The sequence below is a fragment of the Phocoena sinus genome, chromosome 18, assembly GCF_008692025.1.
Source record: "Phocoena sinus isolate mPhoSin1 chromosome 18, mPhoSin1.pri, whole genome shotgun sequence".
NCBI lineage: Eukaryota > Metazoa > Chordata > Mammalia > Artiodactyla > Phocoenidae > Phocoena > Phocoena sinus.
This window is the reverse complement of record NC_045780.1, coordinates 4,123,731-4,267,909: the sequence shown is the minus strand read 5'-3', so window position 1 is coordinate 4,267,909 and position 144,179 is coordinate 4,123,731. Positions and strand designations below refer to the sequence as shown.

Below are 144,179 nucleotides of genomic sequence, written 5' to 3'. Positions count from 1 at the left end.
GAGGGTAAAACTGGCTGGAAAGAGGGGAATGGAGAATTTGTGTTTTTCAAAAGCTTTCTATAAGATCTGTGGGACTCACTCGCCGAGACCAGCCCTTGGGGCTGTGGCTTATTTTTACCAGTGTGACGGGACACAGCGGATGAAGATTGGCCTGGCTTGTAGGGCAAGTGGTCCAGAACTTGCTGCAGAGGCCCAAGGCCCATCCCAGAAATGCTGATTACAATTTGTGTTGAATCCCGTCCCCAGGGAACTCTGTGTATCTTGCACCTAAAAATGTAGTCAGGGGGCTTCCCTGGTGGCGCAGTGGTTAAGACTCCACGCTCCCAATGCAGGGGGCACAGGTTTGATCCCTGGTCAGGGAACTAAATCCCGCATGCATGCCCCAACTAAGAGTTCACATGCAACAACTAAGGAGCCGGCGAGCCGCAACTAAGGAGCTCACTGGCTGCAACTAAGGAGCACGCCTGCTGCAACCAGGATTTGGTGCAACCAAATAAATAAGTAAATAAGATAAATATTTTAAAAAACATAGTCAGTTCCATCAGCGGATGAATGGAGGGACAAAATGTGGTCCATCCATACAATGGAATATTATTCAGCCTTGAAACGGCAGGAAATTCTGACACCTGATACAACATGGATGAACCTTGAAGACATTGTGCTAGGGGAAATAAACCAGACACAAAAGGACAAATATTGTACAATTCCACTTATCTGAGGTACCAGAGTAGGCAAATTCATAGAGACATAAAGTAGAAGGGTAGGGCTTCCCTGGTGGCACAGTGGTTAAAGAGTCCGCCTGCCAATGCAGGGGACACGAGTTCGTGCCCCGGTCCGGGAGGATCCCACATGCCGCGGAGCAGCTGGGCCCGTGAGCCATGGCCGCTGAGCCTGTGCGTCCGGAGCCTGTGCTCCGCAACGGGAGAGGCCACAGCAGTGAGAGGCCCGCGTACTGCGCAAAAAACAAAAGAAAGTAGAAGGGTGGCTGCCAGGGGCTGGGGGGGAGGGGCAGGGAGAATGGGGAGTTGGTGTTTAATGGGGACAGAGCTTCAGTTTGGGAAGATGAAAAGTTCTGTGGATGGATGGCGGTGATGGTTGCCCAACAATGTGAATGTACTTAATGCCACAGAACTGTGTCCTTAAAAACAGTTAAGATGGTAAATATTATGTCTGTATATTTTACCAAGTCTTACAAGTGTTGACAAGTCTCCTGGGCCGGGGCCTGGGAAACTGCATTGCCAAGGAGGCTTCTGAGCAATGCTGATGCTGCCTGCCCGGGGACCTCTAGCGTAGCCGACACAAGTGAGTACAGCACAATCGACCTCCCCACCTCACAGCTTCTAGGTCCGGTGTCCAGCCAAGGACCAACATTGTGTCTGCTGCCCCCCAAGCTCGGTCCTCTCGGTTAGCACCAATTTCAACAGTAAACACAAGGAGCCTTGCAGCTCCACCCCCTGCATCCAAGGAGCAACTGCTCTCCTTTAAAGGTCCTGTGGAAGGAACCTGACTTCAACAGCTTCTCCACCAGAGTATTCACACAGGAATTTCTCACCGGCATGAAGGGGGGTGTGCTCTGGGTGGCGGTGTGTGTGAAAGTTGACTGTAGAAAGCTTGCACAAATCAACAAAGAATGAGTAACACCCTAATGGGAAAATGGCCAAGAGTAGTCATGAAGAGGCACTTAATGAAATAAGAAATACAGATGGCCAAGAAGTGTCAAAAGTGGTAACTCTCATGAGTAATCAAACAAATGGAAGAAAACATTACAGGAATGCATTTTTCATATATTGGTTTGGAAAAAAAATTAAAAGAATAATAACCAGCGTTGGCATGGGTGTGAGGAAAATGATCACCTTCTCAGATTGGAAGGACCATAAACAGGTACACTTAAGGAACAATCCAGAGAGATGCAGCAAAAGTCTTCATAAGATACACCATCTTTATGTTACTCCCTTTCTGGGAGTTTGCTCTTAGGAAATAAGCAGACACGTGCACCAAGATACACGCACAAGATTGCTCACTGCAGTGTTGTTTAGAGCAGCAAAAGTTATCCAAACCTCCTAAATAATTGGAAAACACATTGAATCTGTCTATAGTGGCAAAAGAGTACTATACGGCCATTTAAAAAGATACCGTGGATCACAGTTCTATCTTTACTTATTGGGAAGGATGTTCAGCATATATGTGTCGGGAAAACAAAGAGCCATGTGTATAATGTGAATGAAATCTGTTTAAAAAGGACATACATATTTACCTTAAAAGTCAGGAATCAATATTACTGTGGTTGTCCCCGGGTAGAAAGATTCGGATTATTTTAATCGTATCTCTGGTTGTTGCTTACCTGTATCATCTAATTTTTCTACAGTGATTATGTATTACAAGAGGTTTTGTTTGTTTGTTTGTTTTTAAATCTCTTGTTTTGGCGCATGACAAGGAGCCCACAAAAGAAACCAGTTACAAAGACGAAAGGTGTTTGCCAGACTGAGCTCTTGTGTATATTGCGGGGTCACTGCAGGTGAACTGAAAAGGCGGTAATTAGACTGAACGTCAAGAGATGAGGCATTCAGGGGAGCCGCAGAGTCGCCGATGGTCACCGAATGCCAGAGGACCCTGGGAACCAACCGCAAACGCGGGGTGCTGCGGGGAGAAGTAATCTGCCTCCTGCGCCCCTGAAGCGGGCATCTCGGGATGGGCGGCGCCGGCCGGGCCCTGGCGATGACCCCGGGCGGGGATGTTGCCGCGCGGATGCAGAATGCTCCAGCCTCGCTCATCCCAAGGCCTCCTCTCCGCGCGCCCCCGCCCCGCGCGTGACACCCCGGGGTGCGAGCCGAGCCCGGCCGGGGAGGGAGCGAGGCCATCTTCCCCGCCCCTGGCACAGAGCCGGGTCCCTCCCATCCTGCCCGCCCTGCACAAGTGGTTCGCTTTGCGGCCGCTCCGCGGGCTCCGGTTTGGTTCCCACGGCAACCTGGACACAGCCCAGCGATGCAGTGAGAGAGGGCAGCCCAGGTGGAGGCAAGGTCACGGTCACGCACGAGGCCGGGGGGTGGGGGGGGGGGGGCGGGCAGAGCAGCCAGCCCCGCCCAATGACCCCTCCGCCCCGCCCCCCCGCGGGGCGAGTCCAGATCCTGCCCCGCCCTCCGGGGCGGCGCAGGTCCTGGCGCCCGACTCCTGGGGGCGCTGTCCCCACGCCGGGAACGGCGTTTTCTGGGGACTTGTGCCACGGGGGCCCCCACTCCCCCATAACGACCCTGCACCCTAAAAGCAGGACAGTCTGTTGGGGACCCAGACAACAGCTCGTTTCCTCAGAACCCACCTTTTCAGCAAACTCAACCATACCGAACACAGCCAAGAACTGGATGGGAAGCAGAAAAATCCGAAGTAGGAACAGCGATTTCTAAAGCCAGCCTTGAAAAGCGCTCCTTAGCAAGTCAGTCGGGCCCCCAGTGAGAGCTACCCGCTCTGCTCTGGTACATCCCCTGTTTCTGCACCAAAGTAGCACAGACTGGGCAGCTCACGAGAGCAGGAATTTATTTCTCGCAGTTCTGGGGGCTGGACGCCCGAGATCAGGGTGCCAGCCCGGTCGGTTCTGATGAGGGCCCTCTTCTGGGTTGCAGCCTGCACACTCCTTGTCTCCTCACATGTGTGGGGGGCTCTCTAGGGTCCCTTTTATGAGACCATTGATCCCCTTCACAAGGGCTCCACCCTCATGACCTAATAACCTCTCAAAGGCACCACCTCCTAAAACCATCTCGTCGGAGGTTAGGATTTCAACATATAGACTTGGGGGGAACACAAACATTCATGCCATGACATCCCCCAAGTCAGTTTGGTCATCTGGTTCCCCAGCCAATGGAAGAGCAGAAGAGCCTGGGAGCGGAGTGGACGCCCCTCCCAGGCCCCTCTTATTGGACCGGGGCACCCGGCTCCCTACACCCCGCCCCCCAACCCCCAGGAATATTGGCTGCTAGGGACTCACAGGTGTCCCCTTCTTGGGAGACTTATCTTTGGCAGAACCAGATCCAACTCACCCCGGGGGATTAGAAGCAGCCACCGTCCCTCCCCCAGGCAGCCCACAGCCAATGACCGACTGACAGAGGGGTACCCTTTGCCTCCAGGTGCGAACAATTCCGTGCGGTTCTGCCCCAGGGCTCCCAGCCGAGACCACAGCCTTCCTAGCTCTCAGCAGCCCGGCCCTCCTCCCTTCACTGCCTTCTCCACGCCCTCCGCGCGTCTAGGGCGTCAGAGTCCTCTGACTGTGCTCCCAGCAAACCTGGGCTGCAAGTGAGAGCTTGGAATAGATGCGCCGCTAGCAGAAACGGCACCTCCGCCTCCCACTGTGTCCAAGTCAGACACCTGGGTGTCATCTTCGCCCCTCCCTCCCCCCCAATCGGGCGCCTCGTCTTGAGTCTGTCCACTTGTCTAGGCCCTGGGACACCACCGTTCAGGACACCTTCGTTTCCCACGGGTCTCGCTGCTGCCGGTTGTGCTTCCCTCCAATCTGTTCCCCTCGCGTCATCAGAGAGGGCAAATCGGGCCGTGCCTCTCCCCTGCTGTGTCCCTCCTCTTGTCACACTGCTGGGTGACATCCACTTTATTCATATTGCAGTCTTCTGTGATAGGACCAGACGTGACCAGGCCACTCTCATCCCCCTGCCATCCCCCCACCTCCAGCAACCCCACACCATCACCCCCTCCGGACATCCGGCACCATTCGGACAGTGCCCTGAATATGTGCAGGATCCCTGGTGCCCTGGGCATGATCCACCGGAAATCTCTTCCCCACCCCTTTGCCTGGCCCACTCCTTCCTGTCCCTTTTTCAGGATGGGGTTTGGGCATCTCTTCCGGCCAGAAGCCACCTAGACCTCTCTGTGTGCCACCTCACCCCTTATGGCCTCCATCAGAACAATTCTTCGTATTTTTGGCATTCTCAAGCACATGAGGTCGGGGCTGGGAATGTTTGTTCATGGCTGTACAATGGGCACTCAGTAGTTAAGTGTGTAATCAATGAATGAAATGACAGTGGATGGCCTGCCATCAAGAACTCAGAAAGCCGGGACTTCCCTGGTGGTGCAGTGGTTAAGAATCTGCCTGCCAATGCAGGGAACACGGGTTCGAGCCCTGGTCCGGGAAGATCCCACATGCCGCGGAGAAACTAAGCCCGTGTGCCACTGAGCCTGTGCTCTAGAGCCCACGAGCCACAACTCCTGAGCCCGTGCTCCACAACTAATGAAGCCCGCACGCTTAGAGCCCGTGCTCTACAACAAGAGAAGCCACTGCAATAAGAAGCCCGTGCGCTGCAACAAAGAGTAGCCCCTGCTCACTGCAACTAGAGGAGGCCCACACACAGCAATGAAGACCCAATGCAGCCAAAAAAAAAAAAAAGAATAAAATAAATAAATTTATTAAAAGAAAAGTTAAAAAAAAAAAAAGAAAGCCATCTGGGGCCGCCTAGAGTGGGACAGAGCCCTAGCCACTTACTTCCATGGCCCCTGAAGCACTCCTGCACCAGAGTTCAGGGTGGTCTCTTCTGACACAGAGAAGGAGATGCCAGCAGGGTCTCTGGGGCATTCTAACTTTACTGGGACGTGTTTCAATTCTCTACTTCAGTCACTCTGGCCTCCTTGAACAAGCAAGTGTGTTGTACCCCAGGTCTGTGGTTCCCCCCAGGCACCTGCATGGCCTGCCCCCCACCTCCCTTACCTGTGAGGTGACTTAATACCTCCCCGTGAGATGTTCCCAGATGGGCTATTTCCAATCTCCACTGCCCTGCACCTCGAGATCCAGCACCCAGTCCCCCGTCTGCTGTGCTCTCCTGCACTGAGTTATCGCCCCCAACACGTCAAGTATTTACTTGTTTGCCTTGTTTATCCATTAGATGAGATTAGGTTTCTGGGGTTTTTTCCCCATTTTGCTCAGGGCTGAACCACCAGCGTGTACAGCAGGTGCTCGGTAAATCTTTGTTAAGTGAATGTGTGAGATCAAAGCATACAGTTGAGAATGGACCTGCAGGACGGAGTAATGCAAATTGTGAGACTGGATTCAGGAAGCCTAAGCCTGGAATCTTTGATGCTGTGCTCGGCCAGTGGCCCGATGGCAGAAGAGAGCTTGGAGAAGACAGAAATACTCAATCCTAGTTTTCTCCCTTTGTCTTCTTCTCTCTCAGTGAAAATGATCTTAAAGCCGGAAGGGGAGGAAGCCTTACAAGATGGTGTAAGTTAGCTCTGAGACGCTCGTGAGGGGTGACAGGCCACTTTCTTCACATTTTCTCCATCACATCAAGCCTCCTCCTACCCCCTCCCAGCGTGAGCAGGAAAACCAGTCTCCGTGATTTTGTGGAGGCCTCTTCCCCACAGGGTCATTCAAGAGTCCTGGCAGGGCATGTTTAAAAGTGCCCTGCAGGCCCCTCTCCGTGTCTCCTGGCCCTGCCCCAGGCCACGCATGAGAGGGCGTAGGCCCCCAGGCAACATCCCCACCCCCTACTTCCAGACCCGGCCCCAGAGACCCACTTCCAGTCCTGGCGAACAGCGAAGTGGGGTCCAAGAAAGGAGAGGGAACAGGCACCTGGCACTGAGGGCTTTCCACCAAGTCAGATACGCAGTTCCAAGTGAGGCCTTTCTGGGGAGCCAGGGGGAGGCTTGTTGGCGGCACAGAGACAGGAGTCTTTGAGAAATCACAGGGATGGTGAGAGGCAAAGGACTGAGGATACTGGCGGGGTCGGGGGGCAAGAACAAGGTGGACACCAAACCACAGACAGTGAGTGTGACCTTGAGCCTAACATACGTCGAGGTTAGATTAACAAACCAATGTCATGTTACTAAGCCAATGTTTCATGTACATTAAGGAGAAGAATGAATGATTCTGGGGAATTCACTTGTGTCCAGCTAACCTCATACTTCATTACATTTCTTGCTAGATCGAAAGGCTGCGGGATGAAAGAGTGTCTTCATTTGGACAAGAGGATGATTTAGGCTTCCTCTCATCTCTAGACAAGTTGGGGAAATGTCAGCCAGATGAGTTATCCACACCACATACCCCTCACACCTACTGCGCGGAGCTAGACACTGAAATCACGAAAACGGATCAAACACGGTCCTCGCCTTGGAGAAACTCAGCCTGGTGAGTGAGGCAGCTGTGTACAGAAGTGATGATGATACAGTTTGATAAATGCCGTGACTGAGTCATTTACAAAGTGCCCTCCTCCACAGTCCAAGTGGGTAACTTTGTAGCTGGTGGAAGAACATTACATTTTCAACATCAAGGTGGAGAGAGGTCTCTATACTGCTTCACCACAAAGATTTATATCAATTCTACATTGTCCAAACTCCTTTTAAGAATTTACAGGAGGACACTGCGGTCATTCTGATCCAGTTTGCCGGTGACATCAACTTGTGCGGTACGGGAAAGATGTCGGTGGTAGGCCGGGATTCAGAGAAACCGTCAAAACCTAGAAAAGCTATGTCAAAACTAAAAGATGAAATTGAGAAAGGAAAAATGTAAAGTCTCTACCTGCATTCAGATGTGATTTTAAGAGAAGTTCTGTGAAAATGTTCTAGAGGGTTTAGACATCTACAAGGTCAGCGTAAACCAGTCTGACTACAGGACCGCTACGTTGACTGGGAGATTTGGGGGCTACAAAGCTAGCAGTGGTGTCCAGAACAAAGAAGGTACTGGTTCCACTCTGCTCCACACTGATTAGACAGCTTCTGGAATATTGTGTAACTGACTGAAGGTGCTCAACCAAGGTGGCAAAGAGTCCTTGAAAACTGAGAGGTAGCTGGAGACCCGATGACGTGGTGCCGGCCCCATCCTGGAAGCACAGAAGCCCCCAGTGAGACCCAACCCTCTGTGTAGTCCCTGCCTGCCCCCGCAAGAATGAAGGGGCCCGTGCAGATGACCGCCCTTGCCCCACGAATGAACGGGATCTAGAAGTTGTTTTTACAGCTCCACGCTGAAAGCTATTCTGATACTATTCTGACACTGTAAGCCAGTAGCTCCTTTTCTTTCCCTACGTGGAGGGACGGCTGACTTCTTTCTGCTCAGGTCTCCTGGGTATTTTGAGGTTTCCCCGGACCGGTTTCCTTAACTTCATTTGGTACCCAAGGCTGGCTGCCTGCCTCTCTCTTCCAGCCCCCATTTCTGAAGATCAGGCTCTCCCCACCAGATGGAGTCACTTGGATAAGCTGGCCTGGTGTCGGCGCTGCTCGGCTTGTGCACACCTGTCCTGTCCATCCTCCCCAACCTCAGTGGCTGCTGGACCTGGATGCACCAAGCCGGCATTTGATCTCTAAATGTCAGCTTCCCTTCTGCCTCATTCCCGCTCTGGCCAATCCCCCAACACATGCAAGGGTGCATGCTTTTGTACACACACACACACACACACACATACACGCACACACACTCCTACTCACAACCGACCGACCCCCCCTGCCCTGGGCTGTTTCTCCAAACCCTCACATTCAGAAGGCTTTCATTTATTGTGCCAAGGGGTAAACCAGGGCAGACGGGTAAACAGTTCTCTGCGGCAGATTTCAGCTCAGTAAGAGAAACAATGCTGTTGCCTCAGGAATATGGTGGAAGGGATTTCTATTATTCTATGGGGGGAGTTAGACCAGGCCAGTGTCCCCAAATCCAGCTGTACAGCAGCTTACCGAAACGCAGCTCCCAGGGCCTGCTCCAGACCTACCATGTCAGAATCCAGCATGGGAGGTAGGAATCTGTCTTCTCAGCAAGTCTGCCAGGTTATTTGATGCAGCTGGTCCTGAGACTGGCGTCTGAATTAGATGATCTTGCCTCTGAAGATCACGTTTATGCTTTTTTATAATGATGCCTCTGAGAGATCAAGATACTGTTCGAAACGTTAGGGCTTCAAAGGCTGCGTTTCAGAGCTGCTTGCCCCTTAACGCTGCCGGCAGAGTCAGCACTGCTGTTCTGCCCATTCAGGGATGCGCCTGCTGGGATTACTTCCTGCTCACATACACCTGAAAGGTCAAGTGCACGAATGCCAGACCTTGGCGAAGGCTGCCCCGCCAGAGGCTGGGGGAACTCCCCTGGGGCATTGGCATGACCTTGCCTTGTGAGCACATCCCTGGCCAGGGCCTGCCTCTGCCAGCGCTGGAAAGAGCCCCGAACATCCGCTTCCCTCCTGAACTCGTGAGCCTGCGTGCGAATCCTCGGTGCCAGGGCCAGGAGCCAGCACGCGACAACTGTTCCTAATCGTGCAGGAGATCAGACCCCACCTCCACTGGGAGAACAGCCCACACTCCTTTGTCTCACAGCCTGGCCTGGGTTTGCCTTCTCCTTAAAGAAAAAGAAATTTTGAACTGCCATCATTTAGTACTTGAAATTAGCATCTCTCTATAATTACATAGACAGATACAATAGGCACATAAAATGTAAGTGTAATGTATATATATTTCTATCTATTTATCTACCTCTCTTGTCTATGACGTCTAACAATTATCTGGCCAGTTCCTAACCCTTCCGTCAGGAACAGCCACTTTTTTTCAGGATGTCACCTGACACAAATAAAAATTTTCTCATATCCAAAAAGAGGCTAGAAACAGCACCATCCATAGTCACCGCAGACTAATTCTACTTCTTAGTGTTTCATTTCGTCCCACGATACACGGAGATTCAGATAAATACATACAAATAAACAAGAACACACTGCATTAACCTTGGATTAAAAAGGACAACCTTTTATTGAACGAGCCCCTAACAGATGCAACAATACCCGTGACAGCCTGCACGCTGGGGACGGAAAGAGGACAGGCGAGGAGGGACATCCAAGGGCTTAGATGTCCTTGGAGCTCTCCGTGGGAACGAACGTGCGTTCAGAAGTCAGAAATCCCATGACAGCTGCTCAGGGCCTCTGATGCCCATGAAATCCACCCTCCATCAACCAGGGGCCTTGGATGGGATTTATGCAGGAATTTGGAGGCAAGACAAGGATTTTCTAATTATCAAAGCAACACACCCAGGGAGTCAGAGACTCTTTGGCGCTCTTGGAAAAGCAAAAGGACCTGCAGGATCATGCTCACCCACCCTGGGCAGGACAGGGAAGCGTGGGCCCCCCTCCCCGTCTGGCCCCGCCCACGGGCCCTGGCATCTCTGGGGGGCCCCGTCGTGGGCCTCAGGGATGTCGCTGGTAGAGAAGTCAGCCAAGCAGAAGCCCTGTCCCCCTGGTCTTGGAGGCGCCTCAGCACGCCCTGAGGCCGGGGGAGTTCGCAGCCCCACGGGGCCCGTGGATCACGCTTGCTCTTGGGGGAATCACCTTTCTGTTTGTGGGCGGTGTTATCAACCCGATGTGTGAGTCACTGTGCGTCAGATGCGTAAGAGGGCAGCAGTGGGACGTTGGCTCGTCGCCACTTCCGGCCGCAAATCAAGCGCAGCGTGGTGGAGGCGGAGGACGGTGTGTGGACGGGACCAGCCAGTCAGGCGGCCGGTGCCACGGGAGGGCCCGCAGGAGAGTCCTCTTGCCCTAAAACATCTTTCTCAACAGGACACCGTGGTGCCTGAGTTCCCGCCATTATAGTTACTTCTTCAATTGAATTACGCCATAAAGCTACTGCCCAGCTGGAAGGAGTAAGGAGTTAATGCAGCAATTCCGTGAACAGTCGCCTAGTCCCAGTTAGCCTGTAGGATGAGTTAAGCAGCAGAGAGGAAGGGCAGGGGAGCTTCGGGGGAGGAAGTCAGGACCACTTGTGTGGCTGGCAGGACGCCTCCCCCTGTGCCTGCTCAGACGCGCAGAGACGGAGGGAGGGCTCTGGGCCACTGAGGGTGGGGGGAGCGGAAGGGGGGAGAACGCGGAGGGCGGAGTAAAATAGGTCGTAATAGGCTGGGGGTCTTGAGCGTTAATAATGTTCATACAAAAGTGAGGTCACAGTGGACTCCAGCCACAATTTCTGTTGTTAAAACGAGATGGAGGGCTTCCCTGGTGGCGTAGTGGTTGAGAGTCTGCCTGCCGATGCAGGGGACACGGGTTCGTGCCCCGGACCAGGAAGATCCCACATGCCGTGGAGCAGCTGGGCCCGTGAGCCATGGCCGCTGAGCCTGCACGTCCAGAGCCTGTGCTCTGCGACAGGAGAGGCCACAACAGTGAGAGGCCCGCATACCGCAAAAAAAAAAAAAAAAAAAAAAAAAAACGAGATGGAGGCTCTAGATCCCCTACCACATGTATGCCACAACTAAGAGTCCACATGCCGCAACTAAGACCCAGCACAGCCAAAATCAATCAATTTAAAAAATGAGGTGGAGGAAACGCAAGTAGACTTGGTCCAAAAAGCAGCACAAAATCATCATCAACAAGTTGAAAAACAACTTGTTTCCATCCCCAGGAATCATCTGTTGATTGTTATGCCTAGGATCTGGACAAAAGAGTACCGCAGATTCCATGTCCGCCTCCTTCAAACCTTGCCAATCAAAGAGACACACATAAGCAGGACACAGAGAGCAGGGAAAAACACTTAAACTGGATGGGCTATGAGGTCACTGCAGCACGTGTAACTCTGGAATGCACAGCTGCAACGAGCTGCACAGCATGGACCAGTCAGTCAGCTCAGACTTCATCTAGGCCCGCAGCCGTCAGAGTGCCGGCCGGGCGCCGAGCTCAGCGCCAGGAGTCTTGAGGTGTGCAAAGATGAAAAAGACACGGTCCTTACTCTCAAGGAGGTTACCATCCAGAGGAGGTTAGACATAACACGCGATGGAGTGGAAACAGCACGGATATGAAGGGTGCCATCAGAATTCAATGTCATAGTGCCACTCTGAGCAACTGTTTCGTCTTCTGTAACAAGGAGTAATAGTATACACCTCCCAGGGTTGTGTAAACCTTGAAGGAGCTAATAAAAAGTCTTAATGCAATGAATGATCTCATAAATGTTAAGTTTTCCTCCTTCCTTTCACAAACGTCTCTAATGCAAGGCAGAAAGTGATGTGTCACAAAAGAAAAGTGTTCTGAGAGCTCAGAGGATGGAGGTGCAATTACTTACAGCTGGGGAAGCTCAGAAAAGAGTTCACGGAAGAGGTGGCCTTTGAACTTGAAGATGGGCAGATTTAGAAATGGAGAAACAGGAGACGAGGAGCTCCAGGCAGAGGGACCAACGTGGACCAAGTCCAGGGGCAGGTGAACGCTGGCACGGGAGATAACGTTGGGACGTGACCGGGGTCATCCATTGAGGGCCTTGATGTGAGGCTAAACCTCAGGTGTAATCAAAGGTATTTGAGCAGGAAGGTGAGATTGGTCAGAGCTATGCTTTACAATTATGAATCTTAGAGCTGGGTTTCTTATCAATTGGAGAGGAGTCTTACCAGTTCTAGAGGCCAGAAGGTATGCCAGTAGGTACTGGTGTGGAGGTGCAAGTGAATAGAAGGCAGCTGGGAGATTCCACAAGCAGGATGTGTGGGTGAAGAGTGCAGAGGAGCCCTATGAAACTGGAGCCCGAGAGACTGGAAGGACAGAGCCCCTTGAGCAGAAAGAGGAAATGCAGACAGCGGAGAAGATGACGATGTCAAGCTGGTGGATTCTATTCTGGACTATTCAGAAAGGACCTGCAGGCAGCTGAGCCACGGCACTGGAGCTCAGGAGAAGTCCCGCGTGGAAGTGTGTGCTTTTGAGTCACCAACGTCAAGGTCGATGGAGCTAGTGAAGGGAAAAGACGGCAGAGGTCAGAGCTCTGGGACGAGGTCATCGTGGGAGTGGGGGAGGAAGAAGCAAGGGACAGTGCAGCCTCGGGGAGGCCACAGAAAAGAGAGCCCCTGGCAGAGGAGGAGGGCACCTCTGGTCACTAGTGACCGATGGTGCAGAGACGCTAAAGAAAATGCGGAACAAGAACGTAGGCTTGCGATTCAAAGCTCATCGACAGTAATTCTTTCAAACTCCATTCCTGTGGATGAAATTTTTTTTTTGCTTTTGGATTTTGCATGGATAACTTTCGTAATAACAACAAAAATTACTAATGATCCTGACCAGGTTAAAACCTCTCCAATTGTAAAGGCCTTGGGATGGCACAAAGTTAGGAAGTATAAGTGATGGTTATAGATTGCTCTTTGAGACGTTTCATCACCAAGAGGGAGAGAAAGATGGGTCAAGTGAGGCAGAGTCAAGGGAAGGCCGCAGTGATGTCCCAGAAGCCCCCTACTTTGGGGACAGCTGATTATTACATTTTCAGGAATTCCATGAGGAATTGCTACAACTGGCTTGAAACAGTCTCACTATGGGAGTGTTCACACTCCAGAAATTGGCAAAGACTACAAATCAGCCATGCCCCCTCACCCGCCACTGCCCCCACCGCCAATTGTTAAGATGGGAAGGCGAGCATGTTTCTACTGGGTAGATGAATACGATGCAGGAAGAGACTGGAAAGTAGGTCAAGGTAGAAGGATAGGAGGTGGGCCAAGGGAGGGGAAGCACTTCCAAGGTCTCGTGGGGCCCCAGGTGTCACTAGGGCAGGTGGGGATACGGAAGTTATGGGGGATGTGGGATTGTGAGGACAGGATGCTGGAAGCATCATCTTGTGGGCTTGGATGAAGGAGTGAAGATATCCCCTAACCCACCTGACCCAGCTGGTGGGCTAGTAAGCTTCAACTCCATAGCTCAGCCAAGAAAGAAATTAGGTCAAACTGAAAAACAAATTATGCTTGAAGGAAAAATACCTTTTACCTGAAGTTGGAAAGCCACGCCTCCACTATGGTGTGGTATATCCTTGGGTTGTTGTGTCTAATGCCTTAGAAATGTCATCACTGTCAATGTGAGGGCTTGTGGTGGAATCTCTGAGCTTATAGGACCCCTCAGTCCCATCACCAGGAGTACGGTCTGAGCGAACATGACCTCACATATAACACGCTCTGCGTTTTCTTACTTAGGGGAAAATGAACAGTCCAAAAATCATCAGAACGTGAGGCTAAGATGGGAAACTTGGTTCTGTGGAGACTGGACCCCTAAATCCAGATTGGAAGCATCTTTTCTCAGATACAATGTTTGAGATTTGCTCTTTCCTGATACTCCCATGACACATTCCTTGACCTTTCCGAATTTTTATTTAATGTTAAAAGGAGTTACGATAAAAGTACGTTTTATCCTAAATATATTTAACCTACATGGTAGGTTTTATTAAAGCGTAATACACACACAAACAGAGTACAAGGGGGTTGCAGAGAAAGACAAAAATAGAGAGACAGAGAGAAGGACAGAACAGAACACACTTGGCAGCTCTCAGGCCAGGACCCAGCTGTGATTTAAGAGCTTTCTGTGGGACTTCCCTGGGGGTCCAGTGGTTAGGACTCTACACTTCCACTGCAGGGGGCATGGGTTCAATCCCTGGTCGGGGAACTAAGATCTCGCATGCTGCACTGCATGGCCAAAAAGAAAAAAAAAAGAGCTTCCTGTAAGGACATCACATCTCTCGGGTCCCCTTGTGGGCTGTTGAAAACAAAGGGATTTCAGGGCCAATTGGAGGAGAGAGCTACCAGCTGCTTCCTCACTTAAGATGGCAGTCCCACTGGCTCCCTTGCAAATGTCAGAAATGTCAGACCAGACAAACATCTCCGGAAAGACATCCTCAGGGCAGGTGAGGGCACTGGCTTCTGTTCCTGTCACATCAATGGTGTCTTTTGACTACACGCCTGGCCCTCTGCTGCCGAGATCTCCAGTGGGGAAGTCTTCCCAACTCTATATGATACATCTTCTGGCCCATAAATGAAAACCTGCTTTTCTCTCCTTTGAGGATAAACAGTGTCGTCAGTGGACGGGGGAGGGACTTCCGTTCTCAAAGTAAGACAGAGCCCAAGATCTTGGGCTCAAAAGGGACGGGTCATCCTCTTTGACTGAAGGTTTAAATTAAGGAGACTTTCACTACCAGCTCAGTGTGAATGAACTCGGAAACATGACACTCTGTGATAAGAAGCCAGGACGACATTTCAGAGAAAGGAATAATAGTCATAACAGAATCTGAAAAACTGCGAAGCGGGTAATGAAGAGTTTCTCAGTGTGTCCGTGCCACTGTCCCCAGGGGATAGAAAGGGAGGGTGACTTAGTGTCTGATCTGCTTGGCATTCTTATCGTGAACTAATAATTTGCTACCCTGGTTTATAAAGGGGTGTGAGTCTGTTCACCAGGATTTGAATAGATCTAGGTTGTAAGAAAACTTCTGAACCTATTTCCCTTTAAAAGCAATAAAAGCGATGGTGAATATGTACGGAGACTTCACCCCGTGCCAGGCACTGTGCAAAGAGCTCTGAACACAAGGTCTCACACTTCAGGGCAGCGCTGCTGCTTCCTCCACTGCTTCCACCACCATCTCATCACCCCCATGTGCAGATAATGTTGAGGCTTTAAGAGGTTGAGGAACTTGCCTAAGGACAGCAGCTCCTAAGTGGCACAGCTGGGATTTGAGCCCGGGGTTTATTTGGCTCGAAAATCCAAGCATTTAATCACTTACTGAGACCATGAGGCTCGAAAGAGCTGGATGGAAAGGTGCAGAATAGACAGAGACCTTCACAGCCCAGAGTTCAGAGCCCCATTCTGCAAATGAGATTCCGTATAACCTTGGACAATCACTTTCCTAAGCCTCGGTTCTCTTGCTTGTAAAGTGAGGACTAACTAATAAGCTAGTGGTATTGACCTCGAAGTTACTGTGAGGATTAAATGAAGCAACACTCACAGAACGCCTTGTTCATGGGATACCGGGCAGGTGCTGGCCCACTGGGTCAGAATCCTGGGTCTCTCTCCGCTGTTCGTTCTCTTACTCATGCGTTCATTCATCTATTCACTCATTCATTCATCAAGTTACTAAGAACCTATCATTGTTCCAAGAGCTAGGGATACAGCATGAAAAGACAGTCCTTAGCTTCAAAAGTTTACAGTCCAGTTAAGAGATATGCAAGTAATGAGGTTCTGGACCCAATTCCAATGTGTGGATGGGAGGTTTCCCCCCGACACCACCAAGCAATTCTCTGGACAACAGCTGAGTGTCCTATAATTCAACTGAATTCTGACCCTATCTGCCCGGAGATGTCTGGGTTGTTACCTGTGCTTCTGAACGACTGGGTATAGATAAGAGGTTCCCACGACCCCCTCTTTGGGTTCAACTAGTTTGCTAGAGTGGCTCACAGAACTCAGGAAACCTGTTTACTTGCTAGATTACCAGTTTATTAAAAAGGATATTAAAGGATACAAACCACCAGCCAGATGAAGGGATACAGGAGGGTGAAGTCCCCAACAAGGTGGCACATGGAAGGGTTTGGGTTCCCCAACCGAGAAGCTCTCCGAACCCCATCCTTTTGGGTTTATGTGGAATCTTCATTTTATAGGCATGATTGCTCAAACCATGATTAAATTATCAGCAACTGATTCACTCTCCAGCCCCTCTCCTCTCCCTGGAAATCAGGGGGTGGGGCTGAAAGTTCCACCCATTTCCTGGTTGGTTCCCCTGGCAACCAGCCCCCATCCTAAGTACCTTCCAAAAGTCACCTCATCAACCTAAACCCAGTTGTGGTGGCAAGGGGCTTATTATGAATAACAAGATACCCATTTCACCTTGATGGCTCTGAAGCAATTTCAGGAACTGAGGACAAGAGACCAAATATTGTAACAAAAGATGCTCGCGTGGCTCTCACTGATCAGGAAATTCCAAGGTTGTCAGAGCTGTGAGCCAGGAACCACGGAAGAAAACCACAGTAGAGATGAGAAATATATTTTGGTCATCTCAATGACCAAATGTATATTTCTTATAAATCACAATATCACAGCAAGAAATTCTACTGTGACAAGATCATTGCTGTAACGGAAGTAGGAGAGAGTGTAGGAGGAACGTAGCAGAGGGAGCCCCCAGGCATGCCTGTAGAGCCAGAAAATGCTGAACAGAAGAAGGCTTGGCTTTGCCCGGAGGCAAGACCCTTCCAAGGAGAGAGAAGAGCATGTACGGGGAGATGGAAGGAGCTAGACCAGTCTGCAGGAGCACAATGGTCAGAGATCGCTGAAGGGCCATGGAGCAGTGATGGGGGGCGAGCTGGAGGGAGAAGGGTCCAGAGCATGGACCACAAAAGTGCACCTGAGGGTGGACTCCTTCCTGTGGAGTCCTGTGGTCACTCCTTCCTTGTATATTTTCAACTTCTTCTACTCCACTGGCTTTTCCTCAACAGCCAATGAAGTTTGTCAAGTCTCCCAATATTTTATGAAACAAACACTTTGATCCTACACCTCTCCCTACCTACTCACTACCTTCCTCTCTCTTTCACGTCACAGCCGAACTGCCTGCTGACTGTCCGCGTTTCTTGCCATCTCACTCATAGCTTGGCCTTCCGCAATCAGGCTCTGCCACCACGTCATAGCAACCACCTTGGCACATAACACCAACGACCTCCCGCTTGGCAGTTCCAATGGCCTCTTTGTCTTCATCATGTTTGACCTCTAGGTGGCGCTGCACAGTGTTTGACCGTCTTTCTCTAACATCTCCCTCATTCGTCTGCTTCTCCCCACCACACTCTTCCTGCTTCAGCTGCGCCATTATTTCTTGGACCGTCATTTCTCAGCTCCTATGAAGGCTTCCCGTTCTCCACTCATCCCTTTCATAACCTGCCCCTCTGCGTTCACCCTCATTCACCCCTTAGCTTCAGCTGCCATCTATGTGCGGATGACTCTGAACCACACATCAAGTCTGGATCTCTCTCTTGAATTTTACTCTTGGATATTCAATTTCCTTTCAGACACTCTACTAGAACGGACCGTTATAAAACCCAACATGCCCCAAACTGAACTCATCTTTCCCTCCCAAACTCACTCTTCCTTGTATTCACAATCTTGACAAAAGTCACCACCAGCCACCCCGTCACCCAGGCCAGAATCCAAGGAGTCCTCTTTGCCTTTCTTCCTTCTGTTATGCACACCCTCAGACACATTCTGTCCAGTTGTACCCCCTTAATGCCTCTCATCACTCTCCCCTCTGCATCATTCTACTCCACAGAACAAAACTCATGGTGTATCTTATCTGAATGATGGCAATAGTCTTTTTAAAATACAATTTCTAAAGGTGACTTTCCACTTACAGCTATTACAAGATATTGCAATTACAAAATATTCCCTGTGTTGTACACTACATCCTTGAGCCTATCTGACACCCAACAGTTTGTACCTCCCCTCCCCCACCTCTATATTACCCCTCCCTCCCCTCCCACTGGTAACCACTAGTCTGTTCTCAGTATCTGTGAGTCTGCTTCTTTTTTCGTCTTATTAGTCTTTTGATTGGTTTCTCAGCCTTCAATCTTGCTGTCCACTCCAATCTGTCCCCCTCCCTGCTTCCAGAGTAATATTTACAAAACACAAAGCTGAGTATGTTTATTACAGCTTAAAACTATTCAGCAATTTCTCTTTGTTTATAGGATATAACCTAAGTGCCTTAGTATGTGGTATGAGACCCTTCAAGCTGTACTGTCACCCACATTTTCACTTCCGGACATGCTCTTCCTGGAACCTTAGGTTTCAACCAACCACTTGTATTTCCTAGAATCTGTCTGGCTATTTCCAGCTTGTGTGATTTTGTTCTTCTGCCCTCGCTGCCTAAAATTGTTTTCTCTCCTTTATTACTCGGCAAATCGTTATCTATCCATCTTTCAAGACTTGGATCAAACACCCTCCAGCCTGTTCTCCCTCTCATGGTTAGAACCAACTTCTCCATCCTGTGTACAGATCTCTATCTGCAGCACAGGCAGGAGACTTCAGTAATTTTCTTGGTCAGCTTCCTTGAAATATAATTTACATACAACAAAGCTCACCATTTTTAATTAAACAATTCAGTGAGTATTGACAAATGTATACAGTTGGGTACTAATAGCACAATCATGAGAATATTTCCATCTCTCCAAAAGTGCTCTCATGCCCCTCTGTATTCAATCCCCCTCCTCCTACTGCCTGACCTGTAGCAACCTCTGATCTGCTTTCTATCACCAGACTTTTGCCTTTTCTAGAATTTCACATAAGTGAAATCAAATAGTCTATAGCCTTTGTGTCCAGCTTCTTTCACTTAGAAGAATATTTTAGCGATTCATCCATGCTAACACACACATCTCTAATTCATCCTTTTTCCTTTCTGAGTAGTATTCCACTGTATGGATGTACCACAATCTGTTTATCCATTCACAGGTTGATGATCATTGGAGGTTATGTGCAGTTTGGGGCTGTTATGAACAAAGCTGATAAGAACATTTGAGTGCAATCTGCTGTGGACATATGGTAGGAGTGAAGGTCCTGGATCCCGTGGTAAGTGTATATTTAATGTTATAAGAAATGGTCAAACTGTTTTCCCAAGTGACCGCAATGTTTTTCATTCTGACCATCGATGCACAGGAGTTCCAGTCACCCCAGATCCTTGCCACAGACTTTTTACCCTTAGCTATTCTAGTAGGTATCTCATTGATTAGTAAGGTTACAGCATCTTTTCACGTGTTCATCTGCCACACACATATCTTCACTTATAAACATATTTTAAATCTTTTGTCCATTTTATTAAAACATTGGGTTGTTTTCATTTAGCTGTATGCATTCTTTATCCATTGTGGATATAAGTCCTTTGTCAGATACATGTTTTGGAAATACTTTCTTCCAGCCTGTGGCTTGCTTTTTAATTTTTTAGCACTATCTTTGGAGGAGGAGGAGTTTTAAATGTTGATGAAATCTAATTTATTAATTTTTGCATTTTGTGTCCTATTTAATAGATCATTGCCTATGTTAGGTCACTAAGATTTTTCTCCTCTGTTTTCTTCTAGTAGTTTTACAGTTTCAGCTCTTTTGCCTTTTATTTACATCTGTGTTCCATTTCAAGTTAATTCCTATCAATGGTATGAGATAAAGGGATGTGTGTGTATATATATATATATATATATATATATATATATATATATATATATGGCTCTCCAGTTGTTCCAGCATCATTTATTGAAAGATTATTCTTTCTCCATTAAACTGCCTTAGTAATTTTGTCAAAAATCCAATGGCCAGATATCTATGGGTCTATTTTGGAGTTCAATATTCCGTTTCATGGAACTACTTGCCTGTCTTTACGCTGATACTATTTTTTTTTTTTTTTTTTGCGGTACGCAGGCCTATCACCGTTGCGGCCCCTCCCGTTGCGGAGCACAGGCTCCGGACGCGCAGCCTCAGCGGCCATGGCTCACGGGCCCAGCCGCTCCGCGGCATGTGGGATCTTCCCGGACCGCGGCACGAACCCGCGTCCCCCGCATCGGCAGGCGGACTCTCAACCACTGCGCCACCAGGGAAGCCCCGCTGATACTATTTTGATTACTGTTGCTTGTAACCAGGGAATGTGAGTCCTCCAAGTTTGTACTTCTTTTTCAGAGCCGTTTGGACTATTCAGGGTCTTTTGCATTTCCACGCAAATTCTTGAAGCAGCTTGTTGATTTCTATAAAAAAGAAGCTTGCTGGGATTTTGGTATTGCACTGAATACATACATGTCAGTCAATTTGGGAAGAACTGACATAATTTTAGTTGAATACGTGAACTCCTTCTACATATAAGGTGCTTAAACCCATTCAATTTTTATAGCACTTGATGGTTTCTAAAGCCAGTTCATATACATTATCCCATTTGATCCATCACATAACCAGAGGAAAATGCTGGCCTCACTTTGCGAATGAGGAAACTGAACCTGGGGAGACTTGACTCGGGTCAGCTGGTTGGGTATGTGCTGGCGCCAGTTGGCCTGGCTTTTTCATTTCACATCGACAGTATATGTGATGCTTCATCCTGTAACTATTGATCTGGTGTATCTAAAATGCTGGCATGTGGACCTGGGCAGAGAGGACCTGGCAACGCAGCAAATTCAACCCTACACTTTCGCTCCCTCTTACTTGGGTAAAGTAGTGGCTGGAGACCCAGTCGCCCTGCTTCCAGACCAGCCCTGGGGAGATGGTCCAACCATCTTGAACATCTCAAACAGTCGGGGAGCTTTAAAAATGAAGATGCCTCAGCCTCACCTCCAAAGTTTGGATTCAATTGTTGGGGGTAGGGCCCCAGTATTAATATTTCATAGAAACTTCAGAGGTGACCCTAATATACAGCCAGGTTTGAAAATGGCCATTCTGGTGTTTCCAGGGGAAGAAAGAGCAGGAAAGTCAGGAAAGATTTCTGAGACTTGGGCAAAGAGTGAAAGGCCTGAGGGTCAGGGGTCACCGGCATAACTGGCCCTCTGATCAGAAGGGAAGGAAGATGACAGAGCTGGACGGAAGGTCTTGCCAGATTCCTTAGCAGAAACCGGAAGAGATACCAAACACATGACAATTCCCCTCCGGGGACTGATCCCCATTCCTTTAAAAATATCCTCACCCTCAGTGAATAATAAGAAATTCAAGTCTCATAGAATCAGATAAATTCCTAACAGGAAAATTCTTCTCATTTTCTTCTCTCTCAGGAAAACCAAAGTCCTCCGAGGCTACCGGCTACGTCAGCGCTGTGCCCCACGCCTCACCCCACCCCATCCCGGGGCTGGACTCCCCATGCACTCCTTCTGCTGCTCTGTGTAGCCTGGGCCATCCGCTCACATTTTTATGGGGAGGTGAGGCCTACTGGGGTGCGGGGCCGATTTCTGGGCCTTTCAAGCCACTGGCTTCCAAGCCTTGGTGCATCCAAATCACCGGGGAATTTAAAATACAGATTCCTGAGCGCAGCCTAGAAGCCAGATCTCTGGGGTGGAGACTAGGAATTTGATTCACACCCTTCCCTACTCTTCCTTCGTTCCCTGTGGGCCCATTTTGTTTTGCTTTTAGTGTTTGTGAACTCTGGAGGGTCTGACACTGGAGTATTCGGTAACCCCTGGGTTTGATGATCACCTGTGAATTTTACTTGTGGAAACATCTCTGTCCCCATGTGTAATTAGGAGTGAACAACACTAGATTTATGGCCTGATGCAACCAGGATTTTCTTCCTCATTTCCACGAGCTGAAATACAAACTGAACATAGCAATCATTTTAAGGCCACGGAAAAGCTGATGCCACGACCAGAGCTTTGGGCAACCACGGAAAGAGCAGGACCTGCCCCAGCACCCAGGCATCTGTCCTGCAGGGTGGGCGGGCACTGCCCAGACAGTGGGCATCCGGGCGCCCCCGACCCTGCAGGTTCTGGGACCACCAACCCCTGCCCAGGCACAGTGCTGGATTCCCAGCCAGCACCTGTGGGTGACCCGTGTTCAAATCCCTGCACTGCAGCTGCTCAGTGGCACCTCTCAGGTCCTCATCTGCAAAAGGGGGCGCTGGCGGCTACTTTATACAGTGCTTGGGGCAGCCCTGCCTGCTGAGCTGAGCTATGAGGCTCGGGCCATCACAGTGTCCCTTGGTGCCTGCCAAGCACATCACAGAAGCAAGAAATGCCACCTCCCCACACCAGGCTCGACCGAAGTAGGTCTGACCCCAAGGATTGCCCACAGTCTGCGGGGAGAGAGGTGGGTTTACAGTCCATTATAACGCAGTGACTTGGTGCTGGGCTAACAGGCGGGGAGGGTGGGGTGACCAGGGTCAGGAACAGAAGTGCTTAGAACTGTCTTCAAGCTCCAGTTTTAAGGCGAAGACCAAGGGCCGAAGGGTCGGCATGCTGGGCAAGGGTGCCACGTGTGACACAGGACGGGGTGTGGGAGCTCAGGAGGTACGGCCACTGGACTCAGGGAACAGCCAGTCTCCACCGGACCCAACAAAGGCTGCTGGAGAGTGGGCGGCACCAGGAGGGTGGCGTGCTCTCGTTTCCTCCGCAAAGCAGGCAGATAACTGTTCAGTGGTAACCACACGGCCCGGGGAACACTGGCTGGGAGACGGCTGGGGACGCGGAGGTGAGCGTGGGCCAGGGGCCTGTGACAGCGTAGGAGCTCTGTGACCTGTTCTTTGATTTGTGGACCTGGATCTTGCCCTGGGACCCCAAGGGTTACAGGAAAGGGTTCTCTCGACAACTGCATTAGCCCTAGATTCCGAGCAGCTGGCAAAACCCTCTGCATCTTTGCCTGATTCTGCGCTGCCTCCGCCTCTCCCGGCCCGGATTCCAAGCGCAGAGCCTCAGCTAGGGCCACACGCTCCTTCCTCTACTCCCCTCAGAAGCCCTGTAGGGCAGCGTCTGTATCTGACCCTCCTGGAGGCCAAGGTCCAATAGCCGTCCCGGCCTCTAAGCGACGGACTCCCACCTTGGTCCTCTGGCCCACACCTCTCCGGGGCTCTCCCTGCTCCTCAGGGGCCCTTCACCACCCCCAACCCCCATTCCCGGCCACCCCCAGGGCCCCCTCCTCCCCGCCCCCTTCTCCATCCCTCCCCAGCCCTGCCCCTCAGGCCTCAGTAGCCGCTCCCCAGACCCCACGCCGCCCTGGGGAGCCCAGGGACCCCCTTTCCTCCAGCTCCCACTTCAGGGTGTCTGTTGAGGCCCGCGAGCACAAAGGGGAGACACAGGACGCGGGGCCCTGGTCTGGAAGTGGTGGCGCCAAACCACAGCCCTCACGCCTCTGGCCGGGCCTCGGCCGCCGGGAACCCAGCCGCCCCGCCGCCGCTGCATCCTCCGTCCTCCGCGCGCGCGGCGGCGGCATCCCCCATTCTCCGCGCGCGCGGCGGCAGCATCCTTCCCGCGGCGGCAGCATCCCCCATTCTCCGCGCGCGCGGCGGCAGAATCCTTCCCGCGGCGGCGGGCTCCGCTGAGCCGCGCCCCGCACTGTCCTCTCCATCAGGTCCCGGGCCCTCGTTGGTCCCGGGTGCAGCCTCTGTAGGTGCTTTGTTGGTGACCGTGAGAGTGTTCAGCTTTAGGAAGAGCAAGTGGAGGGTGTAACCGTGAGTCAGGACAGCCGGAGGAGCCCGGCGGGACAGCTGCTTCTTCCTCTTTCCTGTCCAGGAACCAGCCACTGCGTCCCACTGACTATACCTCCTTAACGCTTCTTTTTAATGCGGTAAAATATACGTAACATCAAAGTTACCATCTTAACCATGTTTGGGTGTACAGTTCAGTGGCATTAAGGATATTTTCCTTGTTGTGTAACCATCACCCGCTCCGTCTCCAGAACTCTTTCCATCTTGCAAAACTGCAACTCTGTCCCCATTAAGCATGAAGGCCCCATCTCCGCTGCTCTCCAGGCCCTGGGAACCACCATTCTACTTTCTGTCTCCAGGAATTTGACTTACAAAACAAGAAAGCAAGCAAATTGCCATAGAGCTTTTATTGACAAATAAAAGTCAATAAGTGGTAACAGTATAATTTTTTGTGAATGAGGGAGGAGTGGCTGGATCTGGGAGCCCAGGTCTCCATGACCTTCACCTTCCCTGGGGGGCTCTGTGCTGCCTTGGAGGGGGCTCACCCCTTGACCCCAAACAGCGAGGGGCCCAGTGCTGGGGGACAGAGCGCTGGACACATCTTCTCCTGTGCTCCCTGCGGCTGTTAGGAATCACTGGGTGATCTTATGCAAAGGCGCAGTCCGTGTTCTGAACAAGTTCTAGGCAAGGCAGACCTACTGGCCCAGGGACCACACTCTGAGCAAGGCCTCTCTCCACCTGGGTGAACCTTGCCACCCAGGCCAGGCAGGACCTCTTTGAGGTTCAAAAAGGCCAGGCCCGATTCCTCTTTTACTTTTTATTAAATCACCTGATATATTTTTTAAAATGAAGAATGCCAAAGCAGTTACAAAAATATTGGCGTATTTTAACAGTTCACAGTTTAACAAATCAACAGATTTGTCACGCCTGCACAGATACAATGCATATAATTGTGTCTGTCACAAAATAATTACTGCGCTAAAAAAAAACAGATTAATTCCTAGGGCCCGGTGGGTGTGAGGAGTGGGGATGGGATGCAATTTTAAGGTTATGGGATGAGCAGCTTCCACTCTTGTCAGTTTTCTCTGGGTCTGCGTGTGTAACTTCATTGGGAAATAGTGTTGAAGGGTCTGCACTGGAGGCTCCTCAGGCACCAGGGGGCCCAGTGGTCCTGCAGGCTCCCGGGCACACACCTGGTGAGCGAGGCTCGGAGACCAGAGGCCTGGCCTTTCCAGCGGGGCTGTGGTTGTCCTGGTCCCGGTTTGGGGACCCTCTCTTTCCAAAAGATTGTCACAAGCCATGTCTACTTCCTCCAGGAAGTCCCGACGCTCTTTCATCCGCAGAGGTGTGGGCTGACTCTGGCCTCAACTGGACATTGCAGGCCATGTCACAGCAAGTGGGAGAGATTCACTTGGAAACCTCCGGGAGGGGGCCTGGAGGCCATGCGGCAGGCACTCTCCAGGGGCTGGGCGGGGTCTGGCGCACATCTGGAGGATGATTTCAGAAGCTGAATCCAGCTGCTCTAAGGCTTCCCAGCCCCTCCGTGGGCCTGTTTCTCAAGCCCCTGGTGTTTACAAATGGAATGACTTTGTGTTATAAAATTTCTCATTTTAGGAACGGATTAGGACATTACATTCCTGTGAATAAGAAGCTAGTTTAGCACATGCAAAATATTATTCGACTCGCAACACAGACCACCTTCCCCTCACCCACCCAACAAACACACACACTTATTCTCCTTCATCCTTGGAATCTAACACGATGTCTGGCTGGCCCCAAGGAATGAATGAAGTTTTAAGGGCAGCCCTAGGAGACTCTAACATCACAGCCGCTGTCTGTCTTCAGTCTTCACCTTGCCGATTCTGCGGGGACAGGGCCCTCCTAAACCCACAGAGGGGTGCAGGCATGTCAGGACCATGGGCCAGGGTCATCTCGCCTGGTCAAGACTCCATCAGGGTGCCTGTCCTCCCAGAAACACCTGGTTCCGTTGTCCTGTTCGCTGGCTGTCCTTGTCACTTAAGCAAATCTGAACCACAGCACTAGGGAAATCAGTCCTCTGTGGGCGATGGAGCCCAAGGTGCTCCCCCCACAAGAGCTGGGCTTGCTGTGAAGACCTTCATTCACCCACATCTGTAGGTCTGTCTTCTCCAGGTCACACGCACCATGGGCACTGCCGGCTCATGACTGCCTGCTCAGCCCCCTCTCTCCAGCCAGGACAATTAGAGCTACCCGGGGTGTCCCCATTTGGAAGTGTCCGGAATCCTTCCCTGCCTGCCCATCCAATTTCCCAGGCAGGGCTGAGCAGACTCCTTAGTAAATAGGTTAGCATAATACCAAACTCTTTCAGCATTCAAACCCATTTTCTCCCAAGCCACAGCTCACCTGGCTGTGTGATTACCCTTTAGACTGCTGCTTTCTCCCATCCTCGGGGCTGGGAAACAAATCAAGTGCTTCCTGGTGGACTGAGAAGGTGGGTTCTGTGTAAGGATAAGAGCACCATTTAGACATAATCAAGGATCCAGAAGAGACTTGGCTTGGACAAAGACCATTTCTCAACCTGTCACTGCTGTCTGAACGTGGCGGACTCTTCCCACAAGGCTGCGACTTTGCAGCTCGCAAAGAAATAAATCACCCTGCAAGTGAGTGTAAGAGGGCTTTCTGCCCAGACAGCATGCTTGTGACGCGCCACCAAGAAATGAATGTTACCTCTTTTTCCACGGAGAGCCGGACAGTTTCATAAACTCTTAGGGGCATGAAATAAACACAGAAGTTAAAACAGGAAAAAAAATATATTCACGAGAACAAAAGCATGTGAACACATTTTTAATCGTCTATTGGTGTAGTTTGATTTCCAACTGGTATATGATAAATATTTGCTAACATTTCATTAATGAATATGTTCCTGTGGAAAAGAAGCACCTCTGTAAATAATTAGTAAGTGGAAGATGCAACAGTAATGAAGGACCGCAGACCCAGCTTGCCCAGTGCATGTCAGTAAGAGTACTTTCTATTACAGATAGCCAAACACCAACTTAACGTGGCTTCAAGAGTAAGGCTAGGGCTGCTCTGGTGGCGCAGTGGTTGAGAGTCCGCCTGCCGATGCAGGGGATACAGGTTTGTGCCCCGATCTGGGAGGATCCCATATGCCGCAGAGCGGCTGGGCCTGTGAGCCATGGCCACTGAGCCTGCGCGTCCGGAGCCTGTGCTCTGCAACGGGAGAGGCCACAACAGTGAGACGCCCGGGTACCACAAAAAAAAAAAAAAAAAAAAAGAGTAAGGCTATTTGTTATGGAATTTGCAAGTCCAGCGAAGGGACAGCCTTCCAGCGTGGTAGATGCACCTCCAGCCCCCCGGCTTCTTGTGGTCTCTGCTCTGCCATCCTCGGGGTCAGCTTTGTCCCAAGACTGCTGCCCCCCTCTCCACTGACTTAATGGAACAAACTGACATCACTGATTCACTGTGGAGGTAAAGATGCAAGCTCCAGAGGCAGCTGGGCCTCAGTGGAATCCTGGCTCTGCCGGAGCTGTGCATCCTGGGTAAAATGTGGACCTCCTAAGCACCAGCTTCCTCATCTGGAAAATGGGAATAATAATAGGGCCTGTGGCCTAGGATGGCTGTGAGCATTAAATGAGATGGTGAGATGGTGGCTGACATAAACAAGGCACTTATAAATGTCAGCGCCCACTGTGTCTTTACGGAACGTATTCAATGCTCACAGAGCGTGGGGCATCGTGCTGGCTTACGGAGACAAGAGCCAGGGAGAACACAGGGGAGGAAGTAGGTGCCCTACCCTTGATACCCTCACCCCCAAGACAGCAGCAGGAGTGGGGACCTGACGGCACCTGGTGAACAGTGGACAGAGAAACAGGGAAGCAGGGGGGAAGGCGACACTGGCCTCCAGGGCTGCTCTCAGGCTTTTGGGCTCCTTTATGTTCGGCACAGACAAACCAAATACAGCCAGACCTCAGAGACAGCACGGGTTCTGCTCCAAACCACCAAGAAAGGGAAGATCACGAGAGAGCAAATCACATGAATGTGGAGTTTCTCAGTGCATGTGAGTTAATGTGTACACCATACTGCGGTCTATGAAGTGTGCCGTCAAATAGCATTATGTCTAAAGAAATGGACATGCCTTAATTAAAAATAATTTACTGCTGAACAATGCTTACCATCGTCTGAGCCTTCAGTGAGTCACAGTGGTACATCAAAGATTCCTGATCACAGACCACCATAATCAGACGCAACAGTAACGAAAAAGTTTGAAATATTGTGAGACTTGCCAAAATGTGACCCAGAGACAGGAAGACAGGGGCAAATGCTGTTGGAAAAACGGCTCTGACAGACCTGACCAACACGAGGTCGCCACAGACCTTCAGTCTGTAAAAAACGTAGTATCTGTGAAACACATTAAAGCCAAGTGCAATAAAACGAGGTCCGCCTGTACTGGTATCGTGAAATTAGAAAAGCAAAACCCTCCTACACTGTTGCTGGGAATGTAAATGGAGCCAAAGGTAAAGGCAGCCACTATGGAGAACAGTATGCAGTTTCCTTAAAAAACCAAAAATAGAATCACCATATGATCCAGCAATCCCACTCCTGGGCACATACCCGGAAAAGATGAACACTCTAATTTGAAAACACACACGCACCCCAATGTTCACGGCAGCACTATTTACAATAGCCAGGAGGTGGAAGCAACCTAAATGTCCACTGACAGAGGAATGGATAAAGAAGATGTGGTATTATGTGTGTGTGTACACACACACACACACACACACACACACACACACAGTGGAATACTGTTCAGCCTAAAAAATGAAATATGCCATTTGCAGCAACACGGATGGAGCTAGAGATTATCCTACTAAGCGAAGTAGGTCAGACTGAGAAAGACCAATATCATATGATATCACTTATTTGTGGACTCTTAAAAAAATGATAAAACAAACGTATTTACAGAACCGAAACTGACTCACAGACATAGAACACAATCTTACGGTTACCGAAGGGGAAAGGAGTGCAGGGGAGGGCTAAATTAGGAGTTTGGGATTAACACACACACACTACTATATTATAAAATAGATAAACAACAAGAGCCTACTGCAGAGCACAGGGAACTATGCTCAATATCTGCAATAACTTAAAATGGGAAAGAACTTGACAAAGAATATATATATACATATGCATAACTGAATTACTTTGCTGTATACCCGAAACTAACACAACATTGTAAATCAATTGTACTTTGCTTTAAAAAAAATAAATTTTTTTTTTAAAAAGCAAAAAAGAATTTTCTTGACTCAAAGGGACCAGAATACCCTTTTTTTTTTATCCCAACACAAAGGAACACAGCATTTTCTAGGATTGGAGACAAAAGCAATCGCACCCTGCTCAAGCCCAGAGCACCTGTGTGGTGCAGAGCCACGCGAGGTAACAGGAGCAGGGAAATTATGTCCCTGGTTATTTTATTCTGGATGATGTTAGGCAAGTACTTAACTGTGCTTGGAAATGTTCCATGCTTTTAGTAGATGACGAAAATCAAAATTTTTGATATTTAAGCAACTTCCCCCAGGAAGAGAAAAAGCAATGAAAACCTATTTAAAATAACCATAGAAGTGAAGACATTTGACCTCGCATCTACTGCTCCCTTCTCCCTGCTGCCCGATGCCCCCCATCCTGAGTTCTGCTCAGTGCGGGGGGCGGGGGGGAATGTCGACTAGAAACTGTAGCTGTAAACATCATCTTTGTAGATGAACTAGTTAAACTGACATTTAACCATCAAGTGCCCCCTCTCTGCCTGCCGCCGTGCCGGGTGCCACCCCTGTACGCCAGAGTCCTCGGGGAAGCACATCAGGCTGGGTACTGCTCCTCTGAAGCTCGCAGAGGGTGGGCGGTCCACGCAGACAGAGGATGCTGTGAGCTCAGGAGATTCCTGCCCCAGACCCTCTGGGAGACTCAGCTCGCCCATGCACACGGGTACTGGGACTCTGTCGAGACGCCAACCACAGCTTGGAATTCACGAGCGGCCCTGGAGTCCTCCTGTTTGGACCTGTTACTCTCCACGCTCCCTGTTCCATGCAGGAAAACCCGAGCCCCAGAGCCGCAGACTGATGTGCCCCAGTGCTTCCCCAAGAGACCAGCACAGGTCGGAACACAGTTCCACATTTCTTCCTCCAGAACTTGCCATTCCCTCGGGCAAGGAGCAGACGGGCCATTTTCAGTCTCACTCTGGACCACAGGTCATCATTCAGTATAAACTACTGTGAAAGAAATCGAGTTGTAAAGGAAAGACCGCTGGGCATCTTTTCAAGTTGGCTTGATAGTTACAGGATGAGAGAGGATGCTGTGAACACACTGGCCCCGGGCGCACTTGCCCTTAAGAATGGAAACACCAGAGCACCGAGGAAGTGCCATTTGTTAAATTATACTTTAAAAAATTCTTTCTTTAAGAATGCTGAAATCGATCGTATAAAATGAGTCACCGGTGTGGGAGAGGGTGACAGGGCTGGTAGGGCTCTGGTTAATGTCAGTTGTCTGGCTGGTAGGGGAAGAACTGTGCTGGAAAGGAAAGCAGGGATGCTCTTTAGGGATAGGAATGTGTTGGAAGAAATGCCTTTTAAGCCAGGGCATGAAGAAGTTTCTGGCCCAAGCACTCAGCTCCCCCTACCACCTTGCATCAGCCTCCAAGGTGGGGAGCTCTCGAATTTTCCTCAGAACTAGCAGTGTCATCTGCCAGCAAGATCAGCAGCTACTTTTCTAAGTAAAAAGGAGGAGGAGGAGGAGAAGAAGAAAGCAAGCAAGAGAAAATCACTGCATTAAAGAAGGCAGTGAATATTTTCACTGTGTGGAAAGGATATTTCCAGCACATCTGGGCAAGAACTTAAACCCTCCAAGTGGTTAATCTAAGATTCTCATGGTTCCCAGGGATGTTTTATTGTGTTACTTCCAAGTTTTATCACTTTACTTCCAATTTGTATCCTTGGGGATGGAACAAAAATGATTTTCTGAATCACAGGAAATGATTCAAGCTGGGTACAATTTGATATTAACCGAAGGTATTCAGGAACCACAGATGAACTTAGCAGTTTTTCATAGATTCTAAAATGGGATTCAAAGTGGCAAACATTATTTTTTCCTCCTAATTCAATAAAGTGACAGAACGAGTTAAGTTATTAAAGATCTGACACCCCACCAGGATTCCGCAGTACTGGGGTAAACTCAATTACTCTTTCTAAATAATATAGCATGGGGAAATGAAAGCATTATTGTGACCATGCCCAAGAATAAATGAAGAAAACATGTTTAGTTTTGTGAAGAAACTCAGTCCTCAAGACTTATGTTTTTGTAAAACAAAGAAAGAAAGAACAGTCAATTGGATTAGAGATTCTTTAATCCTAGATTTCCTCCTAGATCCTACCGACTTGCTACTGAAATTGCCTCGCAAGCACATGTGGCTTAGGAAATAGCTACCTACACTTTGTGCAGTCAGGATGGTGGTGAGAAAGATGACATTTGCCTTTGAAAACTGTCCGTGTGCCGAAAGGCTCGGGGAAAATAAAGCTGAAAATATGAAAAGAAAAGTGAGCACACTCACCCAGTCCAAACCCGTGTTAAGGACATCGTGCTTGAATTAGTGATACGGGTTCTGGCGGCATATTCAGAAAACTGGTGAACTGAGTTTTCTAATATTTTATTCTCTGAATTAACTTCCACCTTCCAGCAAGGGAAAATGCCTGGAAATATATTTAAGAGTGCTTATGGTATTACATACTTAGGAAGAAAATGATGGAGGACATTACTGTTCACGTCTAAATATAAAGTGAGGTCGTCTCTCAATATTATCACTCAAAACAGAAGGAATCATCTGATAAGCAATATCTTAGGAAGATTAATTGAGGTAGGCATTGGTCTAAAATAGGACTGTCGGATTTGACAAAGAAAAATCTGTAGTTGGGCATTCTGTATGCCCAGTTAAATCTGAATTTCAGATACACAACATTTTTTTTTTTTTTTAGTATAAGTATGTTCCAAACAATATGTGGGGCATTTTTACACCAAAACGTATTTATTGGTTACCTGAAATTCAAGTTTAAGTGGACACTCTATATTTTATCTTGCAAGCTGAGTCTAAAATGACCTTAAAACACTAGTTTTGGATGATTATAGAGGTCATTTGATGGAATGGATTTTGAAAAACAGAGACAAAAAATTGAACAGGTTTAGTATTTAGTAATTATTCTTGGGGCTGTGACACTCGAGTCCAATTGTTTATATTGTTAACAATGCTTATAAAAATCACTTACAAAAGCCACAAAGTAAGTGTTTTACATGTGGTGATCACTAAGTGAAAACGAACAAAAAAAAGACAAGCACAGAAAGGCAAGCCATTTCCTTGTGGCCTGGGTAAAATTTCCAGAGAGAGCAACATATATTGAAAGTCAAAAAGGGCTGTGCTTCATATAACTTTGATGATATAAAATGATGTTTTAGGAAACTCAAAAAGAAATAATAGCAAGGACAAAATTACTAAAGCCAAAGACGCATATGAGTGATTGAATAAAATTATTTCATGTTAAGTGAGAGCAGGAAAAAGCAATATTCTAAAATCATGTTCGTTTATCTAATGTGTAATTTTACATACTTATAACTGAACGCAGATATTTAAGCATTCCATCTCCATCTCTTAAAGGATATCTATATCAATGTCTAAATCGCTATCATCCATCTGTATATCCTCTATCTATCCATCTAAGCTTTTCCTTTTTTAATCTTCTCATTGGGAAACTAGAGGATCACATTATATACCAGACTGCCTTATGTTTGGTCATGTATGACACAGAGTACACAGATTTTAGGAAAATGTACGGACTGTCTTATCAAGCTCAAACTCACTTATATCATGATGCTAATAAAACTTGTGACTCTGCCTAACGTTTGACCCACCTAACAAACTGTTTCCGGGTGTGACCGCTGCTCCCAGCCAAGATGGAGTAATGGGACCAGGTTTACCCTTCCCCCTTAAACAATTCAAAAATTGGACAAAATATATTTCAAAACTGGTTTTCAGACATCAGACAATGGACAGCACAAGTACTGTTTCCCCAAGAAACAAACTGAGTCTTACTGTTGCAGGAGCTTACTGCTTGAAAGCAGTTCCCAGTACAGGAAAGAAGAATCTGAATAAAGTCCGTGTGCTTGGTGTTTTGAGCAGATGGAAGTTGCACTGCATGGAAGCTAAGGTGGCTGGAATTTAAGGGCAATGTTTTGGAGAGCGAGAGCTGCACAGAGAGCGAGCTTTGGAGATCTGCAAAAGGGTCCCTTCAAGTCAAAGTGATGCATGAGAGGCCTCTACCAGAGGTTGAGAACCACTTCCTTGAGTTCACACAGGGCTGAGAATAGTCTGTGTCCTACCAGTCAGAGTGGTAGCTGGGGCTTCTGGCAGAATTCTCAGAAGGACATTTCTTTAGTAGTGGGGACTAATTAGCCCTAGACTTAAAGGCAGCTCTAGACTTGATATATAAGCTTAGAAACAAGTATCAAAAGGATCCAGTTAATTTAACAGTGTGCCAAAACAAAATTCAACACTAAACAAATATAACGAGCTCTAGCAACCAGCAAGGCAAAATTCAAAATATCCAGCATCCAATTAAAAAAATTACTAGGTTGAGAAATTAAGAAGATGATCCCATAACAATGCATCAAAAAGAATAAAATACCTAGGGATAAAGTTAACCAAGGAAGTGAAAGATCTGTACACTGAAAATTTGATGAAGGACAGTGAGACACAAATAAATGGAAAGATACTTTGATCGTGTTTTTGAAAGAATTAATATTGTTAAAATGTCCATACTACCTAAGTCATCTACAGATTTAATACAATCCCTATCAAAATACCAAAGGCATTTTTCACAGAAACAGAAAAAATAATCCTAAAATTTGTATGGAATCGTGGAAGACCCAATTGCCAAAGCAATCTTGAGATAGAAGAGCAAAGCTAAAGATATTATCACACATCCTGATTTCAAAATATATTACAAAGCTATAGCAATCACAACGATATGGTACGGGCATGAAAAAAAGACATATAGATCAATGGAACAGAATAGAGAACCCAGAAATAAACCTGTGCATATACGGTCAACTTATTTACCACATGGGAGCCAAGAATATAGAATAAATGGGGAAAGGACAGTCTCCTCAATAAATGGTGTCAGGAAAACTGGACAGCCACAAGCATAAGAATGAAACCGGACCCCAATCTTATACCATGCACAAAAATCAACTCAAAATGGATTAAAGACTTAAACTTAAGACCTGAAATCATAAAACTCCTAGAAGAAAACAGAGAGGGTAAGTTCCTTGACATTGGTCGTGGCAATGATTTTTTGGATTTGACACTAACCAAAAGAAAAGGCAACAAAAGTAAAATAAAAGTGGAAGTATCAGGTTGGCCAAAAAGTTCATTTGGGTTTCTCCGTAAGATTTTGGCCAACCCAATACACCACGCTAAGAAGCTTCTGCACGGCGAAGAAAGCCACTAATAAAATGAAAAAGCAACCTACAGAATAGGAGAAAATATTTGCAAATCGTATCTCTGGAAAGGGTTTTATATTCAAAATATTTAAAGAACTCACACAACTCAATAGCAAAAAAACCAAAGAATCCAACTTTAAAATGGAGAGAAGAACTGAGACATTTTTCTAAAGATGGCATACAAATGGCCAACAGGTATATTAAACGGTGCTCAACATCACTGCTCATCAGGAAAATGCAAATCAGAGCCACAGTGAGATATCACCTCACACCTGTTAGAACGGCTATTATCCAAAAGACAAGAGATAACAAGTGTTGGTGAGGGTGTGGAGAGAGGGAGCCCCTGTGCACCTGCTGGTGGGATGTAGTGGGTTGGCCAAAAAGTTTGTTTGGGGTTTTTCTGTTACATTATCTTATGGAAAAACCTGAACTTTCTGGCCAGCCCAATAATTGGTACGGCCACTATGGAAAACAGTATGGAGGTTCCTCAAAAAATTAAAAATACAACTACTGTTGTATTCCCACTTCTGGGTATCTATTTAAAGGAAATGAAATCAGCATCTCAAAGAGATATTTGCATCCTCGTGTTTATTGCAGCGTTGTTCACAATAGCCAAGGTATGGAAACAACCTAAGTGTCCATCAATGAATGAATGGATAAAGAAGATGAGTGTGTGTATATATGTAAAAATACACATACACACACATCTTCTTTGTATACACACACACACACACACACACACACACACACACACACACACACACATATTGTTCCCATACTGTTCAAGGGCCCCAACTTCTTCATAATCCAATCCAATGACCCACCTGTAGCTCATCCCAAACTACCACAGGGAAAATCTTAGTAGATTGATACTACTGCGAAGCACAGCCTAGCACGACCTACTTGACCAACAATGGCTTCCTCACCGCTGACATCTTTTGAACACACTTTTTTAGCCTGGATTCCATGCTACCCCAGTGCAGAAGCCAAGACAAAGCATTGTGCGCAGTTGATTTACGTGTGAATGTGATCTCAGGGAGCAGTAGTGTGAGGTGAGGGAGAGAACAAGGAAGGAAAACCAATTCAAGGATGCATTATTCGGTTGGCTGCCACCGTGGGTGACTGGTGCTCAATTCTGTCAAGACCTTCTAAAGTGCCTTACGAAATGCCTCTCCAAACTGTTCTGCTTTGGGAAATCAAAGGAGGAAGCATCTATATATTGATTCTATTTTTTTTTTATTTTTTTAACTCTTTATTTTATTTTTCAATTTAATTTTATAAATTAATTTATTTTTGGCTGCGTTGGGTCTTCGTTGCTGCACGCGGGCTTTCTCTAGCTGCGGCGAGCGGGGGCTACTCTTCGTTGCAGTGCGCGGGCTTCTTGTTGCGGTGGCTTCTCTTGTTGGGGAGCACAGGCTCTAGGCACGTGGGCTTCAGTAGTTGTGGCACGTGGGCTCAGTAGTTGTGCCTCACGGGCTCTAGAGCGCAGGCTCAGTAGTTATGGCGCACGGCCTTAGTTGCTCCGTGGCATGTGGGATCTTCCCGGACCAGGGCTCGAACCCGTGTCCACTGCATTGGCAGGCGGATTCTTAACCACTGCGCCACCAGGGAAGTCCGCCATTGATTCTTTTAATCCATTGGTCAAGGGTAACCCCCTGGGCATCAGTTGCCCCTCGTATCCTGAGTTCAGAGTGGGTCCTACGAGCATTCTGCACGGATGAGGCATCAGAGAAGCTCCACTGCCGTGGGCCCCGGCAAAGCACCTGCCCGAACATGGCTGCAGCCCATGTAGACACAGTCACTGTAATAGCAGCTGGAGGAAGAAGGGGCCCGGAGGAGTCTGACGTGCACAGGAGTCCTGCTTAACTTGGCACAGTGAAAGCCTCTGACGACATCAGAGAAAAATTTTAGTTGTCTGTTTTTGCCTATGTAGAGCATATTTTCCGCCAGTGCAGAAATTCAACTGGAAAAGCAATTACCGCATATTAATCAAGCAGATTTTAGGGCCTACTGAACCAGCGTCAGGTTTTAAAATCCCTTATATTGTTGAGTATGCTTTCAACAGACATTACCAGTAACTAGTAAAATATAAATTCTTTTTGTACTTTGTAATTTAAATGGGAAAGCACACCAAGAAATGACTTCATTTGAAAATAAAACAGCCCTCGCTGGCAGCCCACAAGCTTATTTATTTCATCTCTGGCTACTGCTGCCCAGGACATGTTCTGTGCTCTGGACAGATGCACACTTCACCCTCTGTGACATTCCTAGGCTTATTCCTTTCTCTGGGTCCTGGAAGCTGAGGTAAAGCAAATCTGACTTGGTCACATAGCTGAATAAGTGTGAGCAGGGCAGGGTCTCTCAGAACTTCATTATTCTCATTTGCAGAATGGGGGAAAATAATAACTCACAAAGCTTTCGTGAGGAGTAATTCTATGTGTAAAATGCTTCACGTAGTGCCTGGCACACGGTAGGCATTCGCTGTAACTTTAGGGTCCAGGCGAGATAATAAAGCTAATTACGCAACTTTGAAGCGTGATGCATAGTTTGCTTTACACAATGCCTTCTGGCATTTCTGTGACAGTGAAAACATCATTGTTACTATCACAATTCTTATTATTGACAGGGGCTTGGAAAAGGTGAATGACTTGACCTAGGCTGACATTAAGTAAGCGGCAGGGCCAAGACCTAGGTCTTCTGACCCCAAGCCCCGTGTTCTTCAGACGCTCCACACCAATCCTCCCCACCCCAAACCCTTCCCATGGTGCCGCTTCCTCTCAAGACGGGAGAGTCATGGTTCCAGCCCTTTGCTTAGTGCTTGATCCCGTCACGGCGTCCACTATTGTGTTTCCTGTGTGTATCCTGACTCCTCAGTTAAATGTAAATGTAGTTCCTTGAGTGTTTGAGGACGGCGATTGAGGTTTGCTTCAGTTCTGTTTGGCTGCAAGTCCTAACGGACTATCAAACACATACCAAATGCTCAGTAAATATCTAGTGAATTCAACTCTCTTGCTCGCTCAAAGAACATTCAGCTTATGAGCAAATTCATACGTGAGACGAAGGTTGTATTAATTGTTTAGTAACACTTTAGAAAAGCAGAGGCCCCAAACCCTTGCAGAATTAAAAAAAAAAAAATCTTAATGAAGACTACTGAATTCAGGGGGACCTTTGCATATTCCAGCCTTGGGATTATCAATGCGCTAGCTCTCCGTTTCGCTCATTTAAACACTCTAAGCCGATTCATGAGAGGCTAGGAAACGTCTGGTCATGAAATGACTCCAAGTTTAACTTACCTGCTAGAACTAGGTCATACTATAAGTCTTAAGAAAAAAATCGTATTTCCATTTGGAGAAAACACTAATAATAGCTAACACTTATGCACGCTTAAAAGCTAGGCATGTGCTAAAAGCTTTACAAATACTAAATTTTAAATCAAGTTTAAGGTGCAATTTACATATAAATCACCAATTTAAAGTGTACAGTTTGATGAGTTTTGAAAAACGCATATATGTGCACGTGTAACCACCACTACAATCAAGATTCTACCAAACTTTCATTTTTATTGCTGAATAATTTATTTCACTGCATGGATATCTCACAATTTACCTATTCATCTGTTAACAGACATCCATTTGCGGGCTGTAATATAAAGGTATTTTGAACATGCATGTACAGACTATTGTGTGGACATGCTTTCACTTCCACTGGGTAAATACCCTAGAGTGTGATTGCAGGGTCATATGGTAAGTATACGTTTAACTTTATAAGGAACCATCAAATTGTTTCCCAAAATGGCTGTTTTTTATATTCCCACCAATAACGTATGAGCATTCCAGTTGCCAACACTAGATTTTGTAGGCTTTTTTTTCCCTTCTATTTGTTTTTTCTTAAGGCTGAATTTAAAGCCACTAAGACTCACCTACACAGTTCTGAGGATTTCTGCATTCACTTGCGCAGCAAAAATCAAGACACAGAACGGCTGCATCACTCAGAGAAATTCCCACACGTCCTTTTGCAGCCAATCCCTATCTCACTCTTGCACCCCGGCAGCCACTGCTCTGTTTTCCGACCTCATGGTTTTGCCTTTTCCAGAATGTCATATAGGTGGAATCACGAGGATCAAATCAACACACTGTACACTTTAAACTTACATAGTGTCGCATGTCAATAATATTTCCATTTTAAAAACAAAACCAAAAACCTGCGTTTGTGGAGTTTACCTTCTGGGGCGGGGAGAGGAAAAACAAGAGGCAAGTGTACGTTAGTGATGGTCAGTGCTATGTAGAAAATAAAGCCGGGCCAAGGGGGCAGGATGCTGGCTGGTGTGGGGAGACGAGGACAGACTGCAGTCTTATACACAGTGCAAGGGGGGAGCCTCTAATAAGATAAGATCTGAGCAGACCTGAAAGAGGTGAGGGAGGAAGCTGAGAAGCTGGGGAGAGACAGATGCGGATGGAATAGCAAGTGCAGAAGTCTCGAGACCACAAGCGCGTGGCAGGTTCCAGGAACAGCGAGGACAGCGCTGGAGCTGGAGCAAGCAGGTGACGGGGTGGGAAAGACACGGCAGGACACGCAGGGCCTTGTTGGGCACAGTAAGGGGTCTGGCTGCCACGGATGGGGGTGAGAGGAGGAACGGCAGGAGGACCACCCAGGCTGCTGTGACGAAGAAGGCAGGTGCGGGGAAGGGGGAGGAGACAGCAGCTGGGAGCCACTGAAGGAAAAGCCGGGTGTGGGGTGGAGGGGGTCGTGGGCGTGCGCGTGTATGGAACCAAGGTCTCCCTGTAGCTTGGACAACTGGGAAGGCGGGTAAGTCTGTAGGACGGCAAGCTGGACAGTCGAGGCAGGAGGCAAGTTTGGATACGTTCAGTCTAGAGAGAATCTGAGTCATGGGTCAGATGTGCCAGGCAGGTCTGGGCTGGGAATCTGGGACTCGGCAGCCAGGGAGCAAGTGTGAAGAGGAGAGGCCTGGGATGGAACAGGGAAGGGTCAGAAAGCAGTCAGGTGTGGATGAGAGGTGCTTCGTGGAGAAGCAGAGCCAGGGAGCAGGCTAGAGAACCACGGCAGGTGTGGGTGTCTGTCGTCTGTCACAGACGCAGTTAAATATACGAGTCTGCAGCTCAGGGAGGAAAGAGGCTGGACTTGTGAATTTGATGGTCACCAGCAAGACTGGGCAGGGCTGCTCAGCGAATGGGGGTTGATAAAGGAATAAAGAAACCTGAGGACCGTGCCCGAGACGTTTCCAACACTTCAAGTGGAATTTGTTACTGTGGGTTTTGCTTTTTGAAATTCACGCAGGAGAAGATGGCTGTCAACAGAGCAGCCCTCTCTCCGAGCCACTTAACTGCTACTGTTTGCTCAAGCTTTAGACCAGCCTGGGAGCGGTCCTCGTGCGTGTCCCTCAACTACTGCATCGGAACCAACTGGGGACCCTGTTGAAATCGAGGATTCCATGTTCCACCCCAACCCTACCAAAACCACCTCGGGGGCCAGACCCCGAGAAGACAGAAAACTCCAGATGATTCTCATACACACTAAGTTTTAAAGCACTTCATTAAAGGCAGGGAGAAAAAAGCAGAAGACAATCAGAGCGGAAGGGAAATACAGGTAAGACTGACGGCAGTGACACAGCGGGGGAACTCTGTAGCCAGATCTGGGCATCGTGTGCAGAACTGGGGCGGGAAGACTCAACACGGAAACACGGGTTCAGCTCCTAAAGACCACCGTCACCGTTAGGGTCAGGCCACTCACTATCGGAATTCCTCAGTTCTTAACATGTTTTAGAACAGCTTTATACGAATGAGTTGAATTTTTAAGAAAAGGAGTATGGTAGTTTCATAATCTTCTGTATTTTGTGTCGAAGGAGGGAGTAAAAATAATTGTTTGGGATAAAAGAGTCAAAGTAGGCTCAGCATATCACAGAATTCAGCATTATTCTAGAAATGGAAGGCTCATTATGATTTCTTTCTACTAGAAAGGTGTCTATTTCACATCTTGTATTATAGCACTAAGTGTAACAGAGAAACAAATCCGTATCTAAACCATAAGTCATTAGTTCATTATGGAGGCAGAAGATATAGATATTATTAATGAAAACAGCTGAAGAGATTTATTTGGAGGCCACCTGTTAAGGCACGTTTTAAAATAAAACACCTTTGTGTATATAAAAATACAACTGACTCCATATTTTGATTTATGAAAAATAAATTTATTACATAACACCTTGTTTTTAACAATGTTCAATTTCTTTAAATTCAGAATACTTGTGTCATTCATGTAAAATAGTTTGATACAGTACATTGTATGTTATAGGTTTTCTTTTTCCTCAAAAATTCTAAGGCTCTCCTACTCCTTCTCCTTTGCTGAAGTAAGGGCACCCTAAACAACGTGCGAACAAGTTTTTAAAAAGAAAATGAACTGAACAAAATTTTAGTAGCACTACACCAACCAGCTTTCAAATCAGGACAAAGTATCTGAATTGGATGCCGCACCTTTTTAAGGAAGTTATCGTTCATGCTTTTTTCATCTTTAAAGCATGCTCACAAGTCAGCAACACCAACAGGAAAAATGAAACACCGTCTATGACAATCAGTTTAGTTTGTTTGCTGAACCAAACAGGTTTATATCAATGACAACATATTTAATTACTATCAATAGCAGCTTTAATACCAGTCAAGTCATAGATTAAAAGTAAAAACAAACTCATAAGTTGGAAATCAATCTTTGGGAGTTTTGAAACCTTCCTGGAAAAACTATGTGGCTTCTTGTACTTTCAAAAAATTCCAAGCAGTATTCTTGGTCAAAAAACACTGATTAATGTAGAAAACGAATCAACCCACTGTTAAGACACTAAAATGAACGGTGTACCGAAATAATCTCATTTTGAGTCTTGGTTACTTTGTTAACATATACTGTATGTTTCAAGTACCAGTTAAACTTTTGTGTGTGTGTGTACTATTGGTCAGATAATGTTGTTACACTGGAAGAATTCACCACATACAATGACAAATGCTCGCCCCTAGCACGTTTCACAGCTTCAACTGCTACAGACTGTCACTGAAAAAAATGCATCGGTCAGTCTGAACCATGTCAAGTAAACTATGGAAGTAGCAAACCCACAACACAAACTGTGCTAGCACTTTCTTCTCAAGTCTAACTCCAAAAAGGTACAACTTGGAAGCCACTACCCCAATCTGTGAAAAGTGGTGGAACTCGGCTACCGGACATTTGACTACGTGGCTGCACAGCACATTCTCATGGCCCATTCCAGGTTCCCGCCGAGAGCCGCAGGCAGCCCTGCAGCACGGCGACAGTGCATGGACAGTATCCGATGCAGCTCAGTACCGGTGTGTCTGATGAGAGTACTGTGGAGGCTGCTGGGAGGTAGTTGAGTATCCCATGCTGCTCTGTGGCTGTGATGTGCTTGGTCCAGGGTTGGGATAGGCAGCATGTGGATTGGAACGCTGGAAAAGGAGAGGGAGGGCAGATGTGACTCAGGTGTTCTACGTGCTGGCTGTATCCTGAGCCAGCAAGGCTTATGTGTGTTTGAAATGTCTTCTATTTTACGGCAGTAAGAATTTTAAAAGTCTTGTGCTATGTATTGGCTTTAGAATTAAAATGACAAAACCCCCAAATCTTTTAGTATCAACTTTTCTTTATGAAGGTCTGAAGTATTTCCGGTAAAATCACACTAAGCTGAGTCTCACTACTGTGCTGTGCAGTTCGTTTCTTTTTTCTGTAACAGGAACTCCCTTTTCTGCTGTTTTGTATCGACCTGAGAAATGATAACTAACTTGCCTGGGATGCTTACTCTTGAACTCAATGATGTGTACATGAAGAAATTCAAAGCTAATCTACATGCTTGTTTCTTCAATAGAAAACTCTCAACACACACGCGTGACTAAAGATGAATATGACAGAAAAGGGTACCGCAGAAGCGTTTCTTCAGCATTAGATATTTTTATGCCCTTTACATTAATGAATCTTACTTTCTGCTACAAGTGATATACAAAAGTAAAGTTACAATTATTAAAATGTAGGAAGAGTGGTATTCTCAACTCTACAAGCAGCGCAAGGGGCAGCGTTCAGAGTCCTCTAGTTTTGATCTCTCCTATTGCTACTCCCACTCCTGCACCTCTCTCTCATACTGTTAGTTCCCCAAGACAAACACTACGAAAGAGTAACCATGATTTAATACTTTCTTCCTTCAAAGCATGTTTAATAAATCATGTAATTTGCAATTCTGCCAACCCTAGCGAAAATAACATTTTAAAAAGAGTGGACATGTGAAATTGTAGTCAGAAACGCTATTTTTGAAACCACCCACAAAACCCACCACAATAATAACTTCGACAAACAGAAGCACAGCATGCTCCACCTGCTCCATTTTCATGCTCAGGACGCACCACCTGAGCATGCAAACAATCCTTGTGCCGAGAGGTGCGTTCTTTCCCTCCAGGTGGGGAGGAAAAGGTAGTGGAGCAAACATCAACCCGCAAGACGCCTGTCTGTGAGCTTACAGGAGGACAATTACTACTCGGGCAGACAATGATTCCCAGGGTTTGGTGGGCTGGACCTCCCGTTAACCATAGCAAAGAGTTCATATCTAGTTCTTGAGGTGTAGCCGCAGGCTCTGGGAGCCGTATTAGTTTACTAAGACCTCTTTCTCTCTTTTAGTAGGGAAATAACTCTAACTGGTCGAGTTTTCAGTATGCTTCCACACTGAAATCCAGATCAGTTGAGAACAGGATTAGAACCAGCAGGGAAGTGGTACACGATGTTCAAAATGGGTCTGTCGGCAAAGGACCTGACCATGTCACTTGAGAGGATCCACAAGTGGCATCGGAGCCACCCCCAGCAGATCTGAGTCTGCGTCCTGAGTCTACCTCCAGCTCGTGGGGTGAACACGGGAAAGGGGTTTAACCTCTAGAGCCCCAGTTTTCTGAAACGACAATAATGCTGACCTCACAGAGTTGTAACGCTTGGAGGAAATGATGTCTGTTTCATACTTAGTAGAAGAGCTGGCACATGGTAAGTACTCAGCAAGCTCTTCCCATGATTACAGTCACCACCAGCACCACCACCAGCACTCAGGAAGTGTGTCCTGGGCACTGTGAACGCTACTAAGAATTCTAATGATGACGACGATAATAAGAACGAATAGGTGAGTGGTGCCATCTACTAAATGCCTGTCGGTCAGGCCGGCCACTGTCCTTAGCTCACGTCCGCTCATGGAATCCTGACCACGGCCTCACGCTGACCATCATCCACATCCATCCGACAAATGAGGAAACTGAGAACATCTGAACCACCTACTCAAGGTTGCCCAGAAGTCAGTGGCGGGGCTGGGATTTGGAAGCCTGAGTCCTTAATCACTGTGGTTTCAGAAACGACAGGCATCACTTCCTGAGCGCCCACTGTACGCTGGGTGCTGAAGTTCACCACAGCTGTTCCCACGGCAACGGCAGGTTAGGCTTCGCCCGTCTCATGTTACAGATGAGAAGCTAAAGCCTTGTCCAAGGTCACAGAGTTAATGAATGGCGTAATTTACATCTGATCATGTTAAGTCTGGCTAAGCCCCCTCTACTGTACCACCAAGTGCTTTCAATGCCAATAACTCTTCATGTCAACGTGTTTCCCAGGCATGTAAAGGTCGGTATTTTCTTAACGACGTCGCATTTTCCAGTGGTCACAAGCCCACATGCAATACTGACAAGGCAGGTCAATGCGAAACAGACGGGAAGTACCTGATAGTCTGAGGTCATGATCAGTCCACCTGAGGTAGTGGTAGGAGGGACGACTCTCACTTTCTTCAGCGGGGGCCCCTGGGTGTGACTGCTGTCTTGATTCCCTGGGTGGCCGGTCCCATTCGTGTGGTTATTGCCCTGCTGCTGCTGCTGGTTCTTCTCAAGTGGTTAAACACAAAAATAAAGCTCAGCTCAGGAGGAGAACAGAACATGTCCAAGCCAGGAAATGGCAGAGTGGCACCGAATCAAACAAGAAGCGGCCAAGCGCACTTTAATACTTACTTTGTCTCCTTTGTCATCAGGCTCCTCTTCTGTTAAAAATTCTCGCTTGGGGTAAGGGATTTGACAACCGGCAAAAACGCTGATCATAAGAAAAAAGAAAAGTGATTTCGGGTATACTAATCAATACTTCAAATGCTGCATTTAAGTGGTTTTTGTTTTCATCTTTTAAGATGGACCCTCTGCCTGCTATTTGTGATATAAGCACCTTTCATGCCGCTGTGACACAATGAATCTCTTCTTCTAAGCAGTGACGTCACAGCAGGCCAGGGGAGGGCTTTTCATTGTATAAAAATAATCAATAATCATCTGATAGGACTCAGCTTTCTTCTTTGATCCCAGGCTCCTTTTTGATCACCACAACCAAAAGATAGATTCCAGCTGGAATGTCATTATTTGACTCTCCAAACTGCATTTAAAATGAGAGTATGGAAACACAAATATACTTGGGAATGGAGTCTGCAACTGGAACACAATACTGTAACTGCAAGCAGTGAGCCAGCTCAGGGAGTCTGAAGGAGTGACAGCTGTAAAACCCCTGACGACACTTCAATCGTCAGAGCTCATTTTTCACTTCTCATAAGGATTTCCTTGGGTCCCCATGTAAGAGCAATGGCAACTTGGAGCTGACAACTGAAATAAAGCATGCACCAAAAAAGTCTATCGTGCTAGTGAGTTAATAAACTGATCACTTACTCTGATGTAGGAAGTGGGTCTTCTAGGAAATAGGGGTCCTGCATAGCCTGCTCTGAGGTAATTCGCTTTATTGGGTCCATGGTAAGCAACTTCTGAAGCTGAAACCACAAATCATAAATACGTCACCGCATTACTTCTCTTAGTTTTATACTCTTTGGCACATTTTCGGGAGGCATATGTTTTCTGATGAATAACACCAGAATTTGGAGGGTATTTATTCCCCCAAACTAACAAAAAAAAAATCTCCCAATTGTTCCATTTAATGTAATAATTCACATTTTAGTCATTCTAAGACTCATTATCTCACTTGGTTCTCCTACAAGAAGTAACTAAACTTATGTCTTCTTACTCTAAACCAATGACCTTCTCCCTAAACTGCTATATCCAATTTAAAATGGGACTAAAATTCTTGTATTTTCTGTTAAGGGGAAACCTTATTATAACACAAATAATACACCAGCCACATGTGGCTATTTAGATTTAAATCTAAATGAATTATAACCAAATTAAAAATTAATTAATTAATAACCAATTAAGAAATCAGTTTCTCAGTCATGCCAGCAAGCACACGTGGCTGGAGCTGCCCTACCAGACAGCACGGGCATCCGAGTCCTCCTGACAGCGCTGCGCTGGTCTGAATAAATGTGGTGGCTGGCACAGAGCTCGTAAAGTGCAGAGGTGTAGCTATGAATTTATTAGTTGAGAGATTCTGAACAAGTTACTTAACCACTTTGTAACCCCATTTCTCAAGTGGAGATTAAAAACAGTACCTTTTATCATAAGTTTATTTTCAGAATTAAACGAGTTAATATGTGGAAAGCAATTATAGCAGTGCTGGGCACAAAGAAAGCACTATATAAGTGTTAGCCATTATTATTACTATTATTACATAAAGCAATGTCACACTAACGTGAAAACTCAGTATCTTTTGGCTGAAATATAATTTACTGAAGGCTCTATGAACTAGAGTATTTGATGTAAATATGTGATTTAAGAGATGATCTAAACAGTAGTCTCTTAGCTTAGATCTCTGATCTAATGCAGTGTTTTCCAGGCTTCAGAGTACACCAGAGTCATCCCTGGAGCACTTCCTAACAACTCCCAGATGTCTCTGGTGCCGCTAACCCATGACCATACTCTGAAAACCAAGCAACTAGCAGACATGTGGAGACAGTGGGAGATGACACAATCAGAGAACAAACGGACAGAAAATATTTTTAAATGCAGATGAAATCCTGGGATGCTGAGACTTCAATTTTAACGAGCTGATATTTCAGTGGAAGCACAATTTATTTTGAGATTGAAAGGAAAAGCATGCATTTGCTACTTAAAATACTCAACAGTTTTAATGGAATTGTATTAGAGCTTTCAGATGGAACCACCCAAGATAGGTCGCCCTAGTAAAAACAAGCAAGTAAGCTGTAAAGGAAGCCTATCTCTCTACACTTTTTGGTGGTGGTGGTAGCGAGAGTCTCCTCAGACTAGACTGAGTAGCAGTGAATTGGGGGGGCGTAAGATAATTCCCCTAAATTGTGACTTTTGTTCTACCACTATTATCATTATTTTGTTAGAATAAATAAGGCCATAACTTTGAAGGATCTAACTTACCTTCCAATTTGGGTACTATTTTAAGTACATTATAAGAAGCCATGATTTGGATAACAATACACTGTGTGGTAATATGGTCAGTTAAGCACTGCTTTTTAATTGCTGATACACAACATGATAAAAAATTACTGAAGAAGATGCAGAAGCAGAAGAGGAGAAGGAGAAGAAAAAGCAGAAATACAAGAAATATTTGCCAAGGGGCCGGGTACTGTAATAAAGGAAAGCTTAATCCTTTCAAAGTAAAAAAATTCCCATTTAATGAACTCATTTAAAAATACTGGGAATAAAGGATTAAAAGAATTTAAAGCCAAGCAAAATATAACCCGCTTCCCCAAATTCCCCCTTTATATTACTTTTTTTGAAAACCATAAAACTGAAAAACATTTTTAATTGTTATGATGTAAAAATGGAAAGTTTACTGTAAACAAGTTTAAATTGACAACAGTTGAATATAATGTCACAAATTACCTTGATAGCGCAGATTCATTTAGATTCTAGGTCAAATCATTTTTCCATTATATACTGTCTACATACTACATTTCTCATATTCTTCCAGAAAAAGCACATAAAGGTCCCTGAAGGACCTTTAACAGCCAAGTCTATAAGAGGTAAACGTATAAAGAGGTAATCTGTAAAACTTATTTCTGAACAGTGGGATTGTTTTCATCTTGATTCTTCTTTGAAATTTTAAAGTAACTGATGAAAACCAATAAATGGAATTTTAAAAATGACTTGACAGACTTGGTACACTGACTCTCTTTAGAAAATCGAATGTAACCAAACATTAAGTCTGTGAATTAATGTTTAGAAAAATTAGTATTAATTTTTCTAATTAATTAGAAATTCTAATTAATTTTTCTAAATAATGGGCTTAGAAAAACAAGTATTCGATATCTTTACTATATGCACCAACGAGATCTCTGCATTAGTATTACTATTAAAGAACTCTAAAAGTGCTGAGTAACCACAGAAATTGACTCAAAAAAGCCTCAGTTGGGCTTACCAGGGGGAAGAAATGCATTAGTACTGTTTAGTACTTTTCTCTAATGCTTACCAAGTGGAATGCTTTACTATCTGGTTTAACTTTATGTTTTTCCATATACTTGATAAGGCTGCAGTTGGTATACCTGAAAGAGAAACACTATGAAATAGCTATATTAGATATGAGGTTAATTTTACATTGGCTGAAGTTTTTCCAAACAGAATTATTTTAATGATAACCGACACAGAACATACATTGAAAATGGTATTCAATCAATTTTATATTTCATTCAGTATTCACACTAGTCACTTCTGAATGGATACTATGGATTAAATGCAAGATAATTTCATGAATAATATACACACTGTTTGGCTTTGTTCACATGAATGCTATCTCAACAATTATCTTAAATAACATATGGGTCAAGAGCTTAACTCAGCCTTACTAGTAAGTTTAAAATAAAAACAAATTAAAAAAAATCTGTCACAGGTCTATAAAATCCCTCTCCCAATCCCCTTGATCTTACATTGAGAATAAATGAAATATTCCTTCTTCTCCATTAAAACGTACTTAAATTTACAACCAGCCTGGGTGGGTAGGCAGGTGGCTATCAGCAAGGTTTGTTTATTTCAGTCTCTTACTGCTTCAGCTATGATACTTTCCATGGATGCACAGCTTCCAGAAAGTAATAAATATGGAAAGAAATGAACTTTTTTTCTCATATCCAAATCAGCTGCTAATATAAGATATGCATCTTCTTTCTATCACCATTCAAACATCTTAAGAAATGAAGACTATCATAATGCAAAAGTATTTATTAGACTAAATAAGTAAAATTATTGAATAGAATGATCTTGTGTTGAGTATTCTACCATGTTGAGTATTCAATCTTATACTAAGAATTCTAGAAAAGCAAAAATCAATAAAAGGTCTATTTTCTTTCCAACTTACGTATTTCTTCTGAAATCTTTCATTAATGTTGAATGTTCAGGCATCTTTTTTATATCTTCCCAATCTTTATCTGTGAAATACATTGATATAATTTTATATTGTCTAGGTTCCTTTTCTCAAGAATTTTAATAAAGGTTACTTCACTTTTCATTACCTGTCCTATACTTTTAACTTCCATGAAAGCACAGACTTCAAATAAATGGTCAGCTATAGTAAACATCTTAAACATGTAAATGCAATTCCCCATACCTTGTACTGAGTTCAATCTATCTCTTTTTAACTTTATTTTTTGAATGCCTACTTTCTACATGTTTTACTATAAGTTACCTCAATTTCTGTAACAACAGAGGAACAAGTTATAAACAAATATTTCTGTTATTTAATAGTTCTATTTCTATTTGTAAAACCACTTTTGTCCCACCAAATTTCTTGGTTAAATCAGCACCCAATCTCCTCAACAATAAGTGTACTATCTTCCCCCTCAGTAGCTTTAAGCTGTACCTCTTTTCCTATGGCCCTCCTCACTTTCCCCTCATTAAATACACTGGTTTATGTGGTCATCAAGGTAAGCAGTAGCAGCTCTTTGAAATGGAACAGAATAGGATGCAACTAGCATATTAACAAGTCAGCTGGTGCCCTGGCTAGTTTCCAGCTACTGGATACATTAGGTGGGAAATACCTAGATCAGTCTTGCTGGCATTAGAGCTACTCAGACACCACACGCTTTTTTAGAAGCTTGCTGTCACCCTCAGGGCACTTCACTGCGAGCCTACAGGTGCCCGCACTCTACCAGGTAGCTTCACAGCACTTCAGCTTTTACATGACCTTCAGAGGTTTGCTTTTCTTTCAACTGACTTATAAAAATATTTGCTACCTAACCTCCAGATATCACATATTGTAAACTAAACACATGCTTTAAATTCCTAAATGGCATTTTCTCCTTAACTACTTCCTTGTTCAATTTCTCTATTTTTGTCAATTTCTCAAGCTAGAAATCCTGAGATAATCTTTTATTCTTTCCTCAATTACATGCTTCCTGTCAAAAATTATATCTTTATTCTTTCTTCTCCATCCAAATCACTTTATACCTGGAGTACCGCTACAGGTAAGCAGCTGGTTTCCCGACTTGAGTTACCTTTCTTAAATTGATTTTTACATACCCCTGCCACACTAATCTAAGATTGAACATAAGCCATGTCACTAGTTCTCAAGAACTTATCACAGAGTCTCATTCTTTAGCACAAGTCTAAATTTTGCTGCCTGCCTTTTAGGTTCCTTATAAGCTAAGCCTACCCTAACTGTGGAACCACATACTAAGAACCATTTTAGAACCATCACCAATGGAGACTTGCCCCCCAACTCCACCCCTGTAAGCCATGCTCTTTCCCCTGGGGCCTCTGAAATGATGGGTACATTCAGAGGTGGGAAGAAAAGGCCATTCTCCCCATTACTCGAACTACTCCCATTCTCTCAACATTCTCCTTAGAGCAGTTCAATGTCAACTCCAAGAGGGCAAGAGTCTGTTATATGAACAATATTTCATATTTAACACAGTGCCTGAAACATGGCAGGTGCTCAATAAATAAATATTTAGTGAATAAATGAAATTCCCATCACAACAAAACAATCTTTGTAGAAATGTCAGTCAATTTTGGAGAAAGGTAGTTATTCTGCATTTACTGATAATTAACACTTACAAGGGATGTGGAATTATAACTCCCAGATATTTCTGTATTAGTTTTGAGTTACGGACCTAAGAAAAATTCATAATAAGAAATAACTTCTAATAAGTACTTGACTGGCCAGAACTATGTAGGGGTTTTAAACAAATTTTCTTTATTCTGGACCTCTGGGCAGAGTTTCTGGTGGGTGATGAACGGCTGTCTTGGGGCACAAGGGACTGGGATGCAGCTAGAGATCTAAAGCCTGTGACGGGACACCCAACAACTCCCTCCCTGCTGCAATCAGTGCAGGCATGGTCACTGTGCAATGTGAGCCCTTCACTCACATCCTGACTGTTCTAACTTCAAAGAATGTTCTTACTGACAGGAGTTATATAGCAAAAAACACTATTATTCAATACAATGTACTGCACAGTGCCCTAAATAGAAATACTGTTCAAAATTTGTAATCAAATACCAAGTAATGACATTATTATATATACTGCCAGACAAAAATATATACTACTGAATTTTATTTCATCTCCAATGGTGAGAACTAAAGGCACCTTTTAAATACAGATATTGCAATCATTTTAAATATGAAACAAAACAAAACCCAAAACCAAAATGAAACAAAAATACACCCTGCAAATTCAAGAAACCCCTAAATATTTTATGCTAATATGTGAACTCTACAAATTTTGCTATTTCTATGGGTCTTTGATTAATGCAAGTCATCAACACAGAGAATTGAGTAAGAGTAGCTTTCATCAGCTAAAAATATACACCTTTCCAATAAAGATATCTAAGTTCAAATAACAGTGATTTAAAAACAAAAACAAAAACATAATGTGTACCTGCAGGAAATCCCATTACATTGAATATTCTGTCCAGCTGGTCATGGTGATAAGGATTACTAGTTTTGATGTCCTCTTGTCGACAGTGAAATATTGGTTCTGACGTTAGTAGTTCTGCAAATATACACCCTATAGCCCAAATATCTTTAAAACAAAAAGAAAGAAAAAAAAAAAAGGAAAAGAAAAGAAAAAAAAGGAAAGGAAAAAAGAAAGGAGGAAAATAAAGTGGTTCTTTCCAAAAGAAAATGCATTTTTATGTTGGCAGGGAGTGTTTTTTAGTTCTTTTTCTCCCCTAATAAGCCATATTAATTCCTAGCAATTATAAATATCAAGGAATATTGTCTGTACATACATATTCCCACCCCAACCACCCCAGTGTTTCATTCCCTGTTAAACCTCCATCCCACCCAGTGGTCTCAGTCCAAGTTTAATCGAATTTATTACCTAAAAATTTTGGTGAGTTTAAGTGCTTCAAACATTACCTTATCTGTGAAATACATACAAAGCTGCAGATGGAACATGGGAACCATAAACAAATAAAGCGAAACGAAAAAATAAACAAACAGAAAACCCAAACAGTCTGTGAAATTGTGCATACTTGCCAAAAACAATCAGCACCATTTTTTGAGGTAAAAAATATTTTTTATTCCTATCTAGTTTATGTACTTATTAACTTGTGAAGCTTAACAATTATCCTGCCATGTTAGCACTAGTTAGCAAGGTACTGTTCCAACAAGAAAAAGACAATGCCTAGCCTCAAATATTCTAATGAAACAGTATTTATACTGGAAGAGCTTTTTGTTCAAGTGTTTCTCCATGCTATAGCAGAGTCAGACTTTGCAAGTTTAAGTGTTTTATAAAGACAAGAAAATATGGGGCAAAATACTACCTTTAAATAGGCACAGAGGTGACAAATTCATAAGAATTATTTAAAAGCCAGGCAAATGGATTCCTCTTTATACAACAAATTTCCTTCACTCACTTTAAGATACAGGCTAACTTTCATTCACATTAAATTCTTACTAAGAGAACTATTGGCAGTGGAAAGATATACATGCCAACCTGGAAGCTGAAGCTGAAAGCCTCCATTTCTACTCAACAAATCCCTAAATCGACCACGGTAACTTCCCTACACTCAGCACAAGCTGTGCACACAGCAGCCACTCAGTAAGTGGCTTCTCACCGACCTAACCAATACCTGTGGTAAACACAGCTATAGAAGGACAAAGTAACGTCACTATTTTATTAAGGCCGATCATTCAGGTATGGTAATAACGGTCACTTAAATAGAAAGTGGGGAAAATGTTAATTTATAAATAACTGAAAATTCCTAAAATCTACAACTGGAATATAGATATTTAATTTAATGTAAAATTATCACACTTACATTTCAAAGTAACAAGGTAAACATCTATTTACTTTAAGATGACCAACGAGACTACAGCAAGTGATTTTAAAAATGACACTGTCTGCCCATCAGTTTTCTCCCCCATCAGAGAACCAAGTCTGGCCAACACTACCATATGGAAAAGTCTCATCAAGAAATAAAAGCCAAGCTATTTTCGTTTTACTACCAGAGAGTAAGCGGGAAAATTAATTATTTTGTGATTATTCTTTATACATGGTTATCCCATAGGAAGCTGACCTTTGATCATCTCAATCCAAGGGAATATAGGCAAGCTGAGTGGGGTCACCAAGAGGGCCGGGGGGTCAGTCTGCATCTGTAAAACGCTACTCATAGCGCCCAAGAGACACTGTAACAACTCAGCCTCGTTATGAAAACTCGAACAAAAAAATAAAACATGTAAAGGAAGATGAGAGGTAAGCAAATAGTTTAGCTATCCTATGTTGCTTTAAAAAAAAAAGTCAGGAAAGTAGGATTTCCATAATTACTTTACTGAACCTTGCTTACTTTACCCTAAATAACCTCTCTTCCTATCTTTTCTATTATCTTTCACCTTCTGTCAATTTCACCATCCTTCCCTTCTTCAAATCCAGACATTAATCACGAATCTGAGTTAGCTGATCAGGCTATTACTTCGGATAAATTTCTAAATCTTTGTAAACAAGTCTCTCCTATCTTGCCTATTTTTTCAGATTGTGCCAAGGGAAAAGTCCCTTCCTGCTCACCTACCTGTCAAACTCCTTCTAGAAAGACTTTCCAAATTAAAAACATACAAATCCCATCTATTTCTCAAAGTATGTGATGTTCATGTGTAGCTACTGAGCTAACCAGGCAAAGTGGACCGCAACTGGGGGCCACACAGAACCAAATGGGGGGAGGAAAGATGTGTTAAATGTGTTTTCATCGACAAGTGTACTAACAGTTAGCTTCTATCTCAATGAAAGAGTAAATTCACATCTTCCCGGTTTCATTGAAGTTCAGACTTTAGTAAAACTTTTAAGACTGCCCTAGTTGACTATTAATTAAAGACTGATACCCCTCCTTCAGCCTTCTCCACAAGGTCAATCAAACAAAACCCCCAACAGTCAGAACTGAATTAAACTTTGTCCCCAGGAGCACAGTGTTGACTAAGCTATCATCTTCTCTCTTGGGTTTAATGACTCAGCTTGCAGTTCCATACAATGGAGTGAATGAGCACAGCACTAAGATCTATTCGCCACGAGGGTGGGAACATGCTGGCTGACGTGCTCAGATTTCCCCTATGCTCTCTTGCTTCTTCTCAGCACCTTCAGTCTAACATAACCCACCAAACTCCACTGGCAGATTTAACCCTTCTAAATGAGACCACTAAAATGAACGTATATCGAGCAAATAATAGGTAAATTCAACCACAAAGGTTCTTCTATCTGCCGAGCCTACTACAACTACCAGACAGGGAAGTCAAAACGCTAGGCAAGTGCCTTCAGGGTGGTGGTGGGGATGTGCTGAGTGCTTTACTGCACGCTCAGGCTACCCACCTGTGGAGCTGGACGAACGAACCGTGTGAGAGAGACTGGAAGCAAGGAAGAAGTTTCATTTTCTACTCCCGGATTCTGTTTTTTAAAATTTATATGAAAAATGGCTTATATATGACTTCTGTCTCTCTCTCAAACAAAAAAGCAATTTGTAAGATATCTACATTATCACTTTTTTGAGCAAACATTTTGATAGAAGAAAGCATTTTCCAGTATTGCTCTGGGCCAGGCCAGGCATATGCGGAGGGACTGGGACTGACCTTGGTCTCAAGTCATCTGCCCTCAAGTCAGTTCCCTCTGTGCTCTCGCTACCTCAGAAGGCAGTGGTTTCTACCCAACGTCACAGAACTTTCAGAGTTGAAGGGGATCTAAGAGATGATTTAGGCTAAATTCTCATCTTCAAAAAATGAGGCCATAAAGGACTAAACACCTTGCCTAAACACCGTCCCCCTCCCCGAGTGGCAGAGCTAAGGCTACAAGTCAGAGCGTTAGTCTTGGTTACTTCTGTTGTTCAAAGATGACAACATAGTTTATGCACACAGTCATACTGTTGTCTCAACTGGATGGAGAACCCTTAAGGGTAAACGACATAATTTGCGTTCATTTTGGTTTCTCTTAAGTTTTAAAAAGTCTAACGGTTATCCAATAAATTTTGATGCTGATGAGAAGGAGGAAGCCCTTCTCTTTGCTAAATTATAAAGCCATTTGAACAAAGGAATCTGTCTAACAGCTGGTAGTCTAGCTTTGTGACAAACAGCCCTGACCTAAAACTGCTAGACTGCAGACTGTCCTGGTGAATAACAGCTTACACAATTCTCAATGCTCACAATAAAATATAGATTTCTTAAGAAAAAAGTAATAAATGATGAGCCAGAGTCACAAACCTATGTTATAGTTTATTTTTTACTCAATTTAAATCAATTCAGTGTTGAGTTTTCTGTTAACAGCAGCTGAAATTAGGTAATTATTTCCTTATTTGTATAGCCTCTTAATATGTCTTACCAAAAGTAACACTGCTTTTAAATATTCATTTTCTAGGTGGAAAAAATACCTACGTATCATATTAGTTTTCATGCTTAACCATTTAGAATACCTTTGTAAAAAGGATAACCAAATGTGTGCTTAGGTAGTAATATACATTCAAAAACAGGGCTAGCTTCAATAACTTTTATTTTTCCTCCTAATTGACTTTTAAAAAAATAAATATTTTATTTTGGAATAATTTTAGATTTTTAGAAAAGTTGCAACGGTACATAGTACAGAAAAGTCTTATACCTGACTAACTTAATCTACCTTTATTTTTCTATACAATAAAATGTGATCTCAAAGCAGGTATAAAGATTAGTACATAAAAGATTTTGTGAAAAAAGACATGCTGGATTCAAGATTAATATGGGGGAATGATTACAGGTATTTTTCCTTTCCTCTTCTTGAGTATATATTGAAATGACAGCAAAGAAATAAAGGTCCAAATCCACAGTAATAGAGAGAACCAGAGGAGACAATCAGGGACAAGACCCATTCACTCACTCAGCAGAGTACTCAGTTCTCACCATGCAGGCAATGGCCTCCAGTGGTGAACAGCTGGTCAAGGCTTACCCATGTAGGGGATTTCAGACAGGAAGACGGAAGTGTGATGGGTAAGGCTGATGGTGTGACCAAGGAAGTTCTCTCTGAAGAGGGAGTATTTTGACTAAGATATGGATGAAAAGAGACTGGACAGATGCAGACTTGATCTAGCAGAGATACAAATAAAAACATTTCTGCAAACAGTTCAGAGAAGGCCCCAGCCCGCAGTATTACTGCTGAGTGGGAAGCAGACTTGCCCCGCACTGCTCTGGGGAGATTCTGTGCTTGGAGAATCAGCTACAAAGTCTGTATTTTGAACACCTGATCCCTCCCCAGCCACTACTGCCCTGGGGCTACCAGGTACACAAAGCTTGGGCCAAAAGTTGGAGATTCTTCCCTTAAAGAATCTGAACGTCCTCAGCGCAAAGACTTGTGCATACTGGCATTTAGGATTCCCCAGTTAATGGTAGTTCTCTGCTGGATCACCCTGAAGTAAAGCCTGCCTATCTATGAGCCCTCTGATCCATGTACACTAAGTTCCCAAGCAGCTTTTTGTAACCTGATTCTCAAATGCAAAGAGACATCAAGGGTCAACAAACAGTTCAAGAACACCAGCCACATGAAAGGGAGAGAACAAGACATATCAGTAAAAAAAAGCGACTACAAAGAAAACACAGATAATTTATTCCAGAAATATAGCAAATTACAAACAATTCAAAAGTATCTTTATCACTGTCCTCACAGTGTATTTAAGAAGCTTTTTTTTTCATAAAGCAATACAATATGTTAAAAAAAATAACCAGAGAATAAGAAGGGGTTCTCAGAAATAAAAAAGACAAAGGCAGAAAAGCATGAGAAGAAAAGTGGTATAAAGGATCAATCCAAGAAATCCAACATCTGCCTATACTCAGTTTAGGAAAGAGAAATAAAAACACAGAGGAGCCAATCAAGACTAGCTCAAGAGGATTTCCCACATACATGGGACATAAACTTCAAACTGAATGTGCCTACCAAGTGGCCAGCACACCACTGTGAAATACAAGGGTGAGAAGTCCTATTTGTTTTCAGAAAGGACAAAGCCCCAGGTAATTCACCACTGAATGAGAACAAGATCAATGTGAGACTTTCCATTAGTAACACTGATGCTAGAAGACAATGGATGAGCATCACCAAATTCTGAGGGAAAATTATTTTGTACCTATAATTTTAATCCCTACCAAACTGGAAAGTATCATGAAGGCATTTTTTTCAGAAATCCAAGAACTAGAAAATTTACCTCTAAGATAGGTTACTTAAGAATATGCTGTAGCAAAGTAAGGGATGAACTAATGAAATCCAGAAAGAAACAGATCCCACCCAGAGGAATAAAAAAAGGAAAAACTGGGATGAAAACCAATCCAGAATAGAGCAAAATACAGAAGACTTGTGGGTGGAGTTATCCAAAAAAAAATAAAAATGGGTTTAACACCATCCTGGAGAACACAGAACAAGTTAAGTAAGCAATAAAGGCACACAAAAAAGGAAAAAAGAAAGGCAAAACACATAAGAAAAAACTACATGATGATAACATTCTACCAAATAAAATGAAGCAGAATAAAGATGTCATTAATGGAAAAGTTGTGATAAAAGGATTGTGGTAGCTGAACATCAAATCCATTACAATATGTAGCCTAAGTATAAACAACAGTGGGCATTATGGTTTGCAAACAGAAAATAAATGCTGTAAACATCAACAAAGTGGTAATAATAATAATGATGACAATGGTACTATAAAGTGAGAGGTTGGTGGGGGAAGAAGTAGAAGAGCACTAATTTCCTAATTCTTCAAAATAGGGAGATAATCAATACTATCAAAAATTGAAAAGTGAACTAAGATGTTCTAAACGCCTACTTATTTTCATAATCTTTTCTCCTTAATTTTAAGGGGATGTTTTAGAAGCTAGTATTTCTTTTGGTGAAAGAAACATTTGTCTGAAGTTCAACGATTAAGAAATTTTACTGTATTTATTTCTCTTTTCAAGTAAAATTAAAATACTTTTTACTTAGAATTCATAGTACAGTCCCATATATTTAAAAACTTTTTTAGCATCTATTTATCTATCAGAAAGGGATGTCTGGAATGGTACACCCCTAATGCTAATGATGGTATTTCTAGAGAGTAGAATTTTATGTTAGCTTTTGCTCTTACTTTTATAATTTTCTATATTACTTGATTTAAAAATATACAGAAAGATGTATAGTTTACAACAACAAAGCCACTTTTAAAAAGTCATGGAATTTTAATTAGTTCTACTCACCAATAGCTTTGGTATAATGTCTTGCTCCAAGAAGTAATTCTGGGGCTCGGTACCAGAATGTTACGACTACTGGATCCAAATCTGCTAAAGGCTTCAAAGGTGAATTAAATAATCGGGCAAAGCCCATATCAGCTGTAAAGAAATAACAGCAATGCTAAGGACACAGATTTTTACAAATTTCATTGATTACTCTAATTTTACTATTAAGATATGAAAAATGTGAATTCCGGGGGGAGAAAACTAACAAAACCAACACAACATCTCACCCCTTTCAGAAGTCTAAATATAAAACAAGTTTGAGATCTTCATTCATTGCCAACTGTTGTCACTCGCTCCTCCACTGGGTTACAGGCACACTCTGCTGCCAGAGGTCAAGGGTGACCCTACCCTCCGGGCAGCTTCTTTCCATCTGCCTTACCACCATTGGGACGGGGCTGTGAAGCTGCAATCCCATTCTTTTCATTGGTCACAAGCACCAAGAAACTGGATCGGTTAGGGTGAGGCTTTCCATTATTTGCACCAATAAGCATGTTCACCAGTATAATCAGAAGCGGACCGTACAGTATCATAATACCACTATTTCCCCCCATTTATTTGGGTGGAGTTTTTTCTTTAAAGAATCATGCTTGTTCTTTAAGCTGGAAAAGACTTTAAAGATCATATAATTCAATCACCTCCTTTTTCAAATGAGGAAACTGAGGTTAGAAGAAATTAAGTGATTTGACAAATGTCCTAAACTTGTATCTCGGAGCTGGAGCTGTAATGAGATACAGTTCACGGCATTTCACACGGTTTAATATATAGCGTGGTAATTCGGGCATGGACATTTTTCCGAATAAACTGCCACCTTCTCATAGGCAAAAACTGTCTCTTTTTCATCTCTCTCCCCCTTTTAGCATCAAGTACAGTGTCATTGCACATTGCTTTTGCCAAACACACGCTGAATGAACAATCACTATTCATACCACCTATTCGAAAATTTCAAGATTCATCCACCATTTGTTTAATTCTGCTCTCCTAATATATATTTTTAATGAAGTAGGCCCCTATCTAATCTACTTAATTACAGAGGTTAAAAAAAACCCACAGAAATTTGGCAAAGAATTAAAACCATGAGTCGGATTACTAAATACTGGGTTTTACAGAAGAACTAATATTTCTTCTTAAATGTGAATACTTTAAGCCGTTAGTGGCCCCCAAACCTGCCAACATCATACATGTTACACAGAAGTATAATTCCAAACTAGATTACTTTTAACATATAAAATTCCCCTAAATCTTACAGTAAAGAACACATCTGTAAATACTGTTTGGCTGGGTCTTTTAGATTTTGCATGCTTTGAACTTACATTTGACTTTGATACCACCAAGGTGGATTGGATGAAATCCTTTAAAAGCACATGTAAGGACTTAACAGGCGTTTGATACTATGGTAAGCACTGACAGGGCCTGGTTCTCAAAGCAAGTCAATGACTAGGAGCATTTCGAGGTGCGTCAAATGTTCGCACTACTAAAACACTTGCAAAATTTATATCAAGAGTATTTCAAGAGTCTAATTAGAAGTAGAAAATGAGATTTGGGGAATTTATAGGGGAGGGTAGGGAAGAAGGGTTAAGAATACCTGGGTTTTTCTTTGTTGGTGAAGTGGTACAAATCAGCTGATAATTCTACTTCATATTAAATCTTACAATCAGAAATTCCTATTTACTTTGTTATATACTCCCATAAGCCTGCTTGCTGCTTTTAAATTAATATAATTTAGTTACTACATTTCTTCTATCCACACACAAAACAAACTGAATAAATGTGACAAACACAACTCGGAAATGACAATGAAAAAATAACCAGTTAGGAAAAATAAATCTAGTTCTATCCTTATAGGTTATCAGACCAGGAATGGGTAAAATTTTGCATTGATATATAAGAAAACAGAGCTATTAGAAAACATGCCGAGGTAGAGAACGCTTGTTAATTTTTTCCCTTCAGGCAAAGGCTCATTAGAACCTACTCAGCCTCAGTGGTATCCTTAGTTTGTAATTCCTAATCTAGATGAGGCTAACAGAGGCATATGTTCTGACCTAATGTGGCTCAGGTAAACAGAACCGATGGTATAATTACTAGTACACTGTATGCCCTTGTGACTAAAGGTGAGGCTGGCTTCTAACATGGATAGAAGCCACTCACCTCTATAGGCTATTTTTAATGAAAGCAAAATTTCTAAGAAACTTGCATGGCTTATTTTATAATTAGAACACTTCAGTCTCTAAAGATTGTCTGACACCTTTCAAGAGTGTGAAACATTTTTCACTTTTAATGTATACTCTTTAGAAATGGCTTCGATCACATGGAACTATATGAATAAATGCATATTATTACAGCAAAAATTAGAAGTGATAAAGCTGCCTGCAAAAGTTTTAAAAGAGTGCTACACTGTGACTTATCAAAGATATAACATACCAATTTTTACTCTTCCTCGCTCAGGACCTTCACCCATAACTAAAATATTAGCAGGTTTCTGTGGAAACAAAATAGTGTTTTTTTTCAGTAGACAGTAGTGGTTTCTTTTAAATAGACAATATGCCAATATAACATAAATCCACCTTTAAAAAAACCACATTTACTCAAAAATTAAAATCAAACACAGGAAGTCACCAAAGAAACTTTATGTGTATATATGCAAAGCAATATGCAACTTCATGAAGGCCAAATATGGCAGTGCTTTTCTCCAGGCAGAGCTAAGGCTTTTCTTGGCCCTGTTATCAGTCTGCTTTCACTACTGCGGAACAGCTGGCAGAAAGTTAAAATGCTGTGCTTCCTTCTAACTCTTTCAGTTACATAAAATGTCCTGCAACTTCAAGGGAAAATGTATCTTCAAATATAATTTAACACTAAGCAGCAAGTTAATTACAGGGAAGGGACCACCTGATGCCCTTTCTTGGAAACCGCATAATATGTACCTATGTTTCAAATAAATTATAGAGAAGTCAATTTAATAAAGTCTTTTCTAAATGAGTTAGCAGAGTAACAGGAATTTTCCATGACCTGAACATCTTTGAGGTTTTCATTTTTAAATAAAAAAGGAAGCTAACATTTAAAGTGAGATTTTACAAAAGTAATATTTCAAACAGTTCTTAAGTCTCTAAAGATAACAAGATTAACTGCCATCTAAAATCTGTCACAGTGGCATCTACTATACTAACACATAAGGGTTGTCCCTCTTCAAGGAGGAGAGAGGGGAAGGAGGAAGAGGCAGTCCCCAAACGTCTCTCAGGCTGCCACCCTGCCATCCGCCTGGTCTGACTGCAGTTCTACCAGTCTGCTGAATAAAAGTGAAACCAGATCACGACGCCTTTCAAATACCCATCAAAGCAATCTTGGAATCAAGTTAAAGATTTTAATGAAGGCCGTTTACAGTGGTAACCAATTCACAGGCTTCCCTGACCATATTTAATGACAGCCCCTATGCTATTACTGATAAAACGTAACTTACAGTACATTATTCTACCAACTACCAAAGATCAAAATTATTTTTTTATCCTCAGTGAAAAAACACTGCTGAAATGGTAGCACATGCGTTTCAAAGGCTGAAAATTCCTACAGGTTTTAAGATGAGGAAACTAGGCACCAGAGCGAGTGCATGACTTGCCCCAAATACAATCACGGAGATGGGGGTGGGGGGCAGTAGCAGGATGTGCCCTGTCTCTGAGCAGTGCAGTGCCCCTTCCTGTTAGACCCTTCTGAAGGTAATTTATGTAGCAAGCTTTAAATGGACGTGTATTACCATAACTATAATGTTTTGTTCAAGAAAATGTTTTCAGAATGTCCATCATCACACACACGCTCCCGCCCACTGAGATAGCTGGTGAAGCACCGAGAGGAAGTGCAGCACTAACAACATTCCCTGTGAGCCACGTGGAGCTGCCAACAAAGCTGCTCATCAGGGACACTGCAGAGCTCAGCCTGCTTCAGAGGAAACCAGGTCTCAGAGACTCGTGCGAAATGCGAAATGTGAAATGCCGACAGCGTGGCGGGGGGAGTGCCCTCCAAGAGAAGAGGCAGCCCGTCTGTCTGGCTGAGGGAAAGGCCTGCTCTCAGTCACAGTGTGGCTCAGGAGGGGACTTGATATTTGGGCTAGAACCCTCTTCTCATGGTTCATCAGGGCAGGACTCCCTAGACATCTCTTGAACCCCATTTTGATTCTCCTCCCGTCAATTCAGTCTTCTGTACTATTGCCAGGGTTACCTTCCTAACAGACAAAGCTGATCACATCATCACTCCCTTGTTTAAAATCTTCCACAGTAACAGAGGAAATGATTAGGAAAACAGTGGGACAGAAAATTATATATAGACTGTGATTACAACTGGGTTAAAAAAAAAAGTGTTGAGTAAGGACTAGAAGAACAAAAACGGTTAGAGTGACAGAGGTAGGGACGACCTTTTCGAAGTTTCTTTGAATGCTGTTGCTGTGCTTTATTACTAAAGTATTTCACCTTTACGTGGCCCCTCACTGCCTGTGAATAAGGCAGAAGTCTTTATGATGGAATGCCAGGCACCTACAAGCTCTCACCCACTGAGCTCTCCTGCCCCACGTGTGTTTGCAGCGTTCTGTGACTAGACCTTACACAACTGTGTCAGTGCTAGCCCGTTATTTCTACCGTAAGAACTCTCCTCTGCATTACTGGGGAACCTGATTCTCCACGCCTACCCTCTCATGATGTAAGTAACACACGAATACACTCTGATTATAAACAATTCAAACTATGAGGCCACACAGAGTTAAGCGTTAAAGGCTCTTTTACCACCCATCACTCCTCCACCACATCCCGAATCCCACTCCCTCCTCCACAGTTACAAGCTGATTAACTGGCTTGCTGTGATGGATTTTTCTAGCACTTAAGTGCTCCTAAAAGATTACTTCCATATCTGGCAAAAGCACAAGCACACATGGGCATCATTTTCCTCCTATTTTAGATGGAGTGGAAAAGCTCTCTCTCTCTCTCTCTCTCTCTCTCTCTCTCTCTCTCTCTCTCTCTCTCTCTTTTGCTTTCTTACTCATTCAGCAGCCGGACCCAGATATGAGAAGCCCTGGGATGGGTGGTACTGGTCAGCCTGCTACTAGGCAAAGGGGGAAAAACTCCCTCTCTTGGTCTTCATTTTATTATAGACTCACTGGACTGGCCAAGTCCCAAGCCTGGGTTTGAGCATTGGTGGGGAAAAGTTTCTCTGTCAAAGTCTTTCCTAGTATTAGGGTTTGGGGCCAAAGCTCCAGCTAATAATTAAAACTTGCTTTGCAAGACAACTCACTGCCTATTGCATGATCTGAAGTAGATCTTGGGGCCGAGAGTCACCACGCACACTTAAATTAATGGATTTAAGTTCAGTTTGGGCATGCTATGTAGTCATAAACAAAAGAGAATGGTTTTAAGTGCTGTTTTAATAAAACTGTTTATAAACAATGAGTCCCTCCTCATGGTGTCTCCCATGGTGGTATCCACATGCCCTAGGGCGTGATACTCTGATTTAGTAGACACATCTCACACTAAGTTTCTTTTGTGAATGTGATCTAATGGAAATCTCAAGAGAAACTGGCCAAAAAGCCATAGAGATCATGAATACTCTTGTCAGTATTTGTTTTGTTGCTTAATCAGTTTTAAGGAAGTCTTCAAAAGACTTGACGGGTAATTTTTGTTTTCGTACTTAATGCCACATTGAAACAATATTATATTCTCCAAAAAGCTAATTTCTTTTCTTTCTTTTTTCAGTGGGAGAATTCGGTAGCAGTTTTTTTTTTTGTTTTTTTTTTTTTGCATTACGCGGGCCTCTCACTGTTGTGGCCTCTCCCGTTGCAGAGCACAGGCTCCGGACGCGCAGGCTCAGCGGCCATGGCTCACGGGCCCAGCCGCTCCGCGGCATGTGGGATCCTCCCAGACCGGGGCACAAACCCGTGTCCCCTGCATCGGCAGGCGGACTCTCAACCACTGCGCCACCAGGGAAGCCCCTCGGTAGCAGTTTTAAGCTCTAGAGCCAAAGCATCCAAGTAACTGGTGATAATTCATGAAACAATCAGTAATAACCAAGTCTGCGATCTTTCATGTGCCATCAGATATAATCACCTTAAAAAAACATACTTTGCTGGTGACGTTTTGATGAGGCACATACTCCATTAAACTATTTGTTGCTACAGAGAGCAGAGGTCCAACATGACTTAAAAGTATTATAACATCATGATAACATCTTTGAGAATAGTTATCTTATGCACAGAAATGATTACAGAACACCCTTTACTGCCTGCTGAACAATGAAATAGATCAATGAGATACTTGTTTGAAGTATAATTATTTGATTGTTTGAAACTACGATAGCCTTCTCTTGCTTTATTTCTCCCAGAAAAAAACTGTTTGTAATTAAAAGAACATGCCCTTGTTTTACAGTCTCATGGTTTTTCTTCTTGTTTTATGTTGTTGTGCTCCAAAAAAAAAAACCCCACTGACATTTCCTAAAGCAAGATGTCTGTGTTACAGAGATAACCATTCCTGTAGAGGCTTTCTGTTCTCCAGGCTCTGTCACGATGGGAAACAGCACACTGATGATTCTGGCATACAGCAGGGATGGCGAAGTAGTTTCATTTAAGGGGCCAACTCTGGTAGAAGACTAAGGACCGCAGGGAGCTGCATCTTGAGAAAGACAGGAATTGGGCTGGTCCGGAAACTTCCATCACCAATCAGAGGTACCTCACACAGGTACGGAAGTGCAGAACACTGGCATCTCTGTCAAGTTAACAACTTGTTATTCTAGGAGTAAAACCAGAGTCTTCATATTCACTAACGTTATCAAGGCAAAATGGAGACTCTGAGTCAACAAGAAAAGCTGGTTTTTAATGGATGTGTCTATGAAAAGAAGACAGGGATCCCTAAGAAACCACCGTTAAGTGCTGTTCTCCAAGATTTTTTCAGAACTAAACTTACACACTATAAACAACACAACCTGGTGGCACACTTTCTGGACACTCAATGACTTTGTTTCAGTTTGGTTGTTAATCATTTTGTACTACGACACATACTGATCTGTATCTCAAATGGCACATTTTCAATTGATGTCTAATAGCTAAAAAATATAATTCTGCTTTTACTTGTTTTTTTTATTGTGTTCTGAGAGATTAATGTAGAATTTGTGTCTCTGTGAATACTTACCATGAATATCTTCATCTTCTAGTACACACTGAACTTTTCTAGACATACATTTTTAGCAAATGGTTTTTTTTTTTCTATTCTTTTTATTTTTTGGCTGTGCCACACGGCTTGTGGGATTCTTAGTTCCCCAACCAGAGACTGAACCTGGGCCCTCGGCAGTGAAAGCTTGGAGCCCTAACCACTGGACCACCAAGGAATTCCCAGTGAATGTTTATTTTAAAATATGTTCTTTTATATAGTCCTAAATGCCAAGCAATTCTATTATATCACATTGCTTCATTCTATAATTTTTGCTCATTCTTTATTTAAAAAATTTTGTCAAAATCTGATTTAAAGAATGTCAAAGTACACAATTATATATTTCTATTTCCTTTTGTACAACTGCCAAATTGAACAAACCATAATTCTTTGGTGTATATCCATTATTTTAATCATTCTGCTGTTACAAAATATGTTTCAGTCTTTTGAAATAAAAAGTACTTTATCTGATACTATAATTTTTTTCTATATTTGAATAGACACAGACTTTAGACCAATAGTTCTCAACTTTTTTCTTCCCCTAAACATTTGAGGAATATAACAGACTTCTTCAGAAGATGAGGAAGTATGGTTAAATGGTTAAGAACAGGCTAAAAGAAAATCAAGGATGCTATCAGGTATTAGTTCTGGGACCTTCACCTCCATTTTCTCATTTATAAAATATGGATAAAAATAATGACAAGTTAGTGTTGCAAAGATAAATGTTACTAATGCACATAGAAGACTTAATACGATGCTTGATATATTAAAAGTCCAAAATATATTATAATGACAGCTAACACTATAATCTGTTAACAGTGACTCACAACTGAAGTGATTCTTAACTGAAGACTTCTGGGGGGCGAGGTAACCATGCATGATTGGATAATACCTCCAAGATGATTTCTCTACATCACCCTGTGAGATGCCCCTAATTGTTTTTGATCACCTTTCTAGCTTCTAGTTACTTATGCCTTTTATTGATTAAAAAACTGTTTATTATTAGCAACAGCTTTTTAAGAGTTAAAGTAATAAAAATACACATCTTGTAGGAAATTAAAATACAGAAAAGTACAAAGAAAGTAAAATTTATCTGAAACCTCACCTCACAGAGTTAGGTCATTACAAGTATTTTGGTGGACATAATTCCAGATTTCTCTATATTATTTACATTTATATAAATATCCTAGAAAGGCTTTTTTTTTTTTTTTTTTTTTTTGCGGTACGCGGGGCCTCTCACTGTTGTGGCCTCTCCTGTTGCGGCGCACAGGCTCCGGACGCGCAGGCTCACCGGCCATGGCTCACGGGCCCAGCCGCTCTGCGGCATGTGGGACCTTCCCGGACCGGGGCACGAACCCATGTCCCCTGTATTGGCAGGCGGACTCTCAACCACTGCACCACCAGGGAAGCCCAGAAAGGCTCTTTTGATTCCTGTATTTGATCACTCAACAGTGAACAAATAATAAATAAATGCATAGTACTATTGTATTGGTCCTATTTTATTTAGCCTCCCCTATCATAGTTACTGAGGTTACTTTTAGACCAGAAAAGTTCCAGGACATTGTTAAATAATAGTGGTAACAGAAAGGTTAGAACAGAGAAGATAACAGAAAAGGTAACAGAAAAGATAACAGCTGTTGATTTGGTATGTACACTTTTTATGCTTAGAAGTTTCCTTCTTTCCTTATTTTTATAAAGAATTTCAATCAGAAATGAATATTAAACTTTGTCAAACATTGAATTTTGCAAAAGTTTTATATTTATAACTATTGAGATAACCACAGTGTTATTCTCTTAGCATTATTAATATGAATTCTGTGAATAGGTTTCCAAAGATTGAATCATCTTCACATTCTTGAAATGAACTTCATTTACTTGGAGCACAGTAGTATTCTTTTAACATTCCTCTGGATACTACTTGCTAATATTTTATATAGGATATATGTATAAATATTTATACATGACACTGACCTACTATCTTTATTAGGTCTGTGTCAGTGTTATGCTTTCTTCCTACAAAGTTATTAAGGAAACTTTCTTTCTGGAACAGTTTATATAATGCAGGATTAACTGTTGCTTCATGGTTGAAGCAACTGTGAAAAATGTGCATTTGTTACATTTTTTTAGAGGTAGCCCTGTGACAAATGTCTTTAAGTCTTCCACAGTTGCTAGTCCATTTAGTTTTTCTACCTTTTCCAGGGTCAATTACAGTAATTTGTATTTATATTAAAATGTTTATTCTATCCAGGGTTTTGTAGAACACCAGAATAATTTAACAACTATTAAAGAAATTTAAATGATAGTCAAAAATCATCCATCCTCATTTCAATGCACCAGAATCAGTTTTACAGATGACTTTTACCAACCTTTCAAGAATAAGTAATTCCTATATTATACAAGCTATTCCAGAGACTAAAATCATTTTCTGAAGCTAGTATAATCATGATAACAAAAAAAAGAGTACAAACAGATCACTGACCAACTTCACTTGAGAATATAGACACAATAAAGTATTGGCAAAGGGAATCCAACAGCAACTGGAGAAATAAAGATCAAAACCAAGTAGGGCTGATCCCACTAAGACAAGGATGGTTCAACATTAAAAATGAAATAAAACCTTATAAATGTAAGCTACCATATTAACAGATTAAAGGAAATAGCCATATGACCATCTCAAAAGATGCAAGAAAAGCATTTAATAAAATCAATTCTTGATTTAGAAACAAACAACTTAATTGGATATAGAAGGGAACATTTTTAACCTGATAAAAGGTATCTACCAAAACCCTAGAACAAACATCACACATAATGATGAAACTTAACAATTCTTACTAAAGACAGAAAAACAGTTACCTCAATCATTTGCCACTGCACTAGTAATTAAGTCCTAGCTACTTACCATTACCAAATGTCAAGGGAAAAATGCACTTTATGTATTTTTACTTTCCTTTTAAAATTTTAATATTTCTGTAACTGGGTTATGTCTTATAACTTCCATGGTATGACAGTCAAGTTGCCAGCATGTTTTCTATCTTACTGATAACATAAAACAATGCTGCAGCTTTCAGCTCTCCAGTCTTTGCATCAAGAAGATATAATAAATGTTTAGGATAGATTTTGAGTACACCTGTCTCACAAGTAGGAGGCTACTGAGGAACTTTAGGTAGGGGAATGACATGGTGTGATTTGATTTTTAGAGCGATCATTCTGATTGCTATGTAGACACTGGACCATAGGAACATAAGACTGCAAGTAGGGAAGATTCACTTGGACATTTTTTCAGTAATCCAGGTACCATGGATTAGGACAGTAGTGACAGAAATGATAAGAAGCAAAGTCAAGAGGCAGTAAGTGGACTGCAAAAAACTCAACTGTGTGAACTGTATGAACTGGGAGGTCAGGTTACTAATGAACAGGAATTCACGAATGAGCACACCTGGAAGTCCACCTGGAAAATCCAAATCCATATCCTGGCAGTGAGGGGTTTTGGAATCTCCCTGTTAGTCAGCACCTGTTCATTGGACTGACCCAGAGACACTGACCCAGAGACACTAGGAGGACTCCAGAATCTCTGCTAATTTGCTCTTCCCTTCATGGCTGTCTCTTCCCACAGCTGTTTCTCCCTGAAAACAAACACTACAGGTCACTCTTATTTGAGAAAAGACACTGGTCAGATGACTGGGACCAATGCCAACTGCGCCACATTCAAATCTCAGTTATAGGACGGTCTTATTGTAGTTCAATCTGAGATATGTTTTGAAGGTAGCATTGATAAGAATCCAGTTATTCAATCAATAAATATTTATTGTGCAGCTAATATGTGCTACTCTGGGTAATAATGATACAGCAGTAAATGAAATGGATAAAGTTCCCACCCCTAAGGTACTTATTCATAGTTCTAGGGCAACGTGATGATGGACTGAAGTAAAATGCACTTACTGAACATTTATTATGTGCCAGACAGTCCTAATACTTCAGATGACTCTCTATCGAAGAGATGAAAAGACAGGTCTGGCTCCATTTTATGTTAAAAAAAGAGAAAAGATACCAATGTATGTGACTTAAAACTCAGATAATCCTCTACTTCTAGTCAATTTTTAGGATTACTCAAAGATATTGTCTTACACTCCATTTTTTTAAAGTCTCAATTAACTTATTTAGAATATCTGTTCTTGATTGGTGAGAAATCTGACTTAAAAGATTCTAGCATTGTGCTGATAAAGTGTATGAAAAGACTCAGACTCTAAGGAAAGTAGATTAGAAGCGATATGCAAACTAAGTAACATAATATTTTCATAATTAACTTGTAATCTGCCCATATAAGCAGGTACGGTATTTGCAGCTGTGCTATACAGTAAAATTAAGTAGGCCACTTTTTCATTATGTAAAACAATAGAACGCAATTCACTGTGTATGCTCAACATCAATAACAAAATTACACAAACATGGCACATATCAAGAAATCAAACAGACTGTTTACAAACAATCAAATACTTCCAAGAAAGAAAACTGCCCAATTGGTCATTTAAGTAAATATACTATAGAATAAACACAATTCATTATGTTAACTAAAATTAATGCAAACCTCATTTAAGTTTGCCTTAACCCATTCTTATCAATAAAACCTATGCTTTATCTTCAAGCCTAAATTTTATGATCACAATTTTACATGTTTTACTAGTTATACAATTAGACAAATAAGAAAATTAGAGTAAATCCTTGGAGATGTATTTACTTTCATTCACTCCCAGTAAATGAAGCAAATCTCAAGTAATAAGCAGGGATTAAACCTGACAGTCACAAAGCATTTTTCTTCAAAAAAGCTCTGTTGTAAAGAAACATGCTTAATATATTCCCAACACTCATTTCAAGGAAGCTAAGCACAGAGAAGGGGCAACAGCAGTTAGAACAGAGGCCAAGAACGCAGGCTCCTTTCTTCCCAGCTGGTCAATTATTTTGTTGCTTTGCCTCTTTCAGCATTTGGACAGTGGCAGGGTCCTTTCTGCCTTTTTCTTTCTTTTTTTTTTTCTTTTTTCTTCTTTTTACCCTGAAGAAGGTACTGTCCTCTTTTTTTAGGCAGAAAAAAAAGTGTATGCATGGCTTTTTTTTTCTTAATAGCAATCATCCTCTACCATAAAATAAATACACTAAAGCACACTCAATATTATGTGTGAACTTTTAATAAAGACTAAATAGAATCTTCCTCTGTTTTCTTCTATATAACAATAATATATGTTAACTGCAAACTATGCAGACAATTGAGAAAGGTATTAAAGGAGGAAGGTGAAATTTGCCTGAAATTCTCCTACTCGTAAATAAACCCTACTTAGAAAAACATATTTCCTACAGGGCTACGGCTATTCAAAATTATTTTGTTATCAATGTCAAGAAATTTGCATAAAACATTAAAGTACTTATAATTTGGGACAAAGTGTTTTCTAAAGGTTTGACTACGTTCTTTCCTTGATGCTCTCTTTCCTAACCAGATCGAGTACCTTTTGGGAAACAGTCTAGTGCAACGGCTTTCAAACCTTTTTGAACACAACCCACAGGAAGAAAATCACTTAATATTGTATGACCATATTCACATATACCCATGTATAACTGAAGCAAAAGTTTCATGAAACAATAATTTCCCTCAAGATATATGATGCACTCTGATATTTTCTCTATTCTACTCTACTCCATTAAAAAAATAAAAAGGCTGGTTGCGTTGTGTGATTTCCCAACTCATTTATGGCTTTTACAACCTGCAATTTGAAAATCACTGATCTAGAGGAAAAATTCCCTAAATTCAGTGACCCAGCTTTGAAAACAGTTCTCTTAAGTAACCAGAATCAGGTCACTTAATCTCTTTCCTTCTGAGTCTTCCACTTATTGTACAGAGCTCAACAGTCAATAAGAAAATGCATCTAGGGAGATCAGCTCAGTGCTTTGTGTCGACCTAGAGGGGTGGGATAAGGGGGGGGTGGGATAAGGGAGGGTGGGAGGAAGACGCAAGAGGGAGGTGATATGGGGATATATATATATATATATATACACACACACATATATACGTACAGCTGATTCACTTTGTTATACAGCAGAAACTAACACAACACTGTAAAGCAATTATACTCCAATAAAGATGTGAAAAAAAAAGAAAGAAAGAAAATGCATCTAAAAAACCCAACAAACCAACTAACCATATCATTGTGGGCAAACTTTAGTATTAGTAAGCAAAACTAATAAACCAGGCAATCTCACTCAAGAAGAATCAGATCCAAAAGACCCCAATAATTCATCATGTTACCATCAATACATAGTTAGGTGCCTTCATAAAGTAGGCCCTATGAAACTGAGTTTGAGTCAATGGCTCACTCCAAGATTTTGACTGTATTGAACAGGAAACCAACTCATCCTTCACCAAACAGCTAAAACCCCACCAAGTGATTCCAAGTTACCCAGTGTAATTAAACTGCATGGCAGCGGCACTATCAGATTTCTTTTTTAATAAGTCAGATTAAAGCTCTGAAATAGCTCCAGCATCTTTTAAATACGTTTATGCAATGGCCCACTGGGCTATGTCACATTACATACTACACATGACAGCACATCCCCACTGGGATACTCCAAAGGAAATCTCTACAAAGATTTATTTTCTAGGAAATTTTACTACGGCAAACAACCACACAAAAAAACAAAGAGCCTATTTTGCGGTCAAATGCTCTGCCACTGAGCTATAACCCCCCCGTCAAAAAAAAAAAAAACTACTTTGAATTGGTTTAGGGCAGGAGTGACCAACTAGCAGCTAGTTGTAATACTCCAAAACACTCCAAAGTTTGTATACAGCCTTGTAATTCAGCTTAAATGAAAAAAGAAAACAACACAGTGAAAACTTGTATTACAGTATATCTCACTTAATACCATATTATAGTATATAACATAATACACTATGTTATATTATCCACTTAGTGCCACAGGACAAAAATACAACCCTATGTGTCTGGTAGTTCCAAGTTAATTACCACTATAATAAAACCATTAAGGTAATAATTCAAATGAAATTTTGGACATTAGATTTTTTTTTAAAAGTAGAACACGTTAATGACCATATGAGAACCTGATATATACTTAACGAAAATTAATGGTAAATAGGCCAGTCATCATAACTACTTCTCCACTTTCTATTAAGTTCTTTAGGAAACATGTCAAAAGCCCAAGTCTTTAATACTTACTTAAATACAAGTCTGATTTGAGTGTAAATCATTTCTATGGTATATCTGATACACTGCATGAATATTTTCAACAAAAAGCACAAAATTCAGCCAACATTGAGTTCACTAGAAAATTTAAAATGAACAACTATCAGCTAGAAATTAAAATATTTACATTGTGATTAGTAATGAACTGGTCAATTAAACGTAGTATTAAAGTGAAACATGAGAGCTGCCAAGTTCAGAACAGCTGGGATGTACAGGAGAAGGGAGATATGGGCCCCTCACCTACAATTAAAGAATAATTCACACAGAAGGTACTTTAAGACATTCTTGAAAAAAAGTGAGGGATGTAAACGAACTATGATGGAAATGTTCGAACCTTAAGATTAAAGGAAAAAATTGGAAAAAATAAATGACATGAAGAGAAGAACATCAGAACAGACAAAGGGCCAGGAAATAGGTCTCAGTGGGAGGAACAAAAATATGGGGTAGAGGAAGAGTGCAATGGAAAAGGTCAACAGATCAGTGTCATTAGCTGAATGGTCTCTGAACTGACTGCTAAGAGCGAGCTGAGCTCTTTTAGGTGGAAAGAGGAAGGCTACTGAAAGGACTTAAAATGTAGTACGAATAGAAAAGAACTTTTTCTGCACTGTTCCACTGCACTGAATCACAGCAGAGATAAGAGGGAGTAAAAGGAAGAAACACAGCAGAGTCTCTGTGTGTCTGCAGATACGGACCAGCATCAGGTAATATGAGAGATAAGCTATGGAGAATAACCTTGGAGGCCACTTTGCTTCTGTTACAAATGGGCTAGTTCATTCATTCAACAAATATAAGCAATACTGTATACATTAATGTGCATTTTACTAAGCGCTGGGCAGGATGCAAACATATACAAAGTCACAGCCTTTGCCCTCAGGACTTACCATCAAACAGAGGACATACAATTACCAAAGCTAGCAAGTGCCCCAGGGGTAGTTCAAAGTAACTGCTACAGGGTGTAGAAGTAAACACTCTCCCTCCCAGCTAGTGTGACTGGGGTGGGAGTTGGGGAGTGGAGGTGGAAGAGGGGTGCACTTTACTGATGAGGTAGCAGGAGCAGAGCTTTAAAGGATGAATAGAATTTCAGATGCTGGAGATGAAGGGAGCAGGGATTCAGGAAGGCAGGGCAACCTCGGGGTTGGCTGGAAAATAACTATAAAGAAAGAGAGAAAAGAAAAAAAGGAGACTGGAGCCAGACTGTACTGGTGTGGTTTTTTTTGGTTTTTTTTTGCGGTACGCGGGCCTCTCACCGCCGCGGCCCCTCCCGCCACGGAGCACAGGCTCTGGACACGCAGGCCCAGCGGCCACGGCCCACGGGCCCAGCCGCTCCGCGGCACGCGGGATACTCCCAGACCGGGACACGAACCCACGTCCCCCGCAAAGGCAGGCGGACTCCCAACCACCGCGCCACCAGGGAAGCCCTGTACTGGTGTTTTTAATCTCCAGTTCACTAACACCAGCATGCATACGCTCGACAAGCATTTTTCAAATTCTTAATCTATCACAGAATTTCTCCTAGGAAAAGAAAAATTAACTGTTTGAAATTTCACGATTTCACAAGAAAACCATCCCTAAATTTAGAAAGTTTTATAAAAAGTAATCAGTTCTCGGCTTCCCTGGTGGCACAGTGGTTGAGAGTCCACCTGCCGATGCAGGGGACGCGGGTTCGTGCCCCGGTCCGGGAGGATCCCACGTGCCGCGGAGCGGCTGGGCCCGTGAGCCGTGGCCGCTGAGCCTGTGTGTCCGGAGCCTGTGCTCCGCAACGGGAGGGGCCGCGGCGGTGAGAGGCCCGCGTACCGCAAAAAAAAAAAAAAACAAAAAAAAAACATCAGTTCTACTGAAAGAGGCCAGATAGAGTAAACTGGCTGGATGTCCTCACACAGGTCACAATGGAGTCACTGTTAGTGAGAACTTCTCACACTCTGTCCGTGTGCTTTAACTCAATCCAGGAGGACTACCTCTCACAGGAAAGAGTTCAGTCACTACTGCCAAATCAAACTTAGCTTCTACACAAAAAGTATCGAATATGATTTTGGTGCTTCAAGTTTTTTACTAGACTGGGCTCAGAAAAAAATCACCAAACTCAATACAATCAGGCTAACAGACTTCAAAACTTTCCTTATTCTGAGTCACTTAAACATATCTTTATTTGAAGCTTTCATAATATTTCACACTTAGTTTCTCTTTATGGTATCTGGCAAAAAAATCTTAGTATTCCTTAAGCCAACAGAACACTCCTATTTTAAATAAACAGCAGATAACGGGGGTGGGGTGGGGTGGATGGACGACGTGACCCAGCAATGCCTTTTCTCACATTACCTTAACGGGCGTCTTGGCTAACCGACTTGTATGGGGTGCTTATTTTATCTGTCACCTTGCCTGGACCACAGTGCCTGCGTATCTCGTCAAACAGTATCCTGGATGTTTCTGTCAAGGTGGTTTTGGATGAGATTAACATTTAAATGGGTGGACTTTGAGTTAAGGGGATTACCCTCCATAATGTGGGTGGCTCTCATCCACCAGGTGAAGGCCTTAATAAAACAAACTGACCTTCCTGAGCAAGAAGGAATTCTGCCAGCAGACTGAGTTTGGACTCAACTACACCTCTTCCCTTGGGTCTGTCAAACCTGCCAGCCTACCCAGCAGATTCTGACTAACCAGGCCTCCACAACTGCCTGAGGGAACTGCTTAAAAGAAATCTCTCTCTCTCTAATATATACACATTCTGTCCCTCTGGAGAACGCTGAGTAATACAGATGGTAATGCCAGAACCAGGACTACAGACTATTAGTCAAACGAGTTTAATTTCCAAGGAGAGGAGAATAAAGAAGAAAGGAGAAGGGTGTAGTCAAAGGAAACAACATAGCTAACTTACACACACCTCTGTTTTTATTTCTCTCTACTTACAGCAAACAGATTAAGTGTATAAGCAAACCAACTTATACATACATATTTTAATGCTCTAAAACTAAAAAGTTTACGTTGGATTCATAAATTATCTCACAAAATAAATACTGAATGTTTCTCCTTTCTAGCCCGTTTTTCTTAAAGCATCCACACATGTGTACACATTACCACCTTCAGCCCAACAGGAGTTCCAGAATTATTAGATCTCTATTTCCTGCCAAGGATGACAGATCCCAGTTACTGAGTTACTGATCTGCTACTACATAATCATTAGCAGTGACAAAATTAATCTTTATTTATTAAATAACAACTATATATATCAAAGAACTTCATAACTCTATCATCTCAAATCAGTATTTCTATTAATAATAAAGCCAATGCTATTAAGCAAAAGCTTCAGTAACATTCTGGGCTATTTTCAAATGGTGTTTTTAGGCTGTCTATGCCGATTATCCACCTTAATATGAAGTTTCTTGTGGCAAGTCAGCAACTTAACCAGTTGGTTCAATTATTAACATTAGAAATCTATGTAGGGACTTCCCTGGTGGTCCAGTGGTCAGGACTCCACGCTTCCACTGCAGGGGGTACAGGTTCGATCCCTGCTTGGGTAACTAAGATCCTGAAAGCCATGTGGCACGGCCAATAAATAAACAAGCAAACAAACAAGTATCTACGTAGACCTATTAAGGTTGGTATCGCCTCATTTCATCTAAACCTGACTCAAAGGAGCAAAGAATATAATTAACTCGTAATTATATTCATTCTCATAGGGTAAATATCTCATCCGCAAATCATAACAACTATACGAGAAGGGGTTAAAAAAAGGCGTATCATACAGCTTCTAAAGAATGTTCTTCAGAGTAAATACTTGATTACTCCATATATGAATATCTTATGTAGCTACCGCTGAAAAACTATCAAACTCCAAAATTCAATTTTCAGCTGGCAGGAAGGTGGGCACGTATTTTTAAAAAAACTACGATAATGAATCTTTCCTTTAAGAACTGAAGAATACTTCAAGAGGCAGGTACCTGAAACAGTAAGATCCAGCCTGGGACAGAGGTTATAGTTTTAAGGAGACGATGGTGCAGTGTGCCTGTGATGCACAGAAGGGTCAGGAGTTTGGAAAGATCACTAAGAAGTCACGCACAGACAGTACAGGAAACCGCACTTCAGATGGGAAAGCCAAAGGAGGCAGCAGCAGAAAACCAACCGCTTACGTTTTACAAAATATTTTGGATGAACACACTTTTAAACAGAGAGCAGTGGCATATCAAGAGGGACACAGGAGTAGGAGCGGTTTGCCTCAGTGAACAGGGATATTTTATCACTGATACTGTTCAGAATTGCCAGCATACGGTAACAATAAAAAGTAACGGGCCTCCCTGGTGGCTCAGTGGTTAAGAATCCGCCTGCCAATGCAGGGGGCACGGGTTCGAGCCCTGGTCTGGGAAGATCCCACATGCCGCGGAACAACTAAGCCCGTGCACCACAGCTACTGAGCCTGCGCTCTAGAGCCCGCCAGCCACAACTACTGAGCCCGCGTGCCACAACTACTGAAGCCCGCGCACCTAGAGCCTGTGCTCTGCAACAAGAGAAGCCACTGCAATGAGAAGCCCGCGCAGAGCAATGAAGAGTAGCCCCCGCTCATGGCAACTAGAGGAAGCCCGTGGGCAGCAACAAAGAACCAACGCAGCCAAGAATAATTAATAAAGAAATTTTTAAAAAGTAACTACTTTTCGTCTGTTTATTATTTTTAAATCAGCTACAGACAGTGCATCCCTCTGTCACCTGCACCTAAGCGCACTGCTCCACTGCATCTGTCTCCTGGTACACCACCAACAGAGACTTCTGAGATGACCTGCTCTATACTGTCTCTGTGCCAAAGACAGCTTGTTCTGGCCATATCAATAGAAAGAGCTCTCCCAAGAGAGACACAAAAGAAATCAGACTTTGAAATTATTTTCACTACTGTAGTTAATACTAATGTGAGTAGTTCAGGGATATTATACATTAACATAAAAATTAAATACTGGTTTAAGCATCAGTTTGTATTCATCTAATGAACATACATATTTTAATGATGAGAAAATACTTACATTAGAAAGAAAATGTAGCGTTATCGTAGCATAATTAACTCTATGGGGAAAAACCAGATTCTATTCCTCTAGAATCATAAAAAAGGTCAGTAACTCAAAAGTAGTAATAGTTTTTCCCTAAGTTGACTCTACCCCTAAAAGCTGAAATTTATATTCAGCTTCACAGAGCGACAAAGGATTTTTCTTTTTTTTTTTTTTTTTTTTGTGATACGTGGGCCTCTCACCGCTGTGGCCTCTCCTGTTGCGGAGCACAGGCTCCGGAAACGCAGGCCCAGCGGCCATGGCTCACGGGCCCAGCCGTTCCGCGGCATGTGGGATCTTCCCGGACCGGGGCACGAACCCGTGTCCCCTGCATCGGCAGGCGGACTCTCAACCACTGCGCCACCAGGGAAGCCCACGACAAAGGATTTTTCACATTCATGTTCTATAAATTCATTGTTTATAAATAAAATAACCTAATTCTATTAAAAATAAAGGAAAGTTTTTTGCATAAGGGAAAAAGTTATTTCAACCAAATTTCTGATGTGTTATTGGTCCTACTCTAAATGGTTTCTAGATTTGACAAGTGGAGATAAAATAACTACCACTAAACTTATTTCAAGGAGATTTACTGAAGACAGATGAAAGAACTAGAAACTAAAACACCTGACTGAAGGCCAGAGACTGAATGCATTAAACACAGAGCAGCCTGGAAAGAATATCTGCGTGAGGGGCAGAGCAGCTCCACCTCCAAGTTGGCGACGGGTTTTTTCCTAATGTACACATGTGACTAGGGACCAAGTCATCACTTCCAGCATTGTGTTTATAATTGTTTGAAGTGAAGGCACACTTTACTAGAGTTACTACATTAAGCAATATGAAAGGGGAAAAGGGGAATTTGAGATTTACATAATTTAAATCTATGAAGATTTAATGAACAATGCACCATTTAATCACCAATTTAATGCTATATGGGTTTCTTTTAAAAAGGGCATAAACTATTCTGCCATGTGAAATAAAAATAAAGTCAGTTTCTGAAGTTTCTAAATTCGTAAAACTTTACTGCAGCTTAACGTGACAAGGCACTCAATAATGTACTCAATCATGATTATTAAAGGCTGTTGGCAGAGAGACTGCTACTAACATAGTGGGTTTAAAAATAAGCAGATGAATGCTCCTCTTCTAATATACAACTTAGGATACAGTAGGCTCCAAAGGGTTAGTTTCAAGTTACTCATAAACATACCAACTTCTAGAGCTTGCCTGGCATATAATATTCAATGTAAAGCAGGCCAATACGTTATTTACAGACTTGAAAAAAACCCCGAAAGCTTAGCAAAACAAATGCGCCCTCTTTCACCTCTTAAGCACCAGCTTAACGTATGTCAAGAAGCAGGATGCATTACACAAAAGCACAAGGCTAGGCTAGTTTTGAGACTAGCATTCCCACTTCCTCTATAAGGTTTGCAGGCCTGTATAACTGATATCTAGAGACAACTAAAAAATCACCCAACTCCAAATGCATCTTTCTGGCTTAAACCTAACTACATTTCAACTTACCAAATCCCTGTGCAACACCCAGTTAGCATGCAGGTAGTGAATCCCATCTAGGATCTGATACAATAGTGACTTCACCATTCCCCGAGGTAACTGTACTGGCTTCTTGTTTGCTTTAGACGCTCTGTGAAACTTGATTATATGCTGAAAGAAAGAAAAATATCACCAGAAGCTTAAAAAAGGAAAGACAGTTTGATATATAATATTTTCCTAACAGAAAAACACTCAGGGATTTCCGAAGATTTGAAAATATAATTTCACGTTCTGCTGGATAACATAAATAACCTTAAATTTTCCAAATAACTAGCGCTAAAATGTCATTTCCTAAGCATATGATACGGTCTCAGAAAATAAATGATGACAACAGAGAAGTAATGTGATTTTATTTTTAAAGTATAATCAAAAATTACTTTCAGAGTTACTTGACCCCTGTTTATCTGGTGAAAATTTTCAAGAAAAGAGTATTTTTTATTCTGCAGTGATTAAATGAAAAAAAAAAAAGAACAGATAGAGTTCTGGCTGGTTGACATAGCATAGATGTGGTACCTATTTACAATACATGAGTTATAAAGAAAGCAAATGGGAAAGTATTTCAATTAAGTACACCCAAGCACAAAGGAATAACACGTAAATGACCAATTCACACTGGACATAATTAGAAATATGAAAGCTTCTTCAGACGAGGAAAAAAAAACAGCCTTGTAACATCCATCAAAGGTTTCTAGGTATCAATATAATGTTAGTGGACATCCAGTAAACACAATACCACTTTACAGACAGAAAAATCATTCTACAAATAAATGTACCTCAACAGAAACAAGATCCAATGTTTCAAACTCTTGACAGGTTTCATTTTAATTAAAGCGCTCTTAAACTGCAAGAAAAGCTACAAGTCAGCTGCAGCCAACTGCTGGGTGCACCGCTGCGCACATGCCTGTGTCTAACATGTGCAAGAGCAGCTCCTGACCAGTATTTGTGAGGGAGTATCAGGCGTACTCTTGAACTTAATAAAAATAATTAAAAGAGGAGTGAGATATTTAATATTATACATTAACCTTTTCATTTCTACTTTCTTATCATATAGAGGTAGAAAATGGGTAAGAAATAACTAATGACTAATGAGTGAAGGAGTTTTATCTTCCAAAGAAAAAATAAGAAGCAAAGGTATATTTCAGAAGGTAAGGGGTATCAGTCAGTACATATGTAGTATGATTAATCTATGCTTTCGTAGCAGCATTACATTATGTTAACTTCCTTCTCAGTAATTTTTTTAAAGTATTTAATAAAAGGCAAACAAAACAGAGCTACAATAACTCTTAATGATCTAGACTGTTTGTCACCTATCCTAAGAAATGATGTGACAATCAAAAGTCTGTTCACCTTAAGAAGAACCAGCGGCCCTCAGAGCTTAAAAAAAAAAAAAAAAAAGACTAAAATACATTAAAAAAAATTAAAACCTGCCAGAGTAAGAATGAAAGGAACAAATATTTAGGGAGGTAAGATAACCACTGATGCCATATACCACTTCTTTAGTTATATTCTCATTAGGGTATTACGTATTACTTTTTAACCAATATTTTATAACTACAAAAAACTACAGTAAGAGAATTTTTTACCTTCATTTTTATTCCAGGGAAATATAACAAATATGCAATATGTATACCATAAGATTTCACCAACACCTAAGTGATTTTTTTAAATGACTCTTTTTACTGCAACTGTTTCCTTACCCTCTGCTGCCTTACCCCATCTAATTCATTTCAATATTCAAATTAAAATAAGAAAATAAAATGGATAAAGAATAGGTTTTAATAAAATTGAATCACCATTTGGTTTTTATTAAAATGAGCATTTAAAGTACTTATCTGGCTTAAGTGAGTATTAATAAGATGATGATAAAGCCAATGGTGACGATATGCACAACATTACACGCAGTATAATCTGCGAAAGCATAATTATACCTACATATAAAATTAAATATCACATACCAGTTTGTGAGAAACCATAGGGAATACAATGCGATCTCCTACGCTCAACTATGTTTTATTACAAATCACGTTTATAAACCAGCCTGGATATTTTCTCATAAATTTGGATTACGTAATTTGATTTTGTGTTAGATTTCAGTATGATGAATGTTCAACTCAATACTGGCCACCCTGATGTAATGAATTTTTATTAACAGAATCCTAATTTGATTAGATGAGATCTCTTTTAAAAGAACAGAAGCCAACAAGAAAAAAATATTTACAACCAGTATGAACCTTGGACAATAGTTTCATAAAACAGAGAGAAAATTTCATGTGTCTATTTTCTGTTTGAAAACAGTTCTTTCCAGATAACTTAAAAAAATAATTTGAATCAAACCACATTTAGTTACAGAAAACAGGAATCTACAAACAGTATGAAAATATTTTTTTCTAAATCTGAAAGCATATGACACCAAAGTAAGTTTCAGTTTCTGAAGTCTGTTAAAGTTAAAATTATGTAAATGAGGATACTTCTGGAAATTAGCAAAAGAGTTTAAAACTATTTTCGGAAGGTGAATTTACTTTTAAACAGTTTTACTAGGATTTGTGCTAGTTTTATTTCAAAATTTTGTATTTGCATTTACGAACTACAGCTGAATGAAAGAATAAATTATTTTGAAGATTTTGAAATTGAGCCAGGATACTATAATCCCTTGCATATGTTTTCTCTTTTATTTAGCTCAATAAATGCACAGTCACGCTAATTTAGTAAATATAGACAGGATGCAAAACACAGTGAAATATTTAAAGACCTTATTACTTAGTAAATATCAGAAAAATATATCTCACAGTACTGAAGTAGTTGCTAATGAATTAACTTGACGTAATACTGGGTTTTGTTTACTTGTTTTGTTTTTTAAACTGAAATCTGTGTTAACATGTTCTTCACCCAAGACTGATCAGGATGTAAGTTTTGTATGTTTCAAAATTATTTGGGCTATCCTATTATAGATTTTCATCTATATATATCATTAATCTTATCCCCAAGATGGCCTTTCAGGTTTTTTTTAAAAAATGTAGCTGTTATATTTAATAAAGGAGTAAATTTTATAGTTACTTAAGGCTTCTGTAAATCCTATTTTAAAAATAATCTGCTGAGGGCTTCCCTGGTGGCGCAGTGGTTGAGAGTCCGCCTGCCGATGCAGGGGACACGGGTTCGTGCCCCGGTCCGGGAAGATCCCACATGCCGCGGAGCGGCTGGGCCCATGAGCCATGGCCGTCGTGCCTGCGCGTCTGGAGCCTGTGCTCCGCAAAGGGAGAGGCCACAACAGTGAGAGGCCCACGTACCGCAAAAAAAAAAAAAAAAAAAAAAAAATGTAAATCTCATACGAAGATGAGCTCCCAAAATTGTTTTCAGTCAGTCCCTCTTAATCTCCAACTGAAACCATGGCTCCATGTCCACCAACAATTCACCTTACCCAGAGGTCATGTTCAGCGTAGTCAAACAGAAGCCATACTTTCCTATCAGCATGAGACAGAAACACCTTCTGAAGAGAGATGACATTTGGATGCTTAAGCTCTCGAAGTAACTGCAAAACAAAGGAGATTCATTAAAAATCTTTGCCATAAAAATAGCATTAAAAACCCCATACCATTTGTAACTCAAAGGCGATACAAACCTAATGGCAATCAATCCTAAAATTCTAATAAGTACCCATACAATTTTGAGATGCCCATAAAAATGAGTAAAAATCAGTGGAGAAAAGATACTGAAAAGATATAACTGTGTAAATCTGTCTGTATGGTTGCTATTGTTTAGTTGGTTTCTTTTTTTGTTTTGTTTTAATGTTTTTATTATGGTAAAATATACACGTAACATTAAAAACCACCATTTTAACCATTTTCAATTCAGAAGCATAAGTACACTCACCATGTTGTGCATCCATCCCCACTATCCCTTTTAGAACTGTTTCATTATCCTAAACAGGAACTCTGGACCCATTAAACAATAACTCCCCACTTTCCTCTCCCCCTCAGCCCCTGGTAACCTCTATTCTACTTTCTGTCTCTATGAATTTGCCTATTCTAGGTACCTGATATAAGTAGAACCACACAGTATTTGCCCTTTTGTGTCTGGTTTATTTCACTTAGCATAACGTCTTTAAGGTTTATCCATGTTGTTGCATGCATCAGAATTTCATAGCTTTTTAATGGCCAAATATTGGGTTGGCCAAAAAGTTCCTTCGGCTTTTAAGTATAAATTAAAGACACATTTTTCAATTTCACCAAGAACTTTACTGAACAATGTATTCACCGTTTTGCTCCACTACTTCTGCCATTTTTCAGGCAACTTCATAATTCCATCTTCCCAAAACTTTTTATCTTTTTGAGCAAAGAACTGTTCCAGGTGCCTTTTACAGTCTTCCAGGGAATGGAAATTTTTTCCATTAAGAGAATTTTGTAAAGACCGAAATAAATGGAAATCCGAAGGTGTAACGTCTGGTGAATACAGCAGATGAATCACAACTTCCCAGCTAAGCTGTAACAGTTTTTGCCTGGTCATCAAAGAAACATGTGGTTTTTGCGTTATCGTGATGGAAGATCATGCAGTTTGTTGACTAATTCTGGAAGCTTTTCGTCAAGTGCTGCTTTCAGTTGGTCTAACTGGGAGCAGTACTTGTTGGAATTAATTGTTGGGTTTTCCAGAAGGAACTCATAATAGAGGACTACCTTGCAATCCTACCATATACACAACCTTCTTTGGATGAAGACCAGCCTTTGGCGTGGTTGGTGATGGTTCATTTCGCTTGCCCCACAATCTCTTCCATTCCACATTATTGTACAGTATCCACATTTTTTTTTTTTTTTTTTTTTTTTTTTGTGGTACGCGGGCCTCTCACTGCTGTGGCCCCTCCCGTTGCGGAGCACAGGCTCCGGACGCGCAGACTTAGTGGCCATGGCTCACGGGCCCAGCCGCTCCGCGGCACGTGGGATCTTCCCAGACCGGGGCACGAACCCGCGTCCCCCGCATCGGCAGGCGGACTCTCAACCACTGCGCCACCAGGGAAGCACCAGTATCCACTTTTAATCACCCGTCACCATTTGTTTTAAAAATGGAACGTTTTCACTACATGTGAGTAGAGAATCGCATGCAGAAATACCTTCGAGAAGGTTTTATTCTCTTTAACTTATGCGGAACCCAAACATCAAAGCGATTCACACAACCAAGCTGGTGCAAATGATTTTCAACGCTTGATTTGGATATTTTGAGTATGTCAGCTATCTCCCAAGTGATATAATGTTGATTGTTCTCAATTAAGTTCTCCATTTGGCCGCTATCAACTTCAACTGGTCTACCCGACCGTGGAGCATTGTCCAGAAAGAAACCTCCAGCACAAAACTTCGCAAACCACTTTTGACACGATCAGTCACAGAACCTTCTCCATACATGCACAAATCTTTTCTTCGTTTCAGTTGTGTTTTTACCTTTCTTGAAATGATAAAGCATAATGTGCCAAAAATGTTGCTTTTTTCTTCCATCTTCAATATTAAAAGGCTACACAAAAACTCACCAATTTTGATGTTTTTTTAAAATGCACACTAATATGACAGCTGTCACAACACAATCTAACAAAATTGTTTCTAATGAAGTTAAAGACAACTCAGTGTCACTAGAGCTGCCTTACGGGAAAACGGAACAAACTTTTAGGCCAGCGCAGTACACCCCACCCCATTTATAGACCACATTTGTTTATTCATTCATCAGCTAACAGCCACTGGCTGTCTCCTCGTTTTGGCTACTGTGAATAATGCTGCTATGAACATTGGTGTACGGGTACCCGAGTCCCTGCTTTCAGTTCTCTGGGTAAATACCTAGGAGTGGAATTGCTAGATCATATGATAATTCTATGTTTAACTTTTCGAGGAACCACCAAACTGGTTTTCACAGCAGTTCTACCATTTACATTCCCGTCAGCAATGCATGAGAATTCCAATTTCTCCACACCCTCACCAACTTCTAGTTACCTTTTTAAATTTTCTTTTTGTAATAGTCACATCCTAATAGGTATGATGTGGTATCTTGCTGTGCTTTTGATATGCAATTCCCTAATGGCTAATGATAAGCATCTCTTCATGTGCTTACAGGTATATCTTCTTTGGAGAAGTGTCTATTCAAGTCTTCTGCCTAATATCTAATATGCGGGCTCTAGAGTGTAGGCTCAGTAGTTGTGGCACATGGGCTTAGTTGCACGCGGCGTGTGGGATCTTCCCGGACCAGGGCTCAGACTGTGTCCCTTGCATTGGCAGGTGGATTCTTAACCACTGTGCCACCAGAGAAACCCTCTCTGCCTATTTTTGAATTGGGTTTTTTGTTGTTGCTATTGAGTTGTAATTCTTTACATAGTCTAGATATTAATCCCTTAGCAGATATATGATTTACAAATATTTTCTCCCATTCTACTAGTTGCCTATGTTTTGACATCACAAAACAATTAAACTTAAAACAAATCTGTAGCTTGTAATTATTTTAAAAAACTATCTATAGTCGTCCCTCAATATTTGAGGGGGACTGATTCCAGGACCACCCCTCAACCCCACCCTGCCCTAGGAGGGTACCAAAATCCCCCAATGCTCAAGTTCCTTATACTTTAAATCATCTTCAGATTACTTATAATATCTATTACAATGTAAATGCTATGTAATTAGTTGCTGGAGCATGGTAAATTCAAATTTTTCTTTTTGGAACGTTCTGGAAATCCCCCCCCAATATTTCCTATCCATGGTTGGTTGAATCCATGGATGCAAAGGGACAACTGTAACAGCAACAATAGAAAATACAACATTCATCGCCACCAAATATCAGATAAGAACTAAGATCTGTAACTCTGTGAGATACAGTACCTATTTTTTCTATAAATTACAAAGGAAAGTTGAATAAAATTTTGTAAACTTTTCACAAAATAATAAAGAGCTTATACAGACATAAACTTGCAAGTAGAACACATTTGCATGGGTTCATTAACCTTTCTCATCTCCTAGAAAGACATTCTTCTATTTAAAATCTTTTATCTCCTTATTTTATCTCCATTTAATAACCCAAGTGGCCCTAATGATCCGTAAGTTAAAAAGCATTCCCATCCCACCATGCAAAAACAAATACAACAGCAACAATGACAAGAAAAAACTTCTCATGAAGCCTGATATTCTGTCTCTATCAGTTAGAACTGACTTAGTGCCTTGCAAATGTGTTCCAAATACATGACAGACATGTGAGAAAGTCAAGGTTTTAGAACTTAGGACTTCAGTACCTTTTCTAAGAACACTCTTCACCAAAACAAGTATCAAGGTAAATGTAATGTTAACAATATATTAGGGGCTCTGAAATGAATTCAGCAAAGGAAAGACTATGAATGGACTATATATTAAGTCATTTATATTAATGATTACTCTCTGGAAAGTGATGGTTATTTTATTCAGGAGCAAGATTAAATTCAAGTTATATATTTCTGCTTTTAGAATATAATTTACAACTTATGAAACTCCAGAGATATACACATGTTCTCAGAAACTTAAGGTCAATATCTAAAACTGACCATTTGCTAATTAATAAACAAGGCAAAGAATGTGATACGGGAAAGCCTGGACTTCAGGGTCGCCCAAGCTCAGCCAGCTGGCTGGAAGAGTGGACCTGGCCCTAAGTGCATGTCAGTTCTGGGTCAGGGTTTTCTCCATTACCTCACAACTGGAACACACTTCTCAGCTGGGCAGCTATTTCAAATCCTTTCTGGAAATCAGCAGGGTAGAAATGATAACAAACAAACTCCAAAGCTTTGGCAAAAGCTCTCTCCAATTATTAGAAACCTATATATAAAGCTATTGTTAGATGTCACCTCCATCTCACCTCCAAGATGAGGTTTAGCTCTTGTATTAAAAAGGAAACAGCAGCAACCATTTTATTAAGCTCTTCCTAGGTGCCAAGTATGGGGCTAAGCATATGACATGCACTATCTCACTTAATCATGAATTACCCTATGAAATATTTATACTCTTACTTTACAAAGAGGAAATGGTGGTGTAAGGGGATTAAATAATTTGCTTAAGGTCACAGTCCTAGGTAGTGGTTAGAATCAGGATTCAAATGCTTTTAAAATTAATTAATTAATCTCTAAAATACAAAGCCAGTAATTTGGTCTAACAACAACACATCCCAAGAACTAACACCCAGGGGGAGTAATTCTTATCATCCAGAGACACAGATATTTTAAATATATACTAGGTTATGAACTGGACAATGGTAGGCACTGTGTCTAGCTCAGCACCGCACTGCTAGTTTCTAGCACACTGCCTGGTACGTGCTCATTAAATACCTGGTAAAGACATGAATAACTGAGTTCACGAATAAAGAAAATATACCAACTAAAGGGCATCATACAACACACCCTTTGGCTTCTAAACTGTAGACTAAGATCAATGCTTTCATCAAAAAATCAATTTACTTTTATTTTTTAAAAATCTGATTAGTCAAATATTAAGTCTTTGAGAGCAATGATTTTAATAGTAAGTGCTATTACTATGGTAGTAAGTAATGGTAAGTGTTATGGGCTGTCCTCCCAAAATTCTTGTGTTGAAGCCCTAACCCCCGAAACTTCAGAATGATTCTATTTGGAGATAAGGCCTTTAAAGAGGCAATTAAGTTAAAAACAGGTCAGTAGGATGAGCCCTAATCCAATCTGAATGGTGAGCTTACAAGAAAAGGAGATTAGACGCACAGAGAGATGACCACATGAAGAGGCCACAAGAGGGTGGCCACTTGCAAACCAAGGAGAGAGGCCTCACAAGAAACAACTCTGCAGGCGCCCTGATCTTGGTTCAACAGCCTCCAACAGTAAGAAAATAAGTTCCTGTTGTTTAAGCCACCCAGTCTGCAGTATTTTGTTATGGCAGCCTTGGCAAACTAGTACAGTACATAGCTATTACTACTGAGTAAGTACAACACGCTATGCTGGGAGATGGGTCTCTGTGGGATTGGAGATGGAGCTGAGAGTCTCAGTGGCGAAATGCCTCTAAGTAAATATTTACACTGAAGCACTTCCAGAAGACCAGGAAGCTGGGCTACATTTAGCAGATCTAATGCCTGCCACATGCCAGGCCCCGTGGCAGATGCTGCACTAGGTGCCGGGATGTAAAATGTGCTGAGACCTTCCGCTGAAGTCCTCTGGCAGCAGACAAGTTCAAGTGAGCAGGCAGTTTGCATGCTGTGGCTGCAGCAGTGCTAACTGGCATTGACTGAGGAACTAACGTGCACCCAGAGTTTACTGTGTCCCAGAAGTGACCTACGCTCCTCATGCACTAAAACCCTATGAGATAACTATTATTCTCATTTTACAAAGAGGAAACTACAACACGGGGAAATTACATCACCTGCTTTGGGTCCTACAAGCCAGGTGAGTGGTAAAGCCAGAATGGGAGCTCAGGTAACCCGGGGAGGGTCTTAAGTGCTCCATGGAACCCCGTGAGGCGGGTGCTCAGACACTGGGGGTGGCGAGCAGTTTTCACACCTGATGGGCTTCAGCACCCCACACAGAGCCCACAGGCTGCAGATGCCTCTGCTTGGCACTGTGTAAGATGTTTTTGCCTTTTTGAAAATTTTATGTCCAAAAATGTTTAATGGAAAAAGGTTTCAATAAATTTATACAATGGTTTCATCACAGAAACCACCTAAGTTTTCCTAATTCTACTGGGAATAAAATCTTATAATTTCCTGAGTACTAAGATCACTGGTAAAAATACAACTGTTTTAAAACATCATTCGTCATAAAGTTAATTCATTCTAATTAATGCCACAGGATATCACACTTAATCTGAACTCTAAAAGTACAAATAAAAAATAAATAGCATTTAAAACTATCTTGCCAATAAATACCACTTACATGGTGAGTGAGAAATAGGTAAGAAAACCTAATATTCTCAAAATAACATTGATTTCTAATACTAAAATTTTACAATATAGCAAAAATAATAAATTCTAAATGTATGCCCTAAGTACGAGAGTTGAGTTGAAATTACTATAAAAGCATCAGTAAAATTATTCCAAAATTATTTGTTTTTTTTTTTAAGCTGTGGAAACTTTTCTTCAATTGAATTATTGCAAATTAATTAAAGAAAAATTAAAAAACCTGAGGTGCCTAGGTTAAAGCAGATGTGGGCTTTAACAGCAGCTGAACTACAAGGCGGCCCCTTGGTACACCGAGAGCCCACTGAAGAGTTCTGAACACCACTAAGCTAAAGGGATCATGACCCACAGGAAGCTCTGGAAATACACAGCAGGCCTCTTAGAATACAGTGAGGATGAAGACATGCAAAGCTCTTCACTTCAGTAGAAAGTCTCAGAGTTCTTTCCTTCTTCCCTCCCTTTTACAATTATTTACTAAACAAAAGACTATGTGTAAGAGCTAGCACACACTGGTGAAGAAATGCATTCCAGTCAGGCAGAGGTAGGACCACAAACAGAAAATAAGTTAACAAAAAATAAAAAGAAACTCCTTATAATTATAATTTGTAATAAATACTATGAAAGGAACAAACTGGGTGTAGATCGTAAGAGAATAATGGAGGTGACTGGTGGGGAAACCGGACTTCTCAGACAATGGACTTCCATAATAAATGTGAGGTCTGAGAAGACTTGTCAGACAGATGGGATCCTTTTTCCTTTTGAATTTTTATTATAGAAAAATTTTCAAAAGTAAATAGAATAGTAAAATAGAACCACCCCCATGTATCATCATCCACTCACAGCCTATCTCATTTTATCGATATTCATATCCGCTCCTCCCACCCCACCCTGAATTATTTTGAAGTAAATCTCAGACATATGATTTCATCTATAAATATTTCAGTATATATTGCTAAAATATAGTCTCTTTTCTCTGACCGCAACAGAAAAAATTTAGTAGTTGACAACAATAAATTATCTGGAAAGCCTCACATATTTAAAAATTAAACAATATATTTCTAAATAATCCATGAATAAAAGAAAAAAAATCACAAAGAAAATGGAAATTATTTTGTACTAAATGATAATAATAATACAATGTGACAAAATTTGTGGAATGCAAGTAAAACACTACTTGGAGGCAAATTTATAGTTTTAATTGCTTATATTAGAAAAGAACTGCTTTAAAAAAATCAATGACCTAACGGTCCACCTTAAGAAGATAAAAAAGAGGGACTTCCCTGGTGGTCCAGCGGGTAAGAATCCATGCTCCCAATGCAGGGGGCCTGGGTTCGATCCCTGGCCAGGGAACTAGATCCCACATTCATGCCGCAACTAAGAGTCCATGCCACATCTGAGAAGTACGCATGCCACAACTAAGAAGTCCGCATGCCGCAACTAAGAGTCTGCATGCCGCAGCTAAGCATGCCACAGCGAAGATCCCACGTGCCACCACTAAGACCTGGTGCAGTCTAAATAAATAAATAAATATTTAAAAAAAGAAGAAGATAAAAAAGAAATGCAGGCCAAAAGTAAGTAGAAGAAATAATAAAGATAAGAGCAAAAATCAATGATACAGACAGAGAACACAAATTACCAAGTCCACAATGAAATAGGGACACCACTATAGGAGCCACATTTGTGAAAAGATAATAAGAATATTATTAGCAACTTTGTGCCAATAAATTCAGTAACAAACAAAATGAACAAATTGCATAAAAAATAGGACTTATCACACACAAGACCAAATATTAAATGTGAAGAGCTCTATATCTATTAAGAAAATAATACTGGTTGGTGAATTCTGTCCAACATTCAAGGAAGAATAACTGCCAGCCATACAGAAACTGTCAGAATGCAGAGGATGAAGAAAGGCTGCCTAACTTGTTCCGTGAGGACAGCACAACTTCGATACCAAGGACAAAAACATTACAAGAACGATAATCATAGGCTAACATTCTTCAAAAGACCTAAAACTCCTCAGCAACACCTTAGTAAATCAAATCAAGTGATATATAACCAAGCAGGGATTATTGCAAAACTGCAAAACTGGATAAATGTTAGAAAATTAATCAATGTAGTCTACCAATATAACAGAATAAGAGAAGAACTATATAGTCATTTCCGGACATGTAGAAAAAAAGCATTTGATAAAATTCATTACCATTTACAAAAAAATAGAAGGGAACTTCCTAAGCCTGACTGATGGTATCTATAAAAAACTTATAGCTAGCATTTAACTTGATGGTGAACACTGAAAACACTTTCCCCCAAGACTGGGAACAAGTAAGATGCCTGCTCTCACCACCATTCAACATCTTCTGAGAGGCTCTAGCCAATGCAAAAGAAAAAAATCAAAAGCATAAAGAGAGAAAGAAGTAAGACTATTCCTATTCACAGATGACACAATTACTTATGTAGAAAATCCCAAAGACATCACCAAACCTACCAGTGAATTTAGAAATATAATTTATATATTTTTAAAAAATCAATTCTGAATACAGAAGCAAACAAGTGGAAAACAAAAATTTAAAAATAATCCCATGTATAACAATGTCAGAAAACATAAAATCCTTAGGAATGAATTTAACAAGTGTGTAAAGCCTCCACACTAAAAAACTATAAACATTGTTGGGAGAAATTTTTTAAAAACCTTAAAAAATGGAAAAGTATGTCTTTCTAAGCCATGAAAGAAACACATACTTTCATGGCTTAGAAGTTCCAATATTATTAAGATTCAGTTCTCCCTGAATTGATGCAAACCATAATGTTAGCAGGCATTTTTTAGAAATAAAAATTACTAGCCAATTCAACAATGTACATGCTAATGCAAAGGACCTAAAATAGCCCAAACAATCCTGCAACAAAAAATAAAGCTGGTGGCATTATACCACTTCACTTCAAGTCTTGCTGTATGTAAAGTAGAGTTATCTGGTATTGGCTGAGGATAGACAAAGCGATCAATGGAACAGAATAGAGCCCAGAAATAGTCCAACACTTACAGTCATTTAATTGTTTACAAAGATGCCAAAGGAATTCAATGGGAAAGAATCTTTTCAAAAAATGATGCTACAATTGTACATTCACATGGGGTGAGGGGAGGAGATGCTCAAACATTACATCAGACTACAAACAGAAATGAAGTGAACAGATCATAGACTTAGAAGTAAAGCTAAAATTGTAAGGCTTTAGAAGAAAACAAAGGGAAACATCTTCACAATTAGTGAGTAGATAAAGATTTCTTCAGCCAGACACAGAAAACAATAGTCATAAAAGGAAAACACTAGTAAATGAGACTTCATCAAAATTAAAAATTTCTGCTCACCTTAGGTGGAAGAACCACAATCAAGTACGTTAAAAATAAGCTTTCATACTCCTTATTGTGCTTAACTGCATTTACAGTTATCAACATAGATAAAAAGCTAAGAATGTCTGTTCCTGAAATGAATGGAGTTTTGTTTGATTTTAAAACTTTTTGCTGAAGAATAATAAAGACAGAGGAAAGCACATGACAGCTCAGTGAGTTTTCACATGTGAAACCCACATGACCAGACCCAGAGCAAAACCAAGAAACAGAATAGCACCCTGAAAGCTCCCCCTTGTCTCCCCTCTGGTTCCTCCCTGCCCCTCTAAAGGTCATCCCTATCATGATGCCCAACATCACTGACCATAGTTCAACAGATTTTAATTCTTTAAAAGCAACTAGAACATAGAGAATAGTAGATGCTGCAGAACTGACAGTTAATGTACAGATATCTTGCCTCAAGATACAAGAGTATAAGAATTTTATCAATGAAATGAAATATAATTTCCAATACAGCATACCTTTGGTTAAGAATGCCCTCCATCTCATTCCTATTCTTCCCTCATCGAGGTAATTCTTACGTGTCCTCCAAAATCTGAAACCTTGCTTGATTCTCTAGTTTAGATACATATACCCTTTTCCCATTCTCTATTCCCTGCTACCACAGTGCTCGGCACACCATTCCTATTATTAGAAGAATTATAAGCCTTTCCTCATCAGTGTGCAAACGCTTAAGGCCAGGGATCCTGACTTGCTCTATGTGTTCTATGTTTACTTCTTCTTCGTCTAGTTCCTGTCAACATGATACACAATAAATGACTCTTAGCTGAAAACCCAGTGGTATAGAATCTGTTAAAAGAGTAATATTATTTAAATTAATACCTCCAGGTCGCAACAGCCTATATCTGTGTAGACAGAGGGCTGAAAGCAATAAAAGTAAAGATTATTACAATATATATTCTAGAATATTCTGATTAAAGACAGAAAAGACAAGTTTGGACCCATAGTTTCACAATAGTAAAAGCTGAAGTAAAGTCTCAGAGAATACTCACTTTAAATGTAAGAATAATTATTTAATAATGCATTAACATGAAGAATATTTTCCTTCAGAATCAAATTGAGATTCTAATTACCATATGGCAATGGTATGCCTCCAAAAAGGGGGGGGTATATAACTTTACTTATTCAAATGAACAGACAGATACAATGAAAATCAAATAATCTCATTTTAAGTTCATAAGTAATGACATTAATCTCATCTTATTAAAATAGAAATATTTTATATGAATTAACATATAACATAATAAACAATTTTATTGCACTCAATGAAATAGTAAGAATAACTGGATCCTTAACTATTTAGTGACATTTTTGGGAAAAATATATAGTTACATAAACAACTGAGATTTACTTAACCCGAAATAAGTGAATTTACATAGAAATTTTTACTAGAACTACATGCCACCTTTACTTCTCTTTAAAAAACAAATATATTTTGCTATAGATAGTAGATATGAAAAATATTTCTCAACTTTCAATTAACGTGTGCATGTGACAAATACAATTCAGAGACCTATATAGGTGACACCCATAAATCAGCTGACAATGATGATGATAAAAAGAGCTTCACTTACTGCTATTTCTCTACATGCCGACATAGAGATCCCGGTTCCTTCTATTTGTTTTAAAGCATAGTCTTTATCATCTTTCCTGTAAAAACAAAGTTATTTTAATATACAGATAAATCTAAATGTATGTGCATTTTTAATTAAATAAAAAAATATATAAATCACATACACTTTGACACCTTTCACATATAATCACATAATTTCATATGGGAGAAACTTGAGGTAATCTATTCCAATCCCATTACTTGATGAGGGAAGTTAGATTCCAAGGAATAAAAAGACTTGTCCAAGGCTCTATGGTTATTTGCAGAAGAGAAAGTTTCAGAAATGAAGCTCCTGACTTCCAATAATAGGTTCTTTCTGCTCTAATATGTATACACTTCCTGTGTGTGTGTGTGTGTATGTGTGTGTGTGTGTGTGTGTGTGTGTGTGTGTGTGCGTGCATATATAAAACATGGTCTCTTAAAGCCCATTTGGATATTGGGGTGTCAAAAAAATTAAGAAATGAATGCATCATTCATAAAGTACAAAATGGTTATGATTTAAAACATGTTATATAGTTCATATCCCCAAATACCTTCAAAGGGATTCACTCGACATATGTTTACTGAGCACTTACTGTGTCTCCAGAACTGTGCTAAGTCCTGGGGATACAAGGGAATTCCTTCCTTTATGGAGCTTTCTGTGGCTACTGGTGGTGAGAGATAACTAACCCACCACAAGACAATATGATAATGCTGTGACGGAGCAAGTACGAACCGCAGAGCTACCCAAAAGTCACTCTTTTTCCTGGAGACCCAGGCAAAGCCTTCTCAGAGGAAATCCCATCTCACTGAGGCCCAAATGGCAGTCCTCAGACTTTCTGGACTCAGGACCCTTTTACTCTCTTAGATGTCTCTGAGGACCCTGAAGAGGTTCTGTTTGTTCTATCAATATTAACCCTCTTAGAATTGAAAAATGGGAACTCTTAAAAAACACAACCTACGAAAGCACATATCCATTATCCACCAGAGCAATGGCATCATCACGTGTCACGTCACCTTTGAGAAAAACCCACTGTACACTCGCGAGAATCAGCGTGAAGAAAGGCATATAACATAGCACTGTTATGAAAACAGTGTTGACCTTGCAGACCCTCTGAAAGGATTTTGAGGACACCTAGAGCTTCCCAGATCGCACTTTGAAAACTGTGCTCTGTGTGTGTGTGTGTGTGTGTGTGTGTGTGTGTGTTAAGAGGGGAACAAAGTGTGAGGGCACATGAGGTGAGGGAAAAGCACTTGAAGAACATACATTAAACAACGGGAGATGAGGATGGGGATACAGTTAGGAACCAGATCATAAAAGTCTTTTTATACTCCAAGAACAAGAGGAGACGCTCCGTTAACAAATTTTAAACAGGAGAATATCAATCCTCCTCTGCTCTGGCGGCCTTTTAAATGTTGGGGGGCAGTAAATGAAGACAGGAAACCGAGAGACCAGCTAAGTCCACAGTGTCCAAACTACTCAGGTGAGAGATGATGCTGGCTGCTGCCAAGGGGACAGACTGGAGTGACGGAAGGCAGACCAGCAGCACAAAGGACAGAACCCTGGGGATGAGGAAGGAGATGGGGTCAGACATAATGACTCCTGCCCCAGGAACAGGCCAACACAACATCATCCCCCGGAACAGGAAACACAGCAGGAGGAAAAGGTCCGAGGGAACAGGAAGATGATGGCTCCACTGTGTGCAGGCTGAGTCTGGTACCTGTGAGACACCTACGTGGGGATGGCAAGCTGAATGAACACGTCTAAAGGTCAAGAGAAAGCTGAAGATATCAGCATATACATACTGTCAACCAAGCCAGGAGAGTACCTGAGCGGAGACCAAAGAGCAGGACTGGTAAGAAAAAGGGCAGAATAGTAAACAGTATCCAAAGCCGCCGAGAAGTCTAGTGAGGTGAGGAGCGAGCAATGTCCACTGAATTTAGCAACGATGAAGTCACCAGGGGACACTGGACTAGGCAAAAATAGTCGCAGTGACGTACTGGCAGATACTGCAGAAGGCTGGGGAATGAAGGGGGGGGGCATAAGTCAACTGACACAATGAAAGTAGGTAGTTCTTTGAAGGTGATAAAATAAGGCAGCAGCTGGAGGAATACACAAGGTTAAAGAATTTTTTTTAAGATGTAAGAGGCTTGATTATGTTAAGTACTGAAAGGAAGAACCCAGAGAAAAGGAGATGAGAGGGAAAAACAAGAAGAGCAAAGACTGAAATGCTGGGGAGGGATTAGATTCAGAGCGAGAAGGAGAAATGTGTCTTCCATTGTTAACAGGAAGACAAAGGAAGGAGGAAAGGATAGATACAGGTGCAAAGAAGTTGGTTCAGAGGCAAAAAGTCAGGGGAGTTCTCATTTTGATGGCTTTCATTATTTTTCTGATGTTCGAAATGAGGTAAAATACTAAAAGTAAGGGGGCTTCCCTGGTGGCGCAGTGGTTAAGAATCCGCCTGCTAATGCAGGGGATACGGGTTCGGGAGGATCCCACATGCCGCGGAGCGGCTGGGCCCGTGAGCCACGGCCGCTGAGCCTGCATATCCGGAGCCTGTGCTCCACAACGGCAGAGGCCACAACAGTGAGAGGCCCGCGTACTGCAAAAAAAAAAAAAAAAAAAAAAAAAAAAATAAAAGTAAGGGCAGAGTGATAGAGCCGGAGTTAAGGTTTGACTGAACAGATGAGTAACTCATTATAAAATCAATAAGTTTAATACTTTATCATTTTAAGTTATCCATAAAGTTTACGTAACTTTATCTTTCCTTTTATAACATATTTACACCACATCCTTAGTTGTAAAAACAAATCACAATTACATTATTTTTCTGAAAAAAGATTTGTTTTACGACAATCAGATTTACAAGTACTTTCCTATAAAGCACCATGGGCACACATTATATTAAAAATACACTAAGAATATCTGTACTTAATGTTCACCAAGTCTGAATGATTTCTGAAAGAATTAAAGGAGACATTAAAGAGGGTGACACAAAAATAAAATGAAATTGGGATCAGAATAAATCTATTAGAGATTAGACATGTGCATGGTACTGATTTAACCAGATGGTCAACCCAGGAGTGTAACAGGTTCTGTTATATCTACTGTTGAGGATAACTTCCTAGACTTGAGCCTTCTGAGGAGAGAGAGAGAGAGCGGTGGGGAAGGAAATAAATTAAACCAGAGACTAACTCACCTCCTTGACAACACCCCCTGGACTTTCTCTTTGTTAAAGACAGCCATGTGAAAATGTCTTCAAAATGAGCTAAAAAAAATTCTAATCTGCAATCAGTTCTCTCCCCCATCCCAAGTAGTTAATGTTTTATATTTTATAAAAGTTATCAGAAAGAAAGGTAAAATGGGAGAACAAAAAAACTTTGAAAAGATGTGTGATTATCAAAAACGCAACTGCCTCTTAAAAATCACCTAATAAGGGCTTCCCTGGTGGCGCAGTGGTTGAGAGTCCGCCTGCCGATGCAGGGGACACAGGTTCGTGCCCCGGTCCGGGAAGATCCCACATGCCACAGAGCGGCTGGGCCCGTGAGCCATGGCCGCTGAGCCTGCGCATCCGGAGCCTGTGCTCTGCAACGGGAGAGGCCACAGCAGTGAGAGGCCCGCATACCGCAAAAAAAAAAAAAAAAAAAAAATCACCTAATAATAATTACCATCATAACATAATAGTGCTCTGTGGTTTACAGAGCACACTTATTTATGTAGCCATGCACACAACACTTTTTTGTAAAAAGGCACCCTGGAGAGGAAAAAGATTCGTTCCCTATGTTCAGTCATGATCCAGTCGAAGTAGTCAGATTGTATCAGTGATAACTGCAGTACAGTGCTCTATATAATAGTACTATAAACAGAGGGAATGATCAACTAACTATACCTTGAAGGGTTGAAGGAAGATGAAAGAAAGCTTCAGAAAGAGTCTACTTAAGCAGAGATTCTTAAGACTTAAGAAGTTTGTCAGGAAAGGAAGGAGGGGCTGGGAAAAGAAATCAGTAGTTATATGAGGCATCCCAGGGAGTGGGAAAAGCATGTATAAAAATACAGAAGCACAGACAGGATCTGGCATGCTCAGAGAATAGCAAAGACCGGCAGCAGCTTAAAATCATGGAAACACATGGACAGCCCTGAGGTTTGCCTACCTTAGAAACAGAGGTAGGGTGGGAGGGGGACTTTCATGCCAGCTCTCTCCAAACGGTGCAGAATACGTATACTTCACTTCAAGGTGTGTACAAAACAAATGAGTATGACAAGAAAACATCACATTAAAAAATAAATAAACAAAGTTGAGAGAAAGTGTGTCATGTGAGAAGACCAAAAAGAAGAGAGCGCAGCCATGATGAACACTTGCCTTTAACAGATGGGAGGGGAAGTCAAAAATATAAAATGGCTATAAAGGAGTGGTTAAAAAAAAATGAGTAGTGTTTTGGTAAAATAGAGTACTGAACACATATCAAACTTCACTCCCCTCCTAACACCCTACTAAAACTATGGCAAAGAAAAAAATTTTTAAGACATAAACCCATAAGGATGAAAAATGAGAGAGAAGATAGCATAAAAATTTGGAAACTAGAATGTAAGTGGACAAACAGTAGAACAGTAGCTGATGACAAGGATCCAAGAAAACCAAATAAGAAACTGATAGCAAAGAAAGCTGAGAACCAATTAGATTTGCAGAGCCAAATCCTCCAAAGCAGAGACTTGAGAGGACAAGATCCATCTGGAAGCAGAACTGGCTGGGTAGAAGATAAACTGAAGAGAGAGCCTAGAAAACAGAGCAATAAAACAAAGTTAGAGAAATGTGAAATAAAAATAGGGAAACTAGAGAACCAGTCCATGAAATCCAACACACAAATAATTAGGAGTTTCAGAAAAAAAGAACAGAGAAAAGAGAGGAAGAAAACTTACAAAGTAATTCAAGGAAACTCCCCAAACTGAAGGACAGGATTTGTAAACCTGGAAGGGTTCAGTGAGTTCCTATCACAAATGAATTAAAACAGATGCACATCAAGACAATATTTAGGCATTTCAGAAAAGTGGAGAAAAGCAGTAGATTTTACAAGCTTCCAGTGAAGATGGGTAACGGGCCACTTAAAAAGGGTCAATATTATTCAGCCACGAGAAAGAAGGAAATCTTGCCATTTGTGGTAACATGGATCATGGGTAGACCTTGAAGGCATTATGCTAGGTGACACAAGTCAGACAGAGAAGGACAAATACTGCATGCATATCACTTATACGTGCAGTCTCCCGTAAATACAGAAAGTAGAATAGTGGTTACCAGGGGCTGGGGGCTGGGGGACTGAGGAGATGTTGTTTAAGGGTAAAACTTGCAATAAGAAGATAAAAAATCCTGGAGCTCTAATCCCGGAGATCTACTGCACAGCACAATGATTATATACAGCAATACCGTATTACAAACTTCAAAGTTGCTAAGAGACTATATCTTAATTATTTCCATCACAGAAAAGAAATGATAATTATGTGACATAATAATTCTGGTTAACAAAATAATTTTCCAGAACTGTTCAACCTTATCACTGATGTAAACAACTATCTTCCCTTGCCAGATACTTAATCAGCTCTACATGCGCTCGGATTAGGTGTTTGGCTATTTTTGAAACATCATTAAGGAAAGACTGTACTTGAACCCCCATGGAAATGACCTTGCCATAGTCTGCAGTAAAACTCCTTGGATCCATAGCTCTCAATTACAACAACACAACACTTCCTCAAGTTACTGGAAGACTGTCCAGCCAGAGACCCCAAATTGAGGATTGCTAAGAATCGTCCAGAAGATGGTCTTAGAATGAGAAAGCTTATACCCAAGACCTTTGGATCAAGCAGCATGAGAGAGAGAGCTTCCACCCCCAGGGCTTATGGAACAAAATCTAAATGGCCAGAACCAAAGACGGTCAGGCTTTAATCTGCATGCTTTCCCCACCTCCCCCCACCGCCAGCTCTTCCCTTCCCCTCTGCTGCTTTACATTTCTGAATTGTTAACAGATACTTGTTATCTCTAACGATGATACCTATAATATTGCTCTTTGCATCCCCAGTCACTCCTTGTATGAGTCTCATACCTGGCTGCAATTTGCTCAGGATGTCACTAAAATATGCAAACAAGCCAACTGTTGAGATTGTAGCCACTTTCTTTTGGGTGCAACTCAGCTCACTCTAGTTCTTGGGCAATTACACTCAACTACTAAGCAACTCTTTCTTTTGTTTTGTTTTGTTTTTTATTTCTTTTTGGCTGCGTTGGATCTTTGTTGCTGCTCGCAGGCTTTCTCTAGTTGTGGCGAGCAGGGGCCACTCTTCGGCACGCGGGCTCTAGGTGCGTGGTCTTCAGTAGTTGTGGCGCGCGGGCTTCGGTAGTGTGGCTTGAAGGCTCTAGAGCGCAGGCTCAGCAGTTGTGGTGCACGGGCTTAGCTGTTCCGCGGCATGTGGGATCTTCCCAGACCGGGGCTTGAACCCACGTCCCCTGCATTGGCAGGCAGATTCTTAACCACTGCACCACCAGGGAAGTCCATAAAATGGTAAACTAAAATAGTAAATAAGACAGACAGCCCCTCTGATGTCAAACCTAGGAAGGTTTCTGTCTACACCAAAACCACACTTGGGACCTTGGCTCTTGGCTTCGAAGTAGACTACAAACTGTCCATAATCTCTCAGCATTTGTCAGTGTTGTAGAGTTCAAATGTGATCTCCAGAGTCTTATATGTGCACAGCCATTTTTGCTTTGCATGATTCAATAAGTGACCCCACAACAACAAAAAGTAGTCACAAAGAACTGACTGCAGTCCAACAGTAGATGAGACTCTCTGAAGTCTCCTGATCAACAGAATTCCAGCACAGGGAAGATCTGGATTTCACAGAACAATATCCTCAGTGGCTGAATCTGGCCAAAAAGAGGGACTAAGAAAGTGAAAATAAACCCCACTGAAAATCAGATTGTGATATCCCTAACAGATTAGCGGCAAGGCCTCTATAGAAAAGGCAAACAGGAAATAAAGTTTTGCCCAAGGCCACACCAGAATGGCAAAATGACTAAAATGGCCCTTTTTTGAGTGATTACTGCTCTCTTACCAATGAGTCCCCAGCTCTGCTTCATTCCGCCTACCTCTGAACAGAATACTCAGATACCCAATTACCAAACTGACCCCACCTCACAACAGTATCCAATGCAGAGCTGGTCTACTTCCCAGTCTCTCCTTAGAATCATTCAGCCCAAACCTACCGACGAAGCCCCACTTGCTCTGGTTCCCAGGTTGTGCACTTGCCCTTGCTGCAGCAGGCAAGTAAACTTTCCTACAGGTGCATTCCGGTGGCCTGTAACATTCATGATGCCCAATTACCTGACATGAAGTCACAATGCATTAAAGCAAATTGAAACAACAGTCCCTTTAATTTACATCGGGTCAGCTCTCAGAGAACACATTCTAACTAGCCATGCTATACTTTGCTTAAAATTCCTTGTCGTAGTTAACATGTTTTGCTCTTTTGATCATTCTGACAAGTGAAATCCACAAGTTAACTTGCTGGTTAATGACATAAGCTTATTTAAAAGATTATTAGACCTACTAATTCTTGATTTGGGGGCATTCCTGTGCTCGGCACGGCTATAGTACCTGAGATACACCAGTGAGCAAGACAGACCCAACAGGAGATACTTTCAAGTCTCTTGGCAACTCCAGAGGCCAAACTCCAAGAAGTTACAAAGCTTCTTGTAAACCTAGCTATGAATCTCTCTCCTCTGCATTATCTTGTGGGATTTAAGCTCAATTTGTTAGCTCTCATACTTCAAACACATCTTTACCTTGTTTGGAAAAAAAGCTATGCAGAGCTTAAAAAGTATTTCTAACCTTGGAAACTGGAAAGAAACTCCTGGTCCTTTCTGTCTGTTTAGTTACAAGATTACAGTAACATGATCAGATATCACTAAATGTAGGGGGTTTCCATCAAAGACAACTACCAACCTATCTTTCTTAGATCACCTTCCCAGTGCCATTTTTCTGAACATAACTCTACGAAGAGTAAAGTTATATAATCAGGCATCCTGACTTCAAGAACTATATTTTGACACTGGTCATATAATCATTCTTTTTCTCCTTAATATTCGTGCTAGAAGAAATGAGCAACACTGAAAACAGAAATTAATATGTAATATTTTCCTCCCTAATAACTGGTCTTCCCTGCTATTTCGCATATCTGCCTAATTTATTTCTACTTGGCCCCAAACATTTTCTTCTTAAAAGTAGCATTACATCGGGCATGTGAATACACCTGAACATTTCTTAAATATTAACGTGTTGTACTCCAAGTATTATTGTGAATAAGTACTCAAGATTGATGTGCTATTAAGGTACTCTATAAATGTTTTTCCCTTAATCTACCTTTTAAATTCATAAGAATGGGAGCCTATTATAATGGAAGAAGAGAAAGGGACAGAGATGAGAGGATGAAAAATAAAGAAAAACGTAGGGCCTTGTACAGACTGACAATGCCAGGATGCCACGTATCGAGCAGTATTTTCAACTCAATTCCATGTACAAAAAACAGCAAAAACAATCAGTTAAATGGAACTATCACTACTCAAGTACAAAAATAAAACTTCCTAAAATTACGGGGAAAAAATTATGGTGGGAGGAGAGTTAAATTTGGCAGATGCCAAAGATATGTAAAATTTATGAAAATTTCAACAGAATTACATAGATATTTGACAATGTTAAACACAATAAAATTAAGATCTGATTAGATTAGACTTAAAAATCACACAGCATCAGCACACACTAGTAGGATCAAGATTGGAGGCAAGCACATAGCACAGGGAGATCAGCTAGGTGGTTTGTGACCACCTAGAAGGGTGGAACAGGGAGGGTGGGAGGGAGACACAAGAGGGAGGAGATATGGGAATATATGTATATGTATAGCTGATTCACTTTTTTATAAAGCAGAAACTAACACACCACTGTAAAGCAATTATACTCCAATAAAGGTGTTAAAAAAAGAAAAAAAGTTGAATCACTATGTTATACGCCTGAGACTAACATAATATTGTATATCAACTATATTTCAATTTTTTATAAAGTGTATTAACTCCATGCAGTTATACTTTATATTTGTTGAATACCATAATGAATAAGAATTGTCAACCTCAATCAGAATTAATCTCAAAATCTAAAAAAAAAAAGATTGGAGGCAAGAATGTTAATTAGGAAGCTATTGTCAATAATCCAAAAGTCAAATAACAAGTACCCAAACTATAAATTTTGCTATTTTCAATACATAAATGAACAGCAGTGGCATTAAAGAGTGATAAACTCAAGCCGGCTGCCTAAGAACAATCCCTGATACAGGTGCTGGGCTTCATAGGAGAGAAGAAACCTGTCTCTTTCTCCCGTTTCCTTCCAGCCCTGCCCCACCTCGATCACACATAAGGTAAAATTGGCCAGGGACTCACTGTAATCAGCTAAGGATGTAACAGCTCACCAGAAACGAGATGGCTGCACAGAATAGGAAAAGGTGCAGTATATCTCCAAGTGGGCAGGGCTGGGGGGCACTAGCTGCCGGCCGGGGTCGAGTCAGATTGGAGAAGCTTAAGTCTTGCAGCAATATCAAGAGTAACCTTTTGTATTTGGCACTTTCATACCATTCTGCAAAAGATCACTCTACTAGTAGATTTATAAGCCCTGTGTTCTGCTAATTCTGGAAGCAAGGTCACCTGCGGGGAGGAAGCAGAGACACTTCCCAGGAGTGGGAAGCATACCTCTGCCCCCAACTTCCCCAAATACCAGAAAGCCTATTTCTCCACAAGTGGATATTCAACAAATGTGACTTCCAGACAGGGAGACAAAGAGTGGGACTCCCAGGAGATGATGACAATGCGTAACAAGCACTTTCCACATACCAAGTACTACACTAAGCACTTAAGATAAACGCATGTTAAAGTCCATGCCTCACATGATCTGGAACAATTTACATAAAATGTGTTTTGCATGTATGTAGTTATGTATAGAGAGGATGCATACATGCTTTCTGTATAAATATTTGTGCACGTACATAAATATATTTAAAATACACGTGTAAATGTGTGCACATGTATACATATATAGTGTGTACATATATACATGTATACTTACCCATATATACAGAGAGATATATACAGATATACATCCAAATATACATGTGTGTATATGTATACACAGAGGAAGAGGAAGAAGAAAATAATTTTTTAGTATAGTTAAGTTACTAACTGGCCATAGTACTATTTTAACTCAAATAGACATGAGAATAATTATACAGGTGTTTCATGAAGAAAAAATGTACCATGGTTATTATACAGTTTACATAGCTATGACAGATTATCCCTTATACAGCAAGAGTTGTGTTTAATAATGACTCACAACAACTTACAATCACTATCCTATCTTACATACAAGGACAGAGAATCCAAAGTCACAAGGCTAGACAGCAGCAAACCTGGACCCCAAACACAGGCAGTCATTCCAGAAAATATCTCCCCACAAGGCTATATCAGTTTGTTCTGAAAGTGTGGCTACCAACTCGTTTATAAATTGCTTCCATTTAAAATACTCTCAGGCAGCTTCACCACAGTGCAAATGGGTCACGTGTGAATGAACACACCTCCTCTATCTACATGAGCTAACACACTATTTTGCTTGTTATTAGAACACACAAACACACACACACTCTCAAACTCTGCTCCTGTCAGTGTCTAACTAACAACTTATCTGGCAATGAGCAGATATAAGCTATCAAAAACTTTTCATTTAAAGCTGTTGTCATATATTCTATGAACAACAAAAAAATAGGTCTGATACCTTAAAACAAAAGACCACCTGAACGTTCAAGTTTTATTTGTAGCATTCACATAATCTTTCAATTGTATAAAACTGAAAGAGAGCAAAGAGGTGAAAAAATTTTAATTGTGTATAAAACCTATGATTTAACAAATTAACATTCTGAGTGGTTTGAAGCCTAGAGAAAAGGCACAATAAGACTACAGGAAAGGAGGGAAGTACCCATAATTATCAGAACTAGACTAATCCCAAAATGTAAAGGTAATGGGAAAAATTAATTTCCCACTTGGGAAAAAAAACCAGCTTGGAGCTTTTCACCATTGAGTATGATGTTAGCTGTGGGCTTGTTATATATGACTCATTATTTTGAGGTACTTTCCCTCTATACCCACTTTGTTGAGAGTCTTTATCATTAAAAAACGGCTATATTTTGTTTAATGCTTTTCTTCATCTATGAAGATGATCAGATGATTTTTATCTTTCATTCCATTAACGTGGTGTGTCATACTTACTGATTTGTGTATGATGAAGCATCTTTGCATGCCAGGGATATATTCCATTTGATCATGATGCATAAACCTTTTAATGTAATGCTGACTTGGGTTTGCAAATATTTTGTTGAAAATTTTTGCATCTATATTCATCAAATATTGAACTGTAGTTTTTCTTTCTTGTAGTGCCCTTACCTGGCTTTAGTACCAGGGTATGTTCGCCTCAAAAAATAAATTTAACAGTGATCCTCTCCTCTTCAATTTTTTGAAAGTGTCTGAGAAGAACTGGTGTTAATTCTTCTTTACATGTTTAGCAGAATTCCATAAGGAAACCATCTGGTCCTGGGCTTTTCTGTGTTGGGAGGTTTTCAATTACCGATTCAATCTCCTTACTCGTTTTGGTCTCTTCAGATTTTCTATTTCTTCATGATTCAGTCTTGGTAGGTTGTATGTTTCTAAGAATTCGTCCATTCTTCTAAGTTATCCAATTTGTTGGCTTATAATTGTCCATAGTAGTCTCGTATGACCCTTTGTATTTCCGTGGTACCGTTTGTAATATCTCCTCTTTCATTTCTGACATTATTTGAATAATCCCGTCTCTTTTTTTTCTTAGTCTAGCTAAAGGTTTGTCAGTTTTGCTTATCTTTCAAAAAACAGCTTAGTTTCATTGACCTTTTCTATCGTCTTTCTAGTCTCTATTTCATTTATTTCTGCATTGATCTTTGATATTTCCTTCTTTATGCTAACTTTGCGTTTAGTTTGTTCTTTTCCTATTCCTTGAGGTGTAAGGTGAGGTTGTTTATTTCATATCTTTCTTGTTTCTTACTGTAGGTGTGTATCACTATAAACTTCCTTCATAGAGCTGTTTTTAATACATCCCATAAGTTTTGATATGTTGTATTTCCAGTTGTGTTTGTTTCAACGTATTTTCTTATCTCCTTTTCAGTTTCTTCTCTGACCCACTGGTTATTCAAGAGTGTGTTAATTTCCACATTCTGTGAATTCTGCAGGTTTCTTCCCATTACTGATTTCTAGTTTCATACCACTGTGGTCAGGAAAGTCAGGTGATATGATTTCAATCTTCCGAAATTTGCTAAAACCTTTTTTTTTTTTTTGTAGTGAAGCAAGTACTGTTTATTAGGAGGAAAAAGAGTACAATACGTGTGGATAGACACACAGGCAGGTTCAGAGAGGGAGTCACACCCTTGTGGTAGTTGCTAATACCTGTTTTATAGCTTAACATATGATCTATCCTGGAGAATGTTCCATGTGTGCTTGAGAACAATGTATACTCTGCTGCTGTCTGATGGAATGTTTTTTATATATATATATATACATATATGTCTGTTAGGTCCATTTGGTCTAAAGTATGGTTCAAGTCCAATCTTTCCTTACTGATTTCTGCCTGGATGAAAGTGGGTTACTGAAGTCCCTTACCATATTGTATCATATTTCCCCCTTTGTATCTGTTAGTTTATACTTAATATATTTGGGTGCTCCAATGTTGGGGGTATATATTTATGATTGCTATATTATTCTCTTGGTGAAATAAACCCTTTACCATTGGCTTTTAAAGAATCTCTTGCTACAGGTTTCGAGTTAAAGTCTGTCTTATCTGACATAAGTATAGCTACTCCTGCTCTCTTTTGGTTTCTACTTGCATGGACTATCTTTTTCCATCCTTTCACTTTTGTGTGTGTGTGTGTGTGTGTGTGTGTGTGTGTGTGTGTGTGTGTGTGTGTGGTACGCGGGCCTCTCACTGTTGTGGCCTCTCCCATTGAGGAGCACAGGCTCCGGACGCGCAGGCTCAGCGGCCATGGCTCACAGGCCCAGCCCAGCATGTGGAATCTTCCCAGACCGGGGCACGAACCCGTATCCCCTGCATTGGCAGGCGGACTCTCAACCACTGTGCCACCAGGGAAGCCCTCCATCCTTTCACTTTGAGCCTATGTGTGTCCCTTGACACTAAAGGGAGTTTCTTATAGGCAACATATACTTGGGTCTTGTTTTTTAATTTATTCAGTTACTCTATGTCTTTTGATTGGAGATTTTGACCCATTCACATTTAGAGTAATTATTGATAGATAAGGACTCACTAATGTCACCTTAATAACTGTTTTCTGGCTTACTGGTAATTCCCATATTCCTTTCAATCTCTCTTGCCGACTTCCTTAACGAATCAATGATTTTCTGCAGTGGCATGCGTCGTCCCTTCTCTTTACCTTTTGTGTATCAACTGTAGGTTTTTGCTTTGTGGTTAACGTGAGGATTATAACAAAGATCTTAGAGATATAACTGTCCACTTTATACTTCAATTTGCATACAAACTGAAAGTAATATGCCCACGTCTACGAAAGGTAAGAAGGATCAAAACAAGATGAGCACAGAAGTACCAGAGCATACAAAGAGGGTTAGAGGTTAGAAAGGAGAAGGGACACCTTCAGGGAAAAGTAACAAATACTTGCTGTCACAGGGCCTGGCACAGCATATATGCAGTTGACACTGTTGGTTACTTACCCAGTATCCATTCCTCCTGATTCCTTCTTACAGAATGCTGTTTTGTTCAGGTTTATTTACTTTTCCTTAATGTAACTATGTGCCTCAAAAGAAGATGAGCCCTGGGGATTCCCTGCTAGCACAGTGGTTAAGAATCCACCTGTCAATGCAGGCGACACAGGTTTGATCCCTGGTCCGGGAAGATTCCACATGCCATGGAACAACTAAGCCCGTGCACCACAACTACTGAGCCTGCGCTCTAGAGCCCGTGCGCCACAGCTACTGAAGCCCACGCGCCTAGATCCCATGCTCCGCAACAAGAGAAGCCACCACAGTGAGAAGCCCGCGCACCGCCAAGAAGAGCGGCCCCCGCTCGCCGCAACTAAAAGAAAGCCTGTGCACAGCACCAAAGACCCAATGCAGCCAAAAACAACTAAATAAAACATTTTTTTTAAAAAAGAGGAGGAAGACAGGTTTGGTGCACTATATTAAAAAAAAAAACAAAAAAAGAAGATGAGCCCTCCCTAGCCCCCAGGTGGGCCAGAATTGTCCAAAAGTAATTTTACTTCCCTTGCCTATGATTAGTTCAGAGACAGGCTATGAACCAATTCTGGCCAATGAGTCATGTGAAGACTGCTGGGTGGCTTCCCTGAGAAGGAGGGGCGGGGGCGTGACTTGATCAATCAAAGAGCCTCTGGAAGAGAGGAGGCAGAGCCCCACGTGCCTGTGGTACCTATTTTACCTGCATGAGAGGATCTGCCTCAGGATGAAGCTAATGCTGAAGACGACAGGACAGACGGAAGGAGCCTGGCATCTCAATGACAACAGCGAGGTGCTGCGCCTGGAGAATGGCTGGAGGCTGCCTCAAATCCTGATTTAAGGGTTTTGTAAGATATCGAAACTTCCTTACTTAAAAATCATTTTGAGATAGAATTTTCTATTATTTGAAGCCAAATGCATTGTAATAGAAGAAAGGGCAAAGAGGAGAACAAGAACAGAAAGCCACAGTAAAGAACAACGAAAATGTGAGGTAGCTCTTTAACAAGGTCTAAGGTGAAAAGAAGGCAGGATGAGAAAATCTCTGCTGCGTGGCCCCCTTTTTTCCAATAAAATATAGATAGAAAGTTTGTTTTCACTTATTCAAATGTTTTAATGCATATTTATTATTTGCTAGATCTTATTCCAGATGTTAACATAAGCAGTCCACAAGGCACCAGGTTCCCTGAGGCAAGAAGGAACTTGGTGCTTAGGAGGGGCTGAAACTCGTCCAACAGGGAAGGGAATGATGAGAGGTGACAATGGAGGTGAAGCCCAATCACCCAGGACGGGGAGGGCATGTGAAAGATTGTGAGTCATCACAAAATGCAATGAGAAGCCAATGAACAGACATGATCAAAGTGACATCTTAAGAATATCACACCAGCTGTTATGTGGGGAAAACTGAAATGAGGGAAATATGATGGAGAGAACAGGTTAAAAACCTATGGCTCACAAATACTGTAAGTCCACTTACGTAAGGTACTAGAGACAAAAAATGAAACAGTGGTCTTCAGGGGCTGGGGGAGGGAGAATGGGGCCTTAGTGCTTAATGGGGACAGAGTTTCAGTTTTTGCAAGATGAAAAGAATTCTTTGGACAGATACAGGGTAAGTACCATTCAATACCCTTTACATGAAGTTTAAACACATTCACAGCACTACTTAACATATATATGGTATGGAGGGATAAAGGCATCCATAGCAATTTTTTTAAATTATACATTTTTTTTATTTTTATAGAAGTTTATTAATTTATTTATTTTTTCTGTGTTGGGTCTTCGTTTCTGTGCAAGGGCTTTCTCTAGTTGTGGCAAGCAGGGGCCACTCCTCATCGCGGTGCGCGGGCCTCTCACTATCGCGGCCTCTCTTGTTGCGGAGCACAGGCTCCAGACTCACAGGCTTAGTAATTGTGGCTCACGGGCCTAGTTGCTCCGCAGCATGTGGGATCCTCCCAGACCAGGGCTCGAACCCGTGTCCCCTGCATTAGCAGGCAGATTCTCAACCACTGCGCCACCAGGGAAGCCCCATAGCAATTTTAACAGCAGCATGTTGGTTACTTCTAGGGTGAGAGATGTAAATTTGATGAGGGAGGGTGTATTAGCTTCTTACTGCTGCTCTAACAAGTTACTGCAAACTTGGCTTAAAATAACACAAATGTATTATATTACAGAGCAGTAAGTTGGAAGTCCAACATGGGTCTCAGTGAGCTAAGATGAAGAGTGCCAGCAGGCTGCACTCTTTTTTGGAGGCCCTGGGTGAGAATCAGTTTCCTGCCCTTTCCAACTTACAGAGGCAACCACCACATTCCTTTGCTCATGGGCTTCTTCCTCCATCTTCAAAGCAAGAAACAATGGGTAAAGTCCTTCTCATATCACGCCACTCTGACCTGGCTTCTGCTGTCACATCTCTTCTATTTCCCGCTTCCACTTTTAAGGATCCTTGTGATTACATTGGGCCCACTCAGTTAATCCAGAATAATCTTCCTATTTTAAGGTCAACTGATAAGAAACCTTAATGCCATCTGCAAATTTAATTTCCCTCTCCCAGTTAACTGAACATATTCAAAGGCTCTGGGGCTTAGGACATGGACATCTTCTGTGGGGGTAAGCATTACTCTCCCTCCCACAAAGGGCGCACAAGGAGCTTGAATTTTCTAATGTTTTATTCCTTAAGTAGAAAAATAAAAGTGTTCATTATGTTTTTTATTATGTCTCTTTATATGCCTCAAATATGTTTAAAGGCTTCTGATGTGAGGTTTTCTTTCAAGACAAATTTTTTAAACTTTCATAGAGCCTTAAGATTTTAATGAGATCACTCAGGAGCAGCAAGGGGAAAAGGGAAGGAAGTACAGAAGAATCAAGGCCTTGGCCCTGCTTCAACCTAAACAGATCCTCTTTTTATTGCTTCTTACTTTTCTACAAAACATTTCATTTGAAAAGAAAAAAAAAGATTCCAATTATTCAAACAAACAAATAAAAAGAGAATATCACTGGCCTGAGACTGTAAGAAAAACTATAATAAAATAAAAACAATTTATATGGTACAAAAAGTAGATAATTGACAAGCTAACTCAGGATTTAATGATAGCCAAAGAGATATGTTTAGCTCTACAAAGAGGCTATTGAGGAGCTGAACGATGCCTCTGATAGCCCTGCACGACTACGGAGATAAAACTTACAGTCCAAGGACCACTAAAGCCAAGGAGAAAGAAGGAAAGGGTGTCAAGGAGTGCCCATGCACTTTTGATTGACACCCTAAAGAGCAGTACTCTAAGAAACAAGAACTATACTGACTCTCACGAGGACTGAAGCTCAGCTTCAAATATCAAAGCTTGAAAACAGATTAACGTAGTCCCAGATTGCTAGCTCCTTCAGGCACCAGATAAAGGTGCTCACTGTTAGAAGATACTACCTCCTAGGCATAAAGTTATTTCGACAGAAAAGTTTCAAACACGATGTCTAAAACACAGTTAAAAATAACCAAGCACACGAGGAGACAAAACAACTAGCAGAAGCTGCAAATGATACAAATAGACTCATAAGGGCTAACTAAGCATACAATAGTCAAGACGATGAAACACTGAGAATTCTGACAGAATCTCAAATGCCCAAGAAAAGAGCACAACAGACTTTTGAGGAGAAAAAAAAAATTCTAAAACTGACTGCATTTAATAATACAATGGACGAACTTAAAAACAGAAGAAGTACAGCAGAAGGGATTATTAATGAACTGGAAGCTATATCATAAGATAATATTCAAAATATAGAAGAGAATGACAAAATGATGAAAACCATGAAGGAGAAAATAAGAGACATAAGTAATACAGATGAGAAGGGCTAGCATGCATATAATTGGATCCCATCAAGAGAGGAGAAAGAAACAAAAGAGAGACAGAGGGCACAACCAATATTTAATAAGACAATGGCTGACAATTTTTCCAAACTAATGACAATAAATTACAGATTCACGAAGCATTACGAATCATAGCAGCCTAAGTAAAAAGGGTGATCTTCAGGTAGAGAAAATGATCCAAAGGAAGCATGATAATGCAGACACATTACCTGCAAAGGAACAGTTCATTAGACTAACAGCTGATTTCTTGACAGAATCAACACAAAACAAAAGAGTAACAATATCTTAAAATACTGAAAGCAAAAAACTGCTAATCTAGAATTCTACACCCAGTAAAATGGTGGCATTTTCAGACAAACTAAAAGGGAGAATTTGTTAAGAGTACCACAGTAAACAAAATACTATGGAGTATTCTTCAGGTAGAAAGAAAATGATCCAAAAAGGAAGCACAATAATGCAGGAAGGAATAAGAAATGGAAAAAATGGTTGTAATTCTAAAGGAATATTAACTGTATACAACAATGGTAATATCTTGTAGAGTATAAACTTACAGAATTAAAAGATACAACACTGTCATATTAAGTCAGGGATGGGGGGAGTAAATGGGGTTGAAGTGCTCTAGTATTCTTGTACTATTTGGGAAAAGAGTAAATGCACCAATTAGTATTACACATGGTTAAGTCAAAGATGCATCTTTTAATATCTAGAATAACCATCAAAGGAATAGCAGGAGTATAGAACCTCCAAGTTAATAAATGAGTCTCTTGATAAAGACACTTGTAGATACTATAATTAGAAAAGACAATGGAAAACCAATAGTTCTGCCATTGTTAAGGAAGTGAAGGATAAAAAAAAAGTGGGTGATCAAGGAAGGGGATATGATGGAGAATGTCACATTTTATCCTTAAACTCACAAGGAGAAATTTCTCTAAATATTAAAGGACAACCTTGCAAAATCCGTATTACTGCTAGTACTGTAACAATCTTAATTAAACCCTACCACTATTACGGAACCTCTCCCTTGGAGCTGACAAACAACTTCAGCGGTGGCACCTCTAATAACCTTCAGACATTCCCACGTACTACCCTCAACTCACTGGCAGGCCTTTAACAGGAACATTTTCTTTCTCCTATGTGATACCACTCCAGGGAATTTAACAGGGAGGAATCTATTGGTAAAAGGAATTACCAGATTAAATGTTCTCCTAATGGCCCATTCCTTGAAATCTTCCTAACCAATAATCAGGTCATAGCTAATTTACTGGTGTCTCCTTATTTAAACCAAGCCCAAATTCAACACTGTTAGGAGTTTGACTTTTTGTGGGGAAAAAAGAGTCTACTGATATTGGCAGCTTTATTAGGGCTAAACCCATCAAGGCCTGGATTACCTCATCCAAACGTCTACCCAAATTTAGACAATACTCTCTAAAAGCAGAAGCTAAAAGGACTAAAACCAACAATTGAAAACCTTGCAAAGAACTCATACCTCACACTAATCCTTGTAATACTCCCATCTTCATGATTTAGAACAAAAGCAAAATGGAAAGGGATATAAATTTATTCAGGATCTCAGGGTCACAAATAGGATAATTCATTTCCCCTCCCATCTCACTTTCCTACAGAACCAAAATATTATCTTCACTGCCTCCTGAAGCTGTATATTTTACACTTGTAGATCTGTGTCTTTCTATAGTGTTCCTTTAGATCAAAATAGTCAACACTTGTTTGCCTTGGGAAAATCAACAATACATCTGGATAGTTATGCCCCAAGAGTTCACAGAGGCACCCTCCAATTTTTCAGCAAGTCCTCAACCAGTACCTCAAGGATCTTAAATTTGCATGGGCTTCTGCTCTAGTCTAATATATGACCGATCTTTCGTTGTGTTCAAAAAGTGAGGTAAGGGACTTCCCTGGTGGACTCTGCACTCCCAATGCAGGGGGCCCAGGTTCGATCCCTGGTCAGGAACTAGATCCCACATGCATGCCGCAACTAAGAGTTCACATGCCACAACTAAAGATCCCGTGTGCCGCAACTAAGACTCGGTGCAGCCTAAAGAAATAAATATTAAAAAAAAAAAAAAGGTGAGGTAAGATCTAAGATTGATTACATTTTTCTATTTTAGCTCAGAAAGGACATAAGATTTCCAAAGAGAACTTATGACATTATTAAAGTATACTAACTAATACATGATATATCCTACAGAGGTAGATCCCTTATTATTGACAAATTACAAATTGTTCAAAACTTTCCAAGGCATGTAACTAAGAGACAATTACAAAGACTCCTAGATCTCACTGACTACTGCAGGCAATGGGTTCCCATTTTCCTATAATTGTAGGATTATTAAATGATTTAACCAAGTCCTCAATGATTACAGCTCTTCCCTGGAAACCTAAACATGAACAGATCTTTTGCAATTTAAAATGAGCACTTCAGCAACTTTCTACTCTGAGATTACCTAATCATCATAAACTTTTCTACCAATTCATCCATGAGAGATCTGAACAAGCCCTCAATGTACTGACTTAACTTCATGGGAGTCGTAAGAGATCAAGAGGTTACTAAAATTTCTCTTGACCCAGTGGCAAAAGACTACCCAATCTAAGAATAGCCACAGTAGTCAAAGTCTTCTGTCCACTTCGTTTGAGGATCTTCTTTCAACTCCAAGGTCCTCCTGCTGCACAATCTTTACTGCTCACTGGAAAGACAGAGTATGTCTCAGCAAGAGGATAAGCTCATATAAAATCCTATTACTTTATCCCTCACACATTTCCATTCATTGTTGTAATATTTCAAGGGTCAGCAAACTATGGTCCATGGGCCAAATTCAGCCCAAAAGCCTGTTTTCACACTGCCCATGAGCTAAGAATGTTTTTTTATATTGTTAAAGGATTCTTTAAAAAAAATAAAGAATACACAACAGAGACTGTTATGTGGCCCACAAAGCCTAAAACATTTACTGTCTGGCAGAAAAAGTTTGTTGATCCTTGCTACTCCTCCATTCCATAAAAAAGGGGAAAATAGTCTCTGTTGGCAAACTGTGCCCCAAATAGACTTAACAGAAACTCTTCTAGAAAATTCAGACTTAATCTTCATTGTTGATGGGTCATATATTAAGAATGAAACAAGAAAATATGAGGCAGAATATGCTGGGACAGATCTCATCTCAGCGCCTAGAATGTGACCCCTTGCTACAGGCAGAATATGCCCAGATGACAGAAGTCAATGCATTCACCAGAATTTGCCAGTTAGCTAGCTGGTTAGCTAGAGATAAAAGGATTAATATATATAAATTGAGAGTGGTATGCTTCTGGGTAGTCCATAATTTTGTAATGCCTTGGAAACAATGAAGATTCTTGATTTAAACATTAATGCTTCCTAAAACGATAACTATTATAAAGATAGAAGCCCATTAAACAAAGAGAGATAACACAAAGGTAGAAGAAAATGTCCCGGCTGATCATTATGGCAGACAGGCAACCCTCACAAGGATCCTAGCCCTCATGACAGGATAAGACTAAATCTTTAAAGAGGTTCAAAAAGGCTAGTACAGAACGCCAGTGGTTATCTCCAGAGTTGGAAAAGGAAGGGGTATTGGGAGAAGCCTGGTGCAAATTACCCAAGTTAACCTCTGAGGCTCTCAGGACAGTCTGTGGCATCAGAGGTCCTCAAATGGAACCTGTGAAAATTTTTTTCAATACATAAATATTCAACAAAGATCAGGAATTCCTACAAGTCAGTAAGGAAAAGGTAGACAAACCAGTAGAAAAACAGGTAAAAGATCTGAATGAGATTTCACAAAAGAAGATATTCAAGTGGCCATTAAGCGTATGAAAAGGTGCTCACATTCACCAGTTATCAGTTAAAAAAAAAAAAATCACACTGAGGTACCACTACATGCCACCTGTGGCTTAATGGCTTAACTTACAGACAGATAACACCAGGTTCCTACGGGAATCACTTTGAACTACTCACTCTTATAGAACCATGGGACCTGCATAGTTGCTAGTGCCCCCATCTTACTGTTCCCAAAGCTTTATCAATGCAGTCTTCTGAGGCACTCAGGGCTCAGCTGCTAATGAGAACAGGATCTCCAAGGAGAAATACGTGAAATATTCATAAAGTAACATAGTCATTCAAGGTTACTTTTAGCACTACCTTTGTTATATTATAGGTTTCAAAGGAATATTTGAAAGTTTAAAACCACCATTTATAAAAATCATCCCTATAAAATAATTTATAAAAATATTTATAAAAATAATCTCACTGAAAGATTTATATTTAACAAATTGTCATATACAGCTATATAGAATTATGATGCAGTCATTAAGTCATGCTTTTGTGAAAATTAATAAAGGGAAACCTCACTAAAATGGAGTCAGAAGCCAGAAGGGGAAGCTTTTAAGCAGTGCCACTTGACTTCAAATAGAGAAGAACTGTCAATTACAGACCCCAAAAGAATACTCATCAGGACTTCCCTGGTGGTCCAGTGGTTAAGACTGTGCTTCCACTGCAGGGAGCACGGGTTTGATCCCTGGTCAGGGAAGTTCCACATGCCATGCGGAGCAACCAAAAAGTTAAAAAAAAGAACACTCATCAACAGGAAAGAATCAAGTACCGGCCCCAACAGGAAAAGTGTACATTGCATCTCCTACATCAAATCAACTACCCCAGCAACTCAGCCAATAAGAAAATGTCATCACCCTGAACTCTCACTTTTCTCCAATGGACTTTCATTCAAAACAAACCCTCCCAACTTCCTCCTTTTTCTCTGTAACGTTCCACTCCTTTGTCGGATTTGCCTGATTTGGGCTATGGCTTGCTTGTCCCAAATTGCACTTCTCTACTATTCCCAAATAAACCCATTTTTGCTGGCAAAACAGCTGTTTTAAGGTCAACACTTCCAAAAAATTTATTGTTTGAAAATTTTAAACCTAATGAAGAATTGAAGGAATTGTATAATAAATACCTATGGATTTAAGTTAAACATTTGGGTGAGAATACGTCATAGGTGATTTTTTTTCTTATTGCATCACATCGGAAGATACATGATACGGGCTCTCCCACTACCTGCGATGCTGAGATTGATAATTTTGTTAAGCTGGTGACCGTCAGATCTCTCTGTAAGTAAAGGGACATTTCTCCTTTACAAGTAGTAAATTACTCATGAGGGGATATTTGGAGACAAAAGGAGTATTCTATTTCCCAAGAAACTTTTACCAAATGACTTTAGTATCCATAGATGATTCTTGCCTGAACCAAGTATTACACTGGGAGTTACAAAATGCTTTTTCTGATTCTATCATTCCTTCTACATTTATTGATTGGCATTCTTGTGTAAAGAACTCCCTCTCCCTCCGTTTTTTACCACCAATGGGGATTCATGGATTCTTTATATAACACATTATAATCTATTATTCTTTTTGATGCTCAAATCAACCCGAATTTGTCCAAAAAACCCTCTTCAAGTCAGCTCCTATTCCTTTTGAAATAATTTGACACCTTTGAAGACAAGATGTCACTAGAGGCCAATCAAAATTCAAAACATAAAGAATTAAATCAGACAAACAATATAAGACAATTTAATAAGACTGCCCCACACAGCTTCTTGTTCTTCCAAGTCTTACCTCATCTCTTCATTAACGGCACCGCCATCATTGACTCAGTTTTCAGGCCAGGCACCGTGGAATGATTCTCCACCCTCCCTTTCCCTTACTACTAGCTGGAGAGGGAAACATGACGGCTGGAGGAGTGGAGAGCTACTACTTTCCACTTCATGCCCTTCTGTGTACTATGTATATACTGTTTATACTTTTCCTATGACCATTTCATTATTTTTTTAAAAATTTAAGTATTGTTTAAAAAATGTAAAGCAAGTCTGTGGCTCATTAACTTTTAAAGGCAAAGCAACCATCTGCAAGTTTCAGCTTACCTTACCGTACTTTTTCTAGATTTAGCCCATTTGGTCCAATGTTCTCCAACTGATCACGGTTCCTGATATTTTATTATAAAAACTCAGAGCTGACAGGACTATACTTGAGTTTCCTCTACAACTCCATCAATCTGTCATTCAGGATATACTGAAGCCATGTGTAGAGAGAAAGAATTCCCTACCTTTCATTCCATGTTTGGACAACTTTGTTACAAAACTGCTCCTCACGTTAACAGTGACAAAGTGTATCTTCTTTAGTATTCAGTCACTGGTCACAGTTCTACATCTTGGGTCACAAAGTTTTGTTCCTCTTCCACATATTTGAAACAGCACCCATCTGGGAAAGCAGGCTTATGCCCCTTGATTTAAACCTCAGAAGACTGGGGATAAAGCCCCGAATTCCATTTAGTGATTAATTATAGATCTATCATTCATGAATACATCTAAACTTTTCTAGAAATTCATTATGTTTTCAGCAGCAAAGTAAAGTACTGTAGAGCTTCTATCCCACTGTCATATTTCAAGGTTGGGATAGAAGGAAACAACACGTCATAAGCCTGAGATCTAGAAACAAGCCCACATTCAACCTATCTATATAGTCACAGTTTTCTCTACAGTCAGCCCTCAGTATCCACAGGCCCTGCATCTGTGGATTCAACCAACAGTGGATAGAAAAATACTCAGGAAAAAAAATTCCAGAAAGTTCCAAAATTCAAAACTTGAATTTGCTGCACACTGGCAACTATTTACACATGATTTACATTGTATTCATTACTCTAAGTAATCTACAGGTAATTTAAAATATGGGAGGATATGTATAGTTTATGTGCAAATACTACACTTTATTTATTTGTTTATTTAAAATTTTTGGCCACGCTGCGTAGCATGTGGAATCTTAGTTCCCCGACCAGGGATCGAACCCACACCCCCTGCAGTGGAAGTGCGAAGTCTTAACCACTGGACCACCAGGGAAGTCAAAAAGGAGATGAGCATCCTCGATTTTCGACATCCAAGGGGTCCTAGAAACGACCCTGACCCTCTCCCCACTGTAGCGAGGACCAACTATATGTCAAATCCAACCCTGTAACTTCCAAGCTGAAAGACCAAATCCTTTTAGATTAAATACTATGGTACCCTTCTCCCAATCATTTTACTTGCCTTTCTCCAAACCTATTCTAGTTCTTGTCTTCCTACAACGTGACGACACTCGTCAAAAGTAAAAAGGTACTATGATTTTGTACAACGGGAGGATTACATTTTCTACTTGGTTTTCAACACATGATCTAAACGATACAGTGAATATAGTAGTCCCCCCTTACCAGTGGTTTTACTTTCTGTGGTTTCAGTTACTCGTGGTCAACCACAGTCCGAAAATATTAAATGGAAAATTCCAGAAATAAACAATTCATAAGTTTTAAACTGTGTGCCATCTTGAGTGTCATGATGGAATCTTGCGTCTTGCCAGGGATGAGAATCATCCCTTTGCCCAGTGTATCCACTCCGTGTATGTTAGTATACGGAAAAAACATAGTAAATACAGGGTTACATTACTATCCGTGGTTTCAGACATCCACCAGGAGTACTGGAACATATCCCATGTGGATAAGCGGGGACTACTGCTTCATCTGCACAACTCCCACCTCCACACATGTGTTTTTCTAGAGACACCCTCCCCCTGGAATTTTCAAGCCATTCAAGTGCTTTAACAAGAACAAACATATTTGTACAACTAGATCCTATCAATAAGCACAGTTTACTGAGCAGAGCATCAACACCTGCACTGAGCTAGAACAATAACAGTATCTCAATCTACAAAATGGGTCATCTGGTCACTTGCAATCAACAAATATTTACAGTACTTACTATTTAGCCTGTACTGGCAAATATAGGCAAGTCTCTTATAGCATGAGTTTTTACAACATAATATGGTTATAACATCACTGATTAATTAGGGGTAAAAAATCACCACACAAAGGCGTTATTATTAGGATGCAAACTGGAATCAGCACAGAGTAAACAGGAAAAATAACAGTTGCATGCAAAGAACAGCCACATACAGATGCATTGTTGACTGTCTGGGTGTTCTTCTGGAATGGAATTGTTTTGTTTACCCAAGCATTCTTTTATTCTTTTACCACTGGCAATGGTAACCGTACTACAAACAAGACTGCACAGTCAAGGACAAAGATGATAGGGGAATCTAAGAACCTTCTGAGTAGACTACATGGTAAAGGAAGAAACATTCAGTTTATTTCTATCATTTTTAGTCAACAGACGTGTTCCTTTTCGATTACAACTATAAAAATACTTGTATCACAGCAAGTTCAACAGAAACCCTCTAGCCCCCTTACCCCAGTGAAACAGCTGTTTTTATAAGGGATTTTTCATAAGAGATTTCTCAGAAACACAACCATGACATTGTAGGCAGAAGCACTATAAGTTACTATCTGCAAAAAGACATATTTAGGAAAATTAACTACCAATAAACATCACAAATTCTTCTTGAAAAATATAAATTAACATAATTGGCTAATGGAGAAACAGGGAATCACAAATGACTGAACAAGTGAGATTAATTTAATAAATACATTAAAATATATGTAACTTACAGGTAACTTTTCAAGCTCTTATGAGAGCTTGAAATTTTTCTTTACGTGTCTTGTCTTATTATACTACGCAAAGGATCTCTGTGGGATGAATTTATTTTACAGACAAAACTCCAAAGTGCTCAAAGAGATTAAATGAATTGTTCAAGCTGGTATACTGCATATGTCAATCTCATATCTAATAATGTTATGAAAATAAAAATAAGAGTTCTTACCTAACAGAGAAACACTAGAAACATTCCCATTTAAAATCAAAAGTAAGGCAAAAATACCCACAACACTACCATTATTAAAAAGTTACAGTCGGAACTTCCCTGATGGCACAGTGGTTAAGAATCCGCCTGCCAATTCAGGGGACACGGGTTCGAGCCCTGGTCCAGGAAGATCCCACATGCCACGGAGCAACTAAGCCCATGCGCCACAACTACTGAGTACACGTGCCACAACTACTGAAGCCCGTGAGCCTACAGCCCATGCTCCGCAACAAGAGAAGCCACCGCAATGAGAAGCCCATGCACCGCAACAAAGAGTAGCCCCCGCTCGCTGCAACTAGAGAAAGCCCGCACGCAGCTACAAAGACCCAACGCAGCCAAAAATTAATTAATTTTTTAAAAAAGTTACAGTCAATGCAATAACATCAGATTTTCTAAAGCTGAAGTACTAGAAAGGAATTAATAATATTTGTCAGTATTTGCAGTTGTTATGAATATTTACCTAGAAAAACCAAGACAGTGAACTAAAAGTGTTCAGAACTAAATATAAATATATGAGAAAATAAGTATTTTAAAAATATAAGATGAAACAGTCACAAATACAATTAAAGATTTTAACTAGGTAAGAACAGTAGAAAGGTAGATTAATGGGGAATCACTGAACTGTCTTTACTTTTGGGTAATATTTTTTTAATTGTATAATAAATAGCTAAAGAATCATTTTTTAGTATGTCAAAAATACTACATGAGACCAAATGATACATGAACTTATGTGTGACTACCAAATAAAACAAAATACACAGTAATAAACAATATGTAGGCTCTATATGAAGAAAACTACAAAGCTTTATCAAAATTCATTAAGATAAAATTTGAACAAATGAAAAAAATATAGCCATACCGCTGAGTATGGAGAGTAATTAATCAACACATTTAACACAGTTTAAACCCAAGTAAAAAAATATATTTTTTAGAATTTAAATTGTTGATTTTAAAGTTTAAATGGAAGGGAAGTTTATGGAATAAATAAAAGGAAGAGAAAGACTATCATTTTTTTAAAGAAGAGTGATGAAAGGGTATGGTCTTACCAGGTATTATAAATCTGCAAGACTTAAAAACAATAGAGGAGTAACACAGGAATAGATCAATGAACCAGTAGACAAGGTCCAGTAATCAAGAGAACTTAGGGTAATGGTGAAGGTGGCATTTCAAATCAATTGTAAAAGAATTATTCAACAGTATTAACAAGACTAGAAAAATTACAGTTAGAACCCTAATAACATCTTATACTAAATAAATTTAAGATTAAATAATTTAACTGCAAAATTTTTTTAAACTTTAAAAACGTTAGAAGGAAATGTAAGAAAAAATGTCTACAGTGAAGAAAAATCAGAAGCAATGAAAGAATGACCGATGATTACATATTAAAATAACATAGAGTCAAATATCATAAATACAGTCAAGTCTGTGTCCAGAATCTGACTTTTGTGCTTTGTATAATCATAGAATTCATTGCTGCTGATTTCTATCATAATTCACGTTGTCATGCAAAGTGTCTCTTAATAACTGAAGGCTGTCGATATTCTGTGATTTCACCTTTTCTACAGTCTTACTCCCATGGAGAACTTCGGTTCTGATGGAGAAACAGTGAAGAGCTTTAGTTTTTTCCTCCAGATATCTTTATATTTCTATTGTATTTTTAGTTGTGTACTGTGTGCTACAGATTTCTTTCAGTTTGTTACAAACACAATTTGGTAATTTCCTAAATTGGTTCTGCCTGCCTTCAAAGAGAAACATCTGTATAACCTTATAGGTATAAACTACTTTCTGGTAAAATGACGTTCCAGCAAATCTCGCTGTTTGAGTTTGACACTTGATTCAATATTTCTAGTATTCAGTAACATGTGTGTTTGTTAGTTATTCTAATTTGGGTCAGTTTAAAAGATACGTTGCGGGCTTCCCTGGTGGCACAGTAGTTAAGAATCCACCTGCCAATGCAGGTGACACGGGTTCGAGCCCTGGTCCAGGAAGATCCCACGTGCCGCGGAGCAACTAAGTCCGTGAGCCACTGCTACTGAAGCCCGCGAGCCTAGAGCCGCGCTCCACAATGAGAAGCCACTGCAATCAGAAGCCCGCGCACCACGATGAAGAGGAGCTCCCGCTCGCCGCAACTAGAGAAAGCCCGCGCACAGCAACGAAGACCCAACACAGACAAAAATAATAAACAAAATAAATAATTTTTTAAAAAAGATACGTTCGTTGCAAATTATGCATAGAAAATGTGGGCACCGTTCCTGTTTGCCTCTTGATCAGAAACTTCAGCAGGGCAGTAAAGAAGTCCCTGTGATTCAAACTGATCTTTAGTTGCTGTAAGAAGTTAAATGTAAAAAACCTTTTTTAGTTTTAGGCCCCTTTGAAAAACCTTGAAACATGGAGTAGAGGCAGGGAACGGTACTCACTGAAGTAGAAATGACTGCCCACTTCAGAATCTTCATTGTATTTATACACAAATGCGCTTACATAAATCAGAGGCATTTTGTAGACGCTTTGCTGACTTGTTCACCTCTACAGAAACACAGAAACCAGACCCATTCTGTAAAGCAGAAAGTCATGTCACGTGGAACATGTCCTGTATATATTTCCTACATGGTAATGGAGTCTTAATGATAAGTGCAAGGTGATAATTTAATGATGGGATTAGTCTGATCACTTAATATACACAATCCTGGAAGTGAATTACTTGCATCAGATATAGTGGTATTTATTATTCTGTACAGAGAGGAGAATACATATAAAATATATGCTTACGTTACATGCACGCAGATTTCATGCTCCATAAATCTTTTCTATTTTTAAATTTACCTTTCTCTAAATGATGTGCATGGAATATGCCTTATTACAGAAAATGCTGTTTATAATTTGACTACGAGGAAAAGTGCCTATATGGTGGTAATGCTAGTTAAGGCAAATGAGACAAATTATCAGTTTACTACATCACCAGTTAACATTTTATATTGTGATGTTCAAAAAAGAAAAGTTTAAACCTCAAATGTGTATTTTATTTTACAATCAGTTGTGGGATTGGGGTGGGAGTATGGGAGGGTTGGGGAGGAAAGGTTAATTCACCATGGCCACTGATGGGAATCTTTTTATATACCCATTATGAATGTTTCTATGTTTGCCATTTCTGGTAATTACCATGACTAAATTGGATAGCTTTATTTTACAAAGGTATGGAAAGTTTACAGAGCAGTGTCTAAATCTACATTAGTTGCATTTGCACTATATGTTAATGATATACTTTTGCAAATTATTCTGTAAATAAAATGATTACAGTAAAAATATCTGTATTAAAAAAAGAAGAAAAAAAACAGGTACATTTTACCTTCAGATAATTGCACTGGTACTTCACTAGGGTTAATCCTGCCCAACCAGATTTAGAAATGAGTTGGGGAATATGAAAGGAGTTTAAAAGAGATCAAAATTTGGAGAGGTACCAGCCCTTTAGACAACATTCAGGCCCTCTAGAATTATTTCCATATGGCTAATTCCTACATACTTAATATACATGATGTTTTCTCATCCACAGTTATTTCCCACTTCTCTTCCCCAAGCAAAAATAAATCATCTTACTCTCTTTTCTACTCAGTTACTCTTTTGTACTGTGATAGAAACTTGAAAAATATTGGTGATGAGGGGTTTTGTCCCTGAGTGTCCACTGTACAGTTCAAGAGAGCACAGTGTTTCACCTGGAATTCAGGGCTCCTGATTTTCTGGTGGAGGGTGATCACAGCAACTCTTGATTTGGGTTCGCCACAGGGGTAGCCAGACCAAGGAAGAGGATGACTGGGAGGGATGCAGGAATACAAAAAAAGGGAAAGGAGGAATGGGGCCCCCATTTGCTCAGTTTCATTAACTAACTTGTACTCCTATACAACATCAGTGTCAACTGCTATTAAGAAAATCTTAGTTGGGCTGAACTGGTTCTCTTGTGAAATTGTGCTGGTTATCTTTAAGCTTATCAGTTGTTTGTCCAATTAAACACTTTCATCAGTATTTGATCCAAGTTGTACACACAATGTATTTGGATTATTGTCATTGTTCATCTACAAACTCAAAACAATCATTTTAAAGTATCCTGGGAGTGTGTAGAGTATAACTATTCTAAATACCTTTATGATCCTGATGATATTTTTTAAAAATAATAAAGTTGGGAGGTTCCCTGGTGACGCAGTGGTTAAGAATCTGCCTGCCGGGCTTCCCTGGTGGCGCAGTGGTTGAGAGTCCGCCTGCCGATGCAGGGAACACGGGTTCGTGCCCCGGTCCGGGAAGATCCCACATGCCGCGGAGCGGCTGGGCCCATGAGCCATGGCCGCTGAGCCTGCGCATCTAGAGCCTGTGCTCCGCAACGGGAGAGGCCACAGCAGTGAGAGGCCCATGTACTGCAAAAAAAAAAAAAAAAAAAAAAACAAAAAAAAAACAAAAAGAATCTGCCTGCCAATGCAGGGGAACGTGTTCAAGCCCTGCTCCGGGAAGATCCCACATGCCGTGAAGCAACTGAGCCCTTGTGCCACAACTACTGAGCCTGCGCTCTAGAGCCTGTGAGCCACAACTATTGAGCCCACATGCCACAACTACTGAAGTTCGCATGCCTAGAGCCCGTGCTCTGCAACAAGAAGCCACTGCAGTGAGAAGCCCTCACACCACAACGAAGAGTAGCCTCTGCTCGCCGCAACTAGAGAAAGCCCGGGTGCAGCAACGAAGACCCAACACAGCCAAAAATAAATAAATTAAATAAATAAATTTAAAAGAAAAATAATAAAGTTGGATCTTCCATGTTACAATCACAAAATTAAAACCAGTATTTAAAAGTGGAAAAGTATTAAAATACTATGGGAAAAAAAAAGAAGCAAAGAAAGAATGACAGATGATTACATATTAAAATATCATAAATAGAGAAATAAAAATTGGAAATACTTGCAACATGAATAAAAGAATTTAATATTCCAAGAAGCAAATGCTTCACAAAAAAAAAATTTAAGAAAAATATTATAGGAAAATGGGTAAAATATGATCAGGCAATTCACCAAAGAAATTAAATAATGAAAAAACAAGAAACTGTAAGTTTAAATATTAATGAAACAAATGTAAATAAAACCATGATTCCATAGCTTTCCTATCAAATATACAAAGATTAAAAGAAAATTATTTTAAAGATTAAATAATAAAAACACTGATCAAGGGAGTGGCAAACATTACTCCTGTTCATTATGAATGAGAGGATGAATTAGTTCAAACTTTCTAGGAGAAAATCTGGCTAACTCAAAATGGATCCACGGCCTAAAGAACTAAAACTACAAACTACAGGCTTTACAACCTTGATTTAGCAATGATTTCTTGGATTATGATAACAAAGGCACAGGAAATAAAAGAAAAAATAGACAAATTGGACTTCATGAAAATTTTTCACATTGATGTGTCAAAAGACAATATCCACAGAGTAAAAGGCAACCTACAGAATGGGAGAAAATACTCGTAAATTGTATATCTTATAAGGAATTAGTATCCAGAATATACAGAGAACTAAAACTCAACAAAAAACCAAACCACCAGATTAAAAAATGGGTAAAGGACCTGAACAGACAGTTTTCCAAAGAAGATATACAAGTGGCCAACACTTTTTTTTTTTTAAATAGTAGCCATCCTAACAGGTATGAAGTGATATCTCATAGTTTTGATTTGCATTTCCCTGATGATGCATCTTTTCACGTGCTTATTGGCCATTTGCAAATCATCTATCCGATAAGGGTCTAGTATCCAGAGTATAGAAAGAACTCCTATGACTCAATAATAAAAAAGATAAATAACTCAATTTTTAAATGAGTAAAGGATATAAATATGTTTTTCCAAGAAGATAATCAAATGATCAATAAGTACATGAGAAGTATTTACTGATACTGAATCATACAATAAGTACCATTCATCATTAGGGAAATGCAAATCAATACCACTTAATAGCAGTAAGGACAGCTATATTTAACAAAAAGGGGCGGGATCAGTGTTGGCAAAGATGTGGAGAGATTGGAACACTTGTGCATTGCGAGTGGGAATGTAAAATGGTGCAGCCACTGAGGAAGCAGTTTGGTGGTTACTCAACAGTTAAGCATTCAGTTACCATATGATCCAGCAATTCCACTCCTAGGTATATATCCAAGGAACTGAAAGCAGGGACTCAGATACTTGTACACCAATGTTCACAGCAGCATTATTCATAATAACCAAAAAGTGGAAATGACCCAAATATCCAACAACTGATGAATGACTAAACAAAATGTGATACATGTTAAATCATGGATAAGCTTTGAAAACATTATATTAAGTGAAAGAAGCCGATCACTAAAGACCACATATTAGATGATTTCATTTAAATGAAATGTTCAGAACAGGCAAATCCAGAGGCAGAAAGCAGATTAGTGGCTGCTCAAGGCTGGAGGGTTGGAAGGACAGGGGAATGACTGCTGATGGATACCGGATTTCTTTTAGGGGGGATAAAAATATTCTAAAATTAAACTGTGGTGACAGCCACACAACTCTGTGAATACACTAAAAGATGGTGAACTGTACACTTAAAACAGGTAAACTGTATGGTATGTGAATTACAGCTCAATAAAGCTATTAAAATACCTGATGAAGTGTAAATGTGTAACTTCTTAAAAGGTTTTACTACTATTTCCCCCATGAAGACAACTGGTATTTAATTTCCCTACTTAGTACACTGCAACTAAATCAAAATTACTTTTTAAATACTTTAAAATAAATAATGAATACCTAGTGGCAAATGTTATCTTACATTCCAAAACATTTCCGGGGTAATCATAGCACAGAATCTCACTAAGGAAAAATGTAATTGTACTGCATTCTGATTTAAAAGCAGCAAGCATACTTAAACTCAGTGAGTCCAGTTCTTACAAAGTGCAACAGAAATAGGGCAAATGCTACATGATCCAAGTCAAATAAAGGTTAAAAAGTGGTATACTTGGTTAGTGTTTTTTGCTTGCAATGAAAACTTCAAGTACTTGAAGAAGATCAGGTTGAATCACCTTCCGAAACTGAACGGTCCCATCCCACCCCCACAAAAAAAAATCCGGAAGAGAAACAGATGAAATATGTGAAGTGTGTGCTACTTTGACAGACTTCCTTATGTTTTCCACGTCTGCATGTCCAAGCCTAGCACATGTCAAAAGCCTAAAGGGGCTCTGCAGGTCAGCTAGTCTTGGCTAAAACAGGACAGTAGTAACTTTTGGCTACAGGGTACCCGGTTTAAACTCTCAAGCAGCCCTGGACTCTTGTGTACTAAAATAGATTTTCAGATAAAAAGATTAAATGTTTGCATACTTTTTCAGCTTCTTATCTATCTATAAGGAGTAAGTACTTTCCAACTTCTGTTGAGGAGAAATTATGTCTATGGAGAAAGAGTTATGTTTAGCAGTACTTAAAACTGTTTTTAAAAGTCTCTTCCAAATTAATAAAATACATCAGAACTGTCTAGTAGATAATCAGCTGCCTGCTTACCTACATAAATAATTCCCTCTGCTGAATACACAAAGTCAAGAAATTCCATTGGCAGCAGAAAAGGAGGCCAGCCCAGAGGGGAATCCTACTGAGACTGGTGACAAGGAGCAAGGCCAAAGCCAAAATCAGTACCAAACAGAAAAAGCAAGCCAAAAAGGGGAGAAAAGGAAAAGACTGGGTATAGGAAGGTCAGTGCTGGTCAGGAAATGAAAGGATGACCAAGGCCAAGCAACAGGAAACAAGAGAGAAAGATCATCTGATGAAAGTGAACATAAAATAACATGTAAACTTAATAATGACTGTAATCTTAAGTATCCACAAGACTCGATTTTTTTATGTCAACCAGTAATCTAAAATACATAGGACTATGTGGGGAAAGAAAACCTAAAGCAAAATTTCCAAAAGAATAAACAATTCCAACTTTACAATGCATTTACCCCCAGGACTCAAGCATGTCATTATTATATTTATTTCCATTTCTTCCTTCCAGATTAAGTTTTGTTTTGGGAGTTCTGATGGGAGTATAAATGGTGCATAAGATTGGACCTCCAAAGAGCCTGAAGCCTAGGCCTGTTAAAGAGACATTCCTGGGAAACTGACCTGCACTGCAGCAGTCTAGCAGTTATGTACTGGGTCGTTACCAGTAACTTGTGCTTGGGCGTGATGATCAGTCTCTAGAACTTTTGAGAGAAGCCAAGAGGGATAAAACTCCCTGTGGATATAGCAAGGGAGCTTCTCTTGCTTCATGAAGACTTTGCTCCTTGCCAGTGGTATCATCCACAGCAAATATCCCTGTGGGGAACTTTCTGGGTACCTGCGAAGTTCTATCTCCATCTGAGAGAATGTTGTGTGGAAAGACTGATATAAAGGACATTTATTGCAGTACTGCTTAAGGGCATAAAAAAAAAAATGAAAGCAACCTAAATGTCCTTCAACTGGATATGTATATTACATTATGTTCATAAAAAAGAATGACGAGCTGATGAAATGAATTACATTACATGTGCTGTTATCAGTCTCTAAAACATATGAACTGAGAAAAGCAAGGAACAAAATATACGTATACGCCATCATACATTTTGTGTTTAAAGATGATGACATAAAGTCCTTTCTTTTTTTTTTTTTTTTTTTTTTTTTTTTTTTGCGGTACACGGGCCTCTCACTGCTGTGGCCTCTCCCGCTACGGAGCACAGGCTCCGGACGCGCAGGCTCAGCGGCCATAGCTCACGGGCCCAGCCGCTCCGCGGCATGTGGGATCTTCCCGGACCGGGGCACGAACCCGTGTCCCCTGCATCAGCAGGCGGACTCTCAACCACTGCGCCACCAGGGAAGCCCCATAAAGTCCTTTCTAACTAATTCTTACACGTAACCCAGCAGCCATTGATAAATGTGACTTTATAAAAATAAAAGAGTTATGCATGAAAAATAATACCATAAAGTCCAAAGATGTTTGTGTCCACAAACTGGAAAGCATACACAAGAAACGTATCAGTGGACAGCTCTGAAAGAAGAAATGAATGCCTGGAGGAGACAGAGGTGAGAAGACTTAAGTTTTCACTTCCTCAGTATATTTACATTTTTTGCATACTCATGTATTATTTGCTCAAAATGAGTGAAATATTAAAGTAAATTTTAAAGTCGACCCAGACATGTATCTGCTCCCATACGCATATATACAAAGAGGGGCTGACAATGATCTTCCTGCATATTCTTACACACTGTTTGAATTTTTATCCTGAGAGTTTATTAATTGTATAATCCAATCTTATTTTATAACAGAAATACAGCTGTTGAAAGTATACAATCTTTGACCCTAAAATTCCACTGCAAGAGCTTGATCCTATGTTGAAGAACTGTAGTCATATTTTCTAGGAGGTACTTCCCTAACTGCAGTGGCTAAAATTTAGAGACTACTTAAATTTCGTCTATCACTAGAGAACTGGTTAACTGGATACATATCTACTGTGTGTGTGTGTGTGTGTGTGTGTGTGTGTGTGTGTGTAATGTGATGCCAGCAATAATTAAAACTGATGATTTAGAGCTATATTTACTGACATGGAAAGATGCATAATATGTTTTTTTTTTAAAAATCAACATTCTCCATCCGATGGATCTATTTATTTATTTTTTGGCTGTGCAGCATGTGGGATCTTAGTTTCCCAACCAGGGATCGAAGCCACGCCCCCTGCATTGGAAGCGCGAGTCTTAACCACTGGACTGCCAGGGAAGTCCCGCATAATAGTCTTCAATGAAAAAAAATAACGTCACAGTAGATTTCATTAATCATTTTCTCCATCACAGCTGTATACCACTGTATTGTAATTACCTGTTTACTTGCCTGTGCCCCTCAAAGTCTTTAAGTTCCCTAACGACTTACAACTATGGCCTGTTCACTGCTGAATCACCTATACCTGGCACAGAACCTAGCACATTAGACATTCAATGAACAGAGACCAAATAAAACTGTAAATACACATATCTGCCCCCCCAAAATTACAGCTAAAGAGAGACTATGATGGAACATGAAATATTTAAATGACTTAATTTTACATTTAAAAGAACCTTCAATGTTAAGTCAGCACTAGAAAACAAATACAAGTACTCCTTACTCTGTGCTTAACATTTTCTTGGAAAATGTGTATAAACTGAATTTTTGGCAAACTGAGTCACAGGATAAGTATGCTAGGAGAACTCCCTTACTTAAAGGGTTTCTTTCATGAAGTGAAAAAGCTCCAAACAAATGTATTTATTCTACACAAGCTTAAATTTTGCACGATTTATTGGCTTTCCTTAAAACAGAAGCCTCATAAAAATAATTTTTCCATACCTACCTCCTCTTTCCCCTAAAATAATGACTTGCTTAATATAAACCATAATACCACTGTTTGAGAAGTTTCGGTTTTTTTTTTTTTTTAAATCCCTTAGTTCTCTACAAAAGCTATAAAATTCAGGTATACAGAAACACCCAGAGTAGGCATCATGATGTGAAGAACTCCTCTCCTTAGGATTATTTGTTAGAATTCATGGGCTATAATAAAGTTATGGATTTTAAAGAGCTTGTCTAGAGAGAGGAGTAACTGAGTTACCTTGAGTAGTTGTTAAACTATATAATTTTTTATTCACATAACAAAAGGAAACCTCAAATATGAAACAACCACAGAGTTTAAAGAAAACTAAATGTCAACTCTGGTTCAGAGACTAATTATATTTTCCTTAAGGTTAGAAATATAGGTCTGATCCCCATGTAAACTGATTCATTTACAAGGTATACTTTAGAAAATACTTTATTCTTTGTAGTGGCTCAATTTTTCAAATACCTGGGACTTCTATTTGGTTCAGTCAATTAACAAAGCTTGCATCTGCCTTTGGCCTTTGGTTTTGTTCAATTCTGTTCCTGGTATCAATTTAGCCAGCCCATCAAACTTTGCTTCTCAGGGTATTTTCACAAGGCGCTGCTTTTCTATTCCAAAATATGCTCAAGTTTTTAAGTCTAGCAAGTTTAAAAGGAAAATTTTCAAGTATGAATTTTAGGTACACCAAAACTTTTAAAGTATTAAATACCTGTCGACATTTGGCGATATGCCAGGAAGTAAGGGGAACACAATTACTGCCCTAGAGGAAATCCATAATATCTAACCCATAAACCTTCACCAGAAAGACCCAAAGGACATATAAACATTAACCACATATACACTAATGTAGTTACATAATATATCTATGAAGAACTATGTTTTGCGGGGTGGTGAGTGAAGAGAGAATTACTGGAGTTGTATGTTAAGATAAAGTAGTTAAGATTTCTGAAGCTAAATGTTAGAGCCAATTTCAGCTGAGGGAAAACTGCTCCCAGCACAAGGTGCTGCCTGAGAACACGCTCCGAAGGCGGTCTGATTCGATGGAGGAGGAGCAGCCGGATTAGTCTGTATTGCAGAATCGCCACAACAGATTAGTGTGTGAACACTTCCTGGGAATAAGGTGGGCTACTGATTAATAAGGTGTCCTGGGAATTAAGGTGTCCAGGTCCTGTGGACAGAGGACAAATCATGGTTCTAAACCAAAGTCAAGGTAAAGCCACTCAAAAGTGGTTCTCAGCTGCTTTCAAAAGTTTGGCAGTTTCTCAAAAAGCTAAACATAGTTACCATATGACTCTGGGTATTTGCCTAAGAGAACCAAAAACATGTATCTACACAACAATTTGCGCATGAAGGTTCATAGCAGCATTATTCATAATAGCCAAGAAGTAGCAACAACCTAGATGTCCACCAACTGATAAATGGATAAACAAAATGTGGTCTATCCATACAAAGCAATATTTTTCAACCATAAAAAGGAATGAAACACTGACACATGCACAACATGAATGAACACTGAAAACGCTACGCTAAGTAAAAGACAAATGGCCACATGCTATATATTTCTATTTACATGAAATGTTCAGAATAGGCAAATCCATAGAGAAAGAAAATAGATTAGTGGTTGCCAGGGGCTGGGAAGAGAGGGAATGTGGAGTGACTACCAATTGATACGGGGTTTCTTCTGACGCGATAAAAATGTTCTGGAATTAGGTAGTGGTGATGATTGCATAGCCTTGTGGATACACTAAACGTCAGTAGACTGCACACTTTAAAAGGGTGAATTTTATGGTATGTGATATATCTCAATTTTAAAAAGGGGATTCTCAGCATTTTTTCTGTGACAACACACCTGAAGGACAAGACATAACTCTATCAGTAAAAGCAGCCTACTACAGCAGGGACTGGTTTTGTGACTTTGACAATCACTATACTAAAGAATCTTGAGAAAATGATAACTTAAAGGTCTTTAAGTATTAAGATCAAACTAACGGGTGAAAGTCACTTTTTAGTGACAACTTCAAGAACTGCCTTGAGGTGACAACTTCAAGAACTGCCTTGAGGTGACAACAGATATTTTAAGACAAAAAATATCACAGTAGTTTCTAAATAACAAAGAGATGGCCAAGGCCTACTTAAGCTGCTGTGAAGGAAAGGATTTACAAATTGTTCTGAAAGAGGTAACGACAGTAGGATTTTCATTCTCTAGCAGCAGCTAAGAACAGAAAAAGAATAAAAACATAAAGAGACAATGAGGGTTGGATTCAACAATACAAGGCACTACAAAAAAGATGACACCAGCCACAGGGAAGAATATATATTTATCAACACTGATTTGGCATATACAGTCCCAACTTACATATGGATCATATTTCAAATGTTTGTAAATCATAATTCTGAACACAATTGCCAAGAGAACTAATTTTTGAAAAAGTAGGTAAGCTTGCAAATGACCTACAGTAACTTCTAATAATCTGTCATTATTTCTATTTTCCTAGCTGAAATTCAGTTGCCGGAAGCCACCTCCCTACCATCTTCTCACACAACTGAGAGTCCCAACAAGGGGAATTCCCCTCCGACCTGTTGGCCACCACCATCTCAGCAGCACAGAAAATTCTGGATCCCTACTCCTCATGGAGGTGAGGCCAAAGGAGAGTCATCTGCTATCCAGAGCCACTGTTCTGCCATGGCAGTCTTACATATGAGAGATATTCCTAAATCAGACAGTTGGATTTCAGAGGCTGCTTGTACCCTGATTCACCAATGTTCCCGTGATGGGAAACTGCCACAGAGACAATTAAGGTGCTCAGTACATGCTGATAAATGTATCCCCATATTGAATCACAGAGACTTCATCATGTCCGATGGGTACAATGGAACACCTGCAGCACATGTATGTAGCACTACACAAGCAGCAGGAGCTCAAAGATGCCTGCAACAGAAAAGGTGCGGCAAGGAAAGGCATGGGAAGAAATAATTCAGACCCACAAAATGTGTTGGGGTCTTTAAGAGCACAACAAAAAAAAAAAACCCTTTGTCCTATTCCTCTTGAAATGCCCTTTCTGGGACTTCCTTGGCAGTACAGTGGTTAAGACTCCACCCTTCCAAAGCAGGGGACACGGGTTCAATCCCTGGTTGGGGAACTAAGATCCCACATGCCCTGCGAAACGGCCAAAAAATTAAAATTAAAAAAAGAAGAAAAGAAACTAAGTTAAAAGGAGAAATGCCCTTTCTGATGAGATCTTCCCTGTCCGTCAAGACTCAATGAAGTGCTGCCATCTCTGAGAGGTTTATCCTGAAAACCCTAAGCAGTTGGGAGCTTCCACGTCTGTGTTCCAATAGCACCTTGTATTAATTATTGTAATGCTTATTAAATTGCTATAGTTTATTTACGTTTGTTTCCTCAGTAGGTGTCTTCTGAAATAATGGAATATTTTATTCATCTTGGCATTCTCGATACCTTGTACAGTGCCTGGCAGATAGAAGGGTCCAGTAAATATTCGCTGAGTGAATGAGGGAATGGATTTCTTCCAATGTTAGAAGAAACAGTAAAATAATCAAATAAGCAAATCCAAAATGAATTAATTTGCCAGTCTGCTACTAAGAAAATGGGCTCTGGGACTTCCTTGGTGGCACAGTGGTTAAGAATCCACCTGCCAATGCAGGGGACACAGGTTTGAGCCCTGGTCCAGGAAGATCCCACATGCCGCGGAGCAACTAAGCCCGTGCGCCACAACTACTGACCCTGCACTCTAGAGCCCGCGAGCCACAACTACTGAGCCAGTGAGCCACAACTACTGAGCCCGTGAGCCACAACTACTGAAGCCCATATGCCTAGAGCCCGTGCTCCGCAACGAGAGAAGCCACCGCAATGAGAAGTGCGCGCACCACAATGAAGAGTAGCCCCCGCTCACCGCAACTAGAGAAAGTCCACGCGCAGCAACAAAGACCCAACGCAGCCCAAAATTAATTAATTAATTTAAAAAGGAAAAAAAAAGAAAATGGGATCTAAGCATGAAACCTCAAAGTGGCCTACCCAGTGGATCTGAATACACTGAGTATTAAGGCAGATAAATTCAACTGCAAGTAGATAAGAAATGCATAGTGAATATTCTGCTTGTCCCTTTCCATCACATTTTTTAAATGTTATAAGAAATATTCCTTATTGGGCATGCAAAATCCCCACTGATGGGGATTATTACATGTTGTATTTGGCATTTCTGACATCTAAAGAAATACTTAAATCAAACTGAGCCAGATACAGGGTTCAGCAATATCCAGAAGAAAAACTATTCAAACCCTTCAGGGGAAATAAAGGGTTCCAACCAAGTTCTGATCACAGCTAAGGAATTAAAGCTGACTTAAAAGCTCTAGTGCAGATCAAATCAGAAGCGTTCCTCGTGCTAGCCACCAAATGAATGGTTCACAGGATGGGAGCAGCCACATAAATCCCACACCTTAAGATGTAAACAGGAGGGAATGCCACAGTGGTACAAGGCATGTTAGGTAAGGGAGCTGACAAGTCTTTGGAAGCTACTTATTTTCTTTTTGGCAGTTGATGAGAACCCACATTAAAGCATGAGACTAAGAAACATGGATGTGTATTACTGTCTAAAGTAAAATTTTTGTCTTAGTGGTTGCTTACCTGATCTTGCAAAAGTATTTTATATTTTTACTTCCTCAAATTATAACACTAGGAAGGCCCTAAAAATGATCAACTCAAACCCCGTAATTTTAGAAATAAGGAAACAAAGGTCTACAAGGGCAAATGATTTGCCCAAGGTCATACTGGTGATCAGAGGCTGAGTCTGAACTCAAACTCAGTTCTCCAGTCTCCCCAACTTAGAGTTCTTTGCACTACACGAAGAATTTTCACATCCTAACATGCCCTATTAGAGTCTGGTCCTACACACACACACACACACACACACACACACAGACAGACACGTATATGTGTGTGTGTATACACCACATAGCTATACACTTACTTTTGCATCACTAGAAAAACTAGGGCTGTTCAGAAACATACTAAAAAAGTATCAGTTAATTGAAAAGACTAGTCCTGTGATAAGGCATTCATGCTTTCTGAATGACCCACTAAAACACCAAATCCCCATGTCTATGTTTATATTTATCTTAATATGAAGCATAATGGTTAAGAGCCTGGGCTGTGGAGTAAGAGACCAGCCTGTAATCCCCCAATTCCAGCTCTGACATTTAATCAGTCATGTAACCATGGACAAATTTGCTTAACCTTTTTAAACTTCAGTTTCCTCAACTATAAAACTGAAAAAACACAACTGACTTGTATGGTACTTGTGAGGATTCAACAGATGATGGCTGTAAAGGGCTCTGCCCAGGTCCTAAGACTTACTCAGTAACTTAGCTATTATTATCATTACCACTGCCTACTAATCTCTGTGCTGTCTACAAAAGTGCCCCAACAAAAGTTTTCTGTATATTTCCCCTCTCTCTCTCTCTCTCTCTCTCTCTCACACACACATTCACACACACACAATCCCAATTATATAGTATCTGTCCTTTTGAACACAGAGTACAGCAGCCTAAGAACCCTATTCAAGAAAAGCCTTTTTGCTTTTCTTATTTGGAAATCAAACTCTTACCCCAAATTAATTTTTAAATTCTACAATGTTCAGTGCCAATAATGAGAATTTAGAATTTAAAAACACAAATTGTTTTCTGGTTCTCACACTTTTCCATTCCTTTAAACAAGATAAGTTTGTTGCCTAAATTCTGCAAAGAGGAAATGCAATTGACTCAGAAAGAAAATGAATCCCCCTGCTTCCCACTGAGTACCCTTTTGGTGTTCAGACACAAAGGACACTCTCTATCTCATTTATGGTGACAGCGAGAGTGAATTATTCCCAAGATTTACTGTGCATTTATGTTTTAACTCTATTAGAATCTGAAAATAACACAACTATAAAAGGCCCCCTTTCCATGTATATAATCATGCCTCAAATAAAGTATTCCATCTTCCCCACATTCCTTAAAATGCTGAGTTTACCAAAAGTGTAGTATACTAGCAGGAGAGTATTATTAATACTTAAAATCAAAGAAATGACCTTTCAAGCTGTTTTATTTCCTAAAACAATAATTTAAGCAGCTAACTCCTCTGGTCTAAATTCCATTACTAATTATTCATGTCTATGATGCTCACTGGACAACTGAAAGGATACATTTAGATACCTTCATTTTAATAGCCAAATACATCTAAATGAAATTTATTTCATTTTATTGTAAATCTCAGTATTCTCTTTGAAGGTGTTATTGTCTGGGTTCCTAGAGTTCTCTGAAATTCCAGTTGCAGAATATATAATTTCATTTGAAAGTAAATCAATACTAGAAACAAATTATTTGATCATCATCTTTTCATAAAAGATTAAACAGCCACAAATTTTATTTTACCAGGACTAAAATGCACTAAATTACATTTCACTGACATAAGATCAAAAGAGCTTCATAAATACAATGCTTCATTTTACCAGAGTGAGGTTATAAGAAGCCGAAAAACATTCCCTCTGGAGCACAAAAACTGTTTTAAGTAATTTTAAAACTCTCTTGACATTTCATCCATTTTTTAAAAAACAGTTCTTCCTATATACAAAATCATTAGAGGCTACTGGAAAACAAGCCCAAAGAATTATAAACAAAAAGTTAATTTTTCCAAAATGCAATGCTACCTACTTTTTGGTTATCATGAATGACAAAGAAGTGTTCATATATTATACATTCAGCTAATCTTAAATTGTATAATTTAATCTTCTAAAATTATTCTTAGCCTAAATTAAAACTTGACCATGAGATATAAAATGTGGTCAAAAGTACCTCTTGCTAGTAAACAATATTATAGTTTTTCATAAAATGTAAATTCAAAGTTAATAAAATTTGTATGTTTTATTAGCTTAAATTGGTAATTTATGAAAATAGAACTGGTTTTTCTCAGAGAGATTAGAAAGAAATTAAGATCACCAGAATTTTATTAAAAAGATGACAGATAGTCAAATGCACTACAATGTCTAATCTCATGGGATCAGGGATTTTATGAATATGCCCCAAATTACATAATATTGGGGGACAGGGAGATGGTGTAAGTCCTTTAAAAAATACTGTATGGGAAGTTAACAAGGATAACTTTTTAAATATGTACGTTATTACAGAGTAATACTTCAATGAGAAATATAATTAAACAACAGAGTCAACAACATCTCCAGAAGCTGATTTCTCAAGTGTCACCAGACTACCCATTCTGCTAAAGAGTACTTTTAAAGACATGCAGCACCCACACTATCAAGTTTTCAAATCCCTACCTTTTGCATATACCATTACTGCTTTACTGCTGCATATAAGCACTGAAATGCACATTCCAAATTAATGAGAATTACTATCTTCTTCCTCTTAGAGTCCATTTTAAGTTATTTTAGAAAGATATCTCAGTAAATCTAAGAGAAAATGTTGACTTGGTAGATCCTTCCTTCGCCAATATTTAGAATACTAAAGTATTTATAAATATGGCTTCCCCCCCCAACCCAGGTAACTTCAGCTTTTTGAATGGTTTCATTTTTTTAGTGCTAATATAGTTCTGAACATACCCTCCTGTGTGATTTGGGGGGAAAAAAGCAATTATCTTAAACGTTAAACAGCAGCTAACCAAACTAACAGTGATGTTCAAGTAAACCTACTTTGTTTATAATAAAATCTAAAGATTATATAACAAGCTTTGACGTTCTCTTTCCAGCAGTTTCCTACAGTGTCAAAGGCGATAAAGACAACATCCGTTTTTAGAAGAGGAAAACAGGAGTTAATAAATTATATTTTCTCAACTAAGAAATGCCTTCTCTTTTGTCAATATCACAAGCTATTCACCTAGTGACAAAGGAAAAATGAACACTTCACCTGCCGGTTTCGGAAACTAAATTGGGAGCGTTACCAGTCATAGAGTTAATATTTCTCGGGAAGAATATCTGAAGCAAAGAGATTATTGAAAGTTCATTGCCAGCTGCTACATCTGGGGGGAACGGCCTGAACAAGACTCCCCTATTTGTCATCAGCCTTTTTCCTCACCACCCACCCTGCACCAAACCCCCATTGTTCTAGGTAAAACTCACAGCTAATGATATCGAAAGAGTAACTACTACGTTTCTGCGGCAGGTGATCACCAAGAGGAACTCTTCAGAACCACACTGACTTGCTGATTTCTTTCCCCAAAATAAAATCCGGATTTGATCGTAAATCAATCACAGACTGGTGGGGGAAAAGGATCCCAGCTTCCCTTCCAGACTGATGGATGTCAGTCCAGAGGCGGTTGAGGAAAGCCCCAGAAGGTTCCCATAATAAATCGACCCCCCTTAAAGATCATTTAAACTGACGTTTCATAACGAAATTTTAAAGAAATCTGTACCGAAACCCCTGGAAAAAAAGTACACAGCTCCCTTGCCCGACGAGCGGCGCCAGGAGAGACAGAGGCAGCGGCTCGCTGGGTCTCGTGCGGGCCCGGCCCCCTCGGCACCAGCTCCTCCCCGAGCCCGGCCGGCCGGACCCAGGCCGGAGGGAGGCTGCCCACCTGCCCGGCGCCGCCGCCCGCCCGACGCCGACACTCACCCATCCTTCCGCTTGGCTTTGTAGACGTGACCATAAGTGCCTCGGCCAACTTTGCAGCCCTCGTATTCAAACAGGTCCTCGACCCGCTCCCGCTCGCTGCTCAGCTTCACTTTAAAGTCATAGTCCATTGTCACGGCCTGCGAGGCCGGGGAGCGGGGTCGCGGCGCCGCGGGGCGGGGGTGGGGACCGGGGAGGCTCCGGCAGCCGCGGCCCCCGGGAACCCGCCCGCTCTACGCCCGGCGGCCGCAACGCCGGCCCGGCCGCGGCGGCAGGAGGAGGCCCCGCGAGGGCGCCGGGGACATCCAGGGGGGCGGTGGGGCGGGGGCCGGCCGGGGGGGACGGCGCGGTCCCCGGGCGCAGAAGGGTGAGGGACGAGGGCTGGGGGCGGGGAGCGCGGTCGCTGCCCTTGTCCCCGCAGGCTCCGGGGCGCCGGATCCTGCGCTCCGGCCGCGCGCTCGGCCCCCGCGGCGGGCAGCGGCAGGACGGCACGGCGGACTGCCCCTCGGGCGCTCGCGCCTCGCCGCGCTCACACACGTTCACACTCACTCGCTCGCTCGCTCGCTCGCTCTCCCATCCACTCAGACAGAAAGGCAGCGCTGCACAACAGCCGGTACCTCCTCAGAGAGCGGAGGGAGGGGACTCGCGGAACACGGCCGCGCTGTCGCAAAAACGTCGCGAAGCCTCGGGCTGCTCGGCCCTCCCTGCGGCCCGCGCCGCGCCGGCCGGCCGGCGTCCCCCACCGGGCCCCGCTCCCCGAGGGCTGCGCGGACAGAGCGCGGTATCCGCTGCCCAGAGCGGCCGCCACACGCACCACGTGGGGCGTCCCGGCGGCGGCTGGGGCCCCAGACTACAACGCCCAGAATGCACGCGCCGCTGCCGTGGCCAGCCCCCCTACGGCTCCGCCCCCCGCGGTGGGGTTGTGGCAGCGTTGCATGATGGGATTCGTAGTCCAAGGGGAGGTGAGTCGTTTCAATCTCTAGGGGAAAAAAAAATTATTTTTTTTTTTTACAGCGATGTCTTTAGAGTCTGATTTGGGCTAGAAACTTAACCAAAGAAATTCAAGTGTGAAGGAAGCTAGTTTGTATTAGGATCACATTTTGCGCCACTTCCGAACTCCAGAGTTTAAAGGGCATTACCGTTATCGAAAAAAGTCGAAGTATTGGTCAACAGCTCACAGACTATTATTTGGTGTATTCTTGTCGTTCACAGTCTGATAAGGGCTGCACAAAGATAGCAATGTGTTGACACACATTACAAACATCAGTAAAAGTGAGTCAGCGAGGTGTGGCCACGCTGCTCCTGAAGAGCACCAGTCTTGTGACAGACGACCATCCCAGTGCGCCCCATCCTTTCAGAGGGGACGTTATTTTGAGTATGACCTCTGCACCACTGCCCATACACGCAGCAATTTTTAGCCATGATTACAGCAATTGATCTAAATCCATGGCAACCGTTGATAATTTTAAGGTAGGAAAGGTGTCAGCTGGAGGAGTCCTGATATCTTGATAATAATCCCTCATGTTGTTTTATCCCCCTTATTTAGACGTCTGTTTTTCATTTTTTGATTTTATATTAATTTTGTATTTATTTTACTTTTCCCAATTGCTATCGTTTCCACGAAAGCTCCCCAGCTCCCAAAGGACATATAATCTCTCCCATTTTTAACTTCCATCACACATTTTTTTCATTTTTCCTGTGGTACTCATCAAATTCTGTTTTGTCTTTTATTTCCTCTCCCTTGCTCGATTATAAATTCCTATAGGAAGTAATATTTGCATCTTCCATAACACCTAGTATCATGGCTTGATTTTGGTACACAGTAAACATTGGTTGAATTAATGAGTAAGGATGTTTGTGTCCAAAATATCTATGTACAAATGATGACCATGATACCATTTTATGAAAAATCCTCAGAAGGGATCTTATACAGATTTCCCTGGAGAAAAGAGTGACTTCACCACTGGTTTAAACAAAGTTGTTTTTCCTAGTACATCAAATACTGTTTAGTGTTTAAGCACACTGACCGGTTAGGTGGGCCTGGGTTTGAATCTTGATGTGCCATTTATTAGCAGTATGTCCCTGGACCCTCAATTCCTTTCTTTGCAAAATGAAGATATAAAAGACCTCAGCTTAGGGTAAGTGCACCAGAAAATTAAGCTTTCATGAATGGGGCGTTGTGTGTTTCCAGTCAGTGATGTCAGTTGGGTGATTCTCTAGCGGGACTGCTCCTTTGCGTAATTACAGAATTCAATTCTTTTTCCTAAATATGATTTTAGAATAGACTTCCTGAAACATATATATTTTGTATTTCTTCAGTGCCGTCTTTCTGTCCAAGTATTTACTCATAGATCTTGAGAACCCAAACCACCACGCTAGAGAAAAGGTTGTGAAGAAGCAGGAGACTGGGCTTGCCCCACCTCACCCCTGCACCTGTCTCCCACAGCCCCTGCACACGGTATTCCTGAACCCTGAAGGTCTCTGCCTTCTTAAACTGTACTTTTGACTACTGCTTTGACTCTGTCCACCCTGTGCATGAAGATAAGACCTTCCCGTGAAGAAACGGAGTGTTTTTTAAAAATAAAAATTGTATGGATTTAAGAGGTGTGACGTGATGTTTTCATACACATATACATAGTGAAATGATTACTATAGTCAAGCTAACTAACAGTGTTCTTACTATGAGTAATCCCGGGACAGGAAAGGACGCCAGCCTAGGACCAGGGAAGAGAATGGTTTGCTTTGCTCTCTGCAGCTACGGTGTGAGTTAGGGGTCTGGACTCCAGGTCGGGGGCACACGGTGGTGTGAGGTGGGCTGGCCCCTTAAAGGAGCATCACGATGGGGGGCAAAGGAAGAGAGAGCCGCGAGGGCCCCTTAAAGGGGAGCTTGGCTAATGTGTTAGGAGCAGTACTATCTAATATCCAGCTTGAGGTTTTTCTTTTCTGCGTGGTAATTCCCTTCTGTTATCCCCGAGATATCAGCTGGGTCTTACCTGTGGAGCCTGTGTCCAGGCTTGGAGGAAAGGAAAGGGCAGCAGCCGGACACTCGATTACGGGAGGTAAGAAGTAGCCTGCAGAGCCAAAGCCATGAGCTGGGAAGCCCTTGGGGCACGTGCTTGTATTCCAAAAACTTGAGGGAGGGAACCTGGTTTTGGAAAGGATTTCCTGTAGATCGGGGGACCCCAACCCCCGGGCCCTGGACTGGAACCCCGTGGCCTGTTAGGAACCAGGGCAGGTGAGCGAAGCTTCGTCTGTATTTACAGCCGCTCCCCATCGCTCGCACTACCACCTGAGCTCCGCCTCCTGTCAGATCAGCAGTGGCTTTCGATGCTCTTATGAGCGCGAACCCTCCTGTGAACTGCGATTGCGAGGGACCTAGGTTGCGCGCTCCCTATGAGAATTGAACGCCTGATGATCTGAGGTGGAGCTGAGGCGGTGAGGCTAGCGCTGGGGAGCGGCTGCGAATACAGATTCTCGTTAGCAGAGAGGTTTGACTGCACAGACACCATAATAAATCAATTGCTTGCAGACTCATATCCGTGAGTGGCAAGTGACAAATAAGCTGCATCTTACGGAGTAGACTGGACGTAAGCAACACACTTCAGGTGTCACTGTCTCCCGTCACCCCCAGATGGGACCATCTAGTTGCAGGAAAACAAGCTCAGGGCTCCCACTGATTCTGCATTATGGTAGGTTGTATAATTATTTCATTACATATTACAATGTAATAATAACAGAAACAAAGTGCACAACTCACCATAATGCACTTCAATCATCCCGAAACCGTCCCCACCCCCGTCCGTGGAAAACTTGTCTTCCATGAAACCTGTCTCTGGTGCCAGAAAGGTTGGCGACCCTGCTATAGATCAAAGAATCAGGTTCAGACTTAACTGTCATTTGACTGAGTTGAACACATCAGGGACCTAAGAGCTGCTGTTTCAGTTTGATTTTCAGCCTCCGGTCATCCTGATATCATGTCTCTTTGCTCCACGATGACCTCCAGTGACACTGTAGAGTCTGTGACCCTCGTTGGTCCATGTCCCAGACGATGCGCAAATCACGCTCATGCTTCTTTTCTTAAAATGTGGTTCTTTTCATTCTAAATTTAACATCTCCAGTCTAAACATGCCTCTCAGACACCAGCCCCACATTTCCACTGCCTCCTGTTCAGCCTCAGGGGATAATGTGCTGTCATCGCAAACGTAAAATTTCTGAAACTGAACATACCATACCGTGTCCTGAACCTCCCAATTCCCCAGCACAGCGATGCCAGTAGACAGACGTTCTGTTGTTTTCCTGCCAACCCCACGAGCTCAGGCCTTCATTAGCTGCTCAGTGTGCTTCGTGCTCATGCCAAGTATACCTCTGTCCAATCCTCAAAAGCTGGATGCTTCCTCATACCATCTCTGACCTTTGCAGGCCTACCCACCCTCCAAGATACAGCTCAAATGCTTAAGTCAGTCATGCAGCCTTTCCTGGTTCTTACAACTGAACATGAACTTTCTCTACCGTGAACTCCTACCCCAGCCCTGGCGCCATCGCACTTTATTTGTAACTCACATAGAAACATCACACCTACCTTGTATTGGAGTCATTTATTTTGTGTACTTAGAAAAATATCTTTCCTTTAATAAACACCTTAATGACTGAGTCTGTAACTTATCTTGTGTCTCCCCACGGTGCCCAGGACGTAGTTTGCATAATTATTTAGAATTAGAATGTGTTTCACCGGCTTGGTTTCTATAAAGATTGAAATGGACCTTAATAATAATAAAAGGGGGGGCAGTCATTTTAAACCATTTGGCATTTTTCCTCAGTCCTGCCTCTGAACACATACTCAACTAACTCTGTAAGCATCCAGAATTTAATTCAGACCTTAGAAACAGTCAGAACCAAA

General features: G+C 41.3%; 1 protein-coding gene across 7 annotated transcripts; it reads right to left on the bottom strand.

Moving 5' to 3' along the window:
• Positions 1 to 24,176: 24,176 nt before the first annotated feature.
• On the bottom strand, positions 24,177 to 139,900 carry CDK8 (cyclin dependent kinase 8). Of its 7 annotated transcripts, none has more exons than XM_032611452.1 (14): positions 139,286 to 139,489; positions 93,769 to 93,844; positions 82,316 to 82,426; positions 78,871 to 79,011; positions 60,334 to 60,391; positions 57,877 to 58,008; positions 51,092 to 51,235; positions 48,574 to 48,643; positions 47,695 to 47,767; positions 45,033 to 45,130; positions 44,340 to 44,418; positions 44,058 to 44,216; positions 26,164 to 26,258; positions 24,177 to 25,345 (listed from the first exon to the last, which is right to left on the bottom strand). In XM_032611452.1, exons 1-14 carry the CDS (start codon positions 139,411 to 139,413, stop codon positions 25,282 to 25,284), a joined length of 1,428 nt encoding a protein of 475 aa, XP_032467343.1. In that variant the 5' UTR covers positions 139,414 to 139,489; the 3' UTR covers positions 24,177 to 25,281. The 7 variants fall into 7 exon arrangements, with proteins under 7 accessions (XP_032467343.1, XP_032467344.1, XP_032467346.1 ...); XM_032611453.1 differs by having other exon boundaries at positions 44,058 to 44,213; XM_032611455.1 differs by having other exon boundaries at positions 51,092 to 51,220.
• Positions 139,901 to 144,179: the final 4,279 nt, after the last annotated feature.

Coding starts and splice junctions, on each gene's coding strand:
- CDK8 (XM_032611452.1), bottom strand. CDS start 139,413: ATGGACTATGACTTTAAAGTGAAGCTGAGCAGCGAGCGGGAGCGGGTC. Junction 82,427..93,768: donor CGGCATGTAGAGAAATAGCA/GTAAGTGAAGCT, acceptor TTTGTTTTGCAG/TTACTTCGAGAGCTTAAGCA. Junction 45,131..47,694: donor ATAGTAAAGCATTCCACTTG/GTAAGCATTAGA, acceptor TTGTGGTTTCAG/CTTCAGAAGTTGCTTACCAT.